The sequence below is a fragment of the Labrus mixtus genome, chromosome 5 (assembly GCF_963584025.1).
Source record: "Labrus mixtus chromosome 5, fLabMix1.1, whole genome shotgun sequence".
Taxonomy (NCBI): Eukaryota; Metazoa; Chordata; class Actinopteri; order Labriformes; family Labridae; genus Labrus; species Labrus mixtus.
The window spans coordinates 1,101,445-1,203,202 of record NC_083616.1 but is presented as its reverse complement, the minus strand read 5'-3'; the positions used below and the strand labels follow the sequence as shown (position 1 = coordinate 1,203,202).

The 101,758-nt window shown below is 44.2% G+C and overlaps 4 protein-coding genes across 5 annotated transcripts; 1 reads left to right on the top strand and 3 right to left on the bottom strand.

Moving 5' to 3' along the window:
• Window positions 1–3,850: 3,850 nt before the first annotated feature.
• adora2aa (adenosine A2a receptor a) lies at window positions 3,851–11,990 on the bottom strand. The gene is made up of 3 exons (XM_061037228.1): window positions 11,780–11,990; window positions 6,579–7,291; window positions 3,851–4,941 (listed from the first exon to the last, which is right to left on the bottom strand). Exons 2-3 carry the CDS (start codon window positions 6,914–6,916, stop codon window positions 3,963–3,965), a joined length of 1,317 nt encoding a protein of 438 aa, XP_060893211.1. The 5' UTR covers window positions 6,917–7,291; window positions 11,780–11,990; the 3' UTR covers window positions 3,851–3,962.
• Window positions 11,991–13,280: 1,290 nt separating this feature from the next.
• specc1la (sperm antigen with calponin homology and coiled-coil domains 1-like a) lies at window positions 13,281–36,073 on the bottom strand. Its single transcript, XM_061037225.1, has 16 exons — window positions 35,921–36,073; window positions 27,641–27,797; window positions 27,423–27,561; window positions 25,704–27,337; window positions 25,352–25,559; window positions 25,150–25,223; window positions 23,418–23,593; window positions 23,079–23,242; window positions 22,464–22,594; window positions 21,613–21,703; window positions 21,074–21,163; window positions 20,825–20,984; window positions 20,579–20,681; window positions 18,956–19,072; window positions 18,791–18,850; window positions 13,281–17,117 (listed from the first exon to the last, which is right to left on the bottom strand). Exons 2-16 carry the CDS (start codon window positions 27,758–27,760, stop codon window positions 17,028–17,030), a joined length of 3,357 nt encoding a protein of 1,118 aa, XP_060893208.1. The 5' UTR covers window positions 27,761–27,797; window positions 35,921–36,073; the 3' UTR covers window positions 13,281–17,027.
• A 2,758-nt stretch (window positions 36,074–38,831) lies between these two features.
• On the bottom strand, window positions 38,832–79,189 carry si:dkey-91m11.5 (PH_BCR_vertebrate and RhoGAP_Bcr domain-containing protein). 2 transcript variants are annotated; one of them, XM_061037222.1, is made up of 23 exons: window positions 77,351–79,187; window positions 60,209–60,390; window positions 58,416–58,520; window positions 58,147–58,332; window positions 57,237–57,344; window positions 56,929–56,989; window positions 56,790–56,842; window positions 56,564–56,704; window positions 52,485–52,606; window positions 51,288–51,453; window positions 50,963–51,082; window positions 50,710–50,785; window positions 50,116–50,220; window positions 49,886–49,960; window positions 48,301–48,398; window positions 47,983–48,114; window positions 44,216–44,275; window positions 43,423–43,532; window positions 42,240–42,379; window positions 42,022–42,156; window positions 41,816–41,921; window positions 40,700–40,859; window positions 38,832–40,105 (listed from the first exon to the last, which is right to left on the bottom strand). In XM_061037222.1, exons 1-23 carry the CDS (start codon window positions 78,678–78,680, stop codon window positions 40,016–40,018), a joined length of 3,861 nt encoding a protein of 1,286 aa, XP_060893205.1. In that variant the 5' UTR covers window positions 78,681–79,187; the 3' UTR covers window positions 38,832–40,015. The 2 variants fall into 2 exon arrangements, with proteins under 2 accessions (XP_060893205.1, XP_060893207.1); XM_061037224.1 differs by lacking the exon at window positions 38,832–40,105 and adding an exon at window positions 40,181–40,596 and having other exon boundaries at window positions 40,648–40,859; window positions 77,351–79,189.
• A 1,239-nt stretch (window positions 79,190–80,428) lies between these two features.
• Window positions 80,429–97,578, top strand: ift81 (intraflagellar transport 81 homolog). Its single transcript, XM_061037221.1, has 18 exons — window positions 80,429–80,841; window positions 80,923–81,026; window positions 81,352–81,532; window positions 81,619–81,708; window positions 81,869–81,934; window positions 82,245–82,355; window positions 83,399–83,483; window positions 83,992–84,155; window positions 84,244–84,339; window positions 85,539–85,685; window positions 91,065–91,214; window positions 93,549–93,677; window positions 95,044–95,133; window positions 95,965–96,051; window positions 96,154–96,225; window positions 96,363–96,448; window positions 96,642–96,687; window positions 96,790–97,578. The coding sequence occupies exons 1-18, from the start codon at window positions 80,698–80,700 to the stop codon at window positions 96,970–96,972; spliced, it is 2,031 nt and encodes a 676-aa protein (XP_060893204.1). The 5' UTR covers window positions 80,429–80,697; the 3' UTR covers window positions 96,973–97,578.
• Window positions 97,579–101,758: the final 4,180 nt, after the last annotated feature.

Here is a 101,758-nt window from a genome sequence, read left to right as displayed (position 1 = left end):
TAAACCTGCACCCCTTGTCTCAAAGCTGACTTGTGTAACAGGGTCAAATATGTTGGTGCATATTTCACTTTTTCACGTTTGTTTTAAGATAAATAAGATAAGATAAGATATACTTTATTCATCCCAGCAGGGAAATTTAGGTGTTCCAGCAGCCAGCATACATACAAACACACAACACAACACATATATACATACATATCCCACCCATACAAAAAAACATGAGCCCACAATACAGTTTGATATAGAAAAAAGTTTAAAAGTTTAAATGTCTTCTGTCCTTACTTAAAGGGGAGTCGTTATAAAGTGCAATTGCAGTAGGTAAAAAAGTATTTTTAAATCTGTCCTTTTTGCAGCTTAGCTGCCGTAGCCTCCCACTAAAAACACTCTTTTGTTCACACACGAGATTGTGTAAGGGATGCATGTTATTGTCCATAATGTTCAACAGTTTCTGTATCATCCTTCTCCCCATCACCACCTCCAGGGGCTCCACAGCAGTCCCCAGCACAGAGCCAGCCCTCCTAATCAGCTTGTTAAGCTTTTTAGAGTCACAAGCCCTGATGCTGCTGCTGCCCCAACAGATGGCTGCAAAGAAAATGGCACTTGCCACAACAGTCTGATAAAACATGGATAACATTTTGCTACACACATTAAAAGACCTAAGCTTCCTCAAGAAGTAGAGTCTGCTCTGACCCTTCTTGTAGACAGCCTCTGTGTGGTGCTTCCAGTCCAGTTTATTGTTCATGTGCACCCCAAGTATTTATAGCACTCCACCACCTGCACCTCATCCCCAAGGATAGAGATGGTGCTTAGCTCAGGCCTGTCCCTCCTAAAGTCCACCACCATTTCCTTGGTCTTTGTTACATTTAACACCAGGTGGTTCTTCCCACTCCATGCAACAAAGTTATCCACCAGCATCCTGTATTCTGTCTCCTCTCCACCACTGATACACCCCACTACCGCAGTATCATCTGAGAACTTCTGTAAGTGACAAGCCTCAGAGTTATACTGGAAGTCTGAGGTGTATAGTGTGAAGAGGAAAGGGGACAGCACAGTCCCCTGCAGCGCTCCTATGCCACTGACCGCCCGCTCAGACCTCCTGACACAGACCTCCCCAGGTCTGTGTCAGCCTCAAAAATTACCTGGCAATCGTCTGTTAAGTCTTATTTTGTAGTCCGCAGCCCCTTCTTCCTTTGTTTTCTTCTTCTTTGGTTATTATTACATATTTGTTTTGCCGCCTCCCCTCTGCCCTTTGGTAACACTTTATATTAAGGTGCTTGTAATAAGCATTAATAACAGGTAATAAATCACTTATAAGACCTTATTAGATTCTTATTAACACAAATAAGACTATTTAAGTGTTAATATAGGCATAATTAATGCATTTATTATGTCTTATAAGACACTTATAGGCGCTTATTAGAAACTTATTAACACTTTATATACCGTCATAAACATTAATAAGACTTCATGAGTGTTAATTAAACTATAAATTAATTTATAATTGGCTTGAAAGATATTTATTAACACAAAGAAACTTGTTTATAGACCACTTATCAACGTTCATAAGATGTTTATTAACATTGATAAGACTTTATTAGGTTCATATTAATGCCTTATACAATTCCCTGTGGGAAAGGTGGGTGTCCATTGTTTTCCTCCTTCCATCCTTTAATTATTGTATTATTTTGTGTATATTTATGTTCTTCAGAATGTTTTATAGTCTTTTATTAGCTGTTGGTATTTTGATTTAATTGAAATATCCTGAATTTATTGTTATTTTATTTTCCATGGAGCCTAGCTAGCCGTGCACAGCAATTTAAGCCAGTTTATGTGCACGCGCATTAAGCTAACATACATACCACACTTTTATTTAATCTGTGTAGGATCTGGAGCGGACTGAGAAGTTAAAAGGGAGTTTTGTCTGCGTTTCCCTTTTTTGCCAGATTAAAAGAGACGAGTAAGAATCCCAGTGTCACATCATCATTTCACCACAACACAACGCAGAAATCCACCGGTTACACATGCTCCGGACGCTTTGTGAATACAACCCCAGATCTGATAGGAACATGACCTTGTGTGGATAAAGTCATTGGGAGCGCTGCAGCCGCTCCTTACAGCGACTGAATCGTGTCTGGAAACATGTTGTGACCACTGCCTGATGCAAGAACAGTAACAGCTGTTTGAAAAGGTCAGATAATTTATTTAAAGGCTGTAACATGACAGAAGGTGATATCTGAACTAAACACAATTTCTTATTCCAACATTATAAAAAGAGTTTGACAACAGACTTCATTCCCAATCTGTCTTCAAACTCTCCATCAGTCCAAAGACGACATTTACACGAGTATAACTTAAACACACACACAGTCGAGACACAATGACTCAAGAGTACCTTAAAAAAAACGAGTTTAATTTAAAAATGTCAATAATGAAATGGGAGGGGAATCGGCCAAAAGGAGAAAAATGTCTGAAGTGTGATTTCTGGTGACGGCACTCTTCTTGAGATGGTTACGGTCTGAAAACAGGGGAAATGTTTGTGCAATGCAGCTCGAGGAACGTTCCTCTCTCCAGGATCCACAGTAGTGATAAGAGGTGAAATCCAACATCGTACATGTCTCCTTACATCCCTGAAAGACGTTTGTGTTTTTAGCCACTGACACGCTTGTACAGTGGGGGATTCATTCAACGCCTCTCTAACCCTAAGGCTTTATGGTCGTCCCTTCACACGATGTCATTTCAGCTTTCTGGATCATGCAGTCAGGGGTGTGTCTAAGGGTGGCCAGGGGTGGCATCAAGCAAGTAAAAATCCTGTTCATTTCCTCCATAGTTGATTTGATTATTAGCTGTGATGTCATAATCATCACAGGTAGACTGACCACGAGCTACCTGAGTGTGTAACGATGGTTTATGCTCCTTTAGGAGACACAAGTTCATCTTATATCAACCTTGCTTTAAGAACTACAATATCCATGATCATAAAGTGTCACAGCGACGTTTCTGATTGGTGGAGCTCGCTGTTACCATGGCAATGTTTCCTGTATGCTAACGGATAGTTCCCCTAGCAGGTTAGCTGGTTAATTAGCTAACGTTAAATGTACTAATAACCTTGTTGTGCTGCAGTCAATGTAGTTTATATTTTTAACAACACAAACTGCAACATATTAAAACACTTGTATTAACAGTTTAAACACGATAACAACGACTAAAGTTACATTCAAAAAGAGGGATCCTTCGCAATGCATTGTGGGAGTCGTAGTTCCTTGACTCTGGACGAGAATGATGTACACAGTCTTGTACCTTTGCCTTCCTCTCCATTTTTTCAAAGCCATTGAGGCGCTGAGTTAAATGTACTATAGTCACAAGTATTAGGTTAGCTGGTTGTCATGGTTACAGGCTTCACTCTATTGATATAATGATTTTGTGAAAAATCAAGGGAGGATTTGAACGGAAAAAATTACTTCCAGAACCAGAGTCACTGTTGAGCTTTATTGAAATCAGGTGTTTAATTAGTTTAGATTGTGACTTTGAACACACATCTTTGTTTTAGAGTTTCTTAAAGAAGTAGGCCAAGAAGATAAATTAGATTCTTGTGCATGAGTCAGAGCCCCCCTATGGGCCACCTCAGTCAGAAAAGCCTGGACACGCCCCCCTGCATGAACTTCATCATCATAGAGGAAGTGAAGGCATTTCGGGTTAGAATAAGTGTGTGACGTGATAAAAGCTGTGAGTTGCTGAGCTGCTCCTGGTCGTCTGGGATGTTAAAAAGCATTACACCATCTTTTGGTCCATGAGCAGTGCAACAACCTTCCAAATGAAAAGATTCAGTTATGTGGTCTCTTATCCGTTTACAGTGTTTCCATTGTCATTGCAGATAAGGAATTATTCAGATTCTTTACTTCCTCCTGAGGAGCTGAAGTTAAACTCTTACATATGTAAAAAAAAACATTCCTCCTGCTCGTGTGTCAGGATGCCTTTGCGAGCTCGTTGAAGCCATTCTTCCTCCTCTGCTTGTTTAACAGGGATGTGATCTGGGCTGAGCTGAGGTTCTCCTTGTCCTTATTCTGCACGTCTTCTGGTCCAGCGCAGTCTGTGGGGATCTGAGCCTGTCTGAGTGCATGCAGTGGACAGGGGCCCATCTTAGGATAGAAGGGAATCACCACCGACAGAGGGGGGTGGGATACCGCCACTAAACCGCCCCCTACTGGAGAGATCCGAGCAGGGCATCGATAGGAGCTCTCGTTGCTGCAGCTGCTGTGCTCAGAGAAGCGATCGATGCTAACGCAGTTCGCATTGAGTCTGATGGAGTCGCTGATGCTGTTGTGGGCGGAGCCGCGGCTCTCGAGCAGCTCCTGCCGGCCCAGGATGTGGCGCTGGATGATCTTCCGGAAGGTTTTCCGAAACTCCTGTATGCGGTAGGCGTAGATGAACGGGTTGATCACAGAGTTGGTGTGCGAGAGAATGATGGCCACGTACATGATCCAGGGCTGGGGGCGATCGCAGTGCGGGCAGAAGAGGGTGAAGCAGTTGATGATGTGCAGAGGCAGCCAGCAGACGGCAAACAGCCCGACGATGATGGCCAGAGACTTTGCGGCCTGGACCTCTTTCTGCAGCGTGGAGCGAGACCTCTCCCCGTGGAGCGCTTTCACCTCCATCAGCTTCAGCTGGCGCCGAGCGGCCATGAAGATGCACAGGTAGATGGCCAACATCAGCAGCAGGGGGATCAGCACACAGGCAAGGAAGTTGAAGTAGACCATGTACTCCATGACCACCACCTCCTCAAACAAGCACTTCATCAGGTTAGGGGGGCACGAGCTGTTGTCGTCACTCTTGGACTGCTGCTTGTTCCAGCCCATCATGGGAGTCAGACCAATGATGATGGATAGAACCCAGCAGACGGCGATGATGCCTCGTGCACGTTCCCCTGTCACCAAGCTGTTGTACCTGGAGGGGGGAAACGATGAGCATTAAACAGCAGCACTATCTGTCAGATTACAAACTCTCTTAAAGTCTTTATATGTGATTTTTTGATCCAGCAGATGTCGCCCTTGAGCACTAGCATGAAACTAAAACAACTTGCGCTGCATTGTTGTGTTAGCATGCTAATGCTAGCGATCTTCATTATGCTCGTATCTTCACACTGCATGTAAATTTACCTGAAATGAGCGTGATCTAGAAACACAGTTAAGCAGTGAGTACAGTATGTTATTCTTCTTTTCTCTAGTCCCTCAATTAAACAACTTTTATACGTGAGGGGAGGAGTCAGCCGGCCGTCCAGGCGATGTAAACAAAGTGAAGATAGGACTCTGAAAACTCTGAAAACATCACAGACAGTGGGACTCGGGTGTTACACCCATTGTAGACAGTCATGACTCACAGAGTTATTTTCAGAGGATATACTTGATTTATATTATATTTAAGTGTGAAAAATCACATAGAAAGAATTTAAAGTTACTGTTACTCTAACAGCCTCTCTAAAATGAATATCTCTTGTGTCTTTTGTAAACAGAATATGAAGTTCCCTCTGACTTATGAGTCGCTCTCTGACTCTCACTTCTCATCGTACCGGAACTAAAAGCAAGAGGGGTAAACAAACAAGTCTTTCAGGCCTCCTCAAAGGAAGAGTCTATTTTGAGGAGCGCAGTGTGGGAGAGCAGCTGATATATTTGGCTTGTTTCTGTCGCATTCTTGAGATGTTAAAGTGCAAAGGTCGACGCTGCAAAAAAACACGTGCAGAAGTCTCACGTATCGTCTGCGAGAGGAGGAGGAGGAGGGAGCGTAAACAGGAAAGCTGTGAGGGAGGTCCACTGTGTTCGCATGATGATGTCACAGCTTGAGCTGCAGTTTATTAAGTGACAGGATCAAAGGCTGTATGTATATTATCCCCAATGCTTAATCCAAACTGACATCCCACATACACATTGTTTTTACAGGACAGTAATAAGGGTCCATTACGGGGGGCGGGGGGTGGTTTTGGTGTGATTTGTTTGAGTGCTCCTGAGGGGCACAGCCCCCGTGGGAGACGCCATTCCTGGACACAACCATTCAGCCAAGAGTTTCAGTTCAAATGTCACGTCTGCATCGACGGAGCGAGATGACCTCTGCATTGGAAAGAAACGAGGGCTACAAAGTACGACACCTTTCAAATGCTCTTCCTTTCCCCCTTCTTTATTGTTTATTTTTTAAGATTTATTTTTGGGCTTTTTGTGCCTTTAATTAAGAGATAGGACAGTGGATAGAGTTGGAAATCAGGGAGAGAGAGAGTGGGAAAGTAGCCACAGGTCGGATTTGAACCTGGGCCGCCCGCTTGGAGGACTATAGCCACCATACATGGGGCACGCGCACTAACCACTGCGCCATCAGCGCCTGTCTTCTTCTGTTTTGAGTAGAGGTCTTTGTTTCAGGTTCTAATTTTTCTCAACATATCTCATCAACATTTGTGTTCATGGCTGGGAACTTTTATCCATTCATGAATGAATAAAGCGTACACTACACTTCCTCTCTATCTGCATGAGAAACCCCCTCCTCACTTATAACTTCAGAGATTCCCCCACGGTGAAGAAGTATTTAGGGCCTCTGACCTGAGCGGCAGCTTGATTGCGATGTAGCGGTCGATAGCGATGGCCAGCAGGCTGAAGATGGAGCTCTGGGTGAGGACCAGCACAAAGCAGGCGATGAACAGGCATCCGTAGAAGTTGGAGCAGAAGCCGATGCTGATGACGATGGAGAAGGGGATGGCGAGGACCCCCACGGCGATGTCGGCCACAGCCAGCGACACCACGAAGAAGTTGGTGATGGTCTGCAGGTTGCTGTTGAGGCACACGGCCCAGCAGACCAGCACATTGCCCAGCACGGAGAAGACGGCAATCAGCAGCTCCAAGACGATGTAGAGGATGGAAGCAGCAGAGGAGTCCGACATGCTGAGACAAACGGTAGGATCACTGATGATGATGAGGGGGGAGGAAAGCTCGTCTCAACGACCATAGCTGCAGACGGGCACTCAGCCTCCTCACCTCCAACACTTTCAGAGACATCCACCAAACAGCTGTTACCACTTCTTCACACCTGCTAAGCTGCTCAAACAGATAGGAAACAAAAAAACTCCACTTCAGATGTCACCGCTTGAGCTCCATGAACAGGTCTCTAAATGCCTTCATTCTCTCCTGGTGCTGAGCTCCTTTGCCGTCCTCTTCCCCGGAGCAGGTCCTTCCCCTCTGGAGCTTTTTTCCCATGAACGTCTTGAGGGGGCTGAGATGGTGCCAACAACGCACATCACAAGGAACACAATCTCTAGCTGCAGATAAAGAGAAATAGAGGAAGTTCATTTCTACACTCCCACTTGTATCACTTCTACCACAGTGCTAGCTGTAAAGTGACTGAGCTCTTTATGAGCTGATTTTAAAAGAGCAGTATGTAACTCTGACCATGTTTAAAATGGGTACTGCAGTCTAAATTCTAAACATTGTAGAGAGCTCTCCCCCCCCCCCCCCCCCCCCCCCCCCCTCCTCTCTAGAGTCGATGCTCACACAGGTCACCATGTGGTGGACTCTGAAGCTTCAGTGTTTATCCAGCTCTGCATGGGTCTGTAAACCTTTCTGTGTTCTAACCTCTCTCCATTTTTCAAAAACATCTCCAATATTGATCCTAGTTTGAGCACGTTTCTGCTTGTGGAGCTTATTAGAAACATGCAGAGGCTTTTTAGGTCGGGTACAATCACTTCTATCTGAACCACTCTTGCCCGCTTCCATCGCTGCAACACCTGTTGACCTGATAACTGCTCTCATATCTGACAAGGATACCGTTGTATCTGTGCAGCACGGGCCCATGAGATAAACTTTATTAATCCCTAATTGAGATACATTTTTTTAACAGCTTAAAAACATAGGAATGGCAAAAAGTAAAAGAACAAACATATAAACAGTAATTAAATATGAGTAGAAAATACGCTCCTCTGTGCCTAATGTGAAAACGCCCTGAATCTCATAGAAAAATGTCAGTCATTTGGGTTGTGATTTCTCCTTGAGGAGTTGGTGGTGGGTCCTGAGGCTCGACCAGCTGAGAACCACTCATCTAAACAATAACCATGATAGGATAGTTTCACTTAACTATCAGCACGACTGAGCGTGTGTTGTAATCCATAAATGTCGCAGGAGAGTTGTGTCTTCCGTTCACTTCAGCCAGGCTTAAGGGCATCAAAAAAGCACAATTCCTGGAAATTACATCAAATGTCCCCTGGTCGATTCTCCATAAATAATGCAGACAATAGTTGTGTTGTCCGGTGTCTCTGAGCCACACACCATAAAAGGCTTAACAAACACAAATCTGTTTTCATGGTGTGATCCCTCAGAGGGAGGCTTCTTGAGGTCACTTTGAGTTTTTAGAGATAGCAGCTGTGCTGGAACGCCGGGGTCTTTGCTCTGGGAGTCAGGGTTTTCCCTTGGACGAGACCTTTTTATTCATACCAAAGACTTGTTGTTTCAAGGCTGACAGTTATCAGGAGGTTATAACAGCCCAATCTATTTGACTTACAAATAACGATTCTGTGGGTGTCTTTCCTCTCAGCTCGGGGTATTTGTTTGTCTTGGTGGTCTCAGAGGTTCAGTGTTTCATTTCAGTGGATTATAATGTTTAATGCAGCGGCAATGGGTCCAAAGCTAAAACTCCCAGAGGACAGGAAAAGGAAATGTTGCATTTATGAAAACTATGACGGTGATTCTCCCATGCTAGCAAAGAATCTTACAATAACAAGTCATCCTTAAATAGAAATACTGAAACACATCTGAGAGACTCCAGAGACCCACAGTGAAATAAGACAACGAGGTCTTTGATATGAAAGGCTTCAGTTCACATAAACAACATAACAAGCCGAGCAAGATGGACTCAAAATGCTCCGTCACAATCACACTTAAACTCCTTAAGCACCTAGCCACCTCCGTCTCTAGCTAGACTCTTCTCCTCTGTCGCCCCCCGGGGTTGGAACGAAGTACCAAACTCCATTCGATCTGCAGAGTCCCTCTGCACCTTTAGGAAAAAGCTAAAGACCCAGCTCTTTATGAACACCTATGACCTTAATAATACTGATGATGACGATGACGATAGTTTTTATGGTTTTGATGCTGATTAGAACTAACTCACAAGAACAGTTGTGCTCTGCTTCTGGTCACTTCCTGTCAGCACCATAGACTATAAATATGAATGGACGAAGCCTGAGTGACGTCAGTCGTCTGTTCCTGCAGGGGGCTCCGGAGGGGGCAGCAGACACCATGCTGGAAATGCTGTCTCAGTCTAACTTTCAGTCAACCTAACGACAGACTGAGATCTGGAGCTGAGGCGGGTTTTAAGTCTCTTGAGGAACCGTTACATCACGCCCACCTGTCAATCAGGTCAGCAACACGCCTAACTATGGATAACACGTTCATAAAATTGAAACAGAGTAGTTTCTAAAAAATTCAAACCTGTACAGTGTGTGCCAGTGATGACAATAACTAATAATCAAGACCTATTAAGTTTTTTGTACCAGGCTGTAAACATGTTTATTTATGCTGTAAAAACCTCTTTTTTTTGTGTGTGTGACTTCCTGTGTTCCTGCAGCCAGCCTCTAGTGGACACTTGACAAACTGCAGGACTTCAGACTTCCACATTGGCTTCATTTTTCAAGACCAGCGGTTGCTGCTTGGTCAGCACCTGTGAGTCTGATCAGACTTAAAGCTGTTTGTTTGCTCTTCCTGAGGTTGTTTCCTCCTCTCTTGCTTTTGTTTTACTTACTCTCTGATGTACGCCACTTTGGATTAAAGCGTCTGATAAAAGAATAGTAGAATGATCCTCATCATAAAGGTCAGCAGCAGCATCAACATGTGTGTAGGTGATGAAAGATTTTAAGGAGAGCTATTAGCAATATCACATCGAGATCCAGATGTAGTCCTGATCATCAGCTCTGCTGTGATTGGGTCTGAAGATGTTTTTTTTAATATATATATTTTATATTTTTAAATTCTATTTTATATATTGTAATAGCTTCTTATACTGTGTTATTTAAGTTGTTGCTAGTTCTGCTTTATTTCCTTGTTAATTGTTTAGCACCAATACACCAAGTCAAATTCCTTTATGTGTAAATGTACTTGGCAATAAACCCAGATTCTGATTCTGATTCTGATTCTGAAGACAATGACAGCAGTGTTGATATCCAGAACAACATCTCCACCTCCAGTGTCATATTACTTTAATACAACAGTTAGAAAAGCAGAAAATAGTGATATAAAGTAAATATCAACTACAGGTTAGTTTTGAAGTCCACCAACTCAACTAGTTCCTCAGTTTAACTGAAACTAGACTGTTGCCAAGCAACCCAAACATTCTATTCTCCTGTTGGTGTCCATGGTAACCACAGAGCAGCTACTCTGTAGTATGAACCTTCACATGTACGATAAAATAAATGAATGTGATCATGAAACCAGTGACATTAGAGTGTGTTGTGTGACTCTGAGGTTTGAGTTTGAGTTTGAGTGACATCATTGGAACTTTTACATCATGATGGAAAAGTTCCAATGATGTCACTCATGGGAGGCCTCTTGTCTAATCAGATTGCTCGGTCTGAACTAATTGTTGTAAAATGTGCTTTCAAAGCTCCAGCCAGGGGCCCCAACTGTCATATTTAAACACATTTAAGTATTTAAATTATGAATAAACATATCATTTGTATTAATTGTAGTTTTATAGAGACATTTAAGTATGTATGTTCAAGATAAACAAATTAGCCTAATTGCATCATTACTGTCACATTATTGCATCATCTTTAACAACTGCTTTTTGGAATTGCCAAATGCCAAAATCCACATCCTAGAGCTTTATAATGCCAGCTATTAGAGATTGTTTATTAGGGGTTTAACAGCAAAACTTTGCCCTGACCCCCCTCCCATTGTGACGCCATGTCATGTCATTAACTGCTCAACATGAACTGTTAGTTTCACTTTGTTCAGGATGTACAGGTTTTTATCTCCACATGACATGTCAACTCTTTAGAGATGCTTCTTTATTAGTGAGTCTGACGGGATGGTGAAGGTTTAGTACCTCTGCATCAGACACACGTGGAGTCAGTTATCAGACCTGCTCGTGGTACCTACGGTCTCTAAATGTACTATGGGAGGTAGAGCCTTCAGTCATCAGACCTGCTCGTACAGACACACTGTACTTTTAAGAATAGACTTTAAACTTTACTTTTTGATAAATCTTATAGTTAGAGCTGGTGCTGGTGTAGACCAGCTCCTAGTAATGCTGCTATAGTCTTAGACTACCGGGGGAACTGGTACCTTGAGCTCCTATCTCCCTCCCTCCCTCTCTTTCTCTCTCTGTGTGCATTCACATCATATTACTGTAAATCTGAGTTACTAACCATATATTTCCTGGGAGCTCCTGAGCTCTCTTAGGGTTCTATTGTGGTTTATTGCTGCTTTGTTTTGTTCTTGCTGCAAGGTGAGGAGAGTTAACACCCAGTTTTGGGACACCTTGTACAAGCTTTATTGTGTTCCTCCCTCATTTCACACACGCCCTCAGATGAAAGCAGCTCACGGTGAGGGCTCTTAGTTACTTGTGATGCAAATGTTTGCGCAGCCCTACAACACCTTTCATAAAGTTTAATAACCCTTTTCTAATATCAATAAATACATTTAAGCACATAGGTTAAATAGAAAATATAAATAAATATATGTTAGATTCCAATGTCAAAAATTCAGGTTTTGATGAATTTTTGCAGCAATAAACATTTTGAGAACCTGAAAAGACTCACCTCTCGATGTCCATCAGTCACTGGTGATTCCCGACTAACAGAATGATTATATTCTAGTTAAGTCTGATAGAACTTCAGGAAATCAGGTTAAAAAAAAACAACAACTGTTCACCTCCCACTGAGTGAAAAACCTCTCCCACAAACTTGATATAAAAAAAAAACGCCTGATTACTTCACTTGATCCTGTTGTTCAAGTCAAAGAGTTTGACCAGTTCCTCCTGCTGACGTTTTACAACTCACACTGCTTCTTATGTGAAATGCTTCAGACGCTCTTTTCCTCCCTCCCCACAAACCACACACAGACACACCACACGCAGACAAACACACACCCCTCATAAAACATATTCAGCATTCTGTTTCCTCTGCGGGGGCGGATCAGTTCAAATCCTGTTGTGTCTTCATGACTCTTGCTGACACACTTTAAACTTGTTTTCATGTGACAGTCTAAGCTTAATAATCCAGTTAATCTGGACAAATTCTCACAGAAGACAAATAAACAGATACTATATGTCTGATGCCACATACCTCTCACACTCGGATTTCCTCTTAAATAAAACATGCTGCAGCTCGTGTACTGACTAGAACTAGGAAAAGGGACCACATTACTCCTGTGTTGGCTTCTCTGCACTGGCTCCCTATAAAATCTAGAATAGAATTTTAAATCCTTCTTCTCACCTACAAAGCTCTAAATGGCCAGGCACAATCTTATCTTAAAGAGCTACTAGTGCCATACTACCCTTCTAGAACATTACGGTCCCAGAGTGCAGGCCTGCTAGTGGTACCTACAGTCCCCAAGTGTACAATGGGAGGTAGAGCCTTCAGTTATCAGGCCTGCTCGTGGTACCTACGGTCTCTAAATGTACTGTGGGAGGTAGAGCCTTCAGTTATCAGACCTGCTCGTGGTACCTACGGTCTCTAAATGTACTATGGGAGGTAGAGCCTTCAGTTATCAGACCTGCTCGTACAGACACACTGTACTTTTAAGAATAGACTTTAAACTTTACTTTTTGATAAATCTTATAGTTAGAGCTGGTGCTGGTGTAGACCAGCTCCTAGTAATGCTGCTATAGTCTTAGACTACCGGGGGAACTGGTACCTTGAGCTCCTATCTCCCTCCCTCCCTCTCTTTCTCTCTCTGTGTGCATTCACACCATATTACTGTAAATCTGAGTTACTAACCATATATTTCCTGGGAGCTCCTGAGCTCTCTTAGGGTCCTTGGGACTTGCCTGAACAAGTGGAGCTGGGGAATCGAGCCCTCAGCCTTCCGGTTGAGACTGCGACTCTACCGAGTCTCAGCCAGCTGGTTATGCTTAAGTTTTCTGCTTTTCGTCATGCTCCAGGTTTCTGCCTGATCATCATGAGTCTGGTTCTTCTTGAGGTTTCTGTCTGTTCATCATGAGTCTGGTTCTGCCTGTTCATCATGAGCCTAAATAATCTAGAATATAATAAAGAGTAAGGTCTTCTACCTTGTTAGGACATAGAGGAGAACAAACATGGCTGTTTTAATGGTCTTTTAATACTTCTGCCAGATAAAATAAAGTAACATAAAATTCAGACAGCTTTTTTTTTTTTTACAACTGATTATGATAGTGTGAACTTAATACTGTAGCTTAGTCCCTTTTAGACAAACAAAGAGGCATACACGCTCACCAAACAGATTTTATCATTCAGCTTTAACTTGGCCCACGCAGGGATCATTTCAGCACTGCATGTAGTGTAAAGAAAACAAAAAGACATTTTCCACATCCAAAACGTGGCAATTGGGTGAAAAAGGCAACATGGAAACAAAATACGTTCAGTGAAATTCTCAGAGCATTTTCAAGTAAACAAATAAAGTAGCATTATGAAGTGGACCAAAGGAAGATTCAATGCACTTTTCACATTTGCTTTGCTTGTTGTGGTAAAGAGCATCATCTCAGGTCTCAAACAGTGTAACAGTGGAATGTGCTGCCGAGCGGTCGGCGGCCGTCTGGCCTCAGCAGTCCGACCTCAAGTGTCCATAAATCGCTCGACATCGGTAAAGTTGGAGCTCATAACGTTCAAGGATCACTAAAGCGTGATCAAACACATTTCACTTTCAGGATGGAGAAGATTCAAATCTTTCTGAAGTTCTCACGTTCCCGTCAGGAGCCATTAATCAAAGGGGGCCAGCGGCCAAACCAAGCAGAACACAATCAAACAGTTGGCTGATAATCATCCTCAGCATCACGGCACCACACACTGCTATCTACAGAGCGCTAATACCTTCCAATGTGTTTAAATTCACTCACACTCTCTCCATGAACAAAATAAAAAAATGTCATTGTTGCAGGCTCTTGTGCTAACTTTCATTCACTGAATGTCTCTGCAGTTGTACACGTTGGGCTGATGTGGCTTCGGCAAACAGCACCAGCAGGATGTGCTTCTAAATCTTCACTTAAACCTTCGTCTGATGTAGCCGTGTATACAGTCCGGTAACTTCATCTGACCCAGGTCAAAACAGCGTTTGGTCACTTTAACCGCAACCCTGGCTGAATTCATCCAGCTTCCCCCCCAAAACCGGTTGTGTGACCATCATTCTCCGGAGGGCCCAATCAAGAACCTCACTTTAGTGTCACAGTTCCACTCCCAGAAGCTCAGGCTACACCGCTAAGGCAGGAAATGAGTGTGATATCCAAAAGGCGTTTCTCAGAACAGCTACTAACGTCTGTGTAATCGATTCAGACACACAAATAAAGCAATGACCTCACTTCTATGATTAGAAACTAGGCAAATAAATACAGTGAACTTGGTATGTTGAGGCACAATAAACACGACAGCAGTCAGATAGCACTTCACGGAAACACTTCCTTCAAAGTCCCCCGAATTAAGAATCTCAGAACAGAATTTGTAAGCGTTCGATAAATGTGTTAAAGCATATTGTACTGTTTAAAGCACATGAAATGACGTGTAACGCCTGCTGACAACTTCTGCACTGGCGTCCTTATAAGCTACGACTACATCAAAGTGTGTTATTAACCATTTGTTTTGATGCTTAATCTGGGGGACGTAAAGGCTCACCTTCAGCTATAAAGTCGCCAAATGAAGTTTGACAAATTTAACACGACGCAACACAAAAAAACAATCGTCATGGTAACAGTTTGTGATACTTCTAATGTCAAAAAAACATCTTGTCTGAAACAATTAGAGCAATCGCACCTAAATAAATCACGGGCACAATCGAATCGTCCGATTAATCGTTAAGGTTATTTGGTCAACGAGCGAGATTAAGAGTTCGGCAACAATCGTTGACGTTACAGACACAGCTCAGAAATTTTGAGAATTATTTTTACCACCGTCGTGCCGAGCGTTAACGACAAGATTTCTGTACGTTAGATATAAAGTTACAGCTAGCAGGAGATTAGCTTAGCTTAGCATTAAAACTTGGAGCACAGAGGAGAATAGGTGTCAGGCTCCATCTTCACACCAACATCTCTAAAGCTTATTAGAGATTATTAGCACAACTCAGATATAACAGTTTAAACAGCAAGCTTTATTAATAAAGTCAGAAGGACGTGGAGGTATCAGGGACGAACAAACGACTCCACGTTTCACTGAGTTCTTCACATTGTTAAAGGTGGTGATGTCTAAAGTAGCTCTGCGCTCAGGATGCCCACTGCAGCGCTGTGTGTACCGATGTGTGGCCTGAGAGGAAGGACAACACCCTCCACTGGCCTGCTACGTGAATTTAAGCTACAATATCGTAGGAGCATGAATGAATGAATGAATGAATGTGATAAATGCACGAGTTGACTTTGGACAGAGCCAGGCTAGCCGTTTCATCTGGTTTCCAGTCTTTATGCTAAGCTAAGCTAGGCTAAGCTAACTAGCAGGTTTTAGCTTCATATTTGCAGCATTGATGGTGCCTCAATCTTCTCATTCAGGTATCAAAAACAAAGGGAAGACATTTTCATAAATAAGTGGAATTATACCTTTAAAGAAAGAAGCATTTACCTTCAAGTAGACGTTTTGTTAAGCTGGTATTCAGATACTGAGGTGATGACGCGTGTGTACTGTATGTGCCCAATGAAAGAAGTCTACATGCAGGACGCCAGCTGCAGGCCTCATCTATGCACACACACTTTACTCTGAACATGACTTCTTCTCTCACCATAAAGTGACAGTAAAGTCACGTTCAGTGTGCTATGTTTCATTTATGTTTTTATTGTATGATCGTGTAACCGCTCGGCACCTGAGGATGCAGGTTGGCTGTGCACCGGGTACCCTGTTGGTCCTTTACATCACGCTCACAGTTTACCGTTTAGTGTTTAAATCCATACTCATTACAGGAATGTTAGTTAACGAGCGGTGCTGCTGCTTAACAGAATGTGTAGTCGTTTTAAGGAGCGTAGCATATTTCTGTGTTCGGAGAATAAAAACATTATAGGATGTGGATGTAGAAGCTGTCTGCAGCGTCAGTCTGATGACCAACTCGCCACAACATCAACACTATAAAAGGCGTCTGAAACATATTTGGCAACAACTTGTTGAATCTTCAGCTTCACAAACTGTAGTGAAAAAAACCCACAAAAACACACTCTGCCTCTGCAATGATCAGGCCTGGAGAGGGAGCTAACATCCGGGGTCTCCTGCATCAATTGCTCACATAGGCACTTTATCCGTTAAAAGAGAGGCATCTGTATCGTAGTGGAAGACTTGGTGCAAAACAAGGCTGCGTCCATCTGAATCTCCAGGCTTGGCGGGGAATTCCAACATCCCTAATGTTTGGTTCGATACTCTGTGGGAGCTGCGTATTTCCACAAAATATCCAGAAGAAGAAAAATGGCGGTGAATCCCTCTGCTTGCTAAGTAGCACATTGAAAGTCTGAAAACACCTTAAACATGAGTTAACTGTGATGGACGATAAGCCAGGGAGAAGGCACTGAGACTTGGTTTCTTTTTCTTGCAGCTTCTTCAGAAGATCCCTGGAGGCAGAGATGATCTTAGAGTCAGTTCCTACTTGGTTCATTAGTTACCAACAGTAAAAGGCAAGCCCTACACAAGTCACCCTCAGCACTGCATGGAGGATAGCGTAGCTGTGTGTTTGTGTCCAGTGAGGCTGTGGTCTGCTTGTAGTGTTGAGTCATGCTGAGGACCGACATGCAGCGTGTGTGAGACGGGCGTTGCTGTTGTGTGGGGAGGGTGAGGTATAACTGTTGACTGGAGCTCAGGAGGGCTGGCGTAGCTCTGATTGTGCTGCAGGCGCAGGGCGGCTGAGACCATGAAGTCAGGTCTCAAAGTACTTGTAGATGGCTGTGACATAAGTCATGACACTTTGCCAGTCAGGCCTCTCTGTGTGCACCATCTCGTTTAAGTCCTGGAAAAGACAAAGACAGAAAACTAAGCCAAGTGTAGGTGTTTTTCCTTATTGAGAATGAGTGTATGTTTTAAATCAGGTAGACATTATGACACATACATATAATCACCACTTCTTAAATGTAACACAAGACATTAATGAAACATGCTATGTTGAAGTGCTGTCTTCTCTGACAACAATGCAGCAGCCAGTATGTCCTCCTTCTAACTTTAGATTCTGCTCCTGAATGCTCTGGATTTGTTTGGACCAGAGAAGGTAGGAGGTTTTAAGACACCCCCGCACAGCCGTTTTGGACGCCCCTCAGTTTACCAGATATGAGAGCAGTTATCAGGTCAACAGGTGTTGCAGCGATGGAAGCGGGCAAGAGAAGTGGTTCAGATAGAAGTGATTGTACTCGACCTAAAAAGCCTCTGCATGTTTCTAATAAGCTCCACGAGCAGAAACGTGCTCAAACTAGGATCAATATTGGAGATGTTTTTGAAAAATGGAGAGAGGTTAGAACACAGAAAGGTTTACAGACCCATACAGAGCTGGATAAACACTGAAGCTTCAGTGACTGTAAAATAACTCTAGAGAGGAGGAGGAGGGGGGGGAGACAGGTCTCTACAATGTTTTGAATCTTGACTGCAGTACCCATTTTAAACACTAGTGGTCAGAGTTACATTTTGCTCCTTTAAGTGGATAGTTTGATTTTTTTTATTGGGGGGGGGGGGGGGGGGGGGGGGGGGAGAGAGCTGTATTTGTCAAATTGTGTTGTGTTGTGATCTGGATCGATTCCTGCGGGCCTTTTCTCGACGTCCAGCCATTATGCTAAGCTAATCTTCTCTTTTTAACACGTACAGCTCCATATTCACCTCACAGGAAATCGAGTTATTGTAAATAACAGACTTGATGACATTTAGTGAAGTTCTGTATTCAAACACAATATTTTTTGTAAGGTTGTCATTTCGCTGATTTATTCTGTCTGAGTTATGTGACGCAGCACAGCCTCAGTTTTGTGATGGCTAACACATCAGCAGGTAAAAGACGTTTACGAGGACAAAAGCAGAACTCAAAGGACAAACTGGATCTCTGCTCTGGTTAATGATTAAAATGAGCAGCGCCTGGGGTTGAAATGTGTTCTCACTACGAGTTAAGAGGAGCTTAGTGTGTAAGAAGGAATGAAATAAGAAATCCAGAATCAGGACAAACAATGGAGCGAGGAGAACAACGTGTTCCTGTACATCTTCCTAAGGGATTAATGTCTAAAAAAGGCTTTTCATATCTGACCATAGTTTTGTTTTCTCTCCACGTAAAGTCAAGTTATATTTGGAGGTGATTTTTGCCGTTAATGGAGAGGACGGCCGAAGAAAGACGGGAACCGTTTGGAGGAGAGAGAGGGGGAAGACATGCAGCAAAGGACTGAGATCGGGTTTCAAACCCAGAACTTCCACCAGATATGCATGCATTGTGTGTCCGCTCTGCTGCGTTATGGCTCAACAGTGTCTGACTTCCTGCTCTGTGGTAGCAGCAGCAGAGCCAGTGGAAGCACACACAATGTAGAGGTAGGCCGCGGCCGCCGTGACGATAGCTGCCTGTAGTGTATGTACATGGGGCGCGCGCCACAAATGCTAAGCTACCTAGCGCCCCTGCTCATCTTTCTTTACATAAAGTCATAGTGGAAGAAAGCTTACCAAAGTGCATTTGATGCCCACACTTTCGGCCGCCTGGAAAGCCAAGGTGAAGTTTCTCCTCTGAGAAAAGAAGAGTACACAGAGGTGTCACACTACAGCACGTCAGCTCATCGTACAGTGGTGATAGCTCGAGGCTCGTGGCGCTCTCGGAGGAGCAGTACTTGCCTTGTCCTGGCTGCCGAGCTCTTGGTAGGGGATGTGTGCGGGCAGGTAGGTGTGGAGCACAGCACAGAAGGCCAGACCATCGTTCCAGCTGCTGCTGAAGTTTGTGATGTCAATGTTCTGAAAGATAAAGGTCAGAGGTCACTTCAGTCCAGGATGAGACATCTGGCCTTATCTGTACCTGAGGGGACGACATTTCATCCCTGGTCATTAATGTCACTCCCCACCACCGGCCTGCGTTACGACGACACATTCAACAATGTACAGACCCGGTCATCATGGAAACACTTCAACCACCGGGAGTGATGACGGTTGTGGGACTTTTATGTGAAGCATCAACATTACATATCACATGTATCATCGTTTCCACTGTGACCAGCGTGACCTTTGCAGCGGCAGTAAATCTGTGATGTGTGTGTAAACGAGACGGGAAGACAGAATGACATGATTCAGTCAGTGTTTCTGTCTGCTAGATAACACAGGATGTGTTAAATGTTGCCCACTTCCTGGTGAAGATCTGAGGCGCCATGGTAACCGCAACCTACATCAGACAATAGGGGTAAACATCACCTCAGTTTGCAGGTGAGTCTCCACCACCTGTTGATGGTCTCTAAAGCTCCCTCATTTACAGGTTGAAGCTCCGATGTTTATCTGTGAGCATACTCAGACTCTAGTTCTTAATATTTGAGAGACCCAAAGACTATACGCAACCACAACCACAACACCGTCACACTGGACTGAAACAGAAAGAGAAAATTTAAATTAAAGGAAGAATGTGCAACATGTTCCACATAAATATCTTATAAATCCAGTGTATCCTGTGTAAATGTGTGTCTGAGTCATGACTGTCTACAATGAGTGAGAAGCTCGAGTCCTGCTGGCTGTGTTGTTGTCAGAGCTGTGTTTACATGGACGGGACGGCCGGCTCCTCCCCTTTTGTATAAAAGCTGTTTTAGTCAAGAACTAGAGAGAAGAAGAAGAACATACTCACTGATTATTTAGATGTTAGTAAGAGTTTTTAGATCACGCTCATTCTGTGTCAAATTATGTGCAATGTGAAGCTACAAGCTAACTAAAGAGCGCTAACATTAGCATGCTAACAACAATACAGACCACGGGTGATTGCAGCTCGAGCAAAGGACAATTTAGTCTGCTGCTTGTGCTTAATTTTGTTTAATTATGGTGCATTCTAACTGATAACTCCTTTGTGTGAACGTGAGTGGAGAGGGGTTGGAGGTGTGTCTCTGGAGGAGAGCAGAGGCTTCAGTATGGAGGAGGCGTGGCCAAACAGCAGTTTGTTTTGGTTTCATGCTGGAGCTCAAGGGGGACATCTACTGGATCAAAAAGTCGCACATTCTACCTTTAAATGTATACATCTTTAATCAGACGTGTGGTTGGCATCTTTTCCACTGGAGCCCGTTTTTACATTCTTTGCCTGCCTCTCTATACAACAGCTCTGCTAAAGCCGATTTCACATCTGCACTCAGATCATTTCAGAAGGACTGACTCTGCTGTGTTCTCACATCAGCTCACTCTGACTTTCTGCAGAATGAATATGAGGAGGCTGGAGGAGAAACTCCGGGTGAAGTCTGAGTGAAGAATGTGTCTGTTTGTGTTCACACATACCTGATAACCCTCAGTCTTCTTCTGGCACCACTTTAGCAAAGCATTTCTCTTAGAGCCGCCGTACTCTCTGGCCAGCGCCGACAGCGGGTCCTTCCTCTCTTCTCTGTGAGACACACAAAAAGAGAGAGAGAGAGTGAGCCAGGAGAGCGGTTACCGGCTCCTCTTTACAACAGTGTGTGTTTGCTGGATTAAAGACAAAAAAGAACAACACACTACTTTTATTCAGTACAACATTAAGAGTGGTACCTTATGCGACTGCGTGCTGTGGGGGTGACGGAAGCTGTGGGGGAGGAGGAGGACAAGGAGAGAGGGGAGGAGGCGGCGCTCAAGGCCATTAATGAGGTTGAGGACGTCCCGTCTGCAGCGGACATGTCCCTCTTGATCTCCTCGCTGCTCCGGCGGGACACTGCTCGGGGACAAATATAGATGTCTCATTAAAACTTCGGACTCGATTACTTTTGGAGCCGTTTCTGTAACAGGAGCAGCATCTCTAACCTGAGATCGTCTTGGTGGAGTCCATGTTGGAGACCCGTTGGAGGGCAGATGATGGCCTGCCGCTCGAGGACCCCCTGAGAAGGTGCTCAGCTGTGGAGACAGTAAACATACAGCAAGTGTTTTCATAAGGGACTTCCTCTGAAGTGAGCAGTAACAGGGTCAGTCAAGAGTGAAATGAGAACTGAGTGGGGACATCGGAGGCTATGGCCTGCACGTTCACAGGAAACCCTTAAAGCCGCTGCTGGTGAGAGTGAAGGGAGGAATATGGTGCTTTATGTGACGGCTCGTTATTCCCCTCTTATAATCCACTCCGGGGTTTAGATTAACTAGACATGAAGTCAACAAACATTGAACCTGCTGGGAAAAACTGTGGCGTTACTTCTCATGAGAAAGGGAGGGTGGTCTATTCAGGACTGTATGATGGTTACAGTGTCCTCTGTTTGACCCTTTCTGATCCACTTTACAGGTGTAAAGCTGCTTATATGATGACAAAGGTCTGGAGTGAATGTACAGCATGTTGACAGTGACGGCTGCCTCACCTGGCATGGTGATGTCCGTGTAGCTCGGCCTCTTGTCACTCAGAGAGGAGAGCGGCTTGGCTGCTGACATAGACCCGCTGATGGAGTGTCTCTGAAACAGCAAAAATAACACCGAGGTCAGACATGACGTAAAAAAATTAAATAAAGTGACTTGAAAGCTCTATAAGTTGTTGTTTTTGTCTAAAGAAAAAAAAGATGTTAAAATAAATATGACAATATTGTTTAAAAAAAAAGAAATTAGTCAATTTATAACCTGAACGTGACATGGTTTCTCAAAGACGGGGTCAACACAAATTGGAGTCACGTTCCCAAAGTCGAGTTTCTCTAAAACTCCTCAAAAGTTTATCCACTCCACAATTTTTAAAATCAAATACGTTAAAAAGCCCAAAGAATGTGGCACCTGTGGCTAGTGGTTAGAGCGCGCCCTATGTACGGAGGCTGTAGTGTTCCAGACGGGTGTCCCAGGTTCAAATCCGACATGTGGCTCCTTTCCTGCAAGTCACTCCCCACTCTCTCTCTCTCTCTGATTTCTGACTCTATCCACTGTCCTCTCTCTCCATAAAAGCCCAAAAAGCCCAAAAAATAGACCTTTAAAAACACCCTGAGATGATCTGTACTCATCTTTGATCTGATCTTTTACTTCTTAAATAATTAAACTTAATGATTACTCTATAAAACATCTGTTCCTCATTGAGAATGCCTGATAGCATATCCTAGAGGGTGAACTGGAGTCAGCTGCACTGCTGAGTCAGAGGCTAACTTCTGCTCCTGTGATATGAAAGGCTATCCGTCTCTCTGTGATGATTTGAACGCTGACCACTAAAACTTCTGAAATGACACACGTCCTGTACCTGGATGGGTGAAACAGCAGCTGCCGGCGGCGTCTTCAGGGGACTGGGGCTGAGCGGGGTGGTGCGGGGCAGCGGGGCGGCTGGCGCTGTTGGAGCCACAGAGGCGCCATTTGTTGCAGTGGGAGACGGACCTTAGTGAGGAGAGGAACAAACACAAACAGAGCAGTTTAGATCTGTTTCTAACAGGAACACACACACAACTTTTTTCAGGGAGAAAGGCGCTGGCTATGCGCTCTGGTGTGCACATCTCCATGACAACAGTCTGTTGACAACGCCCGCTGTATGACCCACACTGCTCTGTTACTTTTTTCTGCATGTTTTATATTTGAGATCGTTTATTCCCCGATCAGACACGGAGCGAGGAGGATGTGAGTACAAGACACGACCTTTAGGAGACAAAACTACGGGGAATATTAAACATTTGGAAAAGAGCGCCGGTGATGTCAACAGTGCCTTTCTAAAAGGTGAATGATTTTCATTTTGAGTGCTCGGAGCGGCTGTACTAAAGTGGAGAGCTCAGAAAACAACGCTAGGTGACCACAGGGCTTTAAAAAAACCATTTAAAATAATAAAGAAGTGCAGGACAGTGGAGCGTCTTGTGATGCTGCGTGGTACCTTGCGAGGCGCTGTCAAAGCTCTTGATGAGTGTTTTGACGGTCGGGGAGGGTTCTGAAGAGGTGGAGGATCGTCTGCTGAGCCCCATCCCCTGCCGGAGAGCAGCCAGGTCCCTCTCCACTGCGTTCATGTAGTTATACACGCGGCCTCTCTCCTCGTCCTGCCTGGGAAACATTAGAGCGGTTAGTTTATTCACACGATGACGTCATTCATCACAGAGTGTCTGGAGGCCTCTTAAATCAGTGATAGATGAATGTAAACTCCGTTACTAAGCAACCAGATTCAGTTTGTTTACAAACACAAGACAAGAAGATGTCAGAGTGACTGCTGGCTCCTTACTTGCGGGTCTTGACCTCGTCCAGCTCCTTGCTCAGCTTCTCGTTCTTCTCCAGGGCTTCCTGCAGACGGCGCCGCAGGTCTCCGATCTCCTCCTGAGCTTCTGACTTGATGTCGTTAGCAATGACGACGGCGGTCTGCAGATCAGCCTGGAACTGACGCCACTCCATGGACTCCTCCTGCACACACACAGACACACACACAGCAAAGACTTCAACATTAGTTAAGGTACATGATATACTGGATTAGGAACACAAAAAACAAGCTGCATCATCTGACACACTGTCAAACTGATCACAGTCAATCTCCAGATGTTCTTATTTAGCACCATTTTTCATTCACACTAATGATTTCAAGTCTAAAAGTCCCTCTCCTTTTAACTTAAAGCTGTGAACTATAACTAGCTGCACACAGTCATATCTGGCAGATAAACTGATCCATGCAGCACTACACACAGTAAAGTTTCAGACTAAGAAACCAAAACAATGAGCTGAAAGATGCAGAATCCCTCACTCAGATGGTGACTCTTTCTTAAGCCGTTTAAACATCTGCACTCCTGAAAATATCTAGATCATTTCATAAGGACTGCACCTGATAATATATGCAAGTGTGAAAGCCCTTTATGTTTGTCATTGCAATTCTCACTTAAGCCACTTAAGGACTTGGACATTGTCCTGGTGGTGTGTGTATGTGTGAATGCCAACAGCTGGATCTCATCATCCCGACTCTCTGCAGACTTCTTTCCTGCCGGCCTCCTCCTAATTAAAAAGTCTGCATGACATCAGAGGCTAAAACTGAGATACTTTTAAATTGGGTAATTTCACATCAACAGGTGAACAGATTATTATCTTCAATCAAACATTAAAGAATCATCATTGACCAACACATGACATTTGACATTAACACCACTGAGCTTGAACAGTAGTGTTTCCTGCTGCAAAGAATTATCTCAAAAATCACACAATGGTCTACCCTTCACTTTCTCCTTTACTGTAACTCACTCTCTCTACATGCGTCAGCCAATCATCAATAAACCGTTTCACAGATAAAAAGGCAGCTGCAAGATTATTAACCCCAACAGGCCATGGCTCCCACATCTCCCCCTCCCTTCATCGGCTTCCAGTAAAATTCAGAATCAACTACGAGATCCTGTTACTCACATACAAAGCACTGCATGACTTCGCCCCGACTACATTCCTGACCCCCTCTTCTATATTCCCCCACCTCGTCCACTCAGATCATCCAACCTCGGCCTTCTTACCATCCCCTCGCTCCAATTATAAAACAAAAGGTGATTGTGTTTTCACTGTTTTAGCCCCGACTCTCTGGTCAACTCCAACAAACCCTCAGATCTGCAAAATCTTTGGACTGATCTAAAACCTCACCTGTTCAGACGAGCCTTCATGTGACTCCCCAAACCCTTTCTTGTGCTTATAGTTTGTTCCTGTGTTTTCATTATCTTAGCTTTTCCCGGTTTGACATTGTGACCTGTGTATGTAAACTTTGTCTCCTTGTGATTTTTTATTTGTGAAGCCCTTTTTAACTGAGCGCTTCAGAGATCTAATCTGTAAAACACCTACACCTTGCCACAGCACCGTTCTGCCACAGGTAACCTCCTCACATTAACTGAGCTGTGAGCGTGTGTCCTACATGTACACGATCACCAGCTGCCAGGGACACATGTGGAAGACGACTCCAGAAAATATCAGAATTTGAAAGGGGACTTTAATCTTACCCTCAGTCTGCGGTGAAGGATCTTAATCTCTCTCTCCATGTCGTGCTTCTGGTCCTGCAGCTTCTTCACCGAGTCTGAGACAGGAGGAGCAGTAAGATCAGGAAGAATAGAGTTATCAGGGGCAGTCTGCCTTGAACTTTCCAGAAACAGAAATGTGTGTGTGAAAAAGGGTTGAAGTTTACACTGCTGTCCGTCCACTTACTCTCAAGGTCTGTGATGATGAGGTTGTCATGGAGTTTCAGAGCTCGGTGCTGCTCCACCTCGTCCTCCAGCTCAAAGATGGTTTCCTTCATGTCTGCGACCTCCGTCTCTTTCTCCAGCAGATCGTCGCGCTGCTTCTCCAGAGCATGCGCCTGCTCGCCCATCTGCTGCTGCACCTGCCCCTGGAAGTCTCTGTATTCCCGGTCCAGCTGCTCGGACACAAAGAGGGGCAGTGAGATAATTAGCTTACCTATGTTAAAACAAAGCAGCAGCAGCAGTGGCATGCTGTAATTCTTTGAGAGTTACTGTACACTGGGTGTCATCCCAAACCCTCTTTTCAAGTTTGAACTGACCTTACTAAAAGTCTCCTGGAGCCGCGTGAGTTCACTGTGGGCTTGCTCCAGCTCCTCCTGCAACTTTGCCGCCTTGGCCTCCGCCTCTTCTTTCCCCAGACGGACTCCCTCCAGCAGCTGGCAGATGTCGTTTTTGTCCCCCGCGGTGTGAAGAGAGTACAGCTCGGCCACCCTCTGCCTCTCCTGGTCCAGCTGGGCCCTGCAGCGGTTCAGCTCCGCCTGATCGCTGCCCACCGCTGCCTTGTACTCCTCGAGTGCGGCCCCCATGGCCGCCCGGCCCTGCCGCTCAGACTCCATTATGCGCTCCATCTGGTGATTCCTCTCCTTCAGCGCTCCGATCATCTCCTGCGCCTCCGCGTTGTCCTGTTCGGCCATCTTCAGAGTGTTGGACAGGTGTTGTTGAACCCCCAGCAGCTGCTCTCTCTCAAAGCGGGCGTTATCCGTCAGGTCCGCGTAGCGCTGCTCCAGCTCCAAGTAGCGCCCGCTCTTTATGTCCTCCTCGAGCGCGTACGATATGTGATGCTCCTCCAGCAGACAGCGCAGGTATTCAATCTGTCGACCGTACAGCTCCAGCTTGTCGCTCTGCTGACACAGAGAGTCCATGAGGATCACCTTCTCTTCCCCCAGACGTTCGTTCTCTCCGTTCAGCTCCTGGGTGATCTGCTGCAGGTCGGCCAGCTCCTGTAAGGTGGCCTGGAGCTCCTCGGCGGTGCTGTGCTGGTTCTCCTCCATCTGGTGGATTCGCTCCGTCAGACATGCCACAGACACCTCGCTGGCGTTGCCGCTGCTGCCCCTCCGCGAGCGGTCCCTGCTGGGCGCGCACTCAGACTCCGATGACGATGAGGCTCCAGAGGGGGCGTCCAGAGCGTCGTCGCTGGAGGTGACGACGCTCTGGTACACCTCGCTGGATTCACTGTCGAGGTTGTCGGCCGAGCCTCCGTGCTGATGCCCTGTGAGCAGATCCTCCAAAGAGCCGGGGGCGGAGCCTTCGACCGAGGAGGTGAGCGTGCCCGTTCCTCCGCCGTCGCTTTGCCCGCTGCCAGCCGCCAGGTCCGGGCTCAGGGAGGCATAGTTGAAAAGTTTGTCTGAAGCGTCCAGCCTCTGCTCCAGAGAGAAGCCCAGGGCGTTGAGCCGGTCTTTAAGCATCCTGTTCTCGCTCTTCAGCATGTTGAGCTCCTCTCTGATGGCCTGGTTCTGCTCCTGTAGGAGAATCAGCGTGGACTCCACGTCGGCCGCTGTGATGGCTGACACCTGGGGCTTCTCTTCCTCCATGGCTCCTTCCTGCGCCGTCGCTTTTTTCCCTCCCAAGCCGAGCTGGACCCTCATGTCTCTGAGCTCACCGCGGAGGTGGATGATCTCCACATCTTTACTTTTAGCGAGACCCAACAGGTCTTTCACTTTGGCCTCCAGAGCCACCTTATCGCTGATCTGGCCATCTGATTTCGACTTGCTCATGCGGCCTTCGGACTCTGCTGGGATTTGATTGCGGGATCGTTTTCCTGAGGCCACATCTCCAGCTACACTCCCCGACACCAACTGCTTTTTATTGGCCGTGGTCCTGGAGGTCCGGAGACGGTCTCGAGATGAATTGGGCTCCTTGGAGACTGAAGTTGTTGTCCGCTTGGATGAAGTACCTGGTGAGAGAAAACAGTTAATCTTTAAAGTGCCATTAAGAGATGAATTGTTTTTTGGGTAAGGAATATGTCCTAATAGAAATACCTGATGTTGTCTTTGTCTTGCTGTCTAGGTTGCTAGCATTGGTTCCAACGGAGGCGGTCCTCTTGGTCTTGGAGACAGCATTATTTGACGCAGGATTCCCTCCGGCCATGGCTGCTAAAAGATCATCATTGCTTTTCACCTGAACGCACAAAAAAAACAGCAAAGTAAGTCAAAAACAAACTTTAAAAAGCGGCTTTAATCAGAGTTTTTTTTTCTACCTTGGACAGAGGTGCCGTTGCACCGGTCTTTGCTGCAGACTTTCCCGTGGTAGCAGCGGCCTCTGCCTTCCCTCGGTCTCCGCTCACCTTACTCACCGCTGGCCGGACCGACTTCTTCATGCTGCGCTCTCTGAAGACGATACATTGACGGCTCAATCTGTGCACACAGAGGGTGGAACAAATGTAACATGCACAGACATGTAGGGGTTACAAATAGGCTGTTGAAGGCGAGACATTGACACCTGGTTACGCCTCATCTGCAATGCATGGAGGACATGACACCCCCTGTCTGCCATCTGAGGTAGTAACAGAGGTGTAATCAGGGGAGACCCACTTAACTTAGCAGCACCCGTTGACTCCACCCTTTATGTTCCAACCTCAACAACACAGCGATGATGGAAGGAGGGTTTGTTGTGCTGTTGTACTTTTGTTAACGTTCTACCAACACGCCACCCTTGCTCTCTTTCCTTCTTTCTGACCACGTTTCACTGACCAAAGGACGACAAATCATCACGTTTATTGACTTTCATTTATCTGTCTTAAACTAACACAGAGACCCAACTGAATGACCGAGCACTTCTGGAAACACATTCCTCGGTTTGTCTCTGTGATGTGAAGTCAATCCCACAGAGTCGATGTTTGGGGACGTAGAGGAACATTTTGCTTATTTAGTCGATCTTCATATTTCTCCAGAACAAACATGTTTATTGATATTTACATTATAAATCGTCACTTTGGTGGTACTTCCACTTTATTTACTCTGCAGTTACATATGGGGTCAGTCCCGTCAGCTGTGGGAGACCGGACCACCCATGATACAGGAATGTAGACTTCACTGAGAGTGAGGCTTTCAAAGGACGACCAATTTCTCTCCACTAGATGGCTCTGGTGTGTGTGTGTGTGTGTCTGTGTGTGTAAAAGTGGAATAATTTGGTTTTAGAGTCTTCTGCCTCACAGATGTAATCAACAGGTCAGGGAGTTTTTCAATCATTCAAAGAGCCAGAAAAGGAGAAGCAGATTCTCCTTTCGAAGTGAAGGCTAAGACCAACACAACGGCAGAAACAAATGTGATGTCTCTTCTGCGACCGACCGGCTCGACACGACTCCTGCCTCATAATCATTCAGTGCCAGAAGCAGTGGAAAAAGTTCAAAACTACCAGCCTGACATAAAGGGATACTTCCCCCGTTGAAACATGAATCTGTATTGACATTGGGTCATATATGTAGAAATGTGAAATACATTTTGAAGTTGGTGCCTTCTTGACCGAGAAAAGACAGAAAGTGTCTTTTTGGCTCATGTGGATGAAAGACAACAACTCCCAGAATGCACAGCACCGTTGGCCACTAAATCAGCCTCAACTGCTTGTTGCTATATTGCGGCTCGTAGAGATAGCCACAAATCCAATTTGAGCACAAGACCTTCAAAATCCCCTTCATCCATATCAGTTTAAAGTTGAAATATACTTTTATCATAGCCCCCCTTATGGGCAGGTTGAAAATATGAGGAACTAGTTTCACCCCCTCTAACCACTCCTTTTCAAAAAAGAAATACAGAGCTTTCCCATCTCAGGGGAAAATGAGGGCGGGATGCATGACCATTCAAAAATACTACCAGGTTTCTAATGATACAAAGATTAATGCAAATGGGTGAAGTATCCCTGAAGTTCAACTCGACAACCAGGAGAGGATTCTTATTGGCTTTATGTCTCATTCAAAGCAGTAACATGTTGAACTAATCTATTTACTCAAGCTGTTGTTGGTGCTACAATCTTGCCAATATAACCTGCATTAATTTGGGCTACACCGAGGTGCTGAAGAAGCGGTTTCCTAGCAGAGAGCTTTACATGGTATTGTTTGCATGTTGCGTCCAGCTCTGCAGAGAGCCTAAACTGATGCCATGATAGGAAGAAAGCCGGTTTGAGACAGCTTGACACCAAGAGTGAGTACTTGAGGCTTGAGCACAGATTTCTTTTACCACTGAAGCTCTTAAGTGAGGAAAAGTTAGCTGACACAGGAAGGCACTCTAGAATCCATTCCTCATTCAATGTTTGTTTTTTGGATATGAAAATAAATCAAATGAAATTTCAGTGTTAAATCAGACTTGATGAGGAGCAGTTGACCCAGCTGGTCAATGTACCACAGCTGGGACACAAATGTTGAGACATTTAACAGACTGAATCTTTACTAAATAATAAATACACATTATCAGAAAGCAAAGACAGCTGCACACAACACTCACGTCTGAGCCACATATTCCAAATGAACCTGCTGACGAGCCACCAGTGAGCGAGGCTTATTCTAAAAATCAATGCTTTTATTACAGATTCCAGCTTTGTCTCCAGGGTTCAGGTGTCACTGTCTTCCTTCACATAATATCCACTTTGAACACACAGAGTCTTCAAAGCTAGATCCTGACTGGTTAATTAGCCAGGCGATAATATCGGCCGATATTAGCTTATCCAGTGACTGTTGGTATCAGCTCATTTTATCTCAGATATGCGCAGATATTACTAATTCAGATCTTTTATTCACCAGCCAAATAGCATTTGATTTGAGTCTCATTGTATTAAACTAGCAGTTCTCTTTCACCAGCAGAGGGCACTATATGGATTACAACAAGCATCATCACTATCGGTTGGGGCCCTACTCCAAGCAGATGATATTTATGGGTTTTGGGATAATCTTGGCCTTTAGTGATATAAATTCTGAGAAGTGTTAAACTACAACTAATTTATATGGACAACAAGAAAATTGCAAACCCTTTGTCTTAAAGGTCACATATCCTCCTCCTCTTCAACCAGTTTAAATAAGTCTCAGAGCTCCTCAAAACATGTGTGTGAAGTGTCTTGTTCTAAAACCACTCTGATCCTGTATTTGATCATGCCTATAAACCCCTCTATTTCAGCCCTGCTCAGAACAGGCTGTTTCTGTGTCTGTACCTTTAAATATGTAAATGAGCTGTGTCTGACCACGCCCCCTCTCTGGAAGGGCTTGGGTGTAGTCGGTCTTTCTCGCTCCATGTCCTATTGTTTACTGTGAGAAGGCAGACTCAGACGGCAGAACAAACACCTAGCTGTGGGAGTGTCTCCTACCTGGGGGAAGTTGCAGGACATTACATATTAGCTAAAAACAACATGCTTACAAAGAATCTGTGTAACATGCCATCAAACCACAGAGAGGAGAGTTTGTAAGTTTATAAAGAGACACAAACAAGACGAACAATCTTCCCCTGCCTCATGCTGAGGAAATGACTTCTAATGAGTCTCAGCTGTTTCCACTCTGCTGCCCAGGTAGATATGTACTGCAGGCTCAAGGTCACAAGCTGAGCTCTACTTTTAAAGAGAAACACTTAGATGTATATGATGTTTACATCCGTACAACTCTTCAACCGTTCATGATGACAATATTAATCTCTTCCCCAGTAGGTTTCGTTTCCTCAGCCTGCTTGCTTCTTGAGTTCATCTCCATGCCTGCAGACTTGACCTTATTAGGAAGCTTCATGTCATGCCTTACTTTGAACATGCTTTTTCTCATGTCTGAAGAGTGTTTGTGAGATCTTCCCTCTCTATGTCGACGTGTTGTTTTAAATCATGTTTGCAGTAAAGCTATAAATAGTTGTCTGTGAAGCTTCTGCAGTCTCTCAGTCTGTCTGTGCTTCTACAGTTTCAGACAAAGACAACTCATAATCTGTATCATCCCCACTGCATCTCTAAAAGTCGGACAATAAACCAAGAAGGAAGAAATGTCTTCAGCAGCTGAGGAGACAGAAGAATCAATATATCTCTTTGCACGTCTTACACTGCTCTGCATGTGTTTGAATGTATTTATTCATAACTAATATGTTCTGCAGGGCGGTTTCCATCAGTACTGGCATGTGCACATAGCAATAAGCCAGTTCACTGAATAGCTGAATGTGTGTCAAAGCAGATGTCTGAGCTAGAGCACGGCTCTTTTCATTGGATATGAATAGACATGGGATCGCAGGCGGGGGACCCAAAGTGCAGCTAAATGGGGCAGAGGCAGTCGTCTTTCTGTCACGGTCTCACTCTGCAAACTGACTGCAAAAAAGGTTTACTGTGTACCTTCTTTAATATTCAGACATTACTCCATGAATTTGACCACACTGGTCTGTCAGGAACAGTTTGTATTTGAGGAAAATGTAGCCTAAATGTAGAAGTTTAAACCAACATGTGAAATTAATCAAGCTGCTTTAAAGATGATGCTGTTTCTATAGCTGTTCCTACAGCTGTTTTCACACATGCACTCCTGAAAATATCCAGATAACTTCAGGAGGACTGCTCCGGATATTCTCCTGACCTGGTTGTTCACATATACTCCTCACAGCGGGAGACTATCCCTGTCAGACAGGAGGGGGGGCGGGGGGTCTCCTGAGGTAAGGCGTGATGTAAGAAAAAACTTTGAAATCCGTAATAGTGACAAAAAAAAAAACATGACCATCTATTGTTTTTCACAACAAACCTCAAATGAAAACAATTTTCTTTTTAATTATTGCTGTGATACAACATATCTTTACCATAACAGGTGATACATACACTGGGCTGACCTGATTGACAGGTGTAACGGTTTGTCAGGTTAAGACACCCGCATCAGCTCCAGCTCTTATCACTTTGATATCGCTGTGAGAGTAAGGAGGGTCTCAATAGAAATATAAACACATGCAAAAACCAAATATCGCTTTGTGCAGAATAAGCTGCTCCCCCCTCAATCGGGGGGCCACCAACACTTCGTCCTGATTCATGTAGAGCTCCAGGATTTTATCACAGAGGTCATGAATTCAAAAGGATGTGATCCAGGGCTGAGCAAAGGAACAAGTGGATGTTGTGTTCTTTCACAGAAAGTTGAACAAAGCATGAAACTGAGACGGAGGACGCAACAGACATCTAACATCTGAGAAAGGACGGAGGCAGGGGGGGTGGTACCAGTACTCACGACCCCCTTTTCCACTCTCCTTCCTTATTCATGCTTTAACTGTGCCGAGGCACTTCCTTGCCATAACATCGGCTTCCTGTGGTAGCGCCTCCACTTGAAAAAGAAACAGAGAACACTACAAAGGTGACTCCGTTAACAAGCACACACAGGCATCAGTCATCCTTACAGGGAGCGGACATGGTCAAACTTTGAGATTAATTTACCAAAACCTACCTCATGATCATAAGCACGGGTTGCAAAGAGGCTATTTTTATAAAAATGCATCATTTAGACAAATAAAAGATCAGTCACTTAAATGCTGTGAGTGACATATTTTCCTCTTCTGCATCAACCTGCAAGCGACTCAATCGCTTCAAAGGACGTTATCTACATGCTGTGTGGACGAGTTGTCATGCCTACGGATTCATCCTCATCATATGTAACCAATATGAACATATGTTTGGTTCTGATTGATAATAAGTTCTCATGATAACACATTTCCGTCTGTTTCCTCGATTGTAGAGCCCAGCTGATTAATCGGTTTGCCGACATTATCAGCCGATATTAGCGTATCACATGACTATCAGCATCGGCTAATTTTATCTCTGATATGTCCAGATAGATCGAAGATAGATATAAGAAAGATGTCAGCCGATATATCGGTACCAGATTTTTTACTCTCCTTAATATTGGTTCCAGTATCGACATCTAAATATTCATATCAGCCATGCCCTGCTCAATGGTAAATGGACTTGAGATTGTACACCGCAGGTCACACCTACACATTCACACACTGATGGTAGAGGCTGCTGTGTAAAGAGTCCATCAGTATTAACTCATCCATTCATACACATTCACACACTGATGGTAGAGGCTGCTGTGTAAAGAGTCCATCAGTATTAACTCATCCATTCATACACATTCACACACTGATGGTAGAGGCTGCTGAGTAAAGAGTCCATCAGTATTAACTCATCCATTCATACACATTCACACACTGATGGTAGAGGCTGCTGAGTAAAGAGTCCATCAGTATTAACTCATCCATTCATACACATTCACACCCTGATGGTAGAGGCTGCTGAGTAAAGAGTCAATCAGTATTAACTCATCCATTCATACACATTCACACACTGATGGTAGAGGCTGCTGAGTAAAGAGTCCATCAGTATTAACTCATCCATTCATACACATTCACACACTGATGGTAGAGGCTGCTGAGTAAAGAGTCCATCAGTATTAACTCATCCATTCATACACATTCACACACTGATGGTAGAGGCTGCTGAGTAAAGACTCCATCAGTATTAACTCATCCATTCAAACACATTCACACACTGATGGTAGAGGCTGCTGAGTAAAGAGTCCATCAGTATTAACTCATCCATTCATACACATTCACACACTGATGGTAGAGGCTGCTGAGTAAAGACTCCATCAGTATTAACTCATCCATTCAAACACATTCACACACTGATGGTAGAGGCTGCTGAGTAAAGAGTCCATCAGTATTAACTCATCCATTCATACACATTCACACACTGATGGTAGAGGCTGCTGAGTAAAGAGTCCATCAGTATTAACTCATCCATTCATACACATTCACACACTGATGGTAGAGGCTGCTGAGTAAAGAGTCCATCAGTATTAACTCATCCATTCATACACATTCACACCCTGATGGTAGAGGCTGCTGAGTAAAGAGTCCATCAGTATTAACTCATCCATTCATACACATTCACACACTGATGGTAGAGGCTGCTGAGTAAAGAGTCCATCAGTATTAACTCATCCATTCATACACATTCACACACTGATGGTAGAGGCTGCTGAGTAAAGAGTCCATCAGTTGGGTTAAATAACAAAGAGTAAGGTATTGTACCTGCTTTTTGTCAAGTGTCTCGAGATAACACTTGTTATGGGTTGACAAAATAAAGATTGAGATAAAGATTGACATGAGAATTAGCGGGAGCAATTGTCTTGCTTGTCTTGCTCAAGGACACACCTGACAAGTAGTTGAAGGAGCTGGGGGATCGACCCCACGACCTTCAGGTTGTAACACGATTGACTCTGAACCACAGCCGCCACTGTGCCACTTGAGTGACATGCAACAGTTTATAACAATGGGGACTTTTTCACTAAGCTATTTTCTAAAGCAAAGCAAAGACGAGACAGATTTATGTCATGAGTGAAATATCTTGGACATTGATTCAAAGAGAGGGCAAAGAAACATCAACTTTCCTGGCTTTTCCAGGAAAGGCAATGAATATTTTAAATGACCTGAGTACGTTTGAGAGGATGATTGAGTAGTACACACACAGAGAGGCCACAAGTCTGCAGTAATGTGTCTTTAGGACCACCCAAAGGTTACTGATAAGCTGCAACATCAGTTCACTGTTGACTCTGCTCGGGAGAAATGTACTTTGTTCTTGGCTACACCCACTTAACACAGCTAACGTTAGCCGTATTACTGTTAATTAACCACATAAAGACATAATATATCAACTAAACATTTTAGGTGGAGACTATTTTTAATCCATTAAGAAAACAGAAAACGTGAAAACTGGTTCAGTAAACACGGAGTAACAACTTGAAAACACAGAGATAACCCTGCTAGCTAGTTAGCTTTAGCTAAAATGTCAGGCACGCAGGGAATGTCAGTTATTTCACTTCCTGTTTGACTTTCAGAACAAAAGCCCCAACACCAACTTAAACTGAAACTTATAATAATATCGAAACTCCATTAAAACTTTCACATTTTCAGATTTTTACAGTCATATGTAATTAATACCAAACGACAACTCTAATTTCTAATTTGAGGTAGTGTTGCTGAGCTGTTCAGGGTAAATCACGTCGTAAAAACACAACAAAACTGATTTACTAATGAACGGAATAACCAAGTTGCTTTAAATTAAGAAAGAAAGCTGGATTCAACTTTAATAAGTGGTTAACGCAGTCACAATGAGGTAAATAATTATAAATTATAGTTGGCTACCACTTCGACACATTATCTTATTTTGAAATCAATCATAGTAGAGAAAGCCATGCTGTTTTTATTTAGCTTGATAGCTGCTGTCCAAACATCTAGTTTAAGGTTTCAAACAATGACTGTCACGTTATTTAAGACGAACAAACAGGACAAAGTGAGTCTGCGTAGTTAACGTAACTTCAAAGTACGTGTTTGTGTTTGTTGTCAGTCGGATAGTTTGTCCTTAACTGTCAGTAAACAATGAAAAAAGCTAAGGATGCTAACAATGCTAATGCTAACAATGCTACTGATAGGCGAACAATGTTAGCATTAGCCGACACACAGAAAAGCGCTGTGTCATTAAACTGATCAAATATTCTTACCTGGTGTTCACCTGTGTTTTCTGTTTAATGGGTGGTTACATGTCCGTGGTCGCTAACAGTTCGCTGATCCACAACGACAGGCAGCATCGTTTACGGATGTGAGCCCCTCTGAGCAGCCGGATGATCATCTGCTGCTGCTGCTGCCCCCTCCTCTGGTTGCATCATCTCAGCATCACCCACTGAAAGAGGAGGGGAGGGGAGCAGTAAATTCCCCGTGAGTAGAGTTAAAAATCCAGCATTTAATATTATTGTGTCCAATTTATTTCAAGCTCTGCAAATTCTGCAGAGCTTTTCTCCAACCAAGCCTAACATACCTTAACATTAACAGTCTATGGTCTACACCTTAAAGGGGACATATTATGAAAAATCCACTTCTACAGTGTTTGTGAACATATATTTGTGTAACCTGAGTGTCTACTGACCCACAACATGTGAAATAAATCCATCCAGTCCTTTGTTTGTGGTCTGCATAAGTCTTACAACACAGAGAAAAATGCTCTGTTTCAAATGTGCTCTCCTTGTGATGTCACAGTGGGATTCTGGTTAAAAAAAATCCCCTCCCCTCCCCTGGTATCTCCACCCATGGACTCCACCACCAGTCTAGAACAAAACTTTTGAGCAGGTCTGCCATTTTTATTCTCTCTACAGAGGAGTGATGTCTACGGGGAAAACTCGGGCGGGGTCATTGCATTTAAAGAGACACACACACCAAAACGGAGCGTTCTGAGAGAGCTGGTTTATACAGGGTCACAAACCTCCTCTGGTGCTTGATTCATGTTATATATATATATATATATAATTTTTTTTTTTTAAAGATTTATTTTTGGGCTTTTTATGCCTTTAATGGAGAGATAGGACAGTGGATAGAGTTGGAAATCAGGGAGAGAGAGAGTGGGGAATGACATGCGGGAAAGGAGCCACAGGCTGGATTTGAACCTGGGCTGCCCGCTTTGAGGACTATAGCCTCCTTACATGGGGCGTGCGCACTAACCACTGCGCCACCAACGCCCCGATTCATGTTATATTTTGACCACAGCACAGATGTTTCATTTAGACCACAGGACTGTTTGAAAAGCTGGAGGAGGGGGATAATATGTCCTCTTTAATATTTACAGGTATACTCCTAAATATGTACAGTCTATGGTCTACACCCAGTGGTGTCAGTCGCCATAGGTACCGTACCATGTCTAAATCCCCTCTGATTCACACCATTGCTGCCTTTTTTTCTAGGATGTTGAAGGAATGACCCTCCCTACTCTTTCTCTAATTAGCTAGTACACACAGACTAGATAAACAAGAGGGGTCTTACATGTCACTGTTAATAACAGTCCCAACTGTTAATGGGAGTATACCCACTTTTTCAGGCACCACCACACCTCTGCCTAAACATATTTCGTAAAGTCAGTCAGAGCAGGAACAAGAGCACATTTTGACTTCAGTAAAATATATTCAAAATTTTGTATTTCCTGGATCAATAACTCATGTTGTCCAGATTAAAGAATCTTTATGCAGATCATCAATAATCCATGCCAAGGTAAAGATAAACCTTTCAACTCTTTTAGCACTTTAATTTAAAATCAATGGCCGAGAGGTCATGTCAGTGTGTGTGTGTGTGTGTGTGTGTGTGTGTGTGTGTGTGTGTGTGTGTGTGTGTGTGTGTGTGTGTGTGTGTGTGTGTGTGTCAACACCTTGAAGGAATTTTTGCTTTGATCCAGGGTTTCATGTCATGGACGTTACATACACAAGGACCCTAAACCAGACTCAAGTACATTTACACTTTGTTTTTGTTTTTTAAATGAAGGCTCATTACTGTATTAACAAGTCAGTTTTATTAGAAATGTCATTACAACACAAACTCCAGAAATACTTACTCCTACAGTAAACCGTCTTTTATTTTCCCAGATAGACATAATGGTAACTGGACTATCCGTTTTTTTTTACACTGCATGTCACACCAACCCATACACACCCATTCACACACTGATGGCAGAGGTTGCTATGTAATGAGACCCTCAGAAGTAACTAATCCCATTCCAGTTTTGGAGACGACAACTCTACTAACTGAGCCACAGCCGCCCCAATGATAATAATGGTGGCTGTGGATCAGTTGGTAGAGTCGGTCGTGGGGATCGAGGGTTCGATCCCCAGCTCCTGCAGCCACATGTCCGATGTGTCCTTCGGCAAGACACTTAACCCCAAGTTGCTCCCACTGCTACGTCGTGGTGTATGAATGGATGAGTTAATACTGACGTACTCTTTACTCAGCAGCCTCTACCATCAGTGTGTGAATGTGTATGAATGGATGAGTTAATACTGATGGACTCTTTACTCAGCAGCCTCTACCATCAGTGTGTGAATGTGTATGAATGGATGAGTTAATACTGATGGACTCTTTACTCAGCAGCCTCTACCATCAGTGTGTGAATGTGTATGAATGGATGAGTTAATACTGATGGACTCTTTACACAGCAGCCTCTACCATCAGTATGTGAATGTGTATGAATGGATGAGTTAATACTGATGGACTCTTTACTCAGCAGCCTCTACCATCAGTGTGTGAATGTGTAGGTGTGACCTGCGGAGTAAAAGCTCAAGTCCATTTACCATTACCCTGCATATCCTTTTTTCTATACAGCTGTGAATGTACAGATTCAGCTCTTTCATTTTTTAACTCCTCTGTGTGCTCTCTTTATTTTCTCTCCTCGCTCTTTGCTGCTGTAACACTAAGCGTCTCCTATGTGGGATAAATAAAGGTTAATCTTATCTAGTTGGGACACCTCAGAGTATAAAGAAGCTCTGTATGTGCTCACTACTATTTACAAAGGAGGACTGGATCATTGACGAGCCTGGAGAAAAGAGAGTCGTGTCAGAGATATTTATTAACATACCAGCACACGACAAACTGCAAGAATAAAGTTAGCAAGATTTTATTTACATTCATCATACTTACAAACACCAACACGTCATTTTCAGCCCAAGAATCAGAGTTATTGCTTATTGGAGATAAATCAGCAGCCTGTAGAGTTTGAGCTGAGAGGAGTACTTGCAGTGATTAGGAAACAGGATGACCTCAGGATGACGCAGTGTATTTTCAAACAGCGTTGAAAAGTAATACTAGGCACAGGATGACAAACCTGTGGATAGACCAGCTGACTGCGATATGTGAGAATCACTGAGCATAAAGCTTTTTAACACGGACACATTTTGGTATCTGAGACGATCTCCTGGAGCTCTGAGTTCTACAGCGAGTTTGGTTTTGTCTTTCGATGGATCAACGACAGAGAGGGAGTGCAGGAATGGAAAACACATCAACTGGTACATGACTTTAAGAGAAGGAATCAGATCCAACAGAAACTTGAAAACAACGTGGGTAGGAATCATGTGAGATATGGACCAAAGACAACTGTGAGCTTACATTTATACACAGCACAGCATCAACTCCAGGCGACATCAAGCCTCGTCCTGGAATGATTCACCTATCACCTCAAAAAAAACTAAAACATCTACATCCAGGTCAGAGTCGTCATACAGACAGATAAACACTCCCCAAAGGTTCAGTCAACATGCCTGCACGTTGCTTTGATTAACTACAGTGTTCAGTCTCAGACGTTATTATTCTGTATAAAAAATTAAGAGCGTGTAAACACAGGGTGGCGGGGGGACTGCAATGTTCTACTGGTCATCAGCACAGAAACATTGGCACAGGCAAGCTTACAACAAAGTCAAACATTTCTGAGGGACAAAATAAAAACCCAAGCATCCAAAACGTCCACACACAGCAGAGCGCCCCGCCTGTGAATGTGGAGCGAGGGGAATATGAAGGATCTTAATTAATGCTTCTTTAAATTATAAAAAGGAATGATAGAGTTTAGCCACACCCCCATATCGGGCTGTCGTTTCCTGACACTGTAAACAGAACACACATGCTGATGGCTTTTAGTCATGGGGACTGTTTCCTGTTTACAGCGTGTGAATGTCTCCACCTTGTGGCTAAATTCAGCATCTTCAGGGTCGACCAGCTCAGCAGCTTCCACAACATGAAGCGGGGCTGACGCTCTGCCTCTGAAGCGAGCGTTGATGACGGGTGTTTGAGTGCTATACTTCAGACGAGAAGAGAAGGCTTTGACGCTTGCTGTCCGGCGCCGGAATGCTCTCCAGCTGCAGGAAGTAGAGGAGGACTTGCACCTGCAAACATACAGAACACGTGTTCAGAGGCACACAGGCAGACCAGATGTCAGCGTCTAGAGCCTCATTTCCACCAAGCGGTCATGTTCAGTTTGGTTTGGTACGGTACTCATTTTTGGCGTTTCCACGGTCAAAATACATGACAAGGTCAATTACTAAAAACTGCAGCTCTCAGCTCCATTTTTTTAAATCTATTTTTTAAAATCTATAATGTGGTATCTATCTATTTTTTGTACATTCTTAATTTTTCTTTTTTAATTTAAATTGTGTACTGTGTTCACATTTTGTTTGCAATCTTTGCTCTTTGCTGCTGTAACACTGTAAATTTCCCTGTTGTGGGATAAATAAAGGATTATCTTATCTTAACTAACCTTCTGTTGGGTTGCCAAGTGTACTGATCCGACCCTAAAGGAATCAGCAGTCCCCATGCGACAGCATTAATTAAGGACATTCCTGGGAATCATTGATTTTTTTTTTAACTGTGTCACGTTCTTCTTCTTTGGTACCTTCTTTCTACGGTACCAAACCGTACTGAACGACACTGCTTGGTGGAAACGGGGGCTGAACTCATCAGCATCCTGGCTGGACTTTTACCTGAGCCATGACTTCCAGAGACCAGCTGTCGTTCATGGAGATCGGCTGCGAGCTGTTGGAGATTTTGCTGTCTTTTTCAGACGGCCTGAGCAGAGTCGGCCCGAAAACCGTGGCCAGATTGTGCAGAGACATCTTATTGACGCACTCGTTTTCAGCAATCCTGTGAGAGCAAAGAGACATAAATTACATTCAACTTATAATTCAAACCAGATCCAGAACTTCTTCATCAAATAAGGAACTGTTATTTAAAACCTCTGTGAGGGGTATTTAGAGAGAAATACAACAGAGTCATATTAAAAGTGATGCCTCTGTGTGGTGCACAAAGCAAACAGGACCAGCTCGTGAGACAACTGATTATTTCTTTATAGATCATTTATGAGACTGTCGTCCCTGCTAAATGAACAGCATGCTGCCAAAGATTCAATGTGATTTTTATTTTATAAATTTAAAATAAAGTTTAATTTTGGGAAAGAAAACTCCACAGAAGCCCTGTTCACACATGCACGAAACTCCTGAAAATGTCCCTATATTTTCAAGGTTGGCTGCATCTGGAACACAAACAGCTAATTTCTTCACCCCAACTTCAGCCAAATTTTTTCCTGCCCGCCACCTGAAGCTTCAGTGTCCACCACATGGTGACCTGTGTGAGCATCGACTCTAGAGAGGAGGAGGGGGGGGGGGGAGACAGCTCTCTACAATGTTTTGAATTTAGACTGCAGTACCCATTTTAAACACTAGGGGTCAGAGTTACATATTGCCCCTTTAAAACGTGATTCAACTTTTTGTGCAGCTTATTCACTAATCAGAAGCCGACTTCAGTTTTGGAGTCGATCTTTTTTCCTGCCTGAAGTAAAATGATAATGAGTCTGTGTGAGCCAGTGCGAGAACGCAGCAGGAAATATTGAGAAAAATTCACCGCAAGCGAGTTGGAGGGGCCGATGGCATCTATATGGAATTGAATGGTAAATGGATTTGGGCTAGTAAAGTTCTTTTCTAGTCTTCTGACTACTCAAAGCTCTTTTACACTGTCTTTGAAAAAAAAAAGATCTATGTCCATAAGCAACAGACACAGAAACATAAATCGGTACCAACACAGTGAATCGTGACGCTTTTTACCTTTTCAGATGGTCGAGCACGAAGAGGAAGGTGACCAGGTTGGGCTCTGGTAGAGACAGCAGCAGGTTGAGCATGCAGCTCTCTTTGGCCACACTGTCGGAGAGAGCTGCAAGGCACAAGAACACGTGAATGTGGCGGCAGCTCCACACACAAACTACATTTCTGTGACTTCTGTGAAAACACAGATTAGAGCATCAGGGACTGACCGATGCCTCCAGCAAAGTTTGGGTAGAGCTCGTCAGTGAAGAGAGGCTCCGGCAGCTCGCGGAAATACAGCTTCAGAGTTCCAGCGATGGCGTTTACGTCCATCTCCCTCATCATGACCGACACATCTTTGTTGTCTGCGGGGAACACAACGTTTTGTTATGTCATCATTATTTGTGAGATCAGCTGTGACGAGAAATCAAATTGAGACTGATCTCACTTGAGTCGAAAGAAGCCTTCAGCGACTGGATGTCAGTTGCGACCCCGGAAACCCGATAGATTCCCACCTCGTCCATCCCCCGTCGCTCTATCTCCTCCACACATTGTCTCACAATGAGGGGGACCTTTGAGCGCTCTCGCCTGGTGAGGACAAAGACACGCAGAGACAAGCTTTAAAGGGCCAGCGTCGAACTCAAAATGTCAAAAAGCAGTAAACACAAGACACCAAGGAGTACTTATATATGTCATCACAGGGGAATGCTCTGCTTCTTACAAAAATAACACCACATTAACCATCTTGCCATATTGTTCACAACTAAGAAACAAGATTTTGTTGAGTAAAATAAAAGCCCAAAAAGCTGCGTCTCTGTTAACAACTCACAAGGTCACTAGTGAATATCTTTATATTTTTAACATGTCACTGTGAGTTAAATAAAGTCCAAGTAACAACCGGAAATATGGCTGATCTTCATTTATCTGGTCCTGACATTGTCTATCGTGTTTACCGACATTATTAATAGTATTAATGCAGAAGTGAAACCTCTGCTTCTTCATTTGTACAGCGCCAATTCAAAACAAATGTTTAAAGGGTCACATAAAATGAAAAATCCACTTCACCATGTTCCTCTAACTCTAACATGTGTCTCTAGTCTGTCTATAAATCCCCCAATGATGAGAAAAGTCCATCCTCTCTGTCTTCTGCCTGCTCCACTTTTCAGAAAATGTGTGCTCAAACAGGCCGTTTGGAGATTTTCCCTTCATGACATCACAAAGGGCAGTAGCCCCTCCCCCAGGTGGGTGACACTCCCACAGCTAGGTGTTTGTTCTGCCCTCTGAGTCTGCCTTCTCACCGTAAACAATAGGACATGGAGCGAGAAAGACCGAGACACCCGAGCCCTTCCAGAGAGGGGGCGTGGTCAGACACAGCTCATTTACATATTTAAAGGTACAGACACAGAAACAGCCTGTTCTGAGCAGGGCTGAAATAGAGGGGTTTATAGACATGATCAAATACAGGATCAGAGTGGATTTAGAACAAGAAACTTCACACACATGTTTTGAGGAGCTCTGAGACTTATTTACACTGAAGAAGAGGAGGAGAATATGGGACCTTTAATATTATAATAGAAATACTGGAGTTCATCATGTGCATGACAAACATACAGAACTTGTCAACAACTCACTTGGTCACAACATTGATCTTCACTCCGAAGACGCCGGAGTGTTTCCGTGAAGGCATCCGCTTAAGACTGAACTCTCTGCTGGTGAACTTCATGGAAAGTTTCACTTCAATCTGAAACACGTAAAGAAAACCGTTTTATATAACGACCACGTGCTCCTTTCAGCTAAGCTAACCTTTAGCTAAACAGCAGGCACTGTGACTGTAAGGGACCGGCTAACACTTGAAAAAGTGCAGCAGAGACAGAAAGTTAAAAACACAACAAATTAACTAAAATAAGCTTAACATATGCTTCTAGTCTACAAGACTACAGAAACAGTTACAAACAAAGCGAAAGGGGAGCCAGATAGCCTAGCGGTCATGTTGTGTTCCCTATGTACAGAGGATATAGTCCTCGATGCAGCCGTGGGTTTGAATCCAAGCCCTTTGCTGCATGTCATCGCCCACCCTCTCTTCCCAATATTTCCTGTCTCTCTTCAGCTAGGATCAATATTGGAGATGCTTTTGAAAAATGGAGAGAGGTTAGAACACAGAAAGGTTTACAGACCCATACAGAGCTGGATAAACACTGAAGCTTCAGTGTCCACCACATGGTGACCTGTGTGAGCATCGACTCTAGAGAGGAGGAGGGGGGAAAGACATCTCTCTACAATGTTTAGAATTTGGACTGCAGTACCCATTTTAAACACTAGGGGTCAGAGTTACATATTGCTCCTTTAACTTTTTGTGCAGGTTATTCACTAATCAAAAGCCGACTTCAGTTTTGGAGTCGATCTTTCCTCTATAGAAACACTTACCCCGTTCATGGCGATGACCGTCCTCTGCCAGTCTTTGTTCTGTAACGCCTGAGGATCGAGCTGAAACAGAAGAGGAGATTTGACATTTTAAACGTCACTTCATTATAAATGTACAGAACTGAACTTTCAAACCAGGAAGTATTTAAGCTTTAATCAAATCAAATCACCAAAAGTGAAAACTTGAGGCTTCCAGTTGGAGCTGAGTTACCTGTCTGTAGGTAAATAAAGGTGTTATCTGCTTAGTCACTACACTCAGCCATATGGCCACGCAGGGTCGTCTCATGTCACTGATCTATTTTGGTCATCTGACTAATACAGTGATCAGGTATGAGTAATGTCCTCAACACTAAGCTTTGTGCCGCTCCGACTTCCTTTTCTACCAAGAAAACCATCCAATCCCGTCCAGAGAGAACACATGCTGTAAACATTATTTTAAAAATCATGAAGAGATTGATCCCAACAGAAATACAAATTATTAACGTATTATTACTCAAGTAAGGTTCAAAACATCGGCCAAAATAAATAAAAACAAGTCCCCAAATTGTCCTATAAACAATCATCCTTGTGCTTTTGCTCTCTCCATATCTGTACCTTCGGCCTAAGCAGGCTGCTGCGGACTCGTTCCCACAGACGGGCCCCTGTGCTCGGGGTTTTCCTTGGAGCAGAGTCCCCTTCATCCTCTGGACCGGAACCAGCCTGATCCACAATCTCCTCCTCCAGAGGATAACTCTCACTCATTCTCACAGGCATGAGCTTCGGTTCTTTTCACAGGCTAATGTTTAACAAGTTGAAAAACAAAGCGCTGTTCACACAGCTATCACTGTTGCCTAGACAACGGCACTAACAAGAGAGGCAGGTCCTTCTTCCCTGGTCAAACAGACAGTCGTCACATTGCCTTGAAGAGTCTTGAGGATCTTTCAGCAGAATCTTCACAGAACCTTTCAGAGTCATCTTCATGTCTTGGCATTGTTAGGGTCCAGATCCTTTCATTCCAGTGAGATCCAGCAAAAAAAAAAGAACAAAGCCACGCAGGCTGCCGTGCACGCTCGCCTCTCTGTTGTTCTGCTTCTCCACTGGATTTGAAAGGATTAACTCCTGAGAATCCCCTCCTACCCTCATTACAGACGGGCTCATGCCTGTCACAGTCAGGAGAGCTGCCTGGTAACTGAACACCTCAGGTGGCCTGAAGAGGATTCTCTCAGGACAGAATCTGATAAGTGCTTCTAGTGACCTTTTAACGCTCGTCGTCACCAACCCGGAAACAAAATTCATTAAACACATCCATGATGTAACCCTCACTTTATGAGGTAAAAGGACTTGAGCTTGTAGAGTTCTTTTCAAACATATTCAAAGCTCTTTTATTCCACAGGTCACACCTACACATTCACACACTGATGGTAGAGGCTGCTGAGTAAAGAGTCCATCAGTATTAACTCATCCATTCATACACATTCACACACTGATGGTAGAGGCTGCTGAGTAAAGAGTCCATCAGTATTAACTCATCCATTCATACACATTCACACACTGATGGTAGAGGCTGCTGAGTAAAGAGTCCATCAGTATTAACTCATCCATTCATACACATTCACACACTGATGGTAGAGGCTGCTGAGTAAAGAGTCCATCAGTATTAACTCATCCATTCATACACATTCACACACTGATGGTAGAGGCTGCTGAGTAAAGAGACCATCAGTATTAACTCATCCATTCATACACATTCACACACTGATGGTAGAGGCTGCTGAGTAAAGAGTCCATCAGTATTAACTCATCCATTCATACACATTCACACACTGATGGTAGAGGCTGCTGAGTAAAGAGACCATCAGTATTAACTCATCCATTCATACACATTCACACACTGATGGTAGAGGCTGCTGTGTAAAGAGTCCATCAGTATTAACTCATCCATTCATACACATTCACACACTGATGGTAGAGGCTGCTGAGTAAAGAGTCCATCAGTATTAACTCATCCATTCATACACATTCACACACTGATGGTAGAGGCTGCTGAGTAAAGAGTCCATCAGTATTAACTCATCCATTCATACACATTCACACACTGATGGTAGAGGCTGCTGAGTAAAGAGTCCATCAGTATTAACTCATCCATTCATACACATTCACACACTGATGGTAGAGGCTGCTGAGTAAAGAGTCCATCAGTATTAACTCATCCATTCATACACATTCACACACTGATGGTAGAGGCTGCTGAGTAAAGAGTCCATCAGTATTAACTCATCCATTCATACACATTCACACACTGATGGTAGAGGCTGCTGAGTAAAGAGTCCATCAGTATTAACTCATCCATTCATACACATTCACACACTGATGGTAGAGGCTGCTGAGTAAAGAGTCCATCAGTATTAACTCATCCATTCATACACATTCACACACTGATGGTAGAGGCTGCTGAGTAAAGAGTCCATCAGTATTAACTCATCCATTCATACACATTCACACACTGATGGTAGAGGCTGCTGAGTAAAGAGTCCATCAGTATTAACTCATCCATTCATACACATTCACACACTGATGGTAGAGGCTGCTGAGTAAAGAGTCCATCAGTATTAACTCATCCATTCATACACATTCACACACTGATGGTAGAGGCTGCTGAGTAAAGAGTCCATCAGTATTAACTCATCCATTCATACACATTCACACACTGATGGTAGAGGCTGCTGAGTAAAGAGACCATCAGTATTAACTCATCCATTCATACACATTCACACACTGATGGTAGAGGCTGCTGAGTAAAGAGTCCATCAGTATTAACTCATCCATTCATACACATTCACACACTGATGGTAGAGGCTGCTGAGTAAAGAGACCATCAGTATTAACTCATCCATTCATACACATTCACACACTGATGGTAGAGGCTGCTGAGTAAAGACTCCATCAGTTGGGTTAAATAACAAAGAGTACGCATGGATGAGTTACTCAGCAGCCTCTACCATCAGTGTGTGACTAATTTCCAGATTTTGTCCGCACTGGCGAACCTCCAGTTCCCAAACCAAGTCCCTACAGATTGAGCCACTGCCACCGCCGCAGACGCAGCAGCAGGAGCAACACAGAGTGAACCCAAGGACACACAATACACAAATACAATAATTTCTTAAATCAATATTTTACATATATTCTTAACTAATGATTATTTTACAGCAGCCTCTGTCCTGCTGTGTGCAGTGGGCGTCTTTTCCTCCGATGTGGTGCACAGTCGACTGAGTCAATTTAAAGATACCACCACTGAAGACATGAAGCCGAGCAGGAGGAGGACAACATGACAAGTGAACAGTAAATACCTGACAGGTGTCCTTTCTCCGGGCTATGAGCTCTTCAATAACACGGCTTGTTTCTGCGTGACGATGCCAGCGGATAAATCCCTGCACAGGCCGATCACAGAGCCCTCTGTGTCTGTGTCATACTCTGGAGCTTTGCCAACCGCTTCCCAGAGTCTAATCCGCCCTCTGTCACAACACACTAGCCGGGGTCAAGCTGAAACGACCCACTGGCAAACCAAATTACTCATTTCTTTTTCAAACAGTGCAGGCCCCCACAGGGCAAGGGTCCCACAGTGGGTCAGCGGGTCAGATAAGTCGCCACTGTGGAGGCCCTGCAGTCAGCAGAGGGAGCTCTGTACTGTCACATGGAGCAGAACAGATGAGGGGGCGTCTAACAGTACCCCATCAGGGCTTTCCAGGTTATTCCCGGTTACACAGGGGCGTTAAACTGAGGTTCATCCATACCTTTATTTGTCCTTTGGCCATGATCTTGTCCGTGATCTCCCCGTCCTCTTTGCTCTGCTTGGTTTTGTTGCAGCACTTGTCGTAGCAGAGCAGCCTCACAGTCTGAGAGCCCTCCAGCTCGATCTCAAACTCCTGGTATGAGAAGAGCACAGAGACTTGTTACTGTAGCAATCAGCCTGCTGCACACACACACATCCTCAGTTTATCTAGTGAACACCTCTTCTGTCTTTGTTTCACAGATTTGTCTCAGATGTGCAGACACACAGCAGCAGCGCCTAATTCATTCATTCAGTTTCTCCTCACGATCTGAACTCTCACCTCGTTCCAGTTGGGCTCTGTGGAGTCTCTGTACACACGTGTTTTGGCTTTGTTGACGAAGTATCCAAAGGAGTCCACCTCCAGGGAGCAGTACAGATCTACAGGGACACAAGCAGAAGTTTACCGGCTGAATCATAAAGAAAGTCAAACTGAGGATTCACATCAGTAACCTGGTCGAGGCGTGTACAAACAAAGGCAACCGTATGCTGCCCTACCAGAAGTCTCTCTCTCTGGTGACACGTTTTGACTTGCTTTTTTTAAGCCGGTTTCCCACATGCAATCCTGAAAACATCTAGATTATTTCTTGTAATAACTTGAGGATATTAATTTTTAATATAGCTGGCATTATGTGCAGAGGGGTCTCCTGAGGTAAGATGTGATGTAAAAAGAACAACGCAGAAGTAGCAGACGAAGCAACAGAGTCCTCTATACCAGAGTTTCTCAAATGGGGGTATGTGTACCCCTAGGGGTACGTGACAAATGTCATTTAAAAAAAAAAAAAGTAGCATCACAAGTATCTAAGGAAAATCCATACACTGATTTCAGACAACTTAATTAATATCATATGTTCTCCATGCAACATCAAATAGGGCATTGAGGATAGGGCACTTGAGGATATTCATTTTTAATACAGCTTGCATTATGTGCAGAACCGCCAGAGGGCCTCCGTCTGCTGAGGTGAATTGTTCAGCAAATGCTAACAAGAGCGCGGACCCAAAAGATAAAAATGAACAGCTTATTGGAAAGAGGTAAGGAATCAGTTAGGGACAATGAGGTGGAGGACGTAAAATGTTCTTGGCTGGACAAGGGAGTACACAAGCCAAAAAACTTTTAGAATCCCTGCTCTATACGTCTCTATAATGAGAATATGTGTCTTTGTATCAATGCTACGTGTAGTTGAAGAGAATCTCAATGTGAACTAAAGAGTGGAGAAGAACATACTGGAGAACAGGAAACATGCAGCAGCAGGTTCATTAGAGCACGGAGATGGTAGAGGTGGCGTGCAGACAGTCTATGGTCGTGCAGCAATCACAGGGAATAAACGTCACCACCCCCTCCCACTGGCTCCAGGTGAATTCTCCTGATTATATCCTGCTGTGTTCTCACATCAGCTCACTCTGACTTTCTGCAGAATGAATACGAGGAGGCTGGAGGAGACACTCCGGGATAAAGTGTGAGTGAAAAATGTGTCTGTTTGTGTTCACACATGCAGCTCCTCCTGGAAATATCAGGAGTTTTTAAGAAGTTTTCTGTAAGTGTGAAAGCCCTTTTAGTAAAACACCTGTGAGAAGTGGACTCCACACCGTCTCACCCACACCGCTGAGTATTTACAGAAAACATCTTTTTGTGACAACAGGCACAAAGTTTGAGCGAGCAGGGATTTGAGAACCTGTACACAGTGTTCCTGGTTAATCCCACTTGTTTCCCTGCAGCTGCCCAACCAGCTGACAGTGTCAGTGAGAGGGGGCGGGGTACAGCAGGATCAGCCTGGACCCGCACAGAGGATGACGGGACTCCCCCGTGCAACCTCTGGAATAATCAGTGAATGGATTTCTAGCTAAAAAGAGGAGAATAAGCCACTTACTTAAGCTCTGTTTGAGCCCTGATGCAGAGTGCACAATGACGTTTAGGAAGCCGTATAAACCTGGGGACTCATCATCTGAGGAGTTAAGAAAGCAGATTAAGATAAAATCAAAACTGCACACACACACACACACACACACACACACACACACACACACACACACACACACACACACACACACACACACACACATTTAAATATATAAAAGCAGAATCCAGTGGGAACATTACCTTCTTTGTTCATGGTCATCGGGATGTTGTGGACAGTCTGAAGTTTCACACACGAGTTAGTGAGCATCTGCAGCTCCAGAGAGGTCAGAGAGAAGCTCTTAAAACCTGCAGGGTTAAAGGTTAGAATAGAATAGATGTTTATTGCCATTTGCACAGGTACAGGACAGTACAGGTACATTGGAATTTTTGTGTGTTTCTCCCTGAGTCAGCTTCTACAAAAAAGTTAAATTATATATAAAATAGAATATAAATAAAAAATGTTGTAGTAACAGCTAAGTAAATTAAAATAAACTGTACAGAAGCTATAAACTGTATTAAAGCAAAGATATAATACAAAAAAATAACAAAGGGGAACACTGTACAATGAAATGAAAATATAAATATGTTTTCTTGTCTCTACTTTCTACATCTCTTATTGCACCTGAGGTTATTGCACACATGTTTTTCACATTATATAATGACACTGTTTTTTGTTTTTAAGGTTAATATTGCACACTTGTGTTGCACTGTGAGGTGGTCAGCTGTCCATTTAGTCTGTGAAGTGTGGGGTTAAAGGTAAACGATGAACGATGAAGCCACACAGATGAAACTCACACTTCTTCTGCTGCTCGCGGATAATCTCCCTCCACTCTGCACGCTCGTAGTCAGAAGAGATGAGAAATGTGAAACCCTAGAAGAAGAAGAAGAAAGTGAATCACACTTTATCATGCTGTAATGTTGCTCGGTCAACAGCAGAGGGCAGCAGAGACCAGATGGAGATGTTTATGACAGTGAGAAGAACAGCTCTCATAAAAACATATCACAGTGATTTTAGTCTGTACTTCACCTTCTGGGCCCCCTGACTCACCTTTCCATTTTTGTTGGCCACTCTGAATGCCATGTTTGGGGACATGAGGAGCAGCAGAGACTCTTGTTCTGATAACTTCTTCTTAAGTCGCTCGATCACCTTGAGTCCCTTCGTGGTTCTCTGCAGATTCACAGAGAAAGAGTTCATGTAGGGGGTGACATGCTGTCTAGACTTTAGTTCTATTCACATGAGCCATATCTCACATTAGTTCCTCTTTTTATTTTTTATTTTTAAACTAAACTCTTGTTGTTCTCGAGCTTCATAGCGCAGTTCCTCCAAGTTACTCTTCTCACTTTGCATGTTGTGTCGTTTGTGTAAAGATCACCTTCTCTCTTTGGATCTCGTTCTTGATCTGGGAGATTCTGATCTTCATGCTGTCGATCTCCTCGTCCTGGACCAGAGGGATGGGGGTGGACTCGCAGTCCTCGATGGTCTGGAATGTCAGGTCAGCAAGCGGGATGTACCACTTGCAGTCGTACTGTTGCCCTTTTCTGTCGGAGGACGAGATGTTTAGTATAATGATGTAATGTTTTTTTTAATGCAGTTATCATCACTTTGCCCTGATTCTTCATCACAATGTTTTTTAAAGAAATGTCAAACATACTGTGTGACTTTTAACCCCACTACAAACACTTGTCTGTCACAATGAACATTTCTCACCAACTGTTAGCTGGACAGTTTAATGTCTGTCCAGCTGACTGACCTTTACCCCCCCACCCAGGCCCGCCCGCAGATGTCATTTTATAATATCATCACATGCATATTGGATCAGCGTCGGTGTTAGCTTCATGGCTAACATTAGCATGTTCCGTCTGGCTCTGATCAGCTTTTAGAGCGACGGAAAAAAAAAGTTTGCTTTCAAGTTTTTGTCGGGGTCAAATGCTTTCTGTGTCATCCTGACTTCTGTGCAGGTCCAGACATGGCTATGCCCCGCCCACAATTACTCACAGTTCAGTTTAATGGGCTAAACTTTAACGCTACAAAAAAGGGTTCAACCATTTTAAAAAGAGGGAATTCACATTTTGAAACAACAATGAATAAAATGTGTTTCTTTGTTGTGTTTAGGTTAAAACATTTTTGGTTATGATTGCTTACATTTACTTTTTTTTTGCGGGGGGGGGGGGGGGCAAAGGTCACTGAGACAAACAACAGAGCCTGCGTAGCACTAGAGGTTAAACCTAACTCTAATTGGCTCCCCATGCCCCTGGGCCCATGAAAGCTTCTCCCATTTTCCCCTCTTGCCCCCCATTGCCTCCCCTTTTTAAAGACTTTTGCCTTTGTTTGATAGGACAGTGGACAGAGTAGGACACAGAGGAGAGAGAGAGAGAGAGAGAGAGAGAGAGAGAGAGAGAGAGAGAGTGGGTAATGAGATGTAGGGAAGGAGCCTCAGTCCGGGCTTGAATCCGAGCCTCCTACAGGGGGGCAACATAACCACTAGACCCTTGTTTCCCCAACAGGGATCTAAATACGAAGATCTCCCAGGTGACAAGGTCTGGACCCCCGACATCAGACCCAGACTCACCCTGCAGCCTGTTTCTTCAGCTTGGTGCAGAGCAGCAGGTCGGTGAACAGGAAGACATGACGGAGTTTCCTGGAACCTTCCACCAACTCCACCATGAAGCGATCCCTCAGCAGCTGACGGTTCTGCCAACAGGACATGAGAAATCAGGTCACAACACATTTTTCAGAAGCATCAAACATCACTGTGATGATCTCCATTTTTTAAGAAAGCTCTAAGTAACAAAATAAACGCCTCACACTCGTGTTTCTATTGATGCTCAGTTTAAAAAAGTTCATCCAGGCTCTGAGAACAACGACTGTGCTGATGTATGGACATGTCTCTAATTACTGTACAGCCTGTGGTTGTACAGTAATTGTACGTCCTCGTACAGGAAGTAGACAAAATAACCCGACAACTCCAAACAATAAATCATACATCTTGTGACCATAAGCATGTAAGTGTCTGACATATAATCAACCACCATGAGCAGAGCGCTGACTGATGTAAGGATTCATTGTAAAGATGAACCGCTAGCTTTAGCATCTGACGCTCTGATGAGCAGATATGAAGAAATACTGAACATTACACTTTTTAATAACCTTTGTTGGTCCTCTGACTTCATTTGAAGACACCTCATTGAGTCATTTAAAGTAGTACTGTATGGTTTATAATCGTGTACATTCAGGTCTAGTGATAAACCCCCGTCAGCCTCAGCCATGCTAACTTTAGCATGTAGCTTAAATGTGTGCAGCGCTGTGTCTCAGGACAGTTAGCGTCGGTCTGGATACACAGTAAACAGAGATGGTCAACAAAGACATCATCGCTGCAAACGTGATAAACATCAACATGTTGTCATTTTGAAAATGTTACTGCATGCTAATGCTAGCTTTTTTTTCTCTTGAAGCTCTACTGGACTTGAGCTTGTATATTTATTTTCTTGACTTAATTTACTCATCTATTCAAACACATTCACACGCCGCCGATGAAGCAGTGGGAGCAACTTGGGGTTAAGTGTCTTAAACAAGGACACATCGGACATGTAGCTGCAGGAGCTGGGGATCAAACCCCCGACCTTCTAGAAGAGAGACAACAGACTCTACCACTGAGCCACAGCCAACCTGTCAGTAAATGCATCCACACGCTGATGCTAGCTGTAACTCGAGTTTGTGTTGCCGTACTGCAAACTGATTCTCGATGTGGTTTTGAGTATGCAGAATGCTCAAATGGGAAATCATGACAAAAAACAACAAACATAAAAAATAAATGAAGGAGCTGCTCACAGTAAAGGGTCATGAGGCAGCACCAGAAATATGTTAAAAAAACTAAAGTTGGTTTTGAATCTGATGAGTGGAGAAGTTCAGTTTTTAGGGATCTTGCAGTTTTAATGACAAGTCTCACATGCCGTGTCATTACCTATAAGGTTTAAATGTTGATGCTTGCGATTACTGTTGTAAACTAAATCTAGCTGCGTGCTCTAACAACGAGCATGAAGGCCATGCTGTGAAATGTTAGCCCTGTGTCTTGTTCTCGTAATGAACCCTCATTTCAGAGCTTCCCTTTAATCCTCATTGATCCGTTCAGCCGGCTGAGGTCGAGGGCACATGCACTGGACATGAGCTCCTCCCTGCAGCTGCGTGCTTCCACAATCCGCCTCTGCCTCCCGACCTCTGACCTCTGGGCCGAGGCTGCTTACAGTGATGCTTGCCTGTGTGAGTGTTTGCCATCCCACACCGACCACAGTTCTTAAAAAAAAAAAAGCAGAGAAACCACCGCAGCACAGTTTCATTTTCTAATTTTCTAAAAGCTCCAGCTCAGCGCTCCAACCCGCTCAGTTCTGGCCTGAGTCCGCGGGTGATATGCACGTATTGTTCAGAGATACACCATGACCACAAACAGTCAATAAACCAATGGAAAAACAAGAAGCTGCACAGTGCTCGGAGTAATGTTAGTCAAGAGCTTATCACTTACAACAAAAACAACAACAACAAAAACAACAATGTGTATCTTCATCCTGTCCTTTTTTCATCTTTAAATCTACTTGTGAGAAACCTTCAAGACAAAGTCGGTATAACATTCCCAAGAAATGTGGTTGATCTTATATCGCACCATGGAGGGCTAGGCCAATTCCAAGGAAAATCCAGAGGAAGTTCCCAGTCATGTCAACCAGATCGCAGCCCTGACATGCTTGGTGGGTGGGGGGGGAGGCAGCGGGGTCAGGAAGCAAGATTAAGTCAGAACACACCCAGAAGAGAACGCCGGCTAGGCCAGACAAGTCACTTTTATAAGAAGAGCTGCAGGTAATTTCTGGGAAGTACAGTCGACCCTGCGGCGAGGAAGGATGGGAGTGAACAGGGGGGCAACAGGTTTTCCTGGTCTGCAGCACGCACAGAGAGAGAGAGAGAGAGAGCGAGAGAGAGAGAGAGAGAGACCCCTTGCCTCTGGTGTTTGCTCTGTTTTGTCACGAGCTTCCTCTGCGTTCCACTTCCCTCACAACGAAATCAGACAGGCTGAGATGAGTCAGCAACAACCTGACTCACACTCTGGGTTTTTATGGCAGCTTCCAGACACCTTGTGCTCTGGAGATTTTTTACTGTCGGCAGCCAAGATGTGACGCAACCTACGGGGGCAGACACAAGCCTGAAATCCACACGGCTGCTGTTTGAGGAATCCAAAGGAAGTAAAAAGGTTTAAAAAAGGACGACCAACATGATCAGTATGAACAAAATATAAACTGGTAATCAATCATCTGATCAGGTGAATCAAGAAATAACTCTAGCACTAGTAGATCAGCGTGTCAGTCAGTAAACCACTTCAGACCAGACAAAATAAAATCACACTACCACACCTTATGATGCCTTCGTCTTTCACTCAGCGCTTTACTTTCAGCGCTAAAGAAAAACCTCTGTGTCTCATGCATCTCTTCACTCCAGTACTGGCCATTCCATTCTTGATGATTTGGTGGGTTTGACTTCAGACAACAGCACAGGTATACTTTGATTCAGAAGGTGATACCAGGAAAACGTCCTGACCGTCTCTTTGAAGCTCTACTCAGTAACATCTGTAATCCTTGCTGCTCTTCATTGAACCACAAGTTATGACAAACTTCCCCCTATGAGCACCTTAAGACATGAAATCATCTTCAAAAGGAAGAACAAAAAAAAGACACATTGATATCCATCCATCCCTTATCTATAACGCTTTTTCTGTTCAGGGTCCCGAGTAGATCTGGAGCCGATCCCAGCTGTCATTTGGACGAGAGGCGGGGTTACACCCTGCACTGGTCACCTGTCAATCACCGGGCTGACTTTCAACTTTTCAGAGAGGCGCTGTTGACGTCACCAGCGCTCTTTTCAAAATGTATGACATTCCCTGTACTTTTGCCACCTTCAGATCGCGTCTTGTACCCACCAGAGGTCGGGAAATAAACGATCTAAAATATAATCTGTGCTGTAACATGAACTCCATAAAAGATCAGCTCTCCTCAAGTATGAAGAAAAATGGTCTGAAAACTGAGTCCCATTTTCTTTTGCATTGTACAAAATCTGATGATTTAAGAGAATTATTGTTTCATGAAGTAAAATCTGAAATATTGGGGCAGACAGATGTGCAGAAACTGGAATGGCTGTTTAAGTTTGATGTGTTTAAGCTTGCTAATTTTGTTTCAAAAGCTTGGAAAAGAAGACAGGATATTCTGTTTCATTAGTTTGACTTCTTGCTTTCTCTTTTTGTTTCTTGACAATGAATATAGCTTACCTAGTGCACTCTGATCCGGGAACGTTTTCAATTTATGGTGTCATGTAAGCCCATGCGGGCTGGGCATATGGATGTATGTATGACACAATAATAAAATAAAATAAATAAAAATAAAACTATTAAACATGCAGTAAAAAGTAACAGAGCAGTGTCAGTCAAACAGCGGCTGTTGTCAACAGACTGTTGTCATGGAGACAGGACGGACGTGCAGCGCTTTTCTTCTTAGCGCTTCATGAAAGAGCTCCTGAGCGCACATTTTTATCCTCATTTTGTGCACCCTTACATATTCTTTCTGGAGTGGATGTACTTTTGTGAAGTCTTTCCTGAAACTGGTGCTCCTTACTGACCTCTCCTTTCTTGACGGTCATGGACTGTCTGCGGGGGGTGATCTCTTCATTCACACTGGACAGGAAGTTCTGAGAGATGCGCAGGGCGCCCTGCAGCAGCGGGTAGTCTGGGTGGCAGGACGGCGTGTGCTTCAGAAGGTCCTGAAACAGAGGAAACAGTATTACAACTTCAATGCATAAAGCTCAATGTTGTTGCTCCAGAGATGTGATCGGAGGATTGACTTACATGCAGAACGAGCGTGCTGCGCGTCACTCTGTCCACGGGTTTGTAGAGAAGAGCTGCGGAGGAGGACAAGTCAGATCAACAGCTCAACTACTTATAGAAATATTGATTTATGTGGAGGCACATTTTACTTGCTACTCACTTTCCAGAGAGTTTTTAGCAGGCTGGTCTTTGCAGTCCTTTGTGCTTTTGACCTTGAGATTCTGGCAGGAAGATAACATCACAGAGACCGGTTAGTAAAAAAGCCCCTCATTAAATCACAGAATACACCCCCCCCCCCCCCCCCCCCCCCCACCCCACCCCATCCCTCGAGAGCAGTTAAAAACAATCAGCGCCTCTGTACACTTGGCCCACTGCTAAAAAAAAAAGAAGAAGAAAACGCTCGTCATCAGTGTGAAACATCAAACACTTGGCTGCATCAGTCCTGCTGTGCATGGCGTGATTCCATACCTCAGATATCTGTGCAAACTGAGCATTTGCCTGGCAGCACTTGTCCGCCGTCTCCACGGCAACCTTGTAGTTATCCACAAATGCCCGGTACACTCCGAGCTGGCTGGCCTACAAAACACACAGAGAGAGATTACTAGATTATTAGATACATATAGATTACTTTTTATTTCAGCTCAGAGGAGACGTGTCGGACTATGTGCTGTGATTAGACCTGATTTAGAATTAGAAGTCAGTGACTCAATCTTTCCTCACGTGTCTCTGAATAGATCTTTTCTTAGTTTCATCTTTTTCAGAGAGTGAGGTAGCTTTTATTTGGCGACCTCCTATAGAGCGTTTTTGTTCTCCTTTACTGCCTGTAATGTGGTGCAGTGAGGCTTTTATCTGGCCGGGAGATGACTCCAGGCAGTCTACACACATGTGCACTGTAAGAAACCCTGAACATTACTAACAGCCTTTAAGACTGAAAAACTCCACTTTCTTTTACTACCATTAAAGATAAAGGTATGACATTCAGGCAGTTCTATAATTAGTTTCTGAACGAGGCTGACTTGACAAATGTTGGTCTGTTTGATCAAGAACCAACGCTTAGAGGTTTCATGTTATGTGATGTTTGATCTTCTTCCTAAAGGGCAGACATATTTATCCTGCAGGTAAACAGCTCTCTACAATGTTTAGAATTTAGATTGCAGTTCCCATTTTAACCACTAGGGGTCAGAGTTACATACTGCTCCTTTAAATAACTAAACCTTAAAAATGGAGACATGTCTGATGACATTTGTTCTTTGATGGATTAGCTGGTGTGTTTGTTTTAACATTAATATTCATGAAACAAGGCAGTGAGTCACTTCTGTAACGTTTCTGATGACTTGTTTTAACATGCACTTTCACAAAGACGTCATCACCATCGTACCAGTTTCTGGAAGAGGTCGCCCACACACTGCTGGTGGCCCCAGTTCTGGACTCGAGGAAGCAGAGCATCGTAGAAGTCCTTGTGGATCTCGTGAAGCTCCGGCACTTTGAAGAAGATGATTTCGATCTGCTGGATGGTCAGCACTGGTTGGGAGGTCGTGGCTGCGGCCCTCAGAGGCTTCATGGGCTGCAGACATAATCACAGTCCATAAGTACAAAACTGTTATTGATTGACTGAGTGAAAAATTACAAATCAGAAGTTATACATACTATCAGTAGAGCCTCCAGGTGGCTGAGGTAGGTCTCCTCACTGGCCAGAATTCCTGACAGAACCCACTTTCTCATCTCGAGTCCTTTTTCCTGATCCAACTCCACCTGATGAGATAAACATCAAATCAAGAAACCCTCAACACAGAAGGAATCAAGGATGCTTTAAGATATGATATGTAAACATGTAAAGGGACTTTGTCTTTAAAAGCCACATATTATGTAAAATCCACTTCACCATGTTCCTCTGACACTAACATGTGTAACCAGCATGTCTTTAGACTGGAGAGAACCAATGCATGAACAGGGAGAACATGCAGACTCCACACAGAGAGGCTCCTGTCAGACGGGGATTCAAACCAGGAACCTCCTCGCTGTGAGGCGATAGTGCTAACCTGCCTGAACAACAACCCCACCCCCTTGCTCCCTATCCCTCTTCTTGCATTTTATCCCATCTCTCCCCCTATCCCTTTCCAAGCCCGGCGCAGTCTAGGCCTGTGAAGACTGTTTCGTCATGAGCCGGGGATCCGGCCGAAGATTTCTGCCTTTTAATAAGGCAGTTTTTTCTTACCACTGTAACTTTTGCTGCTTTGCTAAAGTGCTCATGATGGATAGGCCGGATCTTTGTAACATAACAATAAGTAAGGTCTTTTACCTGCTTTTTGTAACATAACAATGAGTAAGGTCTTTTACCTGCTTTTTGTAACATAATAATGAGTAAGGTCTTTTACCTGCTTTTTGTAAAGTGTCTCGAGATAACACTTATGAGTTGATGCTATACAAATAAAGATTGATTGACTGATAACCACTGCACCAGCGTGCAGCCCCCTTCAGAGTCATGACGGACATTATCCAAACTCCTCAAACACGCTGCGTTAATAAACTTTAGTGGAGAGCTCTACAGAGGAAGCGCCCCCCCTCAGCTAGGCATTCAATCAGCTGCTCCGACTGAAGCTTCAAGAAGTCAAAAACAATGAGCACATGAGGGAGGGTCTTTCAGTGCCAAGGAGGGCTTACATACAGCATACAAGCACAGCAGACATAGTGGGTGAGCAGATGTTCAGAAGAGACCCCACCCCCCCTCCCTCCCTCTCTGCTGTCTGTGGTATTCTTATCCTCTGATGTGAACACTTGAAGATCTTCAAAGCCTAAACTATGCTGGAGCGGGTTGGGGGGCCGCAGCTGTAAAAAAAAAAGATATAATGCCCGAGCCTGATATAAACATTCTCTGGGTTCCTGTGAGCTTTTATACTGACATGACAGTCAGCAGCAGGATGACCGATGACCTGTTTAGATTAATGACTCGTTGACTAGAAACTCATTTTTAATTCTTAAGACGCTCGGAGGCTCTGGTGACGGCCTCCTGGAATGTAAAACTCCTACACAGTTTAATCAAACCTGGACCGTCTGTTATCCCGCTACAACAACATGAGCTTGGAAGGGTCCTGCAGAGATGTAAAGCTGGTGTTTATTAAAGGAACATGGAGAAGTGGATTTTACAGAATATTTGGCCTTTAAAATATGACATCAATCATTTAAAATGATTCCTTTGATGAAAAAAGGAGGAAGATTGTCAGGACTTGAGAGAAGAAGAGGCAATGCCAGGCAGAAAAACAGAGACTTCTCAGTACAAAATGAGGCGCCACTGCTGCTGAAAGTGTTGGATGGTGTGAGGAGTGAGGACAGTGAAGGACAATGCAGTAGCCAGGAAGAGTGATAAAAGATGGAGCAGCAGCAGCAGCAGCACTGCCAAACTGAGAGAGAAGTGATGGTGGGAGCTGACCCAGTTCCATTACCGAGAGCGTGGACTCCAGAGAGCCTGAGGACTGGGTGTCTCGGCTGTGTCGGCTCTTGGAGCGGAGTCTTGGGGAGGACGATGGAGATCCTGTGAGGGACAGAGAGTCAGGGCCAGGCTGCTGCTCTTCTGACGGCTCCAGTTCAAAGCCATATGAAGAGGAGGTCTCGTTGTAGGGAGCCTCTGTGAGAAAAACAAGAGTGTATAAAGACAGAGAAACATCATGGGGAGTGAAACAAAACACAACTTCTTCTTCAGTTTGTACTCTAACATGTGCAACATGTTCCACATAAATAAATCATAAATCCAGTGTATCCTGTGTAAATGTGTCTCTGAGTCATGACTGTCTACAATGAGTGAGAAGCTCAAGTCCCACTGGCTGTGTTGTTGTCAGAGCTGTGTTTACATGGACGGGACGGCCGGCTCCTCCCCTTATCAATGACACCATTCTCATATCATTTTCTCTTTATTGTATATATCCGTTTGTTGCTTATTTCATGAACATTTTGTTGTGAAAGTGAAAGTCAGCTGAAAGTCTGGAGTGTGATCATCGGACAGCAGCCTGCTTACTCTGAGAAACACTAGTCTTAATATCAAACCTGTTTTGACCTGTCATAAACCTGTATCAAATCGTCCTCAGAGCTCGAGCCAGACAGCTGCAGATTGTGCCAGGCGGAGCAACACATGTGAACCGCTCTTTCAGCTGTTTTTCTTCAGCAGGTCTCTTTAGCTCTGTGGGTTTTCAGGATCAGAGATATCAAGAAACAACTGTCACCGAGGGAAATTCACTTTATGAGTCTTAAACTACAGACTGTAAATATTAATGGACGAAGCCTGACGTCAGCCATCTGTTCCTGCAGGGGGCTCCAGAGGCTCATCAGCAGCAGCCGCCATGTTGGAAATGCTGTCTCAGTCTAACTTTCAGTCAACCTAACAGCAGGTGTATGCCAGTGATGACAATTTGGTTTTTTGAACCAGGCTGTAAACATGTTTATTTAAAAACAGATTTTTTGCCTGTTGTGTGTATGTGACTTCCAGTGTTCCTGGAGCCAGCCTCTAGTGGACACTCGAGGAACTGCAGGATTCACTGTTCAGCACAGGAGGTTGCCGCTTGGTCTAAACATGGTCTCAGAGCCCAAAAGACCTGCAGAGTTCAAAGTTCAAAGAGCAGAGTTCTGGGGAAATGGATGACAAAGACTGAACTCTTCTTCTCTGTGTGTCGATTTCATTCATCTAATCATATTTATTTTCTCTGATGATGCTCCAAGCCAACAAATGAAATAAAAGCATAACAGTGAAACAGGCAGAAAAAAAAGACTACAAACATGTCAAACCAGTTTAACCCCTCGATGACGGTGAGCACATGCCTGAAACAAATGTCACAAGTCAGAAATACATGTTGTGCTCATCGTCCCTGTGATTCCAGACTTTTAACTCAACCTAAAGACGCCGATCAAAACACTCTGTGAGCTGAGATTACTGTCAGCCAGCCCCTGACTCACCAGCACTTATCATCGTAATTATCGTCATGATGTGGCGGCGGGCGGATGCAGTAATAAAGAAATGCAGACATGTCTATACAGATGATGAGTGAAGTATGTAAACACCTCTACTTGAAAGATTCCGGAAAACTCTGGGCCTGGATAAAGCCGAGTCACCCCGGAGAGGCGGGCTAACAGCGTGACCTCCATGGCGACTCAAACAAACAGACTGGGCCCAGCAGAGAGGCAGGGAGCTGTATCGAGTGCCTGGGAGCACAGGGGAAGTCCATGTGAAAGGCCACTCTGTGTTCCAGTGAGATTATAGATCTGCCCCCGACGCTGCATGAATAACACATCCTCTCTCAACAACTGCAAACTATCTCAGTCCAGAGGGAAACAAACAGCCAGCGCATGGACACACACACTGTACAGACGACGGGTGTGAAGGGGAAACATTTTCACATGCAGAGGGCGAGTTTGACCTCACTGCTGGTTTGAAACGTAGACAACACGATAGATCACAGGTGACGCAGCTCAGGAAGTGTCCAGGCAGGTCTGTCAGGAAAACCATCGGCCTCCGAGCGGAAACAGGCTTTCAGGACAAGGTCATCTTTTCCAAACAGCTCACTGGCCCTCTCCTCACACACACACACACACACACACACACACACACACACACACACACACACACACACACACACACACACACACACACACACACACACACACACACACACACACACACACACACACACACACACACACACACACACACACACACACACACACACACACACACACACACACACACACGTTTATCTATCATGGTCATGGATTTTTACTGGATCTTATAAACTATTACAACTCAGATCGCAGCCTATTTGTCAAAATCTGTCTTTGTCTGGAAACGGGTCTGGAGACTACTTTTTGCAGGTCTCGGTCTCGTCTCAGAAAGGAATGCATCGTACATTTGGCTGCTGGAGCTGGGGATCCTACACAAAGCAGCAACATTTCCTCCGTCTATGTTTTGGTCCATGATGGTAAAAGCCTCTTGAAGTTTTATCATGACATGCTGTGTCTTCTGTCCTGCAGGGGGGGCGGCTGTGGCTCAGTGGTAGAGTCGGTCATCTCTCGACCTGAAGGTCGGGGCTTCAGTGTCTTGTCCAAAGACACATCGGACATGTGGCTCCAGGAGCTGGTGTTGTCGTACTCGAAATCAAGACCTTTAAAGAGTCCGGTCTCGAGATCACTTTTTGAAGGTCTCGGTCTCAGACTGGATGGACTCAGGATTTTAAATCAAGAACGGTCAAAACCACCACTGAGAGGCTTGTTTTCCACACCATCACTGTGATTAAAAGGAAAATGTCTCTTTCTAATCTATCTAAAAATAAATAACTTCAATTAATTCATGATTTGATTTTTATCCCCCGTTACGGCCGCAACCTTCCCGGTGTTACGGTCTAAGTTAGTGACATGGCCCCTAAAAACTAGATGATTATTCAGTGATATTTAAGGCCTTGACTCGGTCTCGATCCCTAAATGTCTTGGTCTCGGAGCACTCTGGTATGTCTTGGTCTCGGTTAGTGTGGTCTATTTGACTAAACATGCTGTTTGTCTTGAGGTTTTCTTCCCCAAACGATGCTTGTTTGTCAGAGTAACCAGTTTTCATTCTGTTTGTCATTGTTGTGAAACTGTTTTTAAAAAGCCTGAACAAATAAACACAAACAGTGACTCCTCGTTTACAACCTCAGAGTACCTACAAAAGCAACGCGTTAGGTCACACCACATGACGGTCAGGAACATGGACAGATCCAAGCGACAACCTCCAGTGTTGAAAAATGAAGACAATGTGGATGTGCAATAAAAGTGCAGTTCCTTGAGTGTCCACTTGAAGCTGACTGCAGAAGCTTCCCATATAAAGTGGCTTCAGTCCTCAACACTTCACTTACAAGTTCAACTCCTGACCTCTACCCTTTAATGTACGTATACCCCACTCTCTATGTCCACACACTTCTCTTAAGAAGTCCTCATTACAGGAAAAAAGATTTTAAAGGAGCAGTATGTAACTCCGACCCCTAGTGGTTAAAATGGGTACTGCAGTCTAAATTCAGAACATTGTAGAGACCTGTCCCCCCCCTCCTCTCTAGAGTCGATGCTCACACAGGTCACCATGTGGTGGACACTGAAGCTTCAGTGTTTATCCAGCTCTGTATGGGTCTGTAAACCTTTCTGTGTTCTAACCTCTCTCCATGTTTCAAAAACATCTCCAATACTGATCCTAGTTTGAGCACGTTTCTGCTCGTGGAGCTTATCAGAAACATGCAGAGGCTTTTTAGGTCGAGTACAATCACTTCTATCTGAACCACTTCTCTTGACCAGCTTCCATCGCTGCAACACCTGTTGACCTGATAACTGCTCTCATATCTGGTAAACTGAGGGGCGTCCAAAACGGCCGTGTGGGGGTGTGTCTTAAAACCTCCTACCTTCTCTGGTCCAAACAAATCCAGAGCATTCAGGAGCAGAATCTAAAGTTAGAAGGAGGACATACTGGCTGCTGCATTGTTGTCAGAGAAGACAGCACTTCAACATAGTATGTTTCCTTAATGTCTGATCATATCGTAAGCTCACTCTATCATTTCACTCTCTACACATCTCACTGATTGGCATGTTGACTATAAACTAAAATTGAGTGTTGGAAACAGAACATGGCAGTGTGTTTCTCACATGTATCGTTATACTTCTCACAGCCTCACTGAGGGCACGACCTCGTGTCCTTATTGTAGCTCCAGCTTTGTAAGAGGATTAGACTTCTATTAAACGTTCAGTTTTTAAATCATAACGTGGTTTTTATTGACCAACACGTGTTCTATGATGTATTTTCGTTAAGCTTGATTCAGCTGATGTTAGCGGCCTTCTGTCTTTATCATATAGTTAGTCCTTGACTTATTCTATAACTCCTTTTAGGATTGATTGCTCTGCCCTAATGGGCGACGTAATTTAAAAAAAAGAAAGAGTCCAAAGGGACATTTAGTTTCCTCTTCTGATACAGCGTGTTGTTGTCGTGTAGAGAAGACCTCATGATTAATTCTGTGATAGTCCATCTCTGATGCTGTCTCAGCTGCACATCTGTCACTCTCTCTCTCTGCCTGGTTATCGTGGTTCATCCCAATGGATTAGGATTAGTGCTCGGGATGTGTCTTTGCCTAGTCATCAATAGGACAATGTATTAAACTAACAGTGATGATGTCATGAACATGGCGGTTGTTTACATGCTGTAGGTCAGGGTTAAAGGACCACGCTCTCACAGCATTTTGATGTACTCAGATGAAGCTGGACTTGACTAGTCAAAGCATTGACATTTTTGCACTTTTGCACTTTAAATTGCAATAGTGAACAATGTCATTGCATGTTGTATATTCTTCTTATATCTTGCATCACATGTCGAGGAGACAATCAGCTGTTTCACTGAAATAAGGAGCTGACTAATTGTTATGAAAACAGCCAAACATGAACACAATCAGAGTAACAGGAGTTTGGATCCAACTTTGTACTTCCCTTTACTTTATCGGTTAAATGTGCGTCTTTTTCATCCAGTAGATGTCGTCCTTGAGCTCCAGCATTAAAACAAAACAAACTGTTGTTAGGCCACACCTCCTCCATACTGAAGTCTCCTCCAGAGACACACCTCCAACCCCTCTCCACTCGAGTTTTCATGGAGGAGTTAAGCACAAGTGGTGGACAAAATCATCCTTAGCTCGAGCTGCAATCTCCTGTGTCCTGTATTGTTGTGTTAGCATGCTAATGTTAGCTCGTAGCTTCACGCTGCATGTAAACTGACACAGAATGAGCGTGATCTAAAAACTCTTACTAACATCCAAATAATCAGTGAGTATGTTCTTCTTCTTCTCTCTAGTCCTTGACTAAAACAGCTTTTATACACAAGGGGAGGAGCCGGCCGTCTCGTCCATGTAAACACAGCTCTGACAACAACACAGCCAGTGGGACTCGAGCTTCTCACTCATTGTAGACAGTCATGACTCAGAGACACATTTACACAGGAGAGACTTTATGATTTATTTATGTGTAACATGTCGCAAATTCTTCTTTAAAATCAGCACAGATTAAATATCAGTTCTCTCTGATTGATGGGAGGAGTTAACACAGCACTTTACCAAACTACAAAGCAAAGAGCAAAGAGGACGATTGATTCATCTCAGCAGAGCTGGAGCCAGAATAGTAGCATCCATAATCTAACGTTTCAGCACCGGGAAAAGGCAGAGTGCTGCCGAGGACAGCGCATCGACTGATCAGTGTGTTTTCATAGCTCAAGGGCGACACACTGCCGCTTCCAACGCTCCGGAAAGAGAGAGAATCATAGCCCACTTATTGCTCCCCGCTGTGAACATATTGACCGTCCACACAAAGATCAGTCAGCTGATGGAGAGAATTTAGATCGCAAGCTCCTGAAAATAAAACCCTCACAGCAAATGGCTTCATCGATCCAGCTCAGAAAAGTTGGAAATTAGGTTTTCAGCGTCTATAATTAAACACGGAGCGGAAAATGACACGACGAGCGACGGCCTCTCTGACGCCTCTCTAATGATCATATAGATTTGGAGAGAAGGTTGCACCTTTTGGAAGGAGAACAGCAGGAAAACACCAAATGTGAGATGTTGTTAAAAGCTGAGCGCCGCTTTGAGGCTCCAGCAGATGGATTCTCCTCCAGACGGCACGGTCACCGGGGAAACAGCGGAGGCGGGAAGAGCACATAGACGGATGATTGACTCGCATGGTGACTCTGAGCACGGAGACATTTTTAATGTTTAATAGTCCTCATCTCATCTGTCCGCTCTCGTTTAAACATCCTGATAGATTTATCTCTAACGGACTTCACAAAAACTCTTTTAGTGACATTTATCTAAAAACAGAAAAAGCCGCCTTAGTGTTTGTCTCTGTAACCACCACAGAGTCAGAGTTAAAGGCATCTGTAAATAACTGTACATACACCTTTAGTCTTTTAAAGACAATCTCTTTAAATCTTAATATCTTTATTTTATATTTCTGTAGTCATATTTCTTATAAGTCATCTGTAGTCATCTGTAAATATTTTAAAAAGCTAAATGAAATTATTATTATTGTTATTATTATTATTTATTTATTTTCTTTCTTTTTATATTTAAAAAAAACATAAACATGCACAGCTCTGTTAGTTAAATATTTAATCTTTGGTATTCTTTAATTGTACGTAATTTTGTGTTCTATTTTGACTTAAGCTTTAGCAATGTTAACGTATGTTTTCCATGCTAATTTGAATTGTATTTAATTGAAGTGTTAAAGGGACTTTCAAGAAAAGTTTCTGATGAAAAGAGACGGATATATAAAAAAAGCAACTTTTAAAGGACTGGTCAAAATAAAGACAGCTGGTGAATCTTGACGAGCATGTTGTGTCTGTCGCCCTCTAAAGCTGGTCACACTCTCAGGCTGTGATCAATAATAGATATGGAAATATCTCTCCATGTGCTCCTTGTACACTTTGTATCTATGCAGATGTTACAGAATCGATGTGGCTGCAGAGCTGTGATGACAGATGACAGTTAGCAACAACACCATGACCATCGCTCTGGGAAGTCAAATATTTGAATGTATTTCTAGGATCTCTGAGGACCTGAGTTAAAGTGTTTTAACCCTCCTACAACCCTAGGATTTGTGTTACACCTTTCGCCCTACCACGCAAAAAAATGCTCCAATAAAGACTGCCATAGAAAAATGATCTATTAATGTATAATTCCAATTTTTTTTCAATGGTTACTATTATTAACTTCAGTCCTAACCATACATAGCAAATATTCATTGTGTTGCAATCATCCAATCCACTAAAAGACACCAAACAAGAGTCAACAGCAGAATACGCTGTTTGGCATTGGCAGAGAAGATTTGGCACATTTTTCATAGGCGCAACCCACATACTCAGCTCTGCTGCTCATCCCACAAATGCATATTCCTTACAAATGTGGCACCATTTAAAAGGGAAATAAACAGGCTTTCCAATGGTATAAGATTGATTGCCAAGAAGCATTTTTACAACAAAGAAATAATCTGCCAAACACAAATTTCCTTACATTTTGTGTAACGTTTATAATTAACACCTTTGGCCCTGTTTCCTTGTAATATCACCTGTGTAAACAAAGGCATACTAGCAGGCTTTTGTTTTGGTTACTATGTCGGTAAAACAGTAAAAACTAAAAAAGTTCCAGTCCCTCACTATCATGGATCCATGAAAAAATTAATAATAAATTAATTTCATACCACAATGGCAGTGTATTCAAAAAATGTAATTTCAATGGGAGTCAATGGCACAAAACAATGACGGACTAAAGGTGTGATTATTTTTTTTAACATAGTGTATTAAAGAGTTGAGAAATACATATTCATGAAATGTTCAAATTCACCCCAAAATACATACCTGTGGCAAAATGTATGCCATATGCATCAACACAGTCAAAATTATCTACAAAAAAAGAAAGTGTATTCCTAGATAATGACTAACTTCATTCAAGAATGATCTTTAATGTGTTCGGCTTCAGGTGTCTGTTAATGTCCACATGGTTGCCGTGCGGTTGCTAGGCAGATTATGTCTAAGCCATGCACATCAGGTGAGTGAGACATTATCACTAATATTTAATTTGATTCAGACATGCAAATAAATTTTTGATTACACCTGGAGGTCATGGCATGTCTGATTGAGTTGTGTTCATCTTCAGCTGATAATACGCAACGTCAGCAGTTACTGTTCTCTAAAAAACACTACCAGAAGGCTACAGCGCTAAAGACCCGCCGGGCTCCAGAATCACTCATGAGCAATAAAAATAAGTCAGATACTAACTCTGTTACTGTTCCATATAATAGATGCTGTGATGTCCTTCTTTGTGTGCAGCCAGTGTTCTGCATGTGCACCTTTGTCTGTTTATTTTTAAACGTCTGGAACTATTATCGCTCTTTGATTCTCGGGGTTACGCGGCTCATTACAAGCAGTCGTCTGACCACCCTGAGCTATTTCAACATATGCTGATTAGTAGGTGTGTCGGGCAGAGCGGGCCCACTTCTGACCGACACTGGCTCGAGTGGTGGAGGGCCTCACTGCCTCCACGGGCCCCCAGGGTTTAAAGAGCCTCTCCCTGCAGACGGCCTGAGCATCCAAACCTTTGCCCCTAACAGACCCTCACTCAGTGTACGAGGTAAAGGGACGCTCCTCCATTTAACTTGTCAAAGTCAATTGAGCATGAATGTAGTTAGAATCAAACTACCAGCATAATAAACCTTCCACACCAGAGGGCTCAACAAACCCACAGACAAAAAAAATGTTGTTATTTGCACACCACAGCCTGTAATGTAAAGCTGTGTAATGTGTTCTGTTGCTCCAGAGAGGTTTTATCAAGTCTGAGAAAATTACTCATCGTGTGAGTAATCTTTATGAAATTGAGATGGACTATACTTTTTTTTTTTTGCCCTTCTGTTGTCTCGCCTCAGGAATGGTAACGTCAGTCTGTTGGTGGATCTGATAATCCACCACCCTTGATCAAAGAGAGACGTCTGTCCTCAGGTATTACCATCGTGAGGTTTTTAACACAGATTCTTGTTCCCCAGAGATTAAATCCTACTAAAGGTTGGGATCCTTGATATTCCAGGAGCAAAATAAGGTTGACTAGATTTTTTGGGGGGCTTTAGATAGGACAGTTGGAAGTTGGGGGGAAAATAGTAGGAGATGACCAATCGGCAATGCCCAGTGTTGAAAAATGAAGCCAATGGTAAAGTGTAAAATCCTGCAGTTCCTCGAGTGTCCACTAGAGGCTGGTTGCAGAAGCACAGGAAGTCACATACACACCCATTCTAAAAAGTCTGTTTTTACAGCAGAGATTAACATGTTTACAGCCTGGTTCAAAAAACCAAATAGGTGTGATTAGCTCATGTCTCGATCAACACACACTGTACGGGGGGTGAATGTTTTGATGACTCATCAGTTTTGATTTGATGAAGGATAAGAGTTATTCACAATAAGGCGTGTAGCTGACCTGATTGACAGGTGGGCGTGGTGTAACGGTTTGTCAGGAGGTTTAAAACCCGTCTCAGCTCCAGCTCTCAGCCTGTCGTTAGTTTGACTGAAAGTTAGACTGAGACAGCATTTCCAGCATGGAAACCGCCATCGATGGGACTCCAGCGCCCCCTGCAGGAAACTTTCCCGCAATGAGTCGGGTTGAGCCGATGTGAAAACACAGACGGAAATGTTCATGGTAAATGTACTATAAGCGAGTGGGAGGGGTTAATAACTTCGTCCTCCAACCAGAACACAACAGGTGCGATCTCTGTACAGGTAATGACACTGCTTCATTGTGTTTCAGTCTGCCAGTACAATTTTCTCTACTCTTATGTTGATACCGTGAATCTATGCAACTAGCATAGATACAAAGACTAAAAATGTCATCTCAGCGTCAGACTCTGTCTCCCATTGTGAGGTTCAAGTGCAAACAATCAAAACAAGCAGAGTGCATGTGTCAAAACAGCTTAAGAGAACTCACTAAGAAGCTTTAGGACAACAAGCTTTTTTTAGATTTATTTTTGGGCTTTTAATGCCTTTATAACAGAGACAGGAGGGTGGATAGCATCGGAAAGAGGGGAGAGAGGGAGAGAGAGAGGGAGAGAGAGAAAGAGAAAGAGAGAGGGATGCATTATGGGTAATGTCAGATCCAGGCTCATACGAGTCGGACACATAGGTCAGGAAGCCTCTTCTGCTTCAAATGGAAGTGCAGTTTTAAATCACTGAAATGACTCTTTAAGGCACTGGTTCCCAACCTGGGGTCTGGGCCCCTCTAGGGGGGGCGTCAGAGACCTTGGGGAGGGCCTGAGTCTTTGGCTGTGTCCGAAAACACCTACTACATAATCAAAATATACACACTGCATACCGCATGCTAACCCGACTGTTAGCATGCTGTAAGCAACATACCCGAGCCCTGTTCGATGAGCTAGCATCAAGCTAGTGCGACCGTCGGTCCATGAATATAATTCAGCAGTAAGCAAACGTCCATTACTAATACAGCTATGTAGTCATTTTAATATTATTTGAGCTCTGAGGTTGGATCGTCTGATAGCCACAGTGCATTGTGGGGCGGTTTAGTGCTACAAGTGTACTTCTGTTTCATATTTAAACAAATTCACTGTACTCATGATAACACCCTTACTGGATAGTTTAGAACAAGTGTGTGTATGATGCCACTGCTTTAATGTCATGGCAAGGTAAATAAAAGTGTTTACATTCAGTTGTTGTTAAAGAACTCTCTCCTACATGTAATTCACTCTGACTCGCCCTGCTGACTTCACAAGAGAACATTTTGAGTCTTAAACAAACTCCAGTGACCCAACAAGCTCCCACGCATCAGGGCTGTAGTATGAGAGCTGAACTCATACAACACTTAACATTACATTAGCTGTTTCCCCCCCACACCCCACAAGCAGCTGAGACATTCCATAAACACTCGGCCTGCCAGCCAGGAGCACAAGAGGGCCCTTTGAGAGGGACCCGGGAGGGGAGCTGAGACTGCAGGACCGGAGGGGCTGAGGCCGAGCACGAGGGAGGATCACTGAGCCGGGGAGGCCCAACAGGCTCATAAGCATGCCAAACATTTTTCTTCTGTTAAGATTTTCTATGGAAACATTAGTTTGAGTCGGAGTAGAGGAAAATGTACGGCGAGAGGTTTTGCATCGTTTTGGAATCAATGTTGAAGTCCAGTTTTCTAACACACAGGAATAAAAAGGCCATTCATAATTTTACTAGGAGAGCAGCTGGACATGCCTGGCCTGGCACTGATGGCCTGCCAGCTTCTGACCACTTTACCCAGTGAGTACACTGCACAGAGGAACAGGTGTCTTACTTAAACACACCTACACACACACACACACACTCAGGGGCCAACCTCGCTGCCCATAAAAGCTGCCAGCACTTCCTCCTGCAGGCCAACATTTAGTCCAGGAAAAGGGAGAGGCGAAATTCTTTCACTTCCTAAAACCACCAAAACCTGAGATGTTGATATGCAGGTACAACGATCCGTCTGTCTGGGCCTCCTCCAGGGACCTGAAATATTCACGAGTCTGCAATTAACTGTGGACGAACACCGGTGTGACTCCTGCTGAGGCAGCAAGGACGGCCGACCTCTGCACTGAGGTGCACATTCAGACGCACTTCATCACCTTTCAGACAAACCCGTTTTTATTAACATGACATCCACATGTCAGAAACGTCCTGACTGCTCATCCTGCTTCATTCAGGGGGAAATACAATAAAACAAGACGTGATGATTAATCTAATGCTGCGGTTTATTATTTCCCTTTTGGCAGACGTCTTCATCGTTACCATCTTACAGTGATACATTAAGCATGAGACAGTCGACACACTCAGACCCGAGCCACACAGACATCTGTGGCCACGGGCATGTCAGTGTCCTGATGATAATTAATTATGGCAAAATAGAGCCATAAGAGAGTTGGCCTCCTTAAAGGCTCAGGGCTAATCATCCACTCTATTCACAGCCAGGTTTGACAATTGGCCTAGATAACCAGAAACCAGAAACCAGGAGGCAACACTTATTCTTCTATTCATAGAAAAAAAAAAAGTCCCCCGAGATGTGTCGCTTTGAGAGCGGCCGGTTCAGTCTGATTTCCCCGCCCATGCAGCCGATGGTGTCAGGACAGTTATGGGTTTGTTTGTGTCTGTAAAGTCAGTCACATTGCCGACATGTCAGACACTAAAACAGTCTGTGTCTGCTGAGACATTCACATTTTCCAACATACACCAAACCTCAGTGAGTCCAGAGAGCCTCCCATCGCCATGGGAGACGTTACCAAGCTTTGTCCACCCGCTCAGCTAACTAGAGCACAAAGCGTCTTCACATCGCTGAGATTAAGTCAGATTTATTAGGCAGATTTAATAGATTTCACTAAATGCCCGAGTGCTTTATGCTTTACAACCAACAGAAGAAAACACTTTCCCAACTGCACCCAAAAAACTTCACTCCCCACCACAACAAAGAGCGGTTTATTGCAGGAACTCGCCTCAAAGCGGCTCCGTGCCCGAGGAGGAGGCCTAATCCAGCAACGTGCACAATGACGTCATTACAACACATCAGGAATAAATCCAGACTTCAGCTAATCCAACAAAGCAAAGGTCCACATGGAGCAGCTGGGTCTTTATGTCAACAACAAGTGTCCTCTGGACCGGGCTGCACCTCCAGCTCCTCAGAGAGTACACAGGGGGGGCTCATCCAGAGGGGCTCATCCAGAGGGGCTCATCTGGAGGGGCTCATCTGGAGGGGCTCATCTGGAGGGGCTCATCTAGAGGGGCTCATCTGGAGGGGCTCATCTGGAGGGGCTCATCCAGAGGGGCTCACCCAGAGAGGCACATCTAGAGGGGCTCACCCAGAGGGGCACATCTAGAGGGGTTCATCCGAAGGGGCTCGTCCAGAGGGGCTCGTCTAGAGGGGCTCATCCAGAGGGGCTCATCCAGAGGGGCACTGCACAGACTTCACGTGTGAACTAAGGGGGCGACTTCCAGCCAACGGGATGTTTTTATTAGCTGTAGAGGATCAAAACTCATTCTCGTCATTAGAGATGCACCGATCCACTTTTTATTAGTTCTGATCCGATTCCGATATTTATGTACAGATACCAACACTGACACAAAGATGTAGTAAAACTTGCATTTCTTATCTAAAGAGCAAAAAAATAATAAATAAAAATGCATAAAATTAAAAAGTATTCAAAATAAATGAGTCTGAACTTTGGGTTGGCTTCACACACAAACAGGAAGCAGAAACCGCTGTAAGGTATGGATGTAAAGATGAATTGTAAAATCGTGATAAATCGATTCAAAGGTGTGAAGATTCACAGCGGTACTCTGAAAAATGAATCTTAATAATATGGTGAGCGTCAGCAGCTGTAGAGCAAGATTTACAAATTAGGACGCAGCATCGTCTTTTAAATCAGAGGTGTGGAAGCATTTTGTCTTCCCCGAGACATAAAGTTAAAGAGATGAGAAGATAACAGACGAGACAAAAACTGTGTGCAGATATTACAAGAAGACAGAGAACTACACAGATAACACAACCAACATGATGCAGCATTTAATCCACACCACAATGAGAAGCTCCAATCACCTCCCCTTGTTGAGAGGAAACAAACATTAAAAGGCCAAACCACACTCACAAGTGGGTTAGCAGCAGTGTTGGGCAAGTTACTTTAAAAAAGTAATTAGTTACAGTTACTAGTTACTTCTCCCAAAAAGTAACTAAAGTAGTTACTGAGTAACAAATTATAAAAGTAACTAGTTACTTTGGAAAGTAACTATTGCGTTACTTTCAAGTACATTTTTAAATGCTCAAATGTGTCAAAGAATTTGGACCCCACCTCCACCCCTCTTTAACAGAACTTAAAATACATGTTCAATTATTTATGATAAATCTGAATATTACAATGAAATGGACACTTAATACAATCAATAATTAACAGAAACAGTGTACACAAATCTAAACTATTTTAATGTTGCTGTGGGACAAAGTGAGACTAGCCTCCAATCAAATGTCATGAATTATTGTAGATATTATAATTACTATGTTTATATAGTGGAGCCGTAAAAATGACATAATAGATGTTTTGTCTGCTGTGGTAGACAAATATTCTAATTTCTCAAATGTCTGTTTGAGCTCGACATTCATTTGAGCATGTTGGGCGTCTATATAGTTCGTGAACGTCTTTTTACATGGCAGGCCAACCCCTGCTCTGACCGCTATTTTGGCAACTAGTGCTCTGAATGACTCCGACTCAACCATCGATAATGGCAGCATATCCTCCACAACATACCTGGCTACCAGTTTGTTTAGCTCAGCCTGAGACAAAACGTGTGGTGGTGGTGGTGGGGCCGACTATGCATGCTTTCGAATTTGTGTAAACAACACCCGCCCAACTCTACCTCTGATTGGCTCACCATGAAGTTTTACTCTACCTCAGCCAATCGTCATCATTTATGCGATTGTCTCGTGTCCGCACTCACCAAAGAGGAAGAACAGTAAGAAATATCTTTGCTGCTCGGCTTAGAGATCTAGTTGGTCTGATGAAGAACAGCTTCAGTCATAGTAACGCGCCGCATTTTTTGGCAGTAACGGTAACGGCGTTATAATGATGGGAAGAGTAATCAATTAGATTACTCGTTACTGAAAAAAGTAACGCCGTTAGTAACGCCGTTATTTATAACGCCGTTATTCCCATCACTGGTTAGCAGCCCCTAAAGGAATCTCTATCAGTCATAATTTGTCTCATTTTGTGAAATAAATCGTATCGTGAGTTGAGTGAATCGTTACATCCCTACTGTAAGGTTTAAAATGAATCTTTCAAACTGCAGTGTAAGAATTGTACTTTTGATCATTTAGAAGGAGCTGATCCATCTCTCCTGAACGTCGTCATGGAGACGTGCACAATGGATCGGCACCGTCAGTCCGATATGTAAATAAGGTCAATATCAGACCCCCATGCCGATATGAGATTAGATCGGTCCCGCACTCTACTTGTCATAAAAAAGATCACTTATTGGATCTTTCATCCATATCTGAAAGGGCCTCGTCGTCATGACAACGTAACCACTGCTGGATTTGAGTTGAAGCATTTTAGTAAGGACCTTAATTTGATCAAAAAGAGTTCAGATGATGGAGGCAATGGAATGGTAAAAATGTGGGCATTTCCCCCAAACAAAGACGATAGTGGTTGGGTTGCATTGTGGGAAATGTAGGAGCCCATGTGAAGACAAACTAAAAGAGTCAGAAAGTCCCTCGCTCCATCTGTTATTTTTCCTTCAGTCCATCTCGTGTCCCCTGAACAACAATAAGTCACTTCTTCTGTCCCACAGCTTCTGACTCTGTGTCAGTGAAATCTGCTCTGAGTTTATTTGTCTGCTCAGCTAAAAACAAGAAGGCCCTGTGACTGTGAGTGGCATTATTTTGACGGGACGGGGGTAACAAATGGTCAAAGGGGTTTGAAAGCCTTCAGTCATGCGAGCAGCGTGCTGGTTATATCATGGATGATCTGCTTGTTTATCACATGCTTTGTGTCAGAGAGCTTTGGACTGGATCATCTTATATAACAACACACTATTCTGCTCATCTGCTTAATCTGACCCACGCTGGATAACACACTCTCTGTCAGGGGGCAGAAACTGACATTTTTGTGTCCAGCTCCAATCCTAAAACACACTCAGGATCCTAAAGTCCTCTTTGGCGTGGAGCGGCGTCAATACGTGTCCTCGAGTGTCACAGAGTTTGACAAACAGAGGAACACTCAGCTTATCCCACTTAACATTGTTATATTGTGAACATGTCAATACTGGTGCTCAGTGAGTGACTCTCCTATTGTGTTCACACATAACAACAGGAAACACCGATGGCTTTGATTGGAAGCTGCATGACACACTTCGAGCCCCTCGATCCTTGTTTCTTTTCTTTTTGAGTGAGTTGTCAGGGCTTTCTCCTCCCCGCCTCCCACAACAAAGAGCCCTCCCTGAATGTATCACGCTAGACAAAACCCTTTAAGTTAATTACTCGGCAGCGAGGACTACAACACTGATGTGTGCTGACGCGAAAACACTCAGGGTGGACAGGGCCGAGCGACCGGGGAAGCCTGGGGGGCAGCCGCTGTCTCAGGCAGAGCATCTCTGAGCAAAGAGCAGAAAGAGGGTGAAAGAGGGTGAAAGAGAGCGAGAGAGAGGACCCGCGCACACAAAGGGTAAAGAAAACACAAGTGAAAGAAGTGGAAAGCACAGTGTTTACCATCCTGTAAATCCTGAGCGTTTCCCTGCAGATTTACTGAAACCTGCTCAGGCCTTATTGTGCAACAGCTGCTCACGCTTATCTGGAATGGCTTCACACATTGCCGACACACTCAGCATGTGAGGAGATCAAATTATAGTCTCATTAAAGACAAAAGATTAATTTCATCACACTGGCCTATTTTTCTTCTGGGACACTTTGCACCATAAAAGTCTCTGCACTGGCTACCCGTTTGTTTTAGAATTGATTTTAAGATGCTTTTAACTGAATCTCATTTTATAGTTTTATTACATTTTGAACCTCCTGTGTTTCCTCATGTAGAATAAATGATAGCGTTTCCTCATTACGTTTCTTATCTAGTTATTTAGACCTTAGTTTTTGGATTGTGGGATAGGGGTGGGGGAGGGACTCATGTTGTTGCTGTTTGATTAAATGTTGATGTAAAGCACTTTGTGATGCATTTGTTGTGTGAAAAGTGCTATACAAATAAAGTTTGATTGATTGATAATCAAGCCCTCGAGTTAACCTCCTGAAACCCACTAAAAAAAGTCACAGGATCACATTTAGAAGAGCAAAATAAACCAAAACATAAAAGGTGTGTGTTCAGTGTGTGAGGTCCTTATGAGGACTGCAGGTGCACATCAGTGACTCATAGTGGCTCAAAGCCCCCAGGGGGAGCACAGACAGTGATTAGAGGGGGGGGGGGGGGTTTATGTGTTTTTACACTAAATCATCTCTAATCATAGAACATCTCTGTGTTTTGATCCTGGAGGTGATGTGTGTGTTGTGCAGTGACTCTCTTACCCAGATCTCCTTGAACACTGTTGTCCTGAGACGTCCTGCTGGAGGTGGTGGAGTCCCCGTCACTGGGCCAGATCTGGCCCGTTTTACGAACCCCAACGATGGCGGCCTCTGAGACCGTCACCTGCTGCTTCAGGCGGCTCTGAGACAGGGAGGTAGGCGGGCTGCTGCTGCTGTCGAAGGACTGCTGGGAGGGCGAGCGGCTTTTGTTCTGGTACATGTGATAGGTGGTGGTGGGGCTGGGTGACACGTGGCTGGACTGACCCGAGGAGAAGTCCTCCTCGCTGGAGGTTAAGTTCTCGTTAGAGCTGCAGTCCGGCGTGTAGCCTCCACCCACGTCGTCGAAGCTGCCGGGGGAGTAGGAGCGCCTCGGCCAGGTGAGGTGAGCGTCCTCCTCGATGCTGTGGTCCTTAATGTGGATGACTCGAGTGTCCCCGTCGGCCATCATCCCCCCAACATACACACTGGTGTAAGGCTGGCATTGTCTTTGTGTGTCTTTGGCATTGTCTTTCAGGAAGTGAGGGTTGACCTCGCCGTCCTCACATGACCCATTGTGGCCGCAGTTCCTCTCGATGGATCTCCCTCTCTGAACAGATCTGCCGACGTTCCCCGCGGCGGCGGCGGACAGGTTCCCTGGGAGGGAGTGCGGGGATCTCCTCCGCTCCATCTGCATGGCCTGACACCCCAGGGTGCTGATCTTGTCCGACACCTCCCTGTTGTTGACTTTGACCAGTCCTCGCTCGTGGTGGTACTCCATGTTCACGTAGAACGGTTTCTCCTGGCTCCCCGGGACAGGCGGCCCTCGACAGTCGGCGGCCGTGTGAGTGTTGGCTCTCCTGATGCGCTCAAAGTTGTTCCTCAGAGCGGCCACAGAGCCCGGGCCCAGGGGGAAGTCTGGAAGCTCTGCCTCCTGACGTACAGGTGATGTCCCACCTCTCTGTTTAGCAGGGGATGAATCATCAACATCTCCATCTGGATGTGGTATACATCTGACTGACCTGCTCGTCCTTCTCTGCTCCTCCACTGGTGTCTCCTCTGTGGGCAACTTGTGGCCGTCCTGCCCACTGGACGGGTCTCCATCACTCATCTTGGGCGCCCTCTTAAACCCCCACCGCTGCCCGTCGTAAGACTTCCTCTCTTTGGCGAGCAGAGTCTGCAGGTAGATCATCCGAAAGCGCTCCTTGTTTACCTCCATCTCCAAGTGTCGGATGGACATTTTGCATTTGTCCAGCTCCTGCTCGATGTCCCCCGTTGAGTTCAGGTCCATGCTAGGGGGGGCGGACTCAGGAAACTGGGCTCTCCACGCCTCCACAAACCCCACCGGTTCAACCATTGTTGTGGATTCAGAGAAAACCAGTCAATCAACCAGCAAACACAAACATGCATATTTCCACAGCACTTAACTGTGAAGCTCCCATGGTGCTTTAAAACACAAGTGTTGTCCAGGAAAAGAAGTTTAGAGTATTATTACTCAGAAACCAAAGACAAGAAATCCTTCAGGAGCAACACCACTGGTCCAGTCTGTTTACTCCATAACCCCAAACACCGAGAGTTCCTCCTGATCCTCGTTGTTCTGGGTCCTGTGTTGAGCTCGTCTACTCTCTAGAGATCCTGTGTCTTCCTCTGTGTGTGCTGTCAGACTGACTCGCAGCTCTCTCTCTGCTGTTTTGGCTCTCCGTCAGCAGAAAGGGGATGGGCTACACGGATCTGATTTAGGGCTTACCCTCCGAAAACTGAAAAGAAGAAAAAAAAGTTTTTAATCAAAATGTTGTTTCCGATCCAAAACAGTTTCCAGGTAAAGCTGATTACGACAAGAGGATATTCGTATCCCGAGAAATGGCCAAAAAACGTCACAGCAAATTTATGCTTTTATGAGGGGGGGGGGCTGACGCTCTTTAAAGGCAAAGACACCTCTCACCGTGAAGTGAACGTCACAACTTTAGTCCAGAAAGGTGTTGTCTTCAGGTCCGCATGTGGAAGACGAAGTCGAAGGTGGTATATCCTTTCCAGGGGTCCTAAACGCACCATTAAAGAAAAGTCTCACCTGCCCCCCCCGCAGCTGTAATGTCTTTATTTCTGAAACAACACAGCTCTCTGTACACTACGGATCATCCTACCAAAGTTCATCGTGTTGAAACCTGATGCTGTACCTCGTGAGAACAGCGCCACCTGGCGGTTCAAAAGTTCAGAATTAGAATTGGAAAAACATTTTTACAAAAAATATTAATTTTAAACAACAGGAAAACAAACTAACATAATAAAATCAGGAGGGGTCTGCGAATTAGGAAGATGACAAATTCAAATGTGTTAATAAAGTGAAGTATTTATATATATTATATTTGTGAGGTTTAGATTTCAGTAGTGGATAAATATATTTTGAACTATAGAAAGAGAATCATTTGTTGAGCCATTTCATTTAATGTAAGTAATACTGAGCTAAAATTAGAATGACATTAATTAAGAATTCATTATTTGTTGGGAAATTAGACTTACTGAACATTTCTGTCTATTTTTGTTAGTTTTATAATTTCCCTATTTAAAAAAAAAAAATCAAACCAAAACGCAGTGACGTAAAAATAATCTGCAAAAAGATGTTCAAACGTTTCTCCCTCACAGCTACAAATAATAAGTCTATTAATTAAATGTGGGACTTATTAACATAATTTATTATTTTACAGGGATGTATGTGTATGTATTTACATTTTTTTTAAATTATTAATTTTCCACTTTTTTCTGTCCTTCATTAAAATGCTGAATTTTATTCTGATATATTCTAAATTTGGAGAATTTAAGTCTATTGCAGATATCCAATTTTGAAATTAATCCCAAAAAGTTTTTGTAAATTCACAATCATAAAATAACTGTTTTTGAATCAATTTCACCATCACAGAACATACAGTTATTTTTTTTTTTCAATATTAAATCTTTATCTTAGGAATTCATTACAAAGGTACAAGTTTCTTTTGCTTTTGATGAAATCGGTATGCGCATCATTCACGCAACATAACTGCCTCGAACGTTCTGTCGAAGCTACTTCCGGTTAGCAACCAATCCACCGTCTTGGTTTCCATGGGGCCCTTGACAACCACCGTTACCTCCTTAGTATTTACAGTCTATGGTTACCTCTCTGTACACTAACAAGGAAGTCGACGCATTTAAAAGACGGACAAACAAATCTAATCTACATTTGTATTTATATATTTTTTTAAAACGTTGTTTTCCCGCGTCACCTGCCAGCCAAATAAATCGGTTTGTACCGGATTCTTCTTAGGAGCTAACGTAGGTTAGCACAACATTAGCTGGCTAACCGACTGATTCACTTACAGCAAGGAAGTTTAATATTGAACAAGATGAGTGAACAGCTCAAGTTCATCGTTGAGCAGCTGAACAAGGATCCATTCAAGAAGAACTTTAACCTCATCACGTTTGACTCTCTGGACCCGATGCAGCTGCTGCAGGTTTTAAACGACGTCCTGGCTGAAATAGACCCCAAGGTGAGACTTTACATCATGTAGTCAGACCGTAACAAACAAACAGTTCATTTATTAATCACTACACTGCGAACCCCTCTATAGCAAGCTATAGACATCCGTGAGGAAATGCCTGAGCAGACAGTGAAGAGGATGTGCTCTCTGCTGGGCATGCTGAAGTACAAACCTCCTGGAAACCTCTCTGATGTGTAAGTCTTTATACTGATTATTAAAGCTCGTTGGGAAACATGTATTTGATGTATGATAATCGATGACATTATGTATTTTTTGCCCTTTGATATTTATTCAAACATTCTTGTTAAGTGACTTTTTATAAGTTTGAATCTGTCACAGGCTGGTGTGATGACACTCACTTTGTGGGGTATAAGGTTAAATGAATCTTCAACATTTATTGCGCTTTATTATAAACCTTGATCATGACCTTTGGCGGCAGTAGCTCAGTCTGTAGGGTGGGTCGCAGGTTCAGCAGTTGTCTGTGTCTCATCATGATGTGCTCCCTTCTCTCTAATGCAGGAGCAGCTTTAGACAAGGTCTGGTGACGGGCAATAAGCCTGTGGTTCATCCGATCCTCCACTGGCTGCTCCAGCGGCTTCCTGAGCTCAAGAAGCGGGCGTATCTGGCTCGATATCTAGTCAAACTGGAAGTGCCTGCAGAGTTCCTGCAGGATGATGTTATCAACGACACCTGTCACCAGGTTCTCCATAAATCAATAATAGTTTGAATAATAATGATTGTGTTTTAAAAGGCTTAACAGACTATGTGTTCATGTTAATGTTCCAGTATGAAGAGCTGGTGGAAGGCTTTAAGACATATCACAAGGAGTGTGAGCAGTTACGGACGTCAGGCTTCTCCACAGCAGAAATAAGAAAGGTAAAGATTACATCACTGTTTGATACATATTTGTAGTGCCAGGCTTTGCCAGGTGTATAGCTGCCACATGCTGACATGATTTATTCTCCTTTTTACTGTCTTAATGTAAAGATTATTAACCCTTAAATAACTGGTTCAAATAATTCCTCTGAAACAACAGGACATCGGCTCCATGGAGGAGGAGAAAGACCAGCTGATCAAACGTGTGGAGAGACTGAAGAAGAGGGTAAGGCGGAGCCGTTCACAGAGGGCCCTCTCAGGCGTCTAATGCTTGACAGGCTTTAGACCTCTGAGGAATGAAAACATGACCCCAAACATAAATTATCAGCTCCTCATTTAAGACCTGACAGGAATCTGACAAGCTGCAAAGCTGCCTCAACAAGGCTGTGCAGTAATGAGGTGCTGATTTGACGGCTCTTTCTTGTTGGCCTTTGCCAACGAGTGAAAGCTGACTCCGTTAGAGACGCTCGGTTATTTCTGCTGACCGTGTGAAGCCTGCTGCTGAGAATCCTGAAATGACTCTGTGAATCCACTAGGTGGAGTCAGTGGCCAGCCATCAGCGGATGCTGGAACAGGCCCGACAGCTGCGGGTGGAGAAGGAAAGAGAAGAGTCTCTGACGCACCAGAAGCAAGAACAGAAGAACCAAGTAAAGACTTCACTTCCACACTTTTGTTTATTTGTTTACACATGCACTATGAATTTCTTAAATCAATCTTTTTGAACTGATTATTCAAGTAATTAACTGCAGGAAAAATAGGCTTCAAAATTAAGTGAATCTTTTCAGTATAATGTTTGTGAACACTTTAAATTAAGGCCACAATATTCACCATTAACTAGCTGCTTATTAGCATGCTAACTAGTAGCATATTGGCTGCTTATTAGACATTAATAAGCGCTTATTGATGCCTTATTCAACATGATAATCATCTATAGCTAACAGGTCATTAACTAATAATTTCCCCTCAATGCCCTACTAATTACTGATTATTGATAGTCAGTTAGGAAGCTGTTGAACATAAATTATGATCTTGTTTTTTATTTTGTTTACTTCTACCTTATAAGGGCCAAACTAAGCAGATCATATAAAGATCATAATTCATGTTCAACAACTTCCTAACTGACTCTCAATAATCAGTAACTAGGAGGGTAAACCTGTTAGCTTTAAATGATCATCATGTTGAATAAGGTACGGCTGTGGCTCTGTTGGAGTTGGTTGTCTCTCAACCGGAAGGTCAGGGCCCGTCCATGGTGGTCTTGATTTAAAACCTGGAGTCCGCCCAGTCTGAGATCGAGACATGAACAAGTAAAAATGTTTTTGATTCAGAGGCGAGACCGAGACCTTTAAAAAGTGGTCTTGAGACAAAGACCGATCTCGAGTACTACAACAGGCAGGACGCTGAACCCCAAGTCGGTACCATAGGCTATGTGAATGTGTGTTAATGATGAGATGGTTCTGATGTAAAGCAGCCTCTACCATCAGAGTGAGACGTAGTGTACGAGAGCTTTAAGGGGTTTAAAGACTAACACATAGTGTAGCTATATTAGCTAATATTAGTGCAGGTAATGTTCCATCCTTCATCAACCACTGGATATTAATGAGTCATTAATGGTACACAAACGAATGCTCCTGTATCACCTGTCAAGTGTGTGTGTGTGTGTGTGTGTGTGTGTGTGTGTGTGTGTGTTCAGCTGTTCCAGGCAGAGCAGAGGCTGCAGAGAAACCAGCAGCAGTTGAAGGATTTGCGCCAGTCTTCAGCAGATTCCAATCCAGAGAGTGAGTCCACACATCCTGCTGCTGCCTCTGCAGGAAACAGCTGGATGGGAAGTTCAAGGACACACAGGGGAGCATTGAGAGGGACCCTCAACGAATAGACTTTGATCCGTTGAGACCCCTTTAATTGTACTGATCTTTGAAGTGCTAGAATGGAGCTTATGTGATGTCTAAATTGACTCCTTTTGTTCCTTCATTTGGCTCTCATTGTGCTCTTCAGCCGGGGCAGAGATTTACACATTTGCAGCTCCTAAAATGATCTTTGCATTGCAGACTTGATAGAGCGGCACGCTTAAAGTCACTTATCACAGTGACTCTCTGCATGTCATAAAAAAAGTATTCTGATGTCAAACAGTGATGATTACATTTTGAAAGACAAGTTGAATACAGTTGCTGTTATACTGGTGTGCTTTTTTATACCTTTAGTGAGCCTTCAGAGCTTTAGAGAGCCTGATGGGGTTTCAGACCCATCAAGCCTAAAAGTCTTAGTTCAACTCTCTGTCTCTTTCAGGCTTAATGAAGAGGCTTGAAGAGGAGATCAGAATCAACTCCTACATGGTCTCTGAGAAGCTCCCCAAAGAGCTGGAGGGTATGAGGCGTACAGTCCAGTACCTGCAGAAAATCACTTCAGAGCCTGCTATGGGCCAGGCCGATCTCCAGGAGCTGGAGGACCGGGTCAGGATCCAGTTCTGGGTGTTGCATTTGAATACCTTTTGTGTTGTGGATATGTCTGCTCACTCTGTATGTGCTCTCGGTTCCACAGATAAAAGGAGTTGATTCTCAGATAAACCAGCTGATTGAAAAGAGGATGATGAAAAACGACCCCATGGACGACAAAATGGCTCTGTACAGGCAACAGGTCTGGACTCTGACTCGTTTTCTTCTTGTTCTGCTTGTCTTGCGTGACCTGCGTGCGGTTGTTTGATGTTAAACATTCCCCGTGGGGTTTTCTTTGTAGACAAACAAATGGTGTTCAGATGAAGTGTTACTAACCGAAACACAAAAGTGTGCGTTCCTTTGAGCTCAAACCAAAGTTTTAAATGCGTTTTCTTTTCTTATGACATATTTGAAAAGAGGATTTATTACCATTTCTATGCACTTGCAGGAAGTCTCCTCCCTCACGCCTTTGTTTGTGTTTGGCAGCATATTTTGCATTTTGTTGTTATGCGCATGCAAAGACAAACAAAACAAGGACAACACTCATCAAAGAACAAGTCGAGTCTTTAAGGGTCCTTAGAAAAGATTCACCTAGAAGACGTGTAAGGACATGAGTTTATCGACATATTGGAGGAATAAGAACATGCAGGTCATGTTTTTAGTCTCTCTGTGAGGGAGGTTTGCTTGTATGAAGTTATAACTTCAGGCACGAGATTGTAAATATAATCTGAACTGTTTAGTTCTTAGGAAACCATTGTGGTTAAAGCGGATGCTTGTTATATAACTGATATAAACCATACTATATGCCTTGATAATAAGGTTTAATGTCCAGGGGCGTGTCCAGACTTTTCTGACTGGGGTGGCCCACCTGGGGTTCTGACTCATGCAGTGGTGGCCTGATGTTTTTTGGGTGCTGGTGGTGTAGTGGTTAGTGTGTGCACCCTATGTATGGAGGCTTTGGTCCTCCAAGCCAGCAGCCCAGGTTCAAGTCCAACTTGTGGGTCCTTTCCCGCATGTCATTCCCCTCTCTCTCCCTGATTTCCAGCTCTATCCACTGTCCTATCTCTACAATAAAGGCACAAAAACCCCCAAAATAAATATAAAAAAAAACCAACAAAAAAAACAGCCAGAATAATTGATTTGTACTGAAGTCCCTAATAAGATAAATAGCCAATCATAGATTTGGATTTAGGGATGGCACCTAGGGCGGCCAATCAGATTTCAAGGGGGGTTCATGCCACCCATCTGGATACGCCCCTGGGCATCTCATCTCATTTTTCTACCTCGTCCAGCTTGTGTCTTTCCCTTTTTATTGTTTTGATTGCTTTGAACAGTTTCCCAGTCACTCAGCACACACTCGTCTCTCATGTTTGTTTATGCATTGTCATGTGGCTCCGGCAGGCCTCCATCATCATTCGCAGGAAGGAGTCGAAGGCGGAGGAGCTCAGGGAGGCGAGGGAGGATCTGGCTGCAGCAGAGAGGGAGCTGAAGCAGAGGAGCAGCCAATCACAAACCTCAGATGGTGAAGAGGTCATCCGGGGTGATGAGGTACACTCACAAAAAGAATCTCTCTTTATATTTCAGTGCTGTGATCTTAAAGTACATGATGTCACACCTTGTTTCTGAGACAGCTGAAAGCCACTAAACATACAACGTAACCGAAGGACTGTCTTCTTTGGAGATCACTGTTACCACCAACAGCAGCGTTTATAGCTTTATCTGAGGACACACTTGTAGATTTTCTAAACCGCAGGGAACACGAGGCTATTTCTACTCTTATCCAAACACAGACCGGCTCACTGTCTAATGTTACTTCTCCCTTTTCACTCACTCTCCGCCACATTCCCATGCAGAGCTAAAAATAGAACACAACAGAGAAGAACCAGATCGAGGACCTGAAAGTTAACCTTTTCACCGACTCCTCGGTGGAATCATTTTCTTAATTCAAGTCAGCTGGACAGCTTTTAAAAGCTTTGTCTTTATTTCTCATGGCATGGACGTCCTCTCCCTTTCAGACACACGGCATAGTCTGTCTGAGCTGTCACATGAGGAGATATACTATTTATCATAAAGACTTATTCACATTATGTAATCTAATATACAACCTTTATATTTGATTATGCATTACACATGTGCAGGATCTGCTAACATGTATTTCCACCTTCCTCAGTCCATGTTTAACATCAATAACACATTTGTATTACAGTCGATTTCAGACTGACAGATGTAGCTTTGTATGAATTAGTGCTATACAAATAAAGATTGATCGTCCTTTGGGTATGAATGAAAGGACGAGAGGTAGCTGTATGTAGAGACAAAGAGGCTGCTCGCTTATCAGCCTGCTCTGAAGTTTTGGGACATCAGCCACGGTGGAGATGATCACTTTATCAGAGGTATTTTCCATTCTGCTGCTGGTTATGTGTCATCACATGCCACCCACCAACTGCAGGCTCTGTGTGAGAGGGGTGCACTACGCCTGCACAGCACGGGCTGGCCAGTTACATGAACCCACTGTATCAACCAGCCCTGTCCCACCAGCTGCACTGTATCAACCAACCCCGTCCCACCAGCTGCACTGCACAACCAGCCCCATCCCACCAACTGCACTGTATCAACCAGCCCCATCCCACCAACTGCACTGTATCAACCAACCCCATCCCACCAACTGCACTGTATCAACCAGCCCCATCCCACCAACTGCACTGTATCAACCAGCCCCATCCCACCAACTGCACTGTATCAACCAGCCCCATCCCACCAACTGCACTGTATCAACCAACCCCTTTCCACCAACTGCACTGTATCAACCAGCCCCATCCCACCAACTGCACTGTATCAACCAACCCCTTTCCACCAACTGCACTGTATCAACCAGCCCCATCCCACCAACTGCACTGTATCAACCAGCCCCATCCCACCAACTGCACTGTATCAACCAGCCCCATCCCACCAACTGCACTGTATCAACCAGCCCCATCCCACCAACTGCACTGTATCAACCAGCCCCATCCCACCAACTGCACTGTATCAACCAACCCCTTTCCACCAACTGCACTGTATCAACCAGCCCCATCCCACAAACTGCACTGTATCAACCAGCCCCATCCCACCAACTGCACTGTATCAACCAGCCCCATCCCACCAACTGCACTGTATCAACCAGCCCCATCCCACCAACTGCACTGTATCAACCAACCCCTTTCCACCAACTGCACTGTATCAACCAGCCCCATCCCACCAACTGCACTGTATCAACCAGCCCCATCCCACCAACTGCACTGTATCAACCAACCCCTTTCCACCAACTGCACTGTATCAACCAGCCCCATCCCACAAACTGCACTGTATCAACCAACCCCTTTCCACCAACTGCACTGTATCAACCAACCCCATCCCACCAACTGCACTGTATCAACCAGCCCCATCCCACCAACTGCACTGTATCAACCAACCCCTTTCCACCAACTGCACTGTATCAACCAACCCCATCCCACCAACTGCACTGTATCAACCAACCCCATCCCACCAACTGCACTGTATCAACCAGCCCCATCCCACCAACTGCACTGTATCAACCAACCCCATCCCACCAACTGCACTGTATCAACCAGCCCCATCCCACCAACTGCACTGTATCAACCAACCCCTTTCCACCAACTGCACTGTATCAACCAACCCCATCCCACCAACTGCACTGTATCAACCAACCCCATCCCACCAACTGCACTGTATCAACCAGCCCCATCCCACCAACTGCACTGTATCAACCAACCCCATCCCACCAGCTGCACTGTATCAACCAACCCCATCCCACCAACTGCACTGTATCAACCAACCCCTTTCCACCAACTGCACTGTATCAACCAACCCCATCCCACCAACTGCACTGTATCAACCAACCCCTTTCCACCAACTGCACTGTATCAACCAACCCCATCCCACCAACTGCACTGTATCAACCAACCCCTTTCCACCAACTGCACTGTATCAACCAGCCACATCCCACCAACTGCACTGTATCAACCAACCCCATCCCACCAACTGCACTGTATCAACCAGCCCCATCCCACCAACTGCACTGTATCAACCAACCCCATCCCACCAACTGCACTGTATCAACCAGCCCCATCCCACCAACTGCACTGTATCAACCAACCCCTTTCCACCAACTGCACTGTATCAACCAGCCACATCCCACCAACTGCACTGTATCAACCAACCCCATCCCACCAACTGCACTGTATCAACCAGCCACATCCCACCAACTGCACTGTATCAACCAACCCCATCCCACCAACTGCACTGTATCAACCAGCCCCATCCCACCAACTGCACTGTATCAACCAACCCCATCCCACCAACTGCACTGTATCAACCAACCCCATCCCACCAACTGCACTGTATCAACCAGCCCCATCCCACCAACTGCACTGTATCAACCAACCCCATCCCACCAACTGCACTGTATCAACCAACCCCATCCCACCAACTGCACTGTATCAACCAACCCCATCCCACCAACTGCACTGTATCAACCAGCCCCTTTCCACCAACTGCACTGTATCAACCAGCCCCATCCCACCAACTGCACTGTATCAACCAGCCCCATCCCACCAACTGCACTGTATCAACCAACCCCTTTCCACCAACTGCACTGTATCAACCAGCCCCATCCCACAAACTGCACTGTATCAACCAGCCCCATCCCACCAACTGCACTGTATCAACCAGCCCCATCCCACCAACTGCACTGTATCAACCAGCCCCATCCCACCAACTGCACTGTATCAACCAGCCCCATCCCACCAACTGCACTGTATCAACCAGCCCCATCCCACCAACTGCACTGTATCAACCAACCCCTTTCCACCAACTGCACTGTATCAACCAGCCCCATCCCACCAACTGCACTGTATCAACCAGCCCCATCCCACCAACTGCACTGTATCAACCAACCCCTTTCCACCAACTGCACTGTATCAACCAGCCCCATCCCACAAACTGCACTGTATCAACCAGCCCCATCCCACAAACTGTACTGTATCAACCAACCCCATCCCACCAACTGCACTGTATCAACCAACCCCATCCCACCAACTGCACTGTATCAACCAACCCCATCCCACCAACTGCACTGTATCAACCAGCCCCATCCCACCAACTGCACTGTATCAACCAGCCCCATCCCACCAACTGCACTGTATCAACCAGCCCCATCCCACCAACTGCACTGTATCAACCAGCCCCATCCCACCAACTGCACTGTATCAACCAGCCCCATCCCACCAACTGCACTGTATCAACCAGCCCCATCCCACCAACTGCACTGTATCAACCAACCCCTTTCCACCAACTGCACTGTATCAACCAGCCCCATCCCACCAACTGCACTGTATCAACCAGCCCCATCCCACCAACTGCACTGTATCAACCAGCCCCATCCCACCAACTGCACTGTATCAACCAGCCCCATCCCACCAACTGCACTGTATCAACCAGCCCCATCCCACCAACTGCACTGTATCAACCAGCCCCTTTCCACCAGCTGTGGTTGAGAAACAGTCACTGGTTAAAGTGACATGCTTTATCTTGAATTATACAGTTGATCTTTATCGTCACTGCCTTTTAGTCGTCTATCGTATAGAAAGAGAAACTCTGTGTTGGATTCTGTTCTACTGTATTCATAGTGTAGCAGACAGACGGTGCTTTGATGGTTCTGTTGGCCAGTTAAGCTACAGTTGTTTAAGGAACACACTGTCGGGAACACTCTGCAGTATTATTCTGCCGTGTTAATTCCTCTCTCAGCCATGTCTGCCCTTGATGTCCCAAAATATACAAAGAATAAATGTACACACACACATACCCACCCACACTTTGCACACACTCGCACACTCATACACATATGAAGCTCCACAGATCCCAGAGGACATGAAGCACATTTCTGGCGATTTCTGGGGCTGTTCTCCTGTGTCCATGTTCATTTATAGCTGCTCTTCATAGTGGAGGAGTTTCATTGTGTCCCAGCAGACAGTCGGGGCGGGAGTGACTGAACATCCACTAGAAGCGCTGCTTCTGCCAGATGAAGCTGTTTGCTCTACATAGCTGGCTGTGAGTCTGAAAGGATCGAGTGACTGTTCCAGATCGTGGCATGGCCCGCTGTCACTGCTGTTCTCTAATCCTGTCCCTCCCCTGGCTCAACCCTTTGTCTTCTCCTGTGGCCTTTCACAGGATCTCAGCTGTGCTGGACACTGGCTGACAAGTTTCCGCTCTCTTGACTAAAAGGGACATTAACATCCTTGTGTGTGTCTTCGATTTCAATAAACAACATAAATCAATTTGATACATGCATCACTGCGGGGTTAGATTTGCTTTAAAGGAACTCATGTTTTAATATCAACAATGGATGAATCGACTTCCTGTGTGTGACAGGGCCAGTTGTACTTCTGTAACCTCCAGATAATTATCACCTCCTACCACCCATTAGCCTCAATTTGACAAAGCATTTTAGCTTCTTTAAGCCTTTTGTTTTGATTTGACCACCTGAAATTTTACTGTTATTCTTTTCAAAAGTATTGGTTGTCCGAGCAGCTAGATCTAAAACAGACCGGACACTACCTGCCCTGCGTCTAGTTTATAAACTTAGTAGAGCATTTAGCAGCTTAACAGACACATAATATTTTCAGGAGTTGTCAGAGACCTAGCCTTAGTCTGAGATCGGACTGGACTCACATTTGTCTGGTAGCCTGGACCACAACTCCTGCTGCAGCTTCTCAGTGTTTACATACTGCAGCAGCCGACACTAACCACGTTGTTTTTGTAATTTAGAAGCCGATTATAAGCCTGTGTTTTCTTTTCAACGTGACACTCTCACTCTCTGTCTGAAGTTTTTGAGTATGAAGGTAATTTTTTTTCTCTCTGTTTACAAAGCTGAAACGTTTGGTGATGAAACTGCGCAGCAAGGGAACGGTGTTCAAGAAGAAACGCCACGAAATGGCTGAGCTGAAAGCGGAATTTGGGGTCCTGCAGCGTACAGAGGAGATTCTCAAGCAGAGACACGAGACCGTCCAAGAGAAACTGGTAACTCACACATCAACACAATTCGTTTATCTGTTTTTGGAGTGGCTGCACTGTGCAGTGGTTAGCGCTGTTGCCTCACAGTGAGGAGGTTCCTGGTTTGAATCCCCGTCTGTCAGGAGTCTCTCTGTGTGGAGTCTGCATGTTCTCCTCGTTCATGTGTGGGTTCTCTCTGTCTTCCTCCCACAGTCCAAAGACATGCTCGTTAGGTTAACTGGTGACTCTAAATTGTCTGTAGGTGTGAATGTGAGTGTGGCTGGTTGTCTGTCTCTATATGTCAGCTCTGTCATTGACAGGCGAACAGTCCAGGGTGTAACCCCGCCTCTCAACCAATGACAGCTGGGATCGGCTCCAGCCACCCCCCACCCTGAATGGGAATAGCGACATAGATAATGGATGCATGTTTTTGGGGTGAGTGGGGACTTTTTTTTCTTTGAAAAGAATAATATTAATACAGACATGACGGGGCCGGAAGCTGAACCTGCAGCCAGTTTGAAGAGGACTGCAGCCTCTGTCCATGGAGGGTCTCCTCTACCAACTGAGCTAATCCACCAACTCATTTTAAACTATGTGAAGTACAGGTAGACTAAACAAGATTTAAATGTCCCTCTTTGTTTTGATTCTACAGCACAAGCAGTAGTTGATTACTCGGTCAGAGAGAACATGAGTAATCACTTTGAATGTTGCACACTTGTTTTTGGGACCAGAGATATCCTAAGTGCTCTTAAAGCCCTCTGTGCCCCCTTGCACTTAACCTGAACCCTGTCACCTATGTCCCTGAACTCGTGCTGCCGTTCTAAATTAGCCGTTTTGACTTGATCTCCCCATTCACGCCATCTGTGCTCACAGAGAAGTGATAGAAGCTTCCTGGAAACGGCTTCACGCCTGCGTGCGGTTCCAGCACCTGACCTGTTGATAAACTGTCTGACGCAGGTTGAGCTGCTATTTCAGATGTCTGCATCCCTCACTAGGATTATTTTTAAAGCAATGAAAGTTTCCCTCTGATCACACGTTCAGCTGGCCCTGCATTTGTTCTTTTCTTTGACTGAACCGTACTTCATGCATGTTTAAATAATGCTCATACAGTCCAGTGACTGATGTGAAGAGGGAATAGCTCTGCTGACCTCGAGTAACCTCTAATGCAAAGAGTTTTTTATGTCACAGCACCAGTAGATATTCACAGCTGAAGGTGGGAGCAGGCTGTATCTTGTGGTATGTTTAATGTAAAATTGCTGGGGAGGCTGTGGCTCAGGGGAGGAGTCGGTCGTCTATCAACTGGGAGATCAGGGTTCGATCCCCAGCTCCTGCAGCTTCATGTCCGTTGTGTCCTTTGGAAAGACACTTTGCTCCAGCTGCTTTGTTGGCGGCGTATGAATGTGTATGAATGGATGAGTTAATACTGGTGGTCTCTTTCCACAGCAGCCTCTACCATCAGAGTGTGAATGTGTATGAATGGATGAGTTAATACTGATGGACTCTTTACTCAGCAGCCTCTACCATCAGTGTGTGAATGTGTATGAATGGATGAGTTAATACTGATGGACTCTTTACTCAGCAGCCTCTACCATCAGAGTGTGAATGTGTATGAATGGATGAGTTAATACTGATGGACTCTTTACTCAGCAGCCTCTACCATCAGTGTGTGAATGTGTATGAATGGATGAGTTAATACTGATGGACTCTTTACTCAGCAGCCTCTACCATCAGTGTGTGAATGTGTATGAATGGATGAGTTAATACTGATGGACTCTTTACACAGCAGCCTCTACCATCAGTGTGTGAATGTGTATGAATGGATGAGTTAATACTGATGGACTCTTTACTCAGCAGCCTCTACCATCAGTGTGTGAATGTGTATGAATGGATGAGTTAATACTGATGGACTCTTTACTCAGCAGCCTCTACCATCAGTGTGTGAATGCGTATGAATGGATGAGTTAATACTGATGGACTCTTTACACAGCGGCCTCTACCATCAGTATGTGAATGTGTATGAATGGATGAGTTAATACTGATGGACTCTTTACACAGCGGCCTCTACCATCAGTGTGTGAATGTGTATGAATGGATGAGTTAATACTGATGGACTCTTTACTCAGCAGCCTCTACCATCAGTGTGTGAATGTGTATGAATGGATGAGTTAATACTGATGGACTCTTTACTCAGAAGACTAAAATAATTATACAAGCTCATGTCCATTTAGAATTTTGATGCCAACATCTGGAGTTACTTGAGACTTGAGACTGACATACTGTTTGTTTAAGTGTGTTACCGTTTGATTTCATTGCCTGATCTGTTGATGGACGTTGAAGTCTCTGTTTGTTTGTTTTTTTAAGCAAACTCTGGAAGCGGAGAAAGGCATATCTGGCTACAGTACCACACAGGAGGAGCTGGAGAGGGTGTCAGCCATCAAGAGTGAGCTGGACGAGAAGAAGGGCCGCACACTGGATGACATGTCTGAAATGGTAAATGTATTGAGAGAGTGATGCCAAATTCACCTGGAGCCAGTGGGGGGGTTTATTCCCTGTGATCGCTGCACAACCATAGACTGTCTGCACGCCACCTCTACCATCTCCTTGCTCTAATGAACCTGCTGCTGCATGTTTCCTGTTCTCCAGTATGTTCTTCTCCACTCTTTAGTTCACATTGAGATTCTCTTCAACTACATGTAGCATTGATACAAAGACACATATTCTCATTATAGAGTCGTATTGCAGATTTTTTTGCTTTGTCCGCTACTTCCTCCTGTCTGACAGGGATAGTCTCCCGCTGTGAGGATATGTGAACAACCAGGTCAGGAGCCATTAGAAATGATAAATTGGCTTAACATTTATGTATCACATTAACACTGACATAAGGTGAAGTAATATTTTAGTTATTTAAGGGAGATCTTGGTGCAGCAGCAAGTTAGAAATAACGTTAAAATCACACAAACAGAAAATCTGGGCTCCTAAAGAATGTCTTAACACGTCTTCTTAAATATTCAAAAATCTCCAACAGAGGTCTCTGATTGATGGATAGATGGATGCATAGATGGATGGATGATGGATGGATGGATGGAAGATGGATGGATTGATGGATGATTGATGGATAGATGGATGGATTTAATGGATGATGGATGGATGGATGGATGGAAGATGGATGATGGATGGATGGATTGATGGATGATGGATAGATGGATGGATGGATTGATGGATGATTCACATCTTCTACCCATTTGACATCCATCCTTCATCCCTTTGAGTCAGCTAGAGGGAAACAATTATAGCTGATTGGTCCACGTTCCAAACAGTTCATCAGTTTGGCAGCTTGTATATTAGGTAAACCTTTGATTCCTCCCACCTGTCGAGTCCCTGATCCAACCTGCAGGAAGACTGGTTTACTGCTGTGGAGATTTACACTAAAAGTCGTGAAGCTGAAATCTGTAATAGTGTAGAAGAAGCAAACTCCTCCACAAACGGAGGTCTGTGCTCTCAGAGAAGAACCTTACACGTTCAAAATATAATTCAGTGGACTCCTTCTCTCAGACCAGATCCAAAGAAAGTCCTGGAGTCACACAAATCACCAAAATGTGTGTGCGCCAGGAAGGATTCCACTGAATGATATTGTGAAATCTATAATGTGTTAATGAAGCTTTCTGATGCAATGGACACTCTACATCTTCTTTTCCTGAGGAATGTTGAGCGTACCTTTTAGCTTTCACCTGACGATCCTTACAATCTTCATCCTCTTTGTTGACGTTTAGTCAAATAAGCTGCTGTTTACCTCACTCTGTGTGTTTCTTTAACTCAACTGTTAACCCTGTGTGTGCTGTTTGCTTTGGTTTTACAGGTGAAGAAGTTAAACGCTCTGATAATGGAGAAGAGATCCGCCCTGGCACCAATCATTAAAGAACTGCGCACACTGAGACAGCTGGGTCAGGTGAGCATGAACTTTATTATAACACCTGTGTTTCAAGAAAACATGTATTATACTTCATGTCCATGTTGTGTACCTGTGCTTGTGCTTGTGCATGATCTGTACCGTTCTGAAGCACACCTCTTCAAAGCGTGCCCGGGCCGAGGAAGCGTACAAACGGAGCACTGTGAGTGCGCCCTGACAGACCTGAACTAACATCCCAACCCCCCATACCCTTAACACAGCGAAATAATCCAGAGTAGAAGGTCAGAAGGTCAACACAGTCAGTTAGCATTACATGTTATAAGGGGGATATAATGAAAACAAATTCATTTAACAGAACACAGAATGACGTTTACTGTGTAAAATAAAACTCTCATACCGCAGAACATAAACAAACATCAGCTGTGAGTCTCTGTCTTCAGTTTAGGATCTTTATTATCTTCCTGCAAAGCCACACAGAGTTAACCCGTGTTTGTGTGTCATCATGCACATGCTCCCTTAACAATCATTTGCATTGTCCATAAATCAAAAGCACAATGAAGGGAAAGACCCCCCCTCCCTCCCCCCTCACTGAGCTAAAGCAGAGCATTACATTTTCCTACATGTGTTCCCAGAATCACTCTTCTATTTTACTGCCTAATGTCCGCTAATGAAGTGCTGCAACAGGAAGACATAAATAGCCGGTTGTAAGAGCGTGCTGTAAGTTTAACCGATGTGATGCTGCGCTGAAGTGAAACAGCTCTGAGAGTGTGACAAGAGTTGTGAGGATGGTGAATTCTATGGATTTGGCCTGCACTATATTTAACAGTTTGTGTCACTCGGGTTCCTGTGTTTGGATTCTTATCTCACCAGGAACTGAGCCAGGAGTATGACGAGAAGAAGGTGCAATATGAGAGTTGCACTGCTGGTCTGGAGAGCAACAGATCTAAACTGGAGCAGGTATCACCTTTATCAAACGTAGATTTAAATGTGTATATACTGTGAGTTGTCCCTCAGTCCAGTTACAAACAGTCTGTCTTTGTTCTCGTTTCTCATCGACAGGAAGTGAAAGCATTGAGAGAGGAGACAGCGCAGGAGGAGAACAGATATCATTACATCAACTCCATGTCAGAGGCAAGTTTGTCATACTCTGAACTTTGAGGATTAACCTGCAGGAGGGGAAAAAAATATGACAGCGCTTTGCATTTGACCCGCCCCTCTTCACCCACTGGGACAATAAACCCGATCTCTCTCTCTGTCCTTTTTTCCAGATCATTGAGATGCAAATACAGCGGGCGGCCGAAGAGATGAAGGCGTATGTGTCCTCTGATCCGCAAGAGAAGAAGAAAGCCATCAGGTGAGCACACTGAGCCAGGCCAGCAAGCTGTTTGCAAGACAAATATCAACATCAAGGAGCTCTTCTTACACCGCCTGTCACATTACACTCTTTACCACACCGTGTGATATCAAGATGTTTTCTGATACGCCTCACCTTTCTCTAAATCACTGAACATGTGGACTTTCTTTATAACATGCTGCTTCCTCTGTAGGGAAGTGTACCTGAAGAACATCTCAGAACAGGAGCTACTCGGCAAGGTGAGAGAACATGTGATGAAGACTTTCTTCTGATTGGATCTTTTTTACGCTTGTCGGCTGTTCACTCACTGCTCTTTGTTTTTTTCTCTTTGCGGCCTCCAGAAGTTACGCGAGAAACAGAAGGTGGTGAGGGAGAGCCACGCCGCCAACATGGAGCAGATGACGCTGTGGAGGGACCTGGAGCAGCTGATGGAGTGCAAGAGGCAGTGCTTCATAAGAGCTCAGAGCCAGGCATCCATTGGTCAGGTGATCCAGGAGGGCGGAGAGGATAGGCTGGTGCTGTGAGGACACATCAGGGCCGCAGGTCACCCACAGAGCATTCAGCAACGCCTCCATCTTCCACTATAGCGTTGTTATCCTCCTTTTGTTAGCGACCGCTAAGCTACATTCACAGAACAGGAGTGAAGCCTCATCATTCATATTTACCTTTATCTCCAGCTGCACATCTGTGCACAGGGCGCCCATCCATCCTCACACTCTCGTCAAGCTTCAGGTCATATTTAAACGCGTATGATATCCTCTTTGTTTCTTCTCGATGGAGATACCGTCAGAGGAACACAGCACCAGAGGCGTCATAGGACACAGGTTTTCACTTTCTCTCGCCCCCCCAGGAGACGTCTACATCTTTGAGAATACACATCCATTCAAAGTGTTCAGAGATAACGATGAACAAAGTGCTGCACTTAGGCTGAGGCTGCTCTCGGGCTATTTCGGGCGCCACTCTCATGACCTTGGTCAGGGTGTGTGGAAACACTCGGACCCCCCCTTGGCTTTAAAGAGTGCAGGTGAAAAAGTCTCGTTAATCTGCCTGTTTCTACTTTATATCCTGTAATAGATCCTCAAAATATTCAATATTCACAGATGTTTACTGTCTTTCTATTAAACATATTTAATAACTGTGTCTCATGTTTCATTCATTTGTCGTCCTCAATCAAACTCTGAAGTTGTCTCATCAAACATTTCCACTGATTTAGGAGCATCAGTTTTTATTTATAAAGTACAGGCGGCAGATTTATGCGGCTCGTATTGTTCCCCTCCTTCGCTCCGACACTTCATCCGCCGCTGACACACCTTCTCGTGCCAAACAGATCAAATGTGCATTGTAATAAAAGCAGCTCGATGTCCGCCGTATCATGGTTACAGCAGCTCGTGCGTCTCGTTAAGATGTGTTAACAGACGATGCACGCCGCTCTTCTGAAACATCTGACACTTAAAGACATGGCGATTTACAAAAGCCCCTGCAGGGGTCACAGTTCAACCCGTTCTATTAAAAATTAGACCTGTACAGAGAACATGTGCATAACCCCCGTGTAGGAATAAGACTGAGGCCAGAATTCTTACTTAAATAGGTTCATACATTTGGTGTTGCAGTTTCTCGGTCTGTAGGGACTTTGGTTGGGAACCGGAGGGTCGCCAGTTCAAGTCCTGAAATTGGTCTGATATCTGGTGAGCTTCCAGTTCACTTCCTGAGCACTGCCGAGGTGCCTTTGAGCAAGGTATTGAACCCCCCCCACCAGCTCAGGAGCGCTCGCTGTGTGAAGCCCCCTCACTCTGACATCTCTCTGTTAGTAGTGCATATCCATATTGGTGTTGTTCCCACCTTGGAGCTCAATCACCTCCTGCTCAGGTGCTCCTAATTATCTGGTATTTAAAGGGTCACATATGATGCAAACTACACTTCTCCATGTTCCTCTAACGCTAATATGTGTCTCTAGTCTGTCTACAAACCCCCCAATGATGAGAAATTTCCATCCTCTCCGTCTTCTCCCTGCTCCACATTTCAGAAAATGTGTGCTCAAACAGGCCGTTTGGAGATTTTCCCTTCATGACATCACAAAGGGCAGTAGCCCCTCCCCCAGGTGGGTGACACTCCCACAGCTAGGTGTTTGTTCTGCCCTCTGAGTCTGCCTTCTCACCGTAAACAATAGGACATGGAGCGAGAAAGACCGAGACACCCGAGCCCTTCCAGAGAGGGGGCGTGGTCAAACACAGCTCATTTACTTATTTAAAGGTACAGACACAGAAACAGCCTGTTCTGAGCAGGGCTGAAATAGAGGGGTTTATAGACATGATCAAATACAGGATCAGAGTGGATTTAGAACAAGAAACTTCATACACATGTTTTGAGCTTTGAGACTTATTTACACTGAAGAAGAGGAGGAGAATATGTGACCTTTAAATACCTGACTGTGTGCTGAGGACAAACGCACAAACGGGACAACTCAAGACCACTTTTTTAAAAGTCTCAGTCTCGTCTTGGAATCCAAAGCGTTTTCACACGGTTACTGGCCTGACTCCAGATTTTAAATCAAGACCACCACTGATAGGCCGTGTTTCCACTTGTTAATCTAACCGCTTTTTAATTTTCATTAATAATTAATGATACCTTGCAGACGTTTTCATGAAGCAATGTCTCAAAGTGCCTCCTGGACTTCTCCTGGTAGGATCTGTAAATCTTTAGTCAGGCTGTGCATGAGACACCTGAGACGCTTATGTGACTTTTTGATCTCTACTCTTAAACTCCCCCATGTTAAAGAAAGGCATGGGACCCTTTTGAAGTGTAAATGAGGTGGTAATACAGTGAGACACAAGGGGCCTCTGTGTGTGTGTGCACCTGATCATGCTGTGTTACGTTTGCACCTCAAAGATGTGGGAAAGGTGATATGTGATCACTCCTTTGGAAAGCTGCCTTTAACACAACACCTGACAATGTAGGAGCTAATTGTGGCTCGATAGTTAAAAACAATAATTAAAATAAGAAAATGTGTGAATGTGTATGAATGGATGAGTTAATACTGACGGACTCTTTACACAGCAGCCTCTACCATCGGTGTGTGAATGTTTATGAATGGATGAGTTAATACTGACGGTCTCTTTACTCAGCAGCCTCTACCATCGGTGTGTGAATGTGTATGAATGGATGAGTTAATACTGATGGACTCTTTACTCAGCAGCCTCTACCATCAGTGTGAAACCGCTTTGAGTAGTCAGAAGACTAGAAAATAAATATACAAGCTCAAGTCCATTTACTCTGTCATATGTTGCATTAGAGGACAGCATGTTAAGTAGAAACCTCTCTCGGCCAATGAGAAGGACAAATAGAGCTGACCTCTGCGTGACCTCTGAGTTACTAATGCAACATTATGACTTCATCACGTCATATTTTTAGCACAGCTTCTTCACCATCATGAAGGTAAAAAGGGAGAGCTGAGGAAAACAGAAAAGAATCTCTGCTCTGAAACAAGTTGGAACAAGTGGTGCTGAGACCTTTTCTTTGGAGCATGTGACAAAAGAAACGTGACATCACATGGGAGGGTGTGGCCAGCATCAAACAGGAAGTTGATCCCAAAAGGTAAGAGGTAGGAGGAATGACGTGCTAAAGCTTGATTTAATAGAAGAGTATACATTTTGACGGCATCATCTACTGAAAGTAAAAATGATATACAAACATGTATGATGCAATAGTGTTACTAAATGAACATGTTGTTTTGAGAGCGTGTTTGAAATTAAGACTGTCTCTCTTTTTTTTATGCCGACAAGACAGCGGATAGAGTCAGAAATTTGGGAAAAGAGAGAGAGAGAGGGGAAAATGAAGCCACAGGTCGGACATGAACCCTCCATACATGTGGCATGCACACTAATCACTAGGCCTCCGGTGCCCCCATGAAGATCTGTTCTAAGTGTCCCAAATGATTAGACATGGTTTGATATATTGGGACGGTTTTTATCAGGTAATTTAGGACGTTAAATAAGCCGTGTGACACTAATGTTTTCATAGAACCTGACTGATTAAAAGAGGAGCCTAAAGTCTTTATCATCACAGAGATTCAGACTAGAGCTAAAGTGGAAGTAGATTTAATTCAGAGAATCATGGACAGATTTTTGTTCTGAGCTAATCCCCCAAACTCTCTGTAAAAGTAGAGCTGATAATTTGTGGTAAGTGGAAGTGGACTTGAGCAGAGGTGTAGTGCAGCATATACACAGGAATACAAACTATACCCTCTTGTTGTTCAGTCTCCATAGGGTATGTCCTCTTCTAAATCCCCTCTCAGTCACTATATTCAGTAGTAAGCTGCAATTAGTTTTCCCGAGGACGGTAAAGGGACCATGTAGTAGTCTCAGCCTGTCGTCTGTTTGCCAGTTAAATTATAAAACCTGCTCTTCTGTTGTGGTTTTTGTTCATTTCATAACAATCCTGACTCGCTTAAATCAAGCAGCGGAAGTTGAGTGTTGACATGTAAATACGAGCCACCCTCTTTAAAGTGGATTAAATATGCAGGAGGAGTCTTACATGTCACTGTTTATAACAGAGGGCGGTTATCCTCTGCTGGACCAGACACTATAGAAATTTTTTTGGGACAAATTAAAAGTATACCCACTTCTTCAGGCCCCAATACCCCACTGGACTTGAGCATTTATTTTCTTGTCTTCTGACTCCTCAAAGCTCTTTTACACCGCAGGTCACACCTACATGTGTATGAATGGATGAGTTAATACTGACGGACTCTTTACTCAGCGGCCTCTACCATCAGTGTGTGAATGTGTATGAATGGATGAGTTAATACTGATGGAGTCTTTACTCAGCAGCCTCTACCATCAGTGTGTGAATGTGTATGAATGGATGAGTTAATACTGACGGACTCTTTACACAGCAGCCTCTACCATCAGTGTGTGAATGTGTATGAATGGATGAGTTAATACTGATGGACTCTTTACACAGCAGCCTCTACCATCAGTGTGTGAATGTGTATGAATGGATGAGTTAATACTGACGGACTCTTTACACAGCAGCCTCTACCATCAGTGTGTGAATGTGTATGAATGGATGAGTTAATACTGATGGACTCTTTACACAGCAGCCTCTACCATCAGTGTGTGAATGTGTATGAATGGATGCGTTAATACTGATGGACTCTTTACTCAGCAGCCTCTACCATCAGTGTGTGAATGTGTATGAATGGATGAGTTAATACTGATTGACTCTTTACTCAGCAGCCTCTACCATCAGTGTGTGAATGTGTATGAATGGATGAGTTAATACTGATGGACTCTTTACTCAGCAGCCTCTACC

What these genes read in the sequence shown, in the direction of transcription:
- adora2aa (XM_061037228.1), bottom strand. Translation starts at nt 6,916, where the DNA reads ATGTCGGACTCCTCTGCTGCTTCCATCCTCTACATCGTCTTGGAGCTG. An exon ending in GCAATCAAGCTGCCGCTCAG is followed by an intron (nt 4,942 to 6,578) that starts GTCAGAGGCCCT and finishes TCCCCCCTCCAG; the next exon opens with GTACAACAGCTTGGTGACAG.
- specc1la (XM_061037225.1), bottom strand. Translation starts at nt 27,760, where the DNA reads ATGAAGAAGTCGGTCCGGCCAGCGGTGAGTAAGGTGAGCGGAGACCGA. An exon ending in TCCTTCACCGCAGACTGAGG is followed by an intron (nt 23,594 to 25,149) that starts GTAAGATTAAAG and finishes GTGTGTGTGCAG; the next exon opens with GAGGAGTCCATGGAGTGGCG. An exon ending in ACAGCACGCAGTCGCATAAG is followed by an intron (nt 20,682 to 20,824) that starts GTACCACTCTTA and finishes TGTGTCTCACAG; the next exon opens with AGAAGAGAGGAAGGACCCGC.
- si:dkey-91m11.5 (XM_061037222.1), bottom strand. Translation starts at nt 78,680, where the DNA reads ATGGTTGAACCGGTGGGGTTTGTGGAGGCGTGGAGAGCCCAGTTTCCT. An exon ending in TGACCGTCAAGAAAGGAGAG is followed by an intron (nt 52,607 to 56,563) that starts GTCAGTAAGGAG and finishes TCCTGTTGGCAG; the next exon opens with AACCGTCAGCTGCTGAGGGA. An exon ending in GTGCTCGACCATCTGAAAAG is followed by an intron (nt 40,860 to 41,815) that starts GTAAAAAGCGTC and finishes TTGCTCTCACAG; the next exon opens with GATTGCTGAAAACGAGTGCG.
- ift81 (XM_061037221.1), top strand. Translation starts at nt 80,698, where the DNA reads ATGAGTGAACAGCTCAAGTTCATCGTTGAGCAGCTGAACAAGGATCCA. An exon ending in ACAGATCTAAACTGGAGCAG is followed by an intron (nt 96,052 to 96,153) that starts GTATCACCTTTA and finishes TCTCATCGACAG; the next exon opens with GAAGTGAAAGCATTGAGAGA. An exon ending in ACATCAACTCCATGTCAGAG is followed by an intron (nt 96,226 to 96,362) that starts GCAAGTTTGTCA and finishes CCTTTTTTCCAG; the next exon opens with ATCATTGAGATGCAAATACA.